The sequence below is a fragment of the Lampetra planeri genome, chromosome 22, assembly GCF_965212315.1.
Source record: "Lampetra planeri chromosome 22, kcLamPlan1.2.h2, whole genome shotgun sequence".
In the NCBI taxonomy this organism is placed as follows: Eukaryota; Metazoa; Chordata; class Hyperoartia; order Petromyzontiformes; family Petromyzontidae; genus Lampetra; species Lampetra planeri.
The window spans coordinates 11,045,812-11,159,280 of NC_136128.1; the positions used below are offsets into that span (position 1 = coordinate 11,045,812).

Consider the following 113,469-nt stretch of genomic DNA (forward strand, 5'->3'; position numbering starts at 1 on the left):
AGAGACAGAGAGAGAGATTGAGAGAGCGACAATCGTCTATTGCAACGCCCTCTGTGCAGAGAAAACGCGCAGCCATGTGGAATAGTGATGAGCGAACAGAGACGTGGGCGGGCAGCGAGCGAGATAGCAACACGGGGGCCAGCGAACGTGACGAGTGTAGCGAGAGAGAGGGGGGAGGGGGGAGAACGCAAAGGGGTTAAACGGAGTAAAAATTACGAAGAAAGACAAATCGTGCACGCGCATGGACTCGGAATTCACGATGGAGCCACACGCGCAACGGGACGACAGCGAATCGGAGCGTTACTCTCTCTCTCGCGCGCGCGTTCTCTTTGTGTGTGTGCGTGGCGTTTGTCTATAGTTCGTGTCACGTTGGTCGTGTTGTGCTTTCGCTTGAAGCCACCCCATCTACACCCGGACACCCATTGCATAGATGTCCCATCGCGAGGGGATTTTTTCCAATCCATGTTCAATATATTAACAAATGTAAAACAAAAATAAAAAATAAAAAAACTAATTTACACCATTGGAACCTCATTTGCCAGTAAAAAAATATGCGCATTTTGGCGATATCTGGTCCAACACCATGTGAGACTAGGCTCTAAGAAAAGCTGTCTCGGGTGTGGACCAATCAACTTCAAGGACAGTGTAGACATTATCAGAGTTGTGTTTTTTGTTTCATATTGTGGTCTATGCAAACATGACTTCTTGTAAAAAAAAGGTGTCAGTTTTGTTGCCAGATAAAAGGGTAAAAAACCAATTATCAAAAAATAACTCGTTGGTCAGTTAAACCAAATTGTTACCGTGTTATTTTCACAGTAAGAAAAATCGGATTTAAGCGAGAGAGTAAAAAGAAGCCACGTTGTATGAGATTGTGTTTTGTTGTTGTTGTTGTTGTCTGTGAAGTGTTTTGTGAACGGGCTGAGACGCCGTTGTGATCGGCGACAGCTGGAACTGGGAGTCGAACTCAGGTTATTCGCGGTGCAGACTCAAAATCTCTGGCCCATTCCATTGTTACCTATCGCCCCGAGCCTCCCAGCTATCCCCAACATTCCCTTGATTCACACACAAATACACCAAGTCGTGTTTAAAGGTCATCTCAAGGTGACTCTCCATCATTATCTGGAAATACAATTAGTTCAGAGTTACGTTCAGTTAGCCGAATTAAATCTTTAATGCTAACTCCAACGCCACAACCATAGCATTACTTAATTAAAATCAGCGCCCTGTGAGGTTTGTATGCCTTAATGTATATGCCATTATGTATGGAAATCATTTGCAGTAGTAGTATCACATCAATTGATGTTAAAGGCTGCTCATATATTTGTTTACGCGTAAAGTTAACAGCGTGACCGCATTGGCTATGTCTCTCTGTCTGTAGCGGTTCCTCGAACAATAACTGTCACGAAGATGAACACACACACATATAAATACAAAGTACATTTTTAGTATAAAGTCGTTTCGCTCTTAGGGACTCGCCCAATGGAGAAACGGACAAGTTGATCAAAGGGCTTTGCCAAAAATACTTGCCTGCAAAAACACAAAAAATAAAACACATTCCTGCGGATGGAGCTGGTAGGAACGTTGGGTTGTTCGGTCAATGGCCAGGGTCAACGGCGGCGTGGTGTATTCCGCAAATATGCCCGACTGTGAAGGCGGGCACAAGCCGGCGTGAGTAGGTTAAACGTTGAGTTTTATAAGGGCACCACGGGGTGACCAGCCCCTCCCCACCCAGCCCCACCCCTCCCACCCCACACCCAGCCCCTCCCCCTCCCCACCCTCCCCACCCAGCCTCTTCCCACCCTCCCCTCCCCACCCTCCCCTCTCCACCCAGCCCCACCCCTCCCATTTTTGGATGCACGACGGACGGACGGACACAATAATCCCCTGTGGGCTGGTGTAACCAGGAGGTTCCTACCAGTACCAGCGCTAAAAGTTCACTGCCTTGCCGGCCAAGGTGATGGTGCCTTGACGAGCGGCATCGCGAGGTGACGACAATCGTCACCGCCGAATTCATTCGTGTGTCATGTCGCCCCTTCGTATTCTATTGCGCATTCATATAGCGCCATTGCCAGGACGCTTTAGGATGAAATCCGACGGCGTTCCGTGAGGAAGGCGATGGAATGGTGGGAGGGACAGGGGCTGGGAACGCAGCTGTTGTTGCAGGGCTAGATAAGGCGGAATACGGTGGAGTGTGATGGCGAGTGAAGGTGTCTGATAGGTGCAGCGTGGATGAGAGGCAGTGGGGTATTGGGGGACACGCGTGAAGCTGTGTAATGGGCACGGATGAGGATAGGTGGGGAGGGTGGTAGGGGCAGAGGTCTGGTGGACGGACAGTCGAGCTGATGGAGGAGCGCATTGTAGGGTTGGGGAAGAGATTCCGACTCCCACAGTCGGTGGAAGGCTACAGTACGAGGTGACCTTCGTCTCTCTGTCTCTGTCGGGGTCAGCGCGCTCGTGCTGCTCCGGACCCGGCGACCCGAGTTCGATTCCCGCTCACAAGAACAACACGGAACCTGGGGGCAAACGGGGCGTGGTGCTGGCCACCCAACCCCCCTCGTGCGCCGAGTCCGCCTTCATAGGCGCTCGCTGAAAGCACTTGCCCCGACAGTCTGCTGAGGCTATACGGGGGATCTTTGTCTTTGTTGTAGGGTAGTCGTTCGCGCGCTGCGCTATGAATCCCGACGACCCGAGGTCGGTTCCCGCTCACGGCGGCCAACACTGGTGACGATCATTTGAACCGGTCCTGGGTACCTCCCCTAGGTAGACTCAGCCTCAAATGAGTACCTGGTGTGGTGTGCAAACATCGCCACTGGGGAGACAAAGGCGGGTGGGTGTGGTGCTGGCCATCTAGCCCCTTCGTGTGCCGTGCCGGCCTTGATAGGTGCTCGCTAACAGCACTTGCCCCGACAATCTGTTAAGGCTATACGGGGGATCTTTGTCTCTATTGGTTCCTGTGCGCGCGCGTGTACCTCTGTGCGTGTGCGTGTGGACGTCTGAGCAGATAAGGGAATGCCCATTCACACGGTCTCTTATCTCGTCAGCCTGTGTGTCTGTGTGTCTGTGTGTGTCTGTGTGTCTGTGTGTGTCTGTGTGTCTGTGTGTTGTGTCATTGTGTGTGAGGCGCGGTAGTGTAGCGCCTAGCACTCTGCGCTATGAACCCGGCGAACCCGAGTCTGATTTTCCCCGCACCTGCGATTTTAACACAGTTTGCTACATACGGTGCGAAAGAAGTTCAACATACATACATATGAGCCGGTCCTGGGACCTCCGGTAGGTTGACTCAGCCTCAAATAAGTACCCGGTGTGGTGTGCAAACATCGCCACTGGGGAGACAAAGGCGGCCGGGCGTGGTGTTGGCCACCCACCCCCTTGTGTGCTGTGCCGGCCTTCATAGGTGCTCGCTAACAGCACTTGCCCTAAGTGCTTTGTTAAAGGCTATCCGGGGGATCTTTGTCTTATGTATCGAGTGGCATTCGTGGCTTGAGATTCTCTCGAGTTCAATGGTTTTTAACATTCACTGCAGCCTGCATATCCCTTTGGTTCTCAAATCGTTTACAAAAAGTGTTCAATGTTAATAAACACCTATGGGGTTTGATGAAACAAAGTAAGTTTTACTTACTTGCCCGGCGCTTAATTTATCTCTCGATGATTTATCTTCTAAAGAACAACTTGGCCTCGTCTCGCACCCCCAGGTGGTGCACGAGGCACCGCCCGGGTCAAGATGAAGACCACACTGCTCGACATCGTGTGATGATGCGGTGTTCGACATCGTGTGATGATGCGGTGCAGTGCACCGTGGCGCTTGGCTCACAGCTGCACCTCACAGCTCGATCGCCTGAGTTCGAGTCCCAACTCGGGGACATTTCCGCGCAAAGGTTTGTGCGTTCTACCCCCCCCCCCCCCCCACACAGTTTAACACGTGGCAGGCTTTCGCGACCAATATTATTCATAATAAACTTTTTGGATTAGATCGCGTTATTTGTAAATGTGTCGTAACCCTCCACCACCTTACACGGCTAATCAGCAAAAAAGTGTCACGTTGACAAAGGACAAATAGTTCACTACTTTAGCCCACCGGTGTGTTGAAGAGTGAATCCACAACATTTACAAAAAAAATGTAAATGTTGTGGATTCACTTTATAAATAACGCGATCTAACCCAAAAACGTGTATTATGTTCTCTCCCTGTTCTACGGTTTTTCAAGAGGTTTTCTCTGATTTTTTTCTTCCAATTTTCTCCCAAAGCTGAACACATTGGTGTTGGCCAAACGTCCAAATGCAGGACCCTCCTAAAAAAACACGTTCTTCTGGTGCACTGTGGCTCTACTGGGTAAAAAAGCGCAGTAATTTCAAACAAAGCCACCTTTTATGAAGGGCTTTGAACACAAATGCCACGGCCGTTGCGCTATTCTCCATGCTAATCTCCCTTCTCACATGCATCCCCATTGTGATCTCGGTGTCACGTCACGCGACGAAGCACCGCACGTGCACGTTTGCAACTGTCGCAAAGAGCAAGCGGTCAATCATTGAATCGCAAGAGTTTGACAATTCGTTTGGCTCATTGCATCGGTAGATCCTAACGCGCCACCGTGTACAGGGACCGGGGGGGGGGGGGGGCAAACGGAGCAGAGCGAGGGGGGACGTGGGGGGGGGGGGTGTGAAGGACAATCTACAGAGGTTGAACATTTAAAGACAGATTTAAATATATCCGTGACTCTGACTGCCTGATTAGCAAAGGCGACGCGTCCCATAGGCCTGGAGCTGCCGTGACACCTGTCGCGTCACGGTCCATGCAGGGCACATATAGATAATTATTTTACTGGTAGGAACCTCCTGGTTACACCAGCCCACAGGGGATTATTGTGTCCGTCCGTCGTGCAGGGAGGGGCTGGGTGGGGAGGGTGGGGAGGGGCTGGGTGGGGAGGGTGGGGAAGGGCTGGGTGGGGAGGGTGGGGAAGGGCTGGGTGGGGGTGGGAGGGTGGGGCTGGGTGGGGAGGGGCTGGTCACCCCGTGGTGCCCTTATAAAACTCAACGTTTAACCTACTCACGCCGGCTTGTGCCCGCCCTCACAGTGGGCCATATTTGCGGAATACACCACGCCGCCGTTGACCCTGGCCATTGACCGAGCAACCCAACGTTCCTACCAGCTCCCTCCGCAGGACAATGTGTTTGTAACAAATGTTTGACGAACTCTTCCACGTTGATCCGACACGTTGGAAGAGGTGGGCGTACCCACACTTTACCCCGCCACACGCGAGCCGCAGGTCGGCTCACTCCGGTGTACTCATCTAGACTGCTGCCTGAGACAGAGGGCGTGGGTAGGGGGGTGGTGGTGAGTTGGGGGGTGGTGGTGAGTTGGGGGGTGGTGGTGAGTTGGGGTGGTGGTGGGTTGTGGGGGTGGTGGTGAGTTGGGGTGGTGATGGGTTGTGGGGGTGGTGGTGAGTTGGGGGGGGGTGGTGAGTTGGGGTGGTGGTGAGTTGGGGGGGGGGTGGTGAGTTGGGGGGGGTGGTGAGTTGGGGGGTGGTGGTGAGTTGGGGGGGTGGTGAGTTGGGGGGGTGGTGATTTGGTGGGTGGTTGTGAGTTGGGGGGGTGGTGAGTTGGGGGGTGGTGGTGAGTTGGGGTGGTGGTGAGTTGGGGGGTGGGGGGTGAGTGGGGGGGGGGGGTGTGGGTTGGGGGTGGTGGTGAGTTGGGGGGTGGTGAGTTGGTGGGTGGTGAGTTGGGGGGGGGGGTGGTAGGTTGAGGGGGAGGATGGTGAGTTGGGGTGGTGAGTGGATGGGTGATAGGGGAAACGCAACTGCGGCGCCAGGAGATGAACTCATTGCAAGTCCGCGCAGCGTTTACTGCTGACCACTTGTGAGAGCCCCACGTCTCTTATAGCTGCTGCTTGTTGCTGGCCGCTTGGCGTTGTAGGTGAGACGGGGAGGGGGGGCAATAACAAACGTAGGTGGTGCAAAGAAAGACGTCTCACGTTGTTGCTATAAATATAAATACACACGGACGTGTGTTGTTTCCTCGGAAAAGGGGGCCACGTGGGGAGATATCGCCGCTGCTTCTTCTGCTCATTGTGTTGCGAGGAGCCTTCGAAGCGTTGGAGGAACCCGGGCTGCACGCGATCCTAAATATAGCCCCAGGCACGCATCCCCAGACATCTCCCGCCACCGCCCGATCACCAACATCCTCGTCTACAATCCGTTTGTAATTTATCATTTCCATCTTATTTTTATATACACACACACATTCATATTAAAACACACACGTATTACAATATATCATTACAACCGGCAGTCATTTATAGTAGAAAGACGTGCCTTCGGATTAACAGTGTGTAAAAAAAAATATTTAAAATATTGTTACACTCACACATACATTTCCAACACACACACACATGTATACTGCATGTGCATTATAGACTGTATCTCCAGCCCACAAGATGCGCTACCTGGTCTATTACTACCACTACTATTACTACTACTATTATTACTATTACTACTATTACTACTACTATTACTACCACTACTACCACTACTACTACTCGTGGTAGGGGCTTGCCAGCAAGTCTGGATCAACATGTGGTGTGAGCGGATGTCGTGCTGCCGCTGCTGCTACCAGGCGTATCGGCCAAGGCCTCGCCTCTTAAGGCTCCCAGCGTGATCGGCCACTCTTCCCGACACCGCCTCATCTCGCTGCTCCAACACCACAGCGAAGTCTCGGAGGAGCGGTCCATCCGCCAGTGGTTGGGGGTGGAGGAGTGAGACGAAAGGCCACAGGTTGGTGCGGACCCAGCGGCTGACATAACGAGGTCTGTACAACGCCCCCCCCCCACACACAACCACCCGGCCAATCCCCTAACTCCGGCTACCCCCCTAACTCGTTCTTACTGTCACTGCGGGTAACCTTCACCCTGCAGGGTTGAGACCCTGAGAGAGAGAGAGAGCGAGCGGGCTGGTGGTCCGTGTGTCATCATCATCATCTTCCCCTAAGTCATCATTGACGTCGTTGATATTAAAATGATCGTCATCGTCGTTGACACCATCATCATGATCATTGACACATTCAATATCACGTGATTTAAATAACAACAATCATCACCGGCCTCATTGCTGGCACGAACATCATCACTGACGCCCATCGTCATCATTGACGCTATCGTCATCATCATTGCAATCGTATTAATTGACGATAACATCGCCATCGTTGCTTTCGTCAGCATCATTATCATCAGCAGGTGCTGCATTCTGATTTTCATCATTGCCACCCACGTGATCATCACAATTGTCCTTTCATCGTCATCCCCGTCACGACTGACACCACCATGAGCATTACATTCATCATCATCCTGAACAATGTCATCACTCTTATCATTGAGATTATCATCATTGAAATGACCATTATCACCATTCCTATTGCAATCATTGTCATAATCATTGCAATTAAAATCATCACAGCAGCAACAGAAGAAAAAAAACTACAGGTTATCTCATTGCCTCTAACGTAATTATCAGCATCATAATTTACTCTTCATCATCATCATCATCACCATCATCATTACCAATATTCATATGACCAACACCATCATCATTTATAAAATCATCATTACTATCACCAATGTAATAATCATCATCATCATAATTACCATTAACATTATAAATTACACAATCATCATCTCCATCGACTCCATCATCACCACCAACACCACCACGTGCATTTGTATTCATTATCTGATTAATCTCGTGCTTCTTAACCAATCAAAACGTCTGGTCACCGCCCCAATGCCCCCCCTCTCCTCCCCCGGATGACTAATTCCACCACACGCACACAGTGAGATCCACATCCCCGCGCCTCGAGACATCAACGCGCACGTGACCGAGTGCGGCTTCTATCTCGAGTTCTGTGCATTGGTGTCTTGTCGCCTCCTAAACGAGGCTCTGATGACCCCTGCGCGCATTCTGCATTCCTCCTGCACGCTACCCATGCCGCAGCCTGCCCCTCCAACTCCCCCCACCGCTCCGTAAAAGTCAATGACGCCTCCGCCTACTGGACGGAGCGCCGGTTGAATAGTGACCGTCGCGCAGAGAACGCATTGCATGGACCGATCCATATTTGCACTCAAACGATTTCCCTGCGATCTTCGGATCGACTTCGTCTAAGTACTGCGGGGTCACGGCTCTGTTCCTGGGGTGATGGGGATTGTGGCACCGTGCAGCTCTCGGACTATGGAAGAACGCTTTGTGCCTTTGGTAATTAGACAAATCGGAGTCGTTAAAGATGTTTACGTCGAACTTGTAGGTGAGTGGGTGGGTGGGTGTGTGAGTTGGTGTTGAAGTGGGTGGGTGAGTGAGTGGATGCGTGAGTGGGTGGGTGAGTGGTTGGATGAGTGAGTGGGTGAGTGGGTGAGTGAGTGGGTGAGTGAGTGGGTTGGTGTGTGAGTGAGTAGGTGTGTGGGTTGGTGTGTGAGTGGGTGGGTGAGTGGGTGGGTGAGTGGGTGGGTGAGTGGGTGGGTGGGTGAGTTGGTGGGTGGGTGAGTTGGTGGGTGGGTGAGTTGGTGGGTGGGTGAGTTGGTGGGTGAGTGGGTGGGTGAGTGGGTGGGTGAGTGAGTGGGTGGGTGAGTGGGTGGGTGGGTGAGTGGGTGGGTGGGTGAGTGGGTGGGTGGGTGAGTGGGTGGGTGAGTGGGTGGGTGGGTGAGTTGGTGGGTGGGTGAGTTGGTGGGTGGGTGAGTTGGTGGGTGTGTGAGTTGGTGTTGAAGTGGGTGGGTGAGTGAGTGGATGCGTGAGTGGGTGGGTGAGTGGTTGGATGAGTGAGTGGGTGAGTGGGTGAGTGAGTGGGTGAGTGAGTGGGTTGGTGTGTGAGTGAGTAGGTGTGTGGGTTGGTGTGTGAGTGGGTGGGTGAGTGGGTGGGTGAGTGGGTGGGTGGGTGAGTTGGTGGGTGGGTGAGTTGGTGGGTGGGTGAGTTGGTGGGTGGGTGAGTTGGTGGGTGAGTGGGTGGGTGAGTGGGTGGGTGAGTGAGTGGGTGGGTGAGTGGGTGGGTGGGTGAGTGGGTGGGTGGGTGAGTGGGTGGGTGGGTGAGTGGGTGGGTGAGTGGGTGGGTGGGTGAGTTGGTGGGTGGGTGAGTTGGTGGGTGGGTGAGTTGGTGGGTGTGTGAGTTGGTGTTGAAGTGGGTGGGTGAGTGAGTGGATGCGTGAGTGGGTGGGTGAGTGGTTGGATGAGTGAGTGGGTGAGTGAGTGAGTGGGTGAGTGAGTGGGTGAGTGAGTGGGTTGGTGTGTGAGTGAGTAGGTGTGTGGGTTGGTGTGTGAGTGGGTGGGTGAGTGGGTGGGTGAGTGGGTGGGTGAGTGGGTGGGTGGGTGAGTTGGTGGGTGGGTGAGTTGGTGGGTGGGTGAGTTGGTGGGTGGGTGAGTTGGTGGGTGAGTGGGTGGGTGAGTGGGTGGGTGAGTGAGTGAGTGGGTGGGTGAGTGGGTGGGTGGGTGAGTGGGTGGGTGGGTGAGTGGGTGGGTGGGTGAGTGGGTGGGTGAGTGGGTGGGTGAGTTGGTGGGTGGGTGAGTTGGTGGGTGGGTGAGTTGGTGGGTGGGTGAGTTGGTGGGTGAGTGGGTGGGTGGGTGAGTTGGTGGGTGGGTGAGTGGGTGGGTGAGTGGGTGGGTGGGTGGGTGAGTGGGTGGGTGGGTGGGTGAGTTGGTGGGTGGGTGAGTTGGTGGGTGGGTGAGTTGGTGGGTGAGTGGGTGGGTGGGTGAGTGGGTGGGTGAGTGGGTGGGTGAGTGAGTGAGTGGGTGGGTGAGTGGGTGGGTGGGTGAGTGGGTGGGTGGGTGAGTGGGTGGGTGGGTGAGTGGGTGGGTGAGTGGGTGGGTGAGTTGGTGGGTGGGTGAGTTGGTGGGTGGGTGAGTTGGTGGGTGGGTGAGTTGGTGGGTGAGTGGGTGGGTGGGTGAGTTGGTGGGTGGGTGAGTGGGTGGGTGAGTGGGTGGGTGGGTGAGTGGGTGGGTGGGTGGGTGAGTTGGTGGGTGGGTGAGTTGGTGGGTGGGTGAGTTGGTGGGTGAGTGGGTGGGTGGGTGAGTGGGTGGGTGAGTGGGTGGGTGGGTGAGTGGGTGGGTGAGTGAGTGGGTGGGTGGGTGAGTGGGTGGGTGGGTGAGTGGGTGGGTGAGTGGGTGGGTGGGTGAGTTGGTGGGTGGGTGAGTTGGTGGGTGGGTGAGTTGGTGGGTGGGTGGGTGGGTGAGTGGGTGGGTGAGTGGGTGGGTGGGTGAGTAGGTGGGTGGGTGAGTTGGTGGGTGGGTGAGTTGGTGGGTGGGTGAGTTGGTGGGTGAGTGGGTGGGTGAGTTGGTGGGTGGGTGAGTTGGTGGGTGGGTGAGTTGGTGGGTGGGTGAGTTGGTGGGTGAGTGGGTGGGTGGGTGAGTGGGTGGGTGGGTGAGTTGGTGGGTGGGTGAGTTGGTGGGTGGGTGTTCGGGCTGATGCCACTGTGGAGTCCCCAGAGTATGAAATGCGTTCTTACTTTGGTAATCGACACTCAGAGTCGTTGGAGCAGGTTCTGTTTATTTCCTACTTCCCATTCACGGTGGCGAATTGGAATCCGCGGATTCAATGCGCCACTTTACAAATGTAATTTATAACAACAGTAATTATTGTTACGACAATGATGGTGTGTTCCACGTTCACGGATCCGTCTCGCTCCCGTGAAAACGTTGTTCTCCTCCGTCCGCACCTGCGATCAACTCGGTTGGCTACGTACGGCGCGAAAGAAATTCAACGTGCATACACGAGCGCGTCTCCTTGATTGATTGACACCCTTCTCCTGATTGGCGTTGTGCATCCAGTACTCCGTTACACTCATTAATCCGGGAAAGTCACGCCGAGTCGTAGGTATCATTATCAGGAGGGTCCGGTTGCTACTGGCATTGGGGTATTTATTTATTTATTTACATGTGTCCAGACACTGAATGGTAAGTTGTGCTTATTGTACAAAGTGGGGAGAGGGAACCGGACGCACGCGGATAAACCCCACGCCTTGCGCAAGGGAGCAACGCTCTATCCCCGTGCAGATGTAGTCAACAGATGAGTCCACTCGCCGCACCGCCTTCTCCTGGCGAGCCAGCGAACGGCACCTGGTAGACGTCCACGGGAAGGGAGTTGCACGACTTCTGCGCGGAGATCCATCAACCGTCGCGATTGCCTCTCTGCAGCAGGAACGCGTCGCTACCCTTGCCCACGACACAGCGATGTATGCAAGTCATCTTGAAATAGGAGAGCATTCATTAAACAAAATGGCCGTTCTGTCACATCATTGATTAGTACATCAGCCTATTGGTGTCGCAGGCCAATATTCTTCAGCATACGCATAGAAATATTTGTCCGGGATATCAATAGTGTGATGGATGTAAATACAACTAAATGCCTTCATTTATACGTGGAGATAGCGGAACGGAGTTGTGTTCCGATATGATTGTGCCCGTTTAACGTGTCGGCTTTTGCGACCAAGATCATCTATAATACCAGGGTTGTTTCATTAACCCCCCCCCCACACCACTTCGCACAAGAAGAGCGCACACGTGTTGTCATCGCATCTGCGCCTCTGTTTAAGGAACGAAACAGGTGGACTTCTCCACAAATCTGGCTGTCGCCTGATGAAGCTGGTTGTAATTACCGGCGAAACGTCGTACTCAAATTTTAAAATGCTGTTGATTCTCTCTTCAACACACCGGTGGGCTAAAGAAGTGATATTATTTTGTCCTTTGAAAAAACGTGACACATTTTTACTGTTTGGCCGTGTCTGGTGGTGGAGGGTTACGACACATTTATAAATAACGCGATCTGACCCAAAAACCTATATTATGAATACTATTGGTCGCGAAAGCCTACGTGTTAATATAAGAATAACAATGTCAAATATGATCCATAATAGAGGGGTTTTTTTGGTCGCGACAGCCTACGTGTTAAAAATGATGTTGATGAAATTCACACGTGGCAGCGTTTGTCGCTTGACACAACTTGACACGCGCCCCGCACCTCCGATTAGCGCGGTTGGCTGCGGTTGGCTGCGAAAGAAGTTGGACCTAAACAAAGACAAAGATCCCCCGTATAGCCTTAACAGGCTGTTGGGGCAAGTGCTGTTAGCGAGCACCTATGAAGGCCAGAACGGCAAACGAGGGGGGTGGGTGGCCAACACCACGCTCGGCCGTCTTTGTCTCCCTAGTGGCGATGTTTTTACGCACAGCACCAGGTACTCATTTGGGGCTGAGTCGACCTAGGGGAGGCCCAGGACCGGTTCAGATAATCATGACTGGTTTCGGCCGAACCCGGCTCGCCAGGTTCGTAGAGCAAACATACACACTCACACACATACACACACACTCACACACACATACACTCACACACATACACACTCACACACATACACAAAGATCCCCCGTATAGCCTTAACAGACTGTCGGGGCAAGTGCTGTTAGCGAACACCTATAAAGGCCGGCACGGCACACGAGGGGGGTGGGTGGCCAACACCACGCCCGGCCGCCTTTGTCTCCCTAGTGGCGATGTTTTTACGCACAGCACCAGCTACTCATTTGAGGCTGAGTCGACCTAGGGGAGGCCCAAGGCCGGTTCAGATAATCGTCACTGGTGTTTGCCGTGAGCGGGAATCGAACCCGGGTCGCCAGGTTCGTAGTGCATACACACACTCGCACACACACTCGCACACACACACACAACATACACACACACTCTCACGCAAACACACACACACGCAGATCTACAGCCGGAGCTATTGCTGCCACGAGGCGACACGTGCGCCGTCATGACATCGCTTTGGACTTCGTGATGTTGGGGAGGAGAGATGGGGTGAGGGTGAGGGAGCAAGGGGCGGGGGGGCTTGCGAGGTTGCGTAAACGCGCGTCTCATCGCCCCTAATTGGATTGTTGCCTCCTGAACGCAGACGTCGCACGCCCCGCCCGACTCCACGGCGAGCGGTGGCCGCTTTGGAATAATTGAATCTCTGGCGCGCCCGCGGAATCTTTTTATAGAGTGGCCGGGCAGAAGCCGTGAGCTCGTGATCATGTTGAACCATGCCGAGAGGGAGAGAGCTCTTCCCCCTGTGTGTGTGTGTCTGTGCGTAAACATCGCCACTAGGGAGACAAAGACGGTCGGGCGGGCGTGGTGCTGACCACCCAACCTCTCCTGTGCCACAGTGGCGGCTTTCATCGGCGCTACTCGCTAACAGCTCTTGCCCCTTGAGTCTGTTGAAGCTATAGGGGGGATCTTTATCTCTGTGGCCATCTGGGATTCTGTGTATGTATGTATTATGTTGTATGCATGTATTATGCATGCATTATGTATGCATTATGTATGTATTTTGTGTGTATTATGTTGCGCTACGAACCCGGCGAGTCAACGACCACAGTTCGATATTTGAACCGGTCCTGGACCTCCCCTACGTCCACTCAGCCTTAAAACGAGTACTTGAGCGGTGTGCAAACAAGCCGAGCTGAGCCTGGATAGTGGTTGGATGGGCGCCCACCATGCACAGCATTGTTGTACTGTACATCTACACTTGCAATTCTACGCTCCCCGCCATCGCCAACCCACACTGACCAGCGTGGTGAAGTATGGTCAAATGCCCGGCCCCTCCCCCGCGACCCGCGCGGCGTGGGAGTGGAGGAGGAGGAGGGGGGCAACTCATCCAGCAGTGGATCCTTAAAGGGGCTGTGCACGCAGCGCGCGTCCTGTTCATCCTCCACCCTCAAACCCAGAGCCACCTGCCATGATGATGACGTCGTCATGCCTTCTGCATTCATCTGGTGTCGATGCCAAATATAGCGGTGGTGCAAATTACACTCAGCGAGCCAGCCCCGCCCCCCCACTCCGTCCCCCCCCCACTGTGGACTTACGATTCTGCATCATGATGTACATGGCTATATCATGGAGCAGTGGCGCAGTGGGTAGCGCACTTCGCCGCAAGCCGGGCAAAACGGGAGTTCGATTCCCGGTCACGGTTGACGTCAGTGGCAGGCGATAGAAATGCACCGTTCCTAGAGATACCCCGGGCCCCCCCGTGCCCCCCCCCCACCGCCCAGTCTACCAGCGTGATGAAGTAAGGTCACGCAAGTCACGGTGACCGACACGGCGCGAAGAGGTCATCAGCGGCTGATTGAGAGAGGGCTCCAGCAGATCGTCCATTGTGATATTGGCACAATTGACGCGGTTGGCTACGTACGATGCGAAAGAAGTTCAACACACACACGCATACGCACGTGCGTGCATACGCACATTCCGATGACACGCGAGCGATGAACGTTAACAGCAGGGGGATGGTGGTAGTTGGGGTTTCGCGAAGACGGCACAGAGTGGGACTTGGGATTATAAAAAATAACCCGTAAAAACAAAGTTTTTCACTATACATCCTTTATATGCGTGGCATCGGTTTTATTTTATTATTCATTTCTGTTTTTCTTGAGTAAGAGTTTCATTTTTATCACATTGGTATTTTAAATTAAATATAAATTTTATGTTTTTCCTAAAAAGTGGAAAATTTTGGAAAAAAATTTTCACGAAAATAAATTGTCACGCACAACGAGTCTGTGTGCAAAATGTCAGCTCCATTGGATCACGGGAAGTGGGTTAAAAAAAACGACCGAAAGATTTGCACGGTCGTAAGCGCGCAAGCAAGCAAGCAAGTGAACTTAATATAAAGGATTTTTAAAAAATGAGTGAAGCCGAGCATTTTAAAACCAGGACAAAACCAACATCGCGATTTGCAACGAAACCTTCAGGGCACCGGGACGAGGCCCTCTGGCCCCTGTCAAACCACGGCCTGACATTTCCACCCGCTGGTAGAGTGCTGCGCCGCGTTAATATTCTGCTCATTCTTCTGCTTCTTAAACAGCTTCGCTTCGTAATTCCTCCGCATGAGAGTTCATGGCCCTTAGCTCAACAACAACAACAAAAACCTCTTGCTCGACTATTTCTCGTTTCGCATTCTTGGAGGGGAGAGAGAGAAAGGCGGGGGGGGGGGGGTTGGAGCATTTCCAGCTTTCTGTGTGGCATGAAAACTGATTAGCCCGGTGGCGTGCAAGCCACACTTCAGAAGAATAATAATATCAGTTTCGCCCTCCTCCATTCTCTGCGGCCGAGAGAAATTGTTATTTTATTTACCCGATATTTTATCTCGCATGCTAATGTGACATCATACCGATCTTAATCATCGTCGTCACCATCGTCGTCATCGTGAACCGTGATCTATCCACTGCTGGATGATGGCCTCCCCCCCCCCCCCACGTGGTCGCCATCTAGTCGCGGTCCTGCGATTCCACGATCCGCTTCGCCCCTGCACGCGGCCTAATTTCACCGCTCCGTCTCTACGGCGGTCTCATTCCCTTGGGGAGCCGAATCGCCTCTGGCTGCCATTCAATCAGCAGTCTCGCCCGTCAGCCGCCACGCCTTGCAGGCGCCATGTGTCCTGCCCAATGCAGCGTTTCGTAACAGTCAACATATAGGCGTATACTTACCTCTTTGTGTGTGCACGCGTGTTGAACTTCTTTCGCACCGCACACGGAGTCCGCCCGTGCTAATCGGAGGAGCGATGAGCGCGGAGTGTACGACAAGACAATAACCACACGGGGACGCATGCATCTCTCTTCACACTGTGTCTAATAATGGGGGTTGTTTTAGATATATATAGCCATACTTCACCAGGGTTGTCAGTTCCGTGTTCCAGTGTGGGTCAGTGAAGGGGGGGTCAGGGGCAGGCCCCCTTCAGATCTCACTCGCCACTGGCGTGAGCCGTGACCGGCGGAATCCAAACTCAGCAAGCTGGAGGCCAGCGTTCGGCAACCAAAATGAACAAGAAAGGGCCATTTCTACTTCTCGAATTCGGTGAGAAGCTTGAATATATTACTGGTAGGAACCTCCTGGTTACCCCAGCCCACAGGGGATTATTGTGGCCGTCCGTCCGTCGTGCAGGGAGGGGCTGGGTGGGGAGGGAGGGGCTGGGTGGGGAAGGTGGGGAGGGGCTGGGTGGGGCTGGGAGGGGAGAGTGGGGAGGGGCTGGGTGGGGAGGGTGGGGAGGGGCTGGGTGGGGAGGGGCTGGGTGGGGAGGGTGGGGAAGGGCTGGGTGGGGAGGGTGGGGAGGGGCTGGGTGGGGGGGTGGGAGGGTGGGGCTGGGTGGGAAGGGGCTGGTCACCCCGTGGTGCCCTTATAAAACTCAACGTTTAACCTACTCATGCCGGCTTGTGCCCGCCCTCACAGTCGAGCATATTTGCGGAATACACCACGCGGCCGTTGACCCTGGCCATTGACCGAGCAACCCAACATTCCTACCAGCTCCCTCCGCAGGAATGTGTTTATAGAGCCGCGATGCACCGTGGTAGTGGTGGTGGTGGTGAACACGATACGGGCGGCTTCTTAATAAATCGCGCGGCACGAGCGCGGTCCATGAAAGAGCCGCATGCGGCTTTGGAGCCGCAGGTTACTGAACCCTCTGCCATGGGCTCTTAGCGCGGCAGTGAGAATGAACAATGACTACTTGTCAGTTCTCCTAAAACGCGGTTGTTGCGTTCCTGAAGAACACCGCTTTGTAGAAGAAGAAACCCCCCCCTCTCCCCGTTATAATAAATAAAATAAAGGCGAACGGACTTGCCGCCGTGAGGCCCGGACTCACACATTGCGGCGATCGACGTGCAGCGATCTGGCCGGGAGAGACTCCCCTGAGCGCGTGAAACCCGAGACGGTCTCCGAACGAAAGCGACACCCACCGGGGTGGAGTGCGCCCCTGCACCACCACCACCACCACGCAACCAAGGTTGGCATTGGCCCCACCACGGCAATCTGAAGCCAGCGGCAGCAGCGGCTGGCGGAGTTTTACGGCGCGTGCGCGCGGGTGAGCTGGCATCGATGCCTCTGCACAGCCGGGCGCTTGACGATGGAGACGACACCAACAAACTTCGAGTTGTGTACTCTTAGTTTTTTCGGTAAAGTCACGTAGGTAAAAAATGAAATAAAAATTAATAAAAATAAAATAATAAAAAATCACGACGTTTCGGAGGCAACACAAGTCTCCGTCATCAGGTGGTACCATCACAGCCAGATTTGCTGTATCAAGTGAGGCAGGGATTCCAAGATGCAAGTTCTTAAATACAAGTTGTGTGTCTGTTTAGGATGGTTTTGTTCGACACGGAGAAGCACTGTCGGAATTAAAAGCCAGCCACTCGTGGCGTTAACAGATGTGGTGATGATCGGTGCCCCCCCCACTCTCCACACTCCCCCTCACTCCCCACCCACCCACCACTCATACCTGCATTCTCCCACGCCACCCCCCCCCCCACACACACAACACCCCCAGCGCTAATCAATCGCTGCCGCCACTTTTCACCTCTGGTGTGCCACTCACTCGCACGGCGCTCAAAGTCATCGGCTGACGCGCGCACCGGCCACGCCATGCCGGGCACGCGTGCCAGGCTGACATTGGTACAACGAGTGCGTCTCTATGTGTGTGTGTCTCTGTGTGTGTGCGCGTCTCTGTGTGTGTGTTTGTCTGTGTGTGTGTGTGCGTCTCTGTGTGTGTGCGTGGGTCTTTGTGTGTGTGCCTGCGTGTGTGCATCTCTGTGTGTGTGTGCGTCTCTGTGTGTGTGTGCGTATGGGGAGCGGTAGTGTAGCGGTTAGCGCGCTGCGCTATGAACCTGGCGACCCGGGTTCGATTCCCGTTCACGGCTAACACCAGTGACGATTATCTGAACCGGTCCTGGGCCTCCCCTAGGTCGACTCAGCCTTAAATGAGTACCTGGTGCGGTGTGTAAACATCGCCACTGGGGAGACAAAGGCGGTCGGGCGTGGTGCTGGCCACCCACCCCCTCGTGTACCGTTCTGGCCTTCATAGGTGCTCGCTAACAGCACTTGCCCCTACAGTCTGTTAAGGCTATACGGGGGATCTTTATCTTTGTGTGTGCGTGCATCTCTCTGTGTGTGCGCGGGTGCGTGTGTGGGCATGTCTTTGTTCACATGAGGGGGGGGGAGCGGTGGCGCAGTGGTTAGCACGCTGCGCTACGAATCCAGCGACCTGAGTTGGATTCCCTCTCACGATCAACACCAGTGACGATTATCTGAACCAGTAGTGGGCCTCCCCTAGGGCGACTCAGCCTCAAATGAGCAGCTGGTACGATGTGTAAACATCCCCACTGGGGAGACAAAGGCGACCGGGCGTGGTGCTGGCCACCCACCCCCTCGTGTGCCGTGCCGGCCTTCAAAGGCGCTACTCGCTTGCAGCCTTTGTTCCAACAGTCTGTTACCATTACACGGGGCATCTTTGTTTGTGTTTCCATCTGCTGTGTGTCCCCATGCCGCCTCTGCTCACACGCGTTCTCGCTGAGTCGTTGCACATCCAATTTTGCAACCAAATTGGCCCAGCCGTGCGTGAGAGAGAGAGAGAGAGTGGGATTCTCTCTCTCCGTGTGTGTGAGCAGCAACAGCAGCGAACACTACCTCTGTGTGTCTGTGTGAGAAAGAGAGAGCCGAGTGTGTAGGTATGTGCTTCTCTCTCTCTGTGTTGTCTCTCCACCAGAGGTGGGACAAAGTCATTGTTATGCAAGTCCAAGTCGAGTCGCAAGTCATCAAATTCATGACTCGAGTCTGACTCGAGTCCAAGTCACATGACTCGAGTCCACACCTCTGCTCTCCACCGGCTGCTGCCTTGTGCCTTGCCCTCCGCGCTCTCGTCTTGCAAAGTGTCTGGGCGACGGCGCGGAAAATAATTCGCGATGCCACGTGGAGCAACGTCACGAATCAGCCACTTGAAGATCCACGTGGCACTCCGGAGCCGCGCGTTGGCACCGTCCTCGCCGTGGAGGTCGCGATCGCTGCTGTGCTGCCGTTGTTAACACCGCACCTGCCTAGGAGATGTTAACTACCTCGCCTGGTGTACAGGAGGTCGTGGGTTCGATCCCGACCCTGACGATGCCTGCTGCTGCTGTATATTTGGAGTTTGCGTGTCTCTCTCATCATCATCATCACGGTGCCTAGGAGATGTTAACTACCTCGCCTGGTGTGCACGAGGTCGCGTCACCCCCCCCCCCCCCACTCTCCACGCGTCTTGGGGCCGTGCCGCAATCGTATTGCTCGGCGCGATATCCGACGTTTTGCCTCGCGTGCTGAAAGCTCCTTCAGGAAGGAGAGTGAATGCGGTGGCAAAGACTATTTTTGAGGAGGGTCATGCCGCTACATCGTGTGTTTATTTTGTATTAAGAACTTTGCTGCCAATTAATACTTGAGTGCTTATAACACTGGTCAACACACTTTTTCTGGCATAAGGTATCCCAACGGTTTTAAGGTAATTTTGGGGTGCTGATTCCAAATCTGGCATCAGGTTTTGTCTATCACATCAGGTTTTTGAGATATCAAATATTGCATTTAAAAAAAAAACTGCAGAAGAAAAATATTAAATAAATGGGAATATCTACATAAAATGATATTATAAACACACTATCCTAAAATACAGCACCGTATTTTAACACTAAAGCAGTCACTGACTCGCAACAACTTGCAATCATAAGTGACAGAGTTAATTTCGGGTAAAATAAATGAAAATGGGGTATGCCGATAACATAAAAATGAGATGTGATAGAGCAAATCTGAGATCAGATTTGGACTCAGCTCCCTGAAATTAGTCTAAAACAGCTGCAAAAGTCCAGGCCAGAATTTTTGTTGTTGTTGACCAGTGTAATACGAGCGGGGAGGGAACGGGAGCAGCCGGATAAAAACCCACGCCTTGCGTGAGGGGGCAACGCTCTATCCCCGTACAGGTGATTAGTCCACTCGTTGTAGCGCCTTCTGCTAGCGAGCCAGGGTACGCACCTCCTCAACGCGCACGGGAGGGGAGTTTCACACCATCTGTGCGTTGTGTGTGCGGTGTTCCACCAACCCCTCGCTGTTGCCTCCAGATTCCAGGCAGCAGACACGTGCATAGCCATCACTAAGGGGGTGGGGCAAGGGTGGGGTGAGCAGTTTGACCATACATTTCGATTTAAAGCTTTCGTGACTGCAGGGATTCATCTTCTTGGTTCTTTCGGTAAAGTCACGTAGAAGGAAAATAATAAAAATAAAACATAATAAAATAATTTTCACGACGTTTCGGCCACAACGCAAGCAGCCGTCTTCAGGTGGAGAACAGGTCTGTCGAGAGGACAGAGTCTGTCCTCTCGACAGACCTGTTTTCCACCTGACTCTGTCCTCTCGACAAACCTGTTCTCCACCTGAAGACGGCTGCTTGCGTTGTGGCCGAAACGTCGTGAGAATTATTTTATTATGTTTTATTTTTATTATTTTATTATTTTCCTTCTACGTGACTTTACCGAAAGAACCAAGAAGTTTGACCATACTTCACCACGCTGGTCAGTGTGACACCACGCGCCCACTGATGGTAGTACCCGGGCGCCGGCCGGTGTCACTCCACCCCCAACACTGTTTAGAATTCCAATGGGGGGGAGGGAGGTGCAGGAGGACGTCAATAGGATCTAATTTGCATTTAAATAGAGAGACATTGGCACACGTGGACGCAAATTGTACCGCGGGGAGAGTGGGAAGGAGGGTTGAGCTGGGGGGGGGGGGCTGGAGGGTCAACTCGGATCGCGCACAAACGAGACGGGACTCGGGATCAGCGTGGGCCTTTTGCCCAGTTTAATTGCAGCAGCAACAAAATAATTCATTCATTTAAATGAAGGAAGACAAAGTGTTTTTTGTTTGTTATCCGACGTGGCAATTCGACATAACTCGCGTGCTTTCATTAAGGTTTGCTCACTCGACTGTTGCCCCGCACACCCATCACCCCAAGTCATAGTTGAGTTCTATTTGTTGCTGCGTGTGTCTTTATCTGTGACGTGAGCGCCGCCCGCAAGCCCTTTAAACATCATCACCGATTTCATTTATTTATTTTAACTTTTTTTCTTTTCTTTAACCTACGCGACTTTTACCGAAAGAACCAAAGATTATCATCACTGGGCATCGCTTCGTCACGCGCGGCCCTGCTTTGAGCGGAGGCAAAGGCGCGGCCCTGCAATTGCCAGCTCGCGCGACCGCTGGCCCGAAGGCCCTCCGCTCTGTTGCGAGAGAGCCCCGGCTGTCGAAATTTGGCCTACTCCTCCACAATGGCCAGTACGTCTTGGAAGAGGTGGGGGCGGACGTACCCACACTTTAGCCCACCGCACGCACGACCTGCTGCTGATGGGCGAACAGCGATGTACCCCTTAACGGAGGCGACGTGGTGTCGAGGATTTAAGAAACGGGCACGCGTTGTTCGCAAAACTGTACTCGCTTGGAGATCGAATCTAAAAGAGGACCTCTGCAACACCTGCCCATTCCTGATTCGTAATGATTTTGTTTGGGGTCAGATTGTGTGTCGTACACCCTCCTCCACCCGACACAGACAACTCCTGAAGTCCCTGGTCTTGCTCGAGGCCCCAGGCTACAACAAGTTAATGTAGAATGCGCCCGCTCTCTTCGGGTGTCAAATATATATTTATATTGTTTTCAATGTCATGCATCTCGGGTGTCACTGTGAATAAGCAGACCGCATGCAATTTCAAAGGTTCCGGGTGAAGTGATTTTTCCTATTTTACATCAGAAACCTCTAGTTATTGGGTCAATGCTCACCACTCGTGGGACAGTGTTGGCCGATTGCCTCTGAGAAGGACTGCGGATACTGTATTTGCACAAATAGGAAGAACCCGGGATTTTCTTAAATGTCTTAACAGTCACTAATGTGTTATTTTTTTATGTGTCTTTATTTTGTTGTCATTTACCCACCAGATCCCATCGGCGTCACATGGCCATGTCACGTCAGATGGTCATTACACGTCCACGTGGTCATGACACGTGATCATGACACGTCACGTGGTCATGACACGTCACAAGGTCATGCATGACACGTCAAGTGATCATGACACGTCACATGGTCATGGCACGAGGAATCCATTCGGAAATATCGCAGAGCCAGCGTGACACCTTCGTGTTACGGAGTGGTCCACCGAAGCGGATACCACAGAACTACATCTGAGATCCCTTCTCCTTCTTGTTCTTCAAGTGATACTCTGGTCCACGCACAGAAGGGGGCAGCACATTCCCCACCCGCTCTGCCACATGGGAGTAACGTTCGTTGCATGGCAGTCAACCCGATACTATCTTTGTTTTTCACCATTCGTGACTGTAAATGCAAGAGGCTGTATAATGTTCTTATTTACACGACAGTAAAGTGCATGGTCTGTTAGGCTGATATATTTTTCATATGTACATATATACTTTACTCGGCTAAAAGGAAAACAAGGTAAGAGTGCAGCCCTGCTATTCCCTGCTCATGCCACTGCCGGCAGAAGAGCCTCCACTTAGAGGCAGCCCTCGAGGATCCCTCTAGACGGTATTTTGGCCTACTCTTCCACACTTTACCCCGCTTGCTCTCTCCTCTCCTATCCGATCGACTAACTGCGGCGCAACCCATTCACGCCGCCGGGTGGACGGAGGCGGCGCGGGCGGTGGGCGGCTTAAGAAACACGCATCAGGGTCTCAACCGCAGCTCCGGGAGATGGGATCGAACCGGCGACCTCTGGAGTTGCAAGTCCGGTAGCGCCACTGAACCGTCACTCATCCGTGGCGGCTTCCTCGCACGCTTTTCCGAGCAGTGAATGTCCGTGCGTGGCGTGACGAAACGCCGCGTGGCGTCGTGAGCACGGGGCCATTGGGCGCCGGAGTACCGGGAGCAACAACAGCCTGCAAAAATGATCGAATAGTATTCGGTGCGAGGTGTCCCCTTCAAATGCACAATCGTTCGGGCGCTCGACGGGATCTCCATGGGCCAATATCTCCCGAGGCAACACGCGGTGCGTGGAGATAATTAAAGTACCTCGCGCCCTCTTTTAGCCCCCCCCCTCCCGATACTTTCCATTCATTGGCTACCACATTCTGATAAGCTCCTCCCCCCCTCTCCTCCCCCTAAACTTGTATTTAAGAGCTTGCATCTTGAATCCCTGCCTCACTTGATGCAGCAAAATCTGGCTGTGACGGTCCCACCTGATGACGGAGACTTGTGTTGCCTCCGAAACGTCGTGATTTTATTGTTTTATTTTATTAATTTTAATTAATTTTTTTACCTACGTGACTCTACTGAAATAACTAAGAGTATGATAATTAAAGCACCAGAGCAAATTTTGCGATCGGTCGCGTGACCAAACGTCGGTAATTGGAGAGTGTCCGTAGCCTGGGTGGGAGGGAAAGCGGGAATCGGGGTGGAGGTGGGAAGCGATTTGTGTCTTCTTGTTTCTTGGCTACTTCTCTCCACACTCAAAGTCGTCAGTCCCCCCCCCCACCCACTGATCTCTCTGCTACTGCTGCTGTCGTTTCTAGAGCGGCTCTATCATCGCCGCTTGCTCTCTCCTCTCGTCGTCTCCCTCTATGTTAATGCGACTACCGCAGAGATTGCTCTCAGGAGCTTCATCTAGATACTTTTTGTCTCTCTTACTTTTTTGGTTAATATTATAATTGTGCTGCCAGTGCATCACCTTGTGTCGGAAAGTTGCCTTGAAGATGACATCAAAGAACCACTTCTAAAGCCACTCCAACGGGCCTCTCTCTTACACCTGTCACGTGCTCTGCTAAGAGTGTTCCTCAATAAAACCGCTTTCATTTTAAACTCCCAGAGCTGGAATGAGCCGCATGAAGTGCAAATCAACAGTCAACTTTTCTGTTGTCGTAGCAATCATCGGTGACCGGACTTAGACCATCAGCTCGCTGATGGTCACGGGCAACGGCTGAACCTCAAAGTGCAACCGAACATCTCAGAGGTTCCGGCTCAGTGCTGTGACCCCTAGACCACCCGGCATCTCATTCTTACAACAACATCATCATCATCATCATCTATCCACAGCTGGATGAAGCCTCGGCAATCTCGTCCTCCGCTACAAAACCACACATCGCATGGCCCTAACGTCAACCTTCACGCCTGGAGCCCGTGATCTCATCGGTGACTGCCTCAGAGTCTCTCTCTCTCTCTCGATCTCTGCGACACGGCCATTGACTATGAACACCCCCTGAGCCGGCCGGCCGGGCCACCTTCCAAGCTTGCCGCGCGCCGCGCGTTGCAAAGCCCGTAGCGGGTCGCGGGCCCGGCAACAGCGGAGAGTCGCGCCGGCGGGCAGCTCGAGGCGAGGGTTGCCGGGAGGTTCCTCGACTTCGGGAGATTTGTCGCCAGAGCGGCGCGCCCCCCGCGGTCTCTTCACATGGAGCTCTTGTCGTTGGCGAGGAGCGACTCGCCTTGGGCTGACGCCGCCTTCCTGGGGATCACGTCTAAGCTGGGGCTTCGGCTGCGGATCGAAGGGCAGTCTTCCTTCTCAGCGCCTGCTCGGGATGGAGGGGGGGGGGGGTGCGGGAGGGAGGGGCGAGGTGGGGGGAAGAGAAGAGAGAGGATTGGGAACGGTGGCACGGGCCCGGCAGGAGCTGCGGAAGTTCGCGGTTCGAATTCCAGCGGCCGCCCTGGTTAATGCTGCGGCGCGTGACGATGACCGTAACAATGCTACGAGGCGCCTCCCTCTGCTTCACCGTGGACGTTAAAGATCCACCGGACGTCATTCGCCAAGAGTCGGCCCATCGTGTGCCGCCAACAACGGCCGCATTTGCCAAATCTGAAAATTACGCCGCGAATCGATCAATTGGGATAACATTTCGCTCCCCCGGGCGCCTACAAACAAATCCAGTTGTCATGTTAACAACAAACGCGCAAATTGACATCTTTCCCAACAAAAAACCGGTCACTACGTCGAGAGGCGATTCACACCACATTTAGTTTTTATTACCAATCACACACAACGCTCCGCCGGGGGAGTTACCCGCGGCATCTTGATGCGACCACCTGCCTGAGCCCGCTGCTGCGGTGGCTACCCGCAGCCGCTGGGCGCAACACCCAGCGGGAAACGTCGAATGCTACGGCCAAACCGTCGCGGTGGGGAGATGTGAACGACCTCGCCGGGTATGGAGGAGGTCGTGGGTTCGATCCCGACCCTGACGCCTGCTGCTGTCTATTTGTAGGTTGCGTGTTTAGAGCAGTGGTTGCACGGTTTAGAGTATTTGGCTGCTAGGGGTATACACGTCAACGTGATAAGCCACTTCGTTGAGCTATCATTTGCGATAACCACGTTGCTTCTGAATAAAGAGCCACATGGCTCAGCAGGCCCCTACCTCGTAAAAAAAAAATCACGACGTTCGAAACGTCATGATTTTTTTTATTTTATTTATACCTCCGTGACTTTACCGAAATAACCCAAGAGGATGGATTCCTGCAGTCATGAAAGCTTCAATTCAAGATTTTAAAAAATAGTTTAAGTAAAAAAGAATAAGAGTTCAATCGTGATTTGAAGCTTTCGTGAGTGCAGGAATCCACACTCTTTGGTTCTTTCGGTAAAGTCAAGTGGGTAGAAATAAAATAATTATGACAACCGCTTGTGTTGCAATCGAAACGTCGTGATTTTTAAAAATTTAATTTCTAACTACATGACTTTACCGAAAGAAACAAAGAGTAATACGAGTTCAGTTAAAATAGCGATTTAAAGCTTTCGTGACTGCAGGGATTCATCTTCTTGGTTCTTTCGGTAAAGTCACGTAGAAGGGAAATAATAAAATAATAAAAATACAACATAAGAAATTATATTTTATGTTTAATTTTTAATAAATAATATTGTATAATGTTTTATTTTTTATTTTATTATTTCCCTTCTACGTGACTTCACCGAAAGAACCAAGAAGAAGGTTAAAATTGTGAGTTTACAGAGGCTCTGGGCTGTCTCCCAGACAACGTACGTTTTGCGACGGCGGCATACTTTGCAGCCGCACGCCGCAGCTGCTTGCTCTGCCGCCTGTAGTACATGGCGAACTTGTTGAAGATGATGGTGATGGGCAGCGACACGACGAGGATGCCGCAGATGATGCACGCCGTGGCGATGGCCTTGCCGGCGGCGGTCACGGGGTACGTGTCCCCGTAGCCCACGGTCGTCATGCTGATGGTGGCCCACCACCAGCACAGCGGGATGCTCGCGAGCCCCCCCTCCTCCTCGTCCCTCTCCGCCGAGTAGATGAGCACCGAGAAGATGGAGATGCCCACGGACAGGAAGAGCAGCAGCATGCCCACCTGCGCACGTGACCCCCGCACACCGCCACACAGCCCCAGTCGCAGACCGAACCACGTGATCATCGAGGCCCAGGCGGTGCCGCGGGGGATGCGGACGAGGGTTTTGGGTGGAGAGGAGCATCCGATTGCCTCGGCAACTCAGAGCGCCGTGCGCACTCACCTTAAACTATTGCAATGCCCTGCTGCTGTCGAGCTAAGCAAGGGCTATTGCCAGGGACAGCCGTTCTTACACGGCACATCGACTTTGCATTGACGTTCATAGACTTGCACAGAGGACCATAGACTTGCACAGAGGACCATAGACTCACACAGAGGCCCATCAACTCGCACAGAGATGTACGGGGAACCGTAGACACGGGGACCCAGAGAGTCGCCCATTCACAGACACCCAAAGAACAATATCAGGGGCTGTGCGATTCATGATTGACTCATGGTCATTTCTATCAATGCCATATGGTTTGGGGTGGGAGATGCATGGGCGGGAGCAACCAGCCAGACAGGGAGGAAGGAAGGGGGATGGAGGGGAGGGAGGGGGGAGAGGAGGGAGGGGGGGAAGTACTTGTGAAATGTAAATGTGTTTCTGCAGCCGGGCCAGGGAAATGTAAAATAAACATTGAGATGCGCAGCCTCGCCTCCAACCAACACTGACCAATGCGCGGCGTCAACCCTCGTGACCACCCAGCACACAGAGACGCTAGCGACCGTGTCCGTAGGGGGTAAAGGTAAAAACGCAGCCCCTGCAATTGCTTGCTCACGCCACTGCCGACAGAAGGGCCTCCGCTAAGAGGGAACTTTAGAGAGCCCCATCTAGAGGGGGGATTTGGCCTACTCTTCCACGCGGGCCAGACGTCTTGGAAGAGGTGGCAGTGCCCACACTTTACCGCACTGCACGAGGAAAGTGCCACGAGTCGTGGGAAGCGGTCAATCCTGATCGTGCGCTCGATAGGTGCCACAAGTTTAGTTCAATGTCTGCTTACGCCTTGAAAACCCTGAAAACAAAAACTTCCCACCTGAATACCCTCCCACCTGATTGCCTGTCCACCTGCCCATCTTCACACCTGCCTACCTACCCACACGATTGTCTGCTCACCTGCCCACCAACTGATCCGGGTGAGTGATGATTCAGCACTCTCTAATTTACATCTGTGAAAAAGAGCTTTATAGTTCATCAGATTCATCCGATATATATAAATATTCAGAGTATTCTCTTCCTCTCTTCCTGCTGCTCATCTCGAGCCGTGCCCCCCCCCCCCTCTTTGACCGTCTTGGGGACTTCCCTTCCCTCCTTCCCTCGCACGCGCATCTTCAGAATCATCAGAATCTTTATTTATGCTGGCGGAATCCGATGAGCTGTAAAGTTCTTTTTCACAGATGTCCAGTAGACATCTGCCCAGCCGATCATCACCTCGCCCCCCCCCCATGCCTCTCGCCCTCCCCCCGCCATGTCCCTCGCCCCCCCCCCCCCCACCATCACCTCGCCCCCCCCCCCTCCATGCCCCTCGTCCCCCCCCCCACCATCTCTTCGCCCCCCCCGATGCCCCTCGTCCCCCCCCCCTCCATGCCACTCGTCCCCCCCCCACTTCATGCCCCTCGCCCCCCCCACCATCCCCTCGCCCCCCTTCTATGCCCCTCGCCCGCCCCCCATGCCTCTCGCCCCCCCCCCACCATCACCTCGCCCCCCCTCCATGCCCCTCGCCCCCCCCCCACCATCCCCTTGCCCCCTCCATGCCCCTCTCCCCCCTACCCCTCGCCCCCCCCTCCATGCCCCTCTCCCCCCCTACCCCTCTCCCCCTCCATGCCCCTCTCCCCCCCTCGCCCCCCCCTCCATGCCCCTCTCCCCCCCTACCCCTCTCCCCCTCCATGCCCCTCTCCCCCCCTCGCCCCCCCCTCCATGCCCCTCTCCCCCCCTACCCCTCTCCCCCTCCATGCCCCTCTCCCCCCCTCGCCCTCCCCGCCCCCCCGCCCACGGGCCCCCACCTCGTGGTAGCTGTGCGTCAGCGTCTGTCCGAGCGAGCGGAGTCCCGTGGAGTGCCGCGCGAGCTTCAGGATGCGCAGCACGCGCATGAGCCGCAGGATCTGCACCACGCGGCCCACGTTGCCCAGCTCCACGCCGCTCAGCAGCAGCGTCGCGTAGAACGGAGTCACCGACACCAGGTCGATGGAGTTGAGCGGGCGGCTGAAGAACTTCTGGAGGGAAGCAGGAGGAGGGGGAAGAGGAGGAGGAGGGTGATGAGGAGGAGGAGGGGTAGAGGAGGGGGAAGAGGAGGAGGAGGGTGATGAGGAGGGGGAGGAGGAAGAGGAGGAGGAGGGGGAGGGTGAGGATGAGGAGGGGGAGGGAGAGGAGGAGGGTGAGGAGGAGGGGGAAGAGGAGGAGGAGGGTGATGAGGAGGAGGGGGAGGAGGAAGAGGAGGGGGAGGGTGAGGATGAGGAGGGAGAGGGGGAGGAGGAGGAGGAGGGTGATGAGGAGGAGGAGGGAGAGGAGGAGGAGGGGGAAGAGGAGGAGGAGGGTGATGAGGAGGAGGGGGAGGAGGAAGAGGAGGGGGAGGGGGAGGAGGAGGAGGAGGGTGATGAGGAGGAGGAGGGAGAGGAGGAGGAGGGGGAAGAGGAGGAGGAGGGTGAGGAGGAAGAGGAGGAGGAGGGGGAGGGTGAGGATGAGGAGGGGGAGGAGGAGGAGGAGGGTGATGAGGAGGAGGAGGGGGAGGAGGAAGAGGAGGAGGAGGGGGAGGGTGAGGATGAGGAGGGGGAGGGGGAGGAGGGTGATGAGGAGGAGGAGGGAGAGGAGGAAGAGGAGGAGGAGGGGGAGGAGGAAGAGGAGGAGGGGGAGGAGGAGGAGGAGGGGGAGGAGGAAGAGGAGGGGGAGGAGGAAGAGGAGGAGGAGGGGGAGGGTGAGGATGAGGGTGAGGTGGAGTAGGGGGAAGAGGAGGAGGAGGGGGAGGGTGAGGATGAGGGTGAGGTGGAGTAGGGGGAAGAGGAGGAGGAGGGGGAGGGTGATGATGAGGATGATGATGAGGGGGAGAGGCAGTGGAGTAGTCACGGCTTTTAATTGCGGCCGGGTCTGTCCAAGTCGTCTACCCGGAGATATTTCTCACCCGAGGCACACCGCATCCAGCGTAGCTACCATCCAGTGTAACTACCTTTCAGTATCACTACCATAGCGTCGGTGTTGGCAGTTGTGCTGTATCGCTTTACAATGTTTGCTTTACGAGTTGTACCACGTGCTATTCCAGATGATGTCAGACGTTTCGCTCCACGTGCTGAGAGCTTTTTCAAAAACTATCCCACCCACTGGTAGTATTTGTAGTCCTGTCTCCCTGTCTCCACTGGTTGTCTCCCTGTCTCCACTGTCTCCACTGGCTGTCTCCACTCTCTCCACTGGTTGTCTGCCTGTGTCCGTTTCCACTGTCCGTCTTCAGTCTCTCTCTGCCCCCCTCTGTCTCATCTCCCTGTCTGTCTGTCTCCACTGGGACTCCCTGTATCTCTGTCTTCATAACCTGTGCCTCCCTGTCTGTCTCTACTGTGTCTTCCTGTTTAGATGTCTCCATTCTCCCAGTCCCAACTTAATTTCTCTACAAACCCAGGGAGACGGGCAGTGGAGACAGAGAGACAGACAGACAGAGAGACACAGAGACAGACAGACAGAGAGACACAGAGATAGAGAGACAGAGAGATACAGAGACACAGAGACAGACAGAGAGGCAGAGAGACAGGGAGTCACAGTGGAGACAGAGGAGACAGACAGACAGACAAAGAGACAGGGAGACAGGGAGTCACAGTGGACACAGAGAGACAGACAGACAGGGAGTCCCAGTGGAGACAGAGGAGACAGACAGACAGAGAGACAGGGAGTCCCAGAGGAGACGGACAAGAGGAGGCGAGACAGCTCCCCGAGGTCGCACCTTGAGGTCGGGGGCCGCGATCATCCTGGCGGCGAGCTCCAGCGTGAACCAGGCGACACACACGTCCTCCACCACGGCGAGCACGGGGTCCTCCACCACGGGCAGCGCGGGGTCCTCCGCCGCCCCGGCGCGCTCGTCCCCCATGCTGTGGACGCACATGGAGATGATGGACACGAGCAGCACGGCGATGGACACCCCCGTGTAGACCTTGGCGAGGCGCGAGTAGCCGGGGTTTTCCAGCATCGCCCACATCCTCCTGCGTCTCCCGGCGCAGCATCGGTAGTTCGCGTCGGTCGCTTCGTCATCCTCGCCGCCGCCGCCGCTACCGTCACCGCGGGCGTCACCGTCCTCATCGCCGGAGTTGTCGCTCCCATCGTCGTCGTCGTCATCATCGTCCTCATCATCATCATCGTCGTCTTCCTCTTCATCGTCATCATCGTCGTCGTTATTCTTGCGCAGGCAGCGCCGGCCGCTCCGCCCGGCCTGCGCTCCCGCCGCGAGGCACTCGAGCCGCTCCAGGTAGTGGTGGCTGCAGCAGTACGAGCTGCTCGCCACCTGCAGGAGGTCGGGAAGCCCCCAGTACTCGATCTCCTGGCTCAGGCTGAAGACGCACAGCTCCTGCTGCAGCGCACGCAGGCGGCCCGTGCGGTAGAAGTCGAGCACGTGGCGGAAGAGTCCCGGGTGGCGGTCGAAGTAGAACTCGCGGCTGTCGCGCACGTAGTCGTCGCACAGCTGCAGAATCGCCGACTCGGAGCGGCATGAGAGAATGCGGCCGAGGCGCGTCTCGGGGAAGCGCAGCAGCGTGCCCGGGGACAGCCTCTGGCGGAAGCCGCCGACGTTCACAGTGATGAGGAGGTGGCTCGAGTCGGAGTCTTCGTTGCTACCGTCGATGGAAGTGGTCGGAGTCGACGCTGCCGCTGCTGCCACCGCTGCTGCTGTCGCCGCTGCTGCTGCCGCCACTGCTGCTGTTGCTGCTGGGTAGCCGTCGTCATCGTCGTTATCGGCGGAGGGCTGCGTGGGAGGAGTGGGGAGGGAGAAGAGGCGGCGGTGGTGGCGGCTCCGAGCGGTCTCGTCCTCTCGCGGTGCCGGGGCGGCGTGGCCGTGAACCATGGCTGGACTTGGCCCCGGCGCGAGAATGCTCGAGCCGGATCAACTCCCATGCGGCAGGCGGCTCGAAGACGCTTCGCGCGACGTCTGCCGCTGTGCGTCGGCGCGAATCCGAGGTCTGTGCCGGGACAAGTTGGCGGGGGGTGGGAGTTGGAGAGGGATTTGGAGGAAGTTGGCTATACGTCGTTCAAAGGACACAGATATAACTCTACAACGGTGGCAGTGGTGATAATAATGATGATGACACGAATAACGTCAACTTGTAACAACGCGATGACCCCCCCGCACGGAATTCTGTCGCTCTCGTAGAGAAGGGAAAGAGAGAGGGGAGGGGGGCGAGGAGAAGGAACCACAGACGAGGTGCGGGAAGGCAGCAGCAGCAGCCACGCGGCGACGAGGAGCCAGCGCCAACGATTTTCCCGAGCTCCGCGGTCCTCTGCATACGAAGTTGTTACGCGCGGGAGGAAACCGAAGCACCCGAGAGAACTCACGCGTGCGAGGGGGCAACGCTCTATCCCACACACACGGAACGAGGCGGAGTCCACACTTGTTTTGCTGTACCGACTTCTCCCGGCGAGCGAGGGGTTCATGACACCTGCCCCTCGACCCACCGCTCCCTCCCCCTTCGCGGGAAGAAGGTGAACTTCGCAGCATCTGTGCGTGGTGATCCGCCAACCCTGGCTGCTGCCTCCACAGCGCTGGATCACACGTGCAGCCACGTGCAGCCACGTGCAGCAGCAGCAGCAGAAGCAGCGTAGTCACCGCAATAACACATTCTTGCGGAGGGAGCTGGTAAGAACGTTGGGTTGCTCGGTCAATGGCCAGGGGAAACGCCGGCGTGGTGTATTCCGCAAATATGCCCGACTGTGAGGGCGGGCACAAGCCGGCGTGAGTAGGTTAAACGTTGAGTTTATAAGGGCACCACGGGGTGACCAGCCCCTCCCCACCCAGCCCCACCCCTCCCACCCCCCACCCAGCCCCACCATCCCCACCCAGCCCCTCCCCACCCAGCCCCTCCCCACCCAGCCCCTCCCCAGCCCCTCCCCACCCTCCCCTCCCCACCCAGCCCCACCCTCCCCACCCAGCTCCTCCCCAACCTCGCCTCCCCACCCAGCCCCTCCCTCCCCACCCAGCCCCTTCCTGCACGACGGACGGACACAATAATCCCCTGTGGGCTGGTGTAACCAGGAGGTTCCTACCAGTATAAGACGCTGACATGTTGCCGCTCAGTGCAGCGGCTTTATCTGAGACACCCCCCGGCTGTGACATCCTCGTCTCTCCTGTCGCGACCTTCGTCTGAAGTCTGCACCGCCTCGTACCAATGTTTGCCTGTGAGCACCATCACCCGAAATGCCCGCGACCTCGTCCGACTTTGTAAAGCTAAGCGGGGTTGAACCCGGACACTGCTTGGATGATGGGCGACCAATGTCCAGTGTAGAGGTCGCTGCGGGGCCGACGCTCCTACGAGCACGGTTGGCTACGTACGGTGCGAAAGAAGTTAAACATGCGTGTGTGCATTCCCACGCACCATGATGCAGAGAGCAACGTCTGTGTCGCACGCCACTCAAACGGATGTCTCTCATGCGGTGGTCCTTAAACCTTGACTGCAGCCTTGCACCCCTTCGGTTTTCAATCGTTCAAACAAAGTATTATGTCGATGGATACATTGGGTTTGATGAAACAAAGTAGTGGTCGTACTTACGATTATTTACGTAAACAAATAAATCTGGCCATGTCTCGCGACCCCCAGCGAGCTACGTACGGTGCCATAGAAGTGCAACGTACATACAAGCGGGCAGTGCAGCCACGAGAGTAAGTGTTGTACTCTACTCCTGTGCATTGGCCGTCCACGCTCCCCGCAATTCGCCAACACCCCGCACTGCCCATGCGGCGTGCGGTGAAGTGTGGTCGAATCATCGCTCGCGTTATGCTGCCGACACACGTGGTAGGAGGGGTGGTGGTGGGGGTGGTGGGGGGTGTTAGCACGCGATCCACGCTGAACCACGGAGGCTCCCTTAACCCGCTGGCTTGGCCGGCTTGTGATGAAGATCGTGTCACCCTGACACTCAACTACATTGGGCTCTGATATGAACGGCGCAGTGAGCGGGCGGTAAAGTTCATGGCTAAAGGGCACCAGACGGGGGCGGCAGGGGGTTTGGAGAGGGGGGCGATGAGGGGAGGAGGGGAGGGTTGCCTGGGACGGAAGTCCCCAAGATGATGGCACGGCTCGAGATGAGCAGCAGGAAGGGGAGGAGGAGGAGGCGGAGGAGGAAAAGGAATGAGCGGGTCAAGATGATGAGAGGGTGATGATGATGCTGCTGCTGCTGCTGCTGAGAGAGGGGAGACGAGAGGGAGGAGCAAGAGGGAGCGAGTAGCAGCGTCTGTCCTCACAGCCGGCAGCGGGGAGAGGGGAGGGATTCAGAGTGCCACACAGAAGTCACGGGATTTGCGGGAGGCTAAAGCTGATTTATATATAGAACGTTTCCATTTATATAGCGACGTTAATGCAAATTGCATAAATTGAGATGCTTTCAGCTGCTTCAATGAGTGCTTACATACATGCGGGAAGAACACCGGAGCACCCGGAGAAAACACGCGCGTGCGAGGGGGCAACGCTCTATCCCCGTGCCGATTGGACGGATGATGAGAGTCCACCCTTGCTGTTCCGCCTTCTCCTGGCAAGCCAGAGTATGGCTCTGGGATGGGAGCGTATTGTATGTTGAACTTCTTTCACACCGTACGTAGCCAACTGTGGTAATCGGAGCTGCTGGATTTCAGGCCACGTGCATAGCCACCAGGTCCCGGCTACGACGGTAAATGGGTCTCTATGAAGGTCAGTTGGACTGTGAAAGCTGTATTGGAGGTATATGGGTTTCTGCGTGAGTCTATGGTTCTCTATGTGGGGTATGGGTATATGCGTGAGTCTATCGGTATCTGAGAGTCTATGGGTCTCTGTGTGAGTCTATGGGTCTCTATGTGGGTAGATTGGTATCTGTGTGAGCCTATTGGTTCGAGACCTCGGCGGTAGAGATTTATTTCTATGGCCAATACAATTGGATCATGCGCCAACCAGTTTCAGGGCGCGAGTTATCAGACGATTAACTTTTATTCGCCATATGCACAGATCGGTATTCATGAACATGCATCTGGGGCAGAGCGGTGGCGCAGTGGTGAGCGCATGCGCCGTAGACCTGGCCAACTCGAATTCGGCTCGTTTAACACGTGCACACACACACGTGGAACACGTGTACACAGACACGTGTACACAGATATACTGTTGGGGCAAGTGCTGTTAGCAAGCACCTATGAAGGCCGGCACTGTGGCACACGAGGGGATGGGTGGCCAACACCACGCCCGACCGCCTTTGTCTCCCCAGTGGCAATGTTTACACAGCGCACCAGGTACTCATTTGAGGCTGAGTCGACCCATGGGAGGCCCAGGACCGGTTCAGATAATCGTCACTGGTGTTGACCATGAGCGGGAATCGAACCCAGGTCGCCGGGTTCGTAGCGCAGCACGCTAAACGCTCCACTACACGAACACACACACGCGCATACACACGTGCACACACACGCACACACACACGTGCACACACACACATACACACGTGCACACACGCACACACACACGTGCACACACACGCACATACACACGTGCACACACACGCACACACACACGTGCACACACACGCACACACACACGTGCACACACACGCACATACACACGAACACACACACGCACATACACACGTGCACACACACGCACATACACACGTGCACACACACGCACACACACACGTGCACACACACGCACATACACACGAACACACACACGCACATACACACGTGCACACACACGCACACACACACGTGCACACACACGCACACACACACGTGCACACACACGCACATACACACGAACACACACACGCACATACACACGTGCACACACACGCACATACACACGTGCACACACACGCACATACACACGTGCACACACACGCACACACACGTGCAGTGAGATCTCAATTTCGATTTAAAGCTTTCGTGACTGCAGGGATTAATCTTCTTGGTTCTATCGGTAAAGTCACGTAAAAGGGAAATAATAAAAAAATAAAAATGAAACATAATTTTAAAAAATGTATTATGTTTTTTTAATGTAAATTTGTTTTATTTCATTATTTCCCTTCGACGTGACTTTACCGAAAGAACCGAGAAGATGAGATCTCAATCGTCATGTGAATCGGCTCCGTTAACGCACACAGCGTCAATTGCTTCGCGCGTCGCGTGGGACGCGTTTAACAATCATGGGGCGCATGGGGCGTGGAACGAGTACATCTAGAGTTGAGCGGGGAAGTAGGCGGAAAGGCGGGGGGTGGTGGTGGGGGGCTGCGAGGACTGGAGCTTGAGACGTGTTGATGGAGGTTGACCCTGCCCTGAGAGCGAAACCAATCAACCTCGGCGCCCTCGTGTTTGTGGCAAAAATTGAAAAAGAACACACGTTTCGGATGATTCTAGCTATAAGCGTGAACTTAATTAGATTAGTGACCAACGTGATCTCTCTAGCCCGTCTAGAACATCATTCACACTCACACCACTCTCACCCAGCCCTCTAGCTCGTCTAGAACATCATTCACCCTCACACCACTCTCACCCAGCCCTCTAGCCCGTCTAGAACATCATTCACACTCACACCACTCTCACCCAGCCCTCTAGCCCGTCTAGAACATTATTCACACTCACACCACTCTCACCCAGCTCTCTAGAACATCATTCACACTCACACCACTCTCACCCAGCCCTCTAGCTCGTCTAGAACATCATTCACACTCACACCACTCTCACCCAGACCTCTAGCTCGTCTAGAACATCATTCATACTCACACCACTCTCACCCAGCCCTCTAGCTCGTCTAGAACATCATTCACACTCACACCCAGCCCTCTAGCTCGTCTAGAACATCATTCACTCTCACACCACTCTCACCCAGCCCTCTAGCCCGTCTAGAACATAATTCACACTCACACCACTCTCACCCAGCCCTCTAGCCCGTCTAGAACATAATTCACACTCACACCACTCTCACCCAGCCCTCTAGCCCGTCTAGAACATAATTCACACTCACACCACTCTCACCCAGCCCTCTAGCCCGTCTAGAACATCATTCACTCTCACACCACTCTCACCCAGCCCTCTAGCCCGTCTAGAACATAATTCACACTCACACCACTCTCACCCAGCCCTCTAGCCCGTCTAGAACATAATTCACACTCACACCACTCTCACCCAGCCCTCTAGCTCGTCTAGAACATCATTCACTCTCACACCACTCTCACCCAGCCCTCTAGCCCGTCTAGAACATAATTCACACTCACACCACTCTCACCCAGCCCTCTAGCCCGTCTAGAACATCATTCACACTCACACCATTCTCACCCAGCCCTCTAGCCCGTCTAGAACATCATTCACACGCACACCACTCTCACCCAGCCCTCTAGCCCGTCTAGAACATCATTCACACTCACACCACTCTCACCCAGCCCTCTAGCTCGTTTAGAACATCATTCACACTCACACCACTCTCACCCAGCCTTCTAGCTCGTCTAGAACATCACTCACACTCACACCACTCTCACCCAGCCTTCTAGCTCGTCTAGAACATCATTCACACTCACACCACTCTCACCCAGCCTTCTAGCTCGTCTAGAACATCATTCACTCTCACACCACTCTCACCCAGCCTTCTAGCTCGTCTAGAACATCATTCACACTCACACCACTCTCACCCAGCCTTCTAGCTCGTCTAGAACATCATTCACACTCACACCACTCTCACCCAGCCCTCTAGCTCGTCTAGAACATCATTCACACTCACACCACTCTCACCCAGCCCTCTAGCCCGTCTAGAACATTATTCACACTCACACCACTCTCACCCAGCCCTCTAGCCCGTCTAGAACATCATTCACACTCACACCACTCTCACCCAGCCCTCTAGCTCGTCTAGAACATCATTCACACTCACACCACTCTCACCCAGCCCTCTAGCCCGTCTAGAACATTATTCACACTCACACCACTCTCACCCAGCCCTCTAGCCCGTCTAGAACATCATTCACTCTCACACCACTCTCACCCAGCCCTCTAGCCCGTCTAGAACATCATTCACACTCACACCACTCTCACCCAGCCCTCTAGCCCGTCTAGAACATCATTCACACTCACACCACTCTCACCCAGCCCTCTAGCCCGTCTAGAACATCATTCACACTCACACCACTCTCACCCAGCCCTCTATCCCGTCTAGAACATCATTCACTCTCACACCACTCTCACCCAGCCCTCTATCCCGTCTAGAACATCATTCACACTCACACCACTCTCACCCAGCCCTCTATCCCGTCTAGAACATCATTCACACTCACACCACTCTCACCCAGCCCTCTATCCCGTCTAGAACATCATTCACTCTCACACCACTCTCACCCAGCCCTCTAGCCCGTCTAGAACATCATTCACACTCACACCACTCTCACCCAGCCCTCTAGCCCGTCTAGAACATCATTCACACTCACACCATTCTCACCCAGCCCTCTAGCCCGTCTAGAACATCATTCACACTCACACCACTCTCACCCAGCCCTCTAGCCCGTCTAGAACATCATTCACACTCACACCACTCTCACCCAGCCCTCTAGCCCGTCTAGAACATCATTCACACTCTCACCCAGCCCTCTATCCCGTCTAGAACATCATTCACTCTCACACCCCTCTCACCCAGCCCTCTAGCCCGTCTAGAACATCATTCACACTCTCACCACTCTCACCCAGCCCTCTAGCCCGTCTAGAACATCATTCACACTCTCACCCAGCCCTCTATCCCGTCTAGAACATCATTCACTCTCACACCCCTCTCACCCAGCCCTCTAGCCCGTCTAGAACATCATTCACACTCACACCACTCTCACCCAGCCCTCTAGCCCGTCTAGAACATCATTCACACTTTCACCCAGCCCTCTATCCCGTCTAGAACATCATTCACACTCACACCACTCTCACCCAGCCCTCTAGCCCGTCTAGAACATCATTCACACTCTCACCCAGCCCTCTAGCCCGTCTAGAACATCATTCACTCTCACACCCCTCTCACCCAGCCCTCTAGCCCGTCTAGAACATCATTCACACTCACACCACTCTCACCCAGCCCTCTAGCCCGTCTAGAACATCATTTACTCTCACACCCCTCTCACCCAGCCCTCTAGCCCGTCTAGAACATCATTCACACTCACACCACTCTCACCCAGCCCTCTAGCCCGTCTAGAACATCATTTACTCTCACACCCCTCTCACCCAGCCCTCTATCCCGTCTAGAACATCATTCACACTCACACCACTCTCACCCAGCCCTCTAGCCCGTCTAGAACATCATTTACTCTCACACCCCTCTCACCCAGCCCTCTAGCCCGTCTAGAACATCATTCACACTCACACCACTCTCACCCAGCCCTCTAGCCCGTCTAGAACATCATTCACACTCACACCACTCTCACCCAGCCCTCTAGCTCGTCTAGAACATCATTCACTCTCACACCCCTCTCACCCAGCCCTCTAGCCCGTCTAGAACATCATTCACACTCACACCACTCTCACCCAGCCCTCTAGCTCGTCTAGAACATCATTCACTCTCACACCCCTCTCACCCAGCCCTCTAGCCCGTCTAGAACATCATTCACACTCACACCACTCTCACCCAGCCCTCTAGCCCGTCTAGAACATCATTCACACTCACACCACTCTCACCCAGCCCTCTAGCCCGTCTAGAACATTATTCACACTCACACCACTCTCACCCAGCCCTCTAGCCCGTCTAGAACATAATTAACTCTCACACCCCTCTCACCCAGCCCTCTAGCCCGTCTAGAACATCATTCACACTCACACCCCTCTCACCCAGCCCTCTAGCTCGTCTAGAACATCATTCACTCTCACACCACTCTCACCCAGCCCTCTAGCCCGTCTAGAACATCATTCACACTCACACCACTCTCACCCAGCCCTCTAGCCCGTCTAGAACATCATTCACACTCACACCACTCTCACCCAGCCCTCTAGCCCGTCTAGAACATCATTCACACTCACACCACTCTCACCCAGCCCTCTAGCCCGTCTAGAACATCACTCACACCACTCTCACCCAGCCCTCTAGCTCGTCTAGAACATCACTCACACTCACATTCCTCATTCTCTCTTGATTTTTATACGCGAGGTCATAGCGGGAGCGGTGGCGCAATGTTTAGCGCGCAGCGATGCAATCGCGACGACGTTGAGTTTAATAAAGCACACGGCTATCATCAGTGGCGCGTGATATCTGAGCGGGGTCGATTCAGCGTTAACTATGAGCATCTGATGAGAGTGTGTGTGTGCTTGTGTGTGTGTGCTTGCGTGTGTGTGTGCACTTGTACACCTGATGCACCTGAACCTGTGCTGTTGCTTACTTAGGTAAACTCAGCCTAAAATGACTGGACCTAGTGTGTTCTGTGCACATCAACAACACTGGGGATACAAAGACGGCCGGGCGTGGTGTTGGCCACCCACCCCCTCGTGCGCCGATCTTGCCTTAATAGGCGCTCGCTAACAGCACTTATCCCGACAATCTGTTAAGGCTATGCGGGTGATCTTTGTCTTTGTATGTACGTGTGTGTAATGTATGTGTGTTGTGTGTATATGTATGCGTGTGTTGTTAATGCGTGTGTGCGTGTGTGTGTCTGCTGCGTACGTGTGCGCGCGTGTCCGTCTGAGCGTGCGTCTCGTGTACGTGTGTCTGTCGCTGTGCACGTGACATGTGTCTGTGCGCGTGTATCCGCACGCACACGATACACACGGACAATATTACCTTCGCGGGTGCTCGATAACAGCACTTCTCCCAACAGGATATAAAAGCCATACGGGGAGTAATATGTGTGCGTGTGTGCGAGTATGGGGAGCGGTAGCGCTCTGCGCTACGAACCCCGGCCACCCGAGTTCGATTCCCGCTCACGGCGACGATTATATCTGAACCGGGTCCTCAGCCACCCCACTATCGACTCAGTCTCAATACGAGTACCTGATGCGATGCGTAAACATCGCAACCAGGGAGACAAAGGCGGCCGGGCGTGGCTGCTGGCCACTAATCCACCCTCGTGTACCGTGCCGGCTTTCACATAGGTGCTCGCTAACAGCACTTGCCCCACCAGTCTGCGCAGGCTACACGGAGGATCTTTGTCTTGTGTGTGCGTGCGTGCGCGCGTGCGTGTTTGTACAGAGAGGAGAAATCTCTTACCGGTGTTAAGAGATGCGCAACAGCATGATGACGATGACGATCACGGGCACGACCACGAATTCTCTTTTGGAACTTCGCGCGTGCTATGCCGTTATATGTCGGGCTGGAGGAGGAGGATGGGGAGGAGGGAGGAGGGGGAGGAGGAGGAGGGGGGAGGAGGAGGGAGGAGGAGGGGAGAGGAGGACTCGTCTAAGAGGCTGCATGTGTGGAGGGGCGGAGGAGGTGCTCGGTGGATCTGGGTCCTGGGACGAAATTGACTTGCGGACCACCGCAATATATAACCACGCAGTGTCTGTTTCACGTGCAATATACATTATATATAGACGTGCATGGCTGAGTTTTTTTTTTATCACGACATTTTCCGGAACGCTGCTAGTGCTGGCTGGCTTTAAGTGTGAATTATTGGCTTCAAGCTCTCCAGCACCACGAGAAGTATATTGTACGTGTCGACATGGTAATTCCCACATTACGGCACGCTCTCTGTGTTGACGTGTTTTGGCCCGGTTTGTATGGATACAGGGTACAATGATGACGACGAGAACGATGAGGGTGTCATGCCGAAGTCATCGTGGTTACAGCGCTCCGGACTGTTCCGGCTCAAGCCGAGACACAGTTGATGTACGGTGTATGGAATACGTGCGCGTGTGTGTGTGTGTGTGTGTCAGGTACTGGGGAGACAAAAGCGGCCCTGCGTGGTGCTGACCACACAACCCCCATCGAGCGGTGGTGCAGCGGTTAGCGCGCTGCACTACGAACCTGGCGACCCGGGTTCGATTCTCACGGCCGACACCGGTGACGATTATCTGAAACCGGTCCTGGGCCTCCACTAGGTCGACTCAGCCTCAAATGAGTACCTGGTGCCGTGTGTAAACATCGCCACTAGAGACAAAGGCGGCCGGGCGTGGTGCTGGCCACCCACCCCCTCGTGTGCCACAGCGCCGGCCTTCATAGGTGCTCGCTAACAGCACTTGCCCCAACAGTTTGTAAAGGCTATACGGGGGATCTTTGTTTTTGTTAGGTACTGGGAAGACAAAGGCGGCCCTGCGTGGTGGTGACCACACGACCCCCCTCGTGCATCGTGACGGGCTCACTCAGTGCTCGCTGACTGCACTTCTCTGAGCAATCGGCCTGGCTCCGTGGAGGTTATTTAACTTTGTGTCTGTGACTGTGTGTCTGTGTGTCTTTGACTGTGTGTCTGTGTGTCTGTGACTGTGTCTGTGTGTCTTTGACTGTGTCTGTGTGTCTTTCACTGTGTGTCTGTGTGTCTGTCTGTCTGTGTGTCTGTGACTGTATGTCTGTGTGTCTGTGACTGTGTCTGTGTGTCTGTGACTGTGCGTCTGTGTGTCTGTGTGACTGTGTCTGTGTGTCTGTGACTGTGTGTCTGTGACTGTGTGTCTGTGTGTATGTGACTGTGTGTCTGTGACTGTGTGTCGGCCGTCATAGGCGATCGCTAACAGCACTTGCCCCAACAGTCTGTTAAGGCTACACGGGGGATCTTTGTCTTTGTTTTTTTGTGTTTATTTATGGGGAGCGGCAGTGTAGTAGTTGCTGCGCTGCGAAGCCAACCACACCAATTCGATTCCCGCTCACGACCCAAATTACAGTGGCGAATATTCGAACCGGTCCTGGGCCTCCCCTAGGTCAACTCAACCTTAAATGAGTACCTGGCGTGGTGTGTTAACCTGGTGTGGTGTGTACACGTTATTGAGTGTGGTGTGTTAACCTGGCGTGGTGTGTACACGTTATTGAGTGTGGTGTGTTAACCTGATGTGGTGTGTACACGTTATTGAGTGTGGTGTGTTAACCTGGCGTGGTGTGTACACGTTATTGAGTGTGGTGTGTTAACCTGATGTGGTGTGTACACGTTATTGAGTATGGTGTGTTAACCTGGCGTGGTGTGTACACGTTATTGAGTGTGGTGTGTAAACCTGGCGTGGTGTGTAAACCTGGCGTGGTGTGTTAACCTGGCGTGGTGTGTACACGTGATTCCTGGGGAGGCGGTGGGGCGTGGTCCTGGCCACCCACCCCCTCGTGTGCCGTGCCGGCTTTCGTAGGTGCTACTCGCTGACAGCACTTGCCCCAACAGTCTGTTAAGGCTACACGGGGGATCTTCGTGTTTGATTACGTGAGTGTATGTGTTTGTTGTTGTTGTTCCACGAGTATGTGTGCGCGCGGGTCTATTGCGTGTACGGGGAGCGGTGGCGCAGTGGTTTGCATACTGCGCCATGAACCCCGGCAAGCTGGGTTCAACTCCCGGCCACGGCTCACGGTTGCACATCATGTATCGTCCGCATGGCCTTGCTGCGACATTCGGTTCAGAAACACGGACGTTGACAAAAGTACGAAAAAGACGCGTGTATAAGAGAACGTAAACTAAACGGTGTTTATTTGATCAGGTAAGGCCCACTGAGCTATGTACAGCTCTTTTTCAGAAGCCACCTGGCCACAATTGATAGCTCAGCGAAGTGGCTTATCGCGTGGAAATGTATAACAGACAATTACTGTAAACGCGTGATGTTGATTCGTAATGTGGAGGGGAAAAAACGGACAACCCGGAGAAAAATCCACGCGACCACGGGGAGAGAGAGAGACACAAACAAACTCCAAATATACAGCAGCAGCAGGTGTCAAGGTCGGGATCTAACCCACGACCTCCTGTAGACCAGGCGAGGTAGTTAACATCTCACAGCCACCGAGGCGAACGTACGCAGTTGAGAGACGCAATTAAAACTGATCATACGAATCAGAATATGTATTTATACTGCAGGAATCCGATGAGCTAGAAAGCTCTTTAATCACAGACGTCCAGTAAGTGAACTTAACCAGGCCACGGTCGTTGGAAGGAAAGTGGCCGAGGCTAACCACGGAATGGCAGCCAAGGAGTCTGTGTGAGCACACATTAATTTATTGACATCGCAGCAATGCCGAGAGACGTACAGGCAGAGGAATTCTTCATCCAGCAGAGGATTTAACCCACGAGTGCGGCTATGAGAGGCCTGGGAGGTGGGGGGGGGTCACAGGGACAAACACTTTTGCCACTGCGGGGACTTCCCACTCGTCACGGACCCTTAAGTTAACTCGCGGATCGTAACGTAAAGAGAACGACCGACCCTAAGCGGCAACAATAACCGGCTCCTTAAATTACCTCCCTCCGCCCCTCCCTCTTTCTCCTTTGCAATCCATTATTGTTATAGATGACCGCGTTAATTGTTGTTGTTGTTGTCGTTCATAGGCTGTTAAGACGAGTAAAGTGGGCTTGGGTAGGGCACGTCACCAGGCGGGCCGGGTGAGGATGACCACCACTACCACCACGGCGATGATGATGATGATGATGGATTGGTGTTCGAGACTCACGACGGAGTCGTAAATACGAGAGGACTTCCGCCCGCGGAGATGGAGCGATGACATCGGCTCGTGTGCGGGCTGCTCGGTTGTTTTGTGTCGCGTGACAGTAGCAGGAGCCTTCATCCAGCAGTGGATTAAGGCTGCTGCTGATGACGATGACGATGACGATTATCCTACACGTATTAACAAAGTACATGTTTTACTGTTATTATTTGATGTTTGGATTATTCGAACACCAATACTTGCTTAAAGTAAAAATAATAATATATATTAACTCGGCCAATCATTGAATCGCCGCCTGCTTCTAAGTAAATTATACATTGATTTGATTGATTCCAATTAAAGTGGTGGATTACGGATTGTCACCTAATCCGTCACGCTCCATTGTCTTAACAACACTCGGATCAAGGGCAAGGCAAGCTTGGATCCGTAATCCCTTCGGCTCCGATCCGGCACGGACTTTCGCTCTTTCTCTCGGCCACTCGAGGAGATTTCTTGGCATTTTGTGCACGTTAATTGCGCAAAGCACCATGGGATTTGGGAAAACCAGGACCGTATGAGTGTGCGCGTGTGTGTGGACTGGATGAGTGTGTGTGCGTGTGTGGACTGGATGAGTGTGTGCGCGTGTGTGTAGACTGGATAAGTGTGTGCGCGTGTGTGTGGATACGACCTTGGTGTTCATAGACCGTGATATGAGGTCATGAACAGGCATGGAGTTTAATTACATGATTGGTGTTCCGGAAGAAATAAATTCCATAATTTATATCCACACATATATATATAATTTAAGAATAATATTAATGAATTAATTATTATTTCAGTCCGAGCAGCGAGTCAGTGGCAGGGTGACCCATAATGGCTTTATTGGAACTCTTCACAATCAATCCGTGATAACAACACAATCCTAATCTCCCCGCAGATGGCCCCACCAAATTAAAATAAACAGTTTGTGGGATTATTTGGCTCACATAATCCATCTTCTCTCCACAAAAATACGCTCACTTTTTGGACAATAACATTGCGTCGGCCATGAAGTTGTCGTCTATTTTCAGGACAAATGAATGATGGGCTTTTGTCTCGCATAGTATGGGCCGTATGTTGAATTTCTTTCGCACCGTACGTAGCCAACTGTGCTAATCGGAGGTTTATCCATTTTTTTTATGGATAAACCTACATTTTCATGGGGTACGGCGGGGGGGGTCTTGCTTCGGATTTGTTTTGGCGATGTCGCGATTTTCGTTGTTTGTTTACACTCGTAACGTTTTATTCATTCAATTATGTTCTTGCATTTGGCAGCAAATATGTTTAGGAGCTCGATGCCCAATGTATAGGTCTGCTCGCCACGAGAGGGCTTCAGGAGATAGAGAGTTTGAGTTTGTGTTGATGTGCTGTTCCACCTCTCTGCATCGATAGGAGCGCACACGGCAGTGGTTTGCGATTTGGTCCAGAGTTTGGTTTGCGGGGCCAAAAGTTGCACTCTGCCTCGTCTTTTAATTTTCCATTCATGATTCAATGACATGTCAATGACATGTCAATGACATGTGACAATTGTCAATGACATGTGACAATTGTGAATCACATGTCAATGACATGTCAATGACATGTGACAATTGTCAATGCCATGTCAATGGCATGTCAATGACATGTGACAATTGTCCGTGCCTTTTGGCGGTGAGGTTAGAATGTTTAGTCGCGCGAAGCTGTCGCATCTGGTGGTGGTGAATCTACATAAAATCAACATACTGTATATCACAAATCGAGATAGTTTACAATGGTGTGCATGCATCGGCTCTGCAATAGAGTTGAATTGTATCATATAGAGCAGTAGTATGAGCCGATAGGATCTACAGTGGGGCGAATCTATATAATCTGCGGTGGTATAGCTAATTAGCAATCAAATGTTAAATATACATAAACATATGATTTAGTGTATGATCATGATCAAGTGGTTCTTAACGGCCCCTGCTCCTTCATCATGGTTGGTGGAGATATATATATACAGCCTATACGATGTTACATTCTTATTTGGTTTCATGGATTTTGTAAAAAAAAATTCATGAAAAGTGTCTTTGGACAGCGGGAAGTAGACCCTGGTGCAGTTGGGGGAAAAAAGACCCCCCCCCCCTGCCCCCCCCCCCACCCACCCCACGTGATTTTTTTTAAAGGAATCCAAAAGATTCAGGAAGGCCGTGAAAGGTTCATTGTTAAAGAGGGTGACTGTGTTGAATATGAATGCGTCATTCTACCCGTGTGTGTGTGTGCGTGTGCTTTACAAATGCGGTGCGTCCTCGAATTACCGGGCTAATTCACGGGTGGAATGTGTCGGCATGTTTGTTTTCTGTAATAACCCACGGTGTTACTTCCACAGTTTCTATGAAATTAAACAAAAACATTTTTAGTTACCAGGTAAGGCTCGCTGAGCTGTATAGATCTTTTTTAGAAGCGGCCTGACCATTACAGATGATAGCTCAACGAAGTGGCTTATCACGTGGGAATGTATAGCAGCCAAATAACCTGAATGCACGTTTCTAAATGTGAAGGGGAAAGCCGGAGGACGCGGAGAAAATAAACTGGGACCGCCTTGAACCTGGAGACGTAGCTATCAACATGCCACCAATGCACTGCACGCGCGCTATAACTTTATTTGATTTAATTTATTTGCTTCGGGAGTACTGCTTGGAAATGTATGTTTAGTGGTTCGGCAAACCACATCCCGTTATATTCATGCCACTGTGTATCCACACGCACGTGATTGCAAGGGCATGCCGTCCGTGCGATATCGGGCAGAACTTTGTTGCGCCAGCCTCATTTATTCTGTGGTTTTGGAGAGAGAGAGAGAAAAAACATTGAAGCTATCAGCTCTCTTGAAGAAAACAACGTAAAACTACGCTCGGTTATCTTCATGGCAAATTAAACAGCACAGCCTTCATCCATCCACGGGGCAGAATCGGCATTAGCAGCAGCAACAGAAGCAGCAGCAGCATCCTCCACAGATCAATGTTTTCGCAGGCTCCAGAGAGAGCTTCATGACCCATGAAAGGGCTGGACCCGCCTGCTACCATCACAGCTTCACAATGTTGTGTATGGATTGCACCTATAAGACATTCCACTGACGCTGGTTTTCCCACCAGCACCGTCATCTGGAAGTATTCCCGGGACATAAAAAGTAAGCTGGGTAAATAATAATAATACACTGCGAACAAATATTTATCTCCCTCTTCCATAATATATTGCCAGATATCCTTCTCGTCCATTAGTTCAGAGTTCTACCGCGGTCTTAGCGCGTGTTTCTCCGGCATGATGTCGAGACGTTTCAGTGCCCGAAGAAGCTGTCAGCCACGTGCAGCGAAACGTCGGGGGCATCGTGCCGGAACGACAAGCGACACAACCCCCCACCCCACTAACGGCAAAGCTGTTACCCGCAGCACAACTGCGAATACCCCCACACAGTGAGCAGTCGCCTACAGATGTGTTCTTTACGCACCCGCGCTGTGGAACCGCGACACCACCGACACCACCACCAACCAACTACAGCAGCAGCAGCAGACAAATGCCTCTCTGTCCCGCTGGTGCCCTCACACCACGAGCCTTTCACTCGCAGCAGAAAGCCACCGGCGCTGTGAGACGAGAGAAGCGGCGCCTTTTGGCGTCCTCTGGTCTGACACCGTTTTGAGACGAGGCTCAAAAGAAAGCTGTCTCTGGTGTGGGCCAATCAGTTTCAAGGACAATGCCACAGATATTATCAGTGTGTTTTTTGTCTGCATTTTGACCACAAGTATTGTGGTTAATGCAGACATGATTCCTTGTCAAAAGTTTCAGTTTGTTTGTTTTAACATCTTATCACAGCTGTTTTGTTGCCAGAAAAAAAGGGGAAAACCTATTCTCGGAAAATGAAAAGTCACGTTTTGTGGTGGCAGGAGTACTCGTGTGCTGGCTGGATAGATGGTTAGGGTTAAGAGTAGAGTTAGTACTTGGGGCTGGTTGGTTAGAGGTTATAGGTAGAGCTAGTACTAGTGGCGTGTTGGCAAGTTAGTTAGTGGTTAGGGGTAGAGTTAGTACTAGTGACTAGTTAGTTAGTGGTTATAGTAGAATTCGTACTCGTAGATGGTGGTCTCTCAAGGACAACCACCGTGACATTTCTACAAAGAAAGTGCTGTATTTGTTGTATCCACCCTTGGGCGATGATGGACTAAGCTGGCCTAGATGCAACAGCAAATACTTTTTGAATGCTGCGTCCGTAGTAATGCACAACCACGAAAGCACAAGTCGTCAACACATTCGTCAAATATATAATTGGCGACGTTTCAGGCAATGCCCCTTCGTCAGAGCACACGAGGAAGGGCCACAAGCGACGATTGAGGTTGTACAGCGCTGGCATTCTATGCTGCTGCACGCATCTGCGCTCCCAATGTCTTCACCAACCCCGCACCGACAAACGCGGTGGTGAGGTATGGTGAAGCGAGGGATCAAATGACCCCAACGATTGCACGGCGTGGCGAAGGCCCTCATCCAGCAGTAGATCGGCGATGCAATGTTCACAGGGCAGCATCGAGCCGTCGTCATCCAACGGCGCAGCGAGAGAATAAAATCATCGGCCGACCGACGAAATCACCCGAGCAGAGGATCTGCCCGTTGCTGGAAGAAAGTGTGGGTGAATCTCGACTTGAAGCTTTCGTTCTAGAGTTGAAACTTTCGTGACTGCGAGGATTCATACTCTTCGGTTTTTTCGGTAAAGTCACGCAAGTGAAAAATAATAAAATAAAATAATAACAAATGAAAATAAATCAATTAAATCACGACGTTTCGGAGGCAACACAAGTCTCCGTCTTCAGGTGGGACCGTCACAGCTAAATTTATTATTATTTCATTTTATTATTTTTTTACCTACGTGACTTTACCAACAAAATCTAAGAGTATGAATCCTTGTAGTCACGAAAGTTTCAGATCTAGAATTACACTTGATACAATAAATCTAGCTGTGACGGTCCCACCTGAAGACGGAGACCTGTGTTGCCTCCGAAACGTCGTGATTTAATTGATTTATTTTCATTTATTAGTATTGTATTTTATTATTTTTTACCTACTGACTTTTCCGAAAAAACCTAAGAGTTTGAAGCTTTCGTGACTGCAGGCATTCATATCCCTTGGGTCTTTCGGTAAAGTCACGTAGATAGGTTCAAAGAAAATAACAAAAAAACTACGACGTTTCGCTCGCAACATAAGAATATAAAAAGTGTCGGTGCAGCGCCGCTGTGTGGACGAGTGGGAGATGGTCAGCACTCCTGTTTTTTACGATTATAACACTCAGTATGAATGCATCAAATCATGCGTGGGAAGCACACGTAATAGTTGATTAATGATACATTTTTATGGAAGTTTTTATTTATTTTTTAAAAACTTGTCATTCAGAAAACATTTTTGGAAATTATGCAATAATCGATTCATACAAATATTAAACTTTGACTTCAAGCTTTCGTGACTGCAGGAATTCATATTATTTGGGTCTTTCGGTAAAGTCACGTAGATAGGTTCAAAGAAAATAAAACAACAAAAAACTACGACGTTTCGATCGCAACACAAGCGGTCGTCATCATCACCATTGATGGATGCAAATAATCTTTTTAAAAAATCTATTAGTCAAACAAATAATCTATAATCTACTCATCACCATTCAACGATATACGAAATAATGTATTCACTAACAACAAACTAATCTACTCATCACCATTCATCGATACAAATAATCGAATCAATAATCACTTTTTTGTGTAAAAATATTTATTGATTTACTATATTTTGTAAATGTTGCTTTGGAGTATGCTTGTGCGTACCTGTATATAGGATTTGGTCCTCATATATAATTAATGGGGTGCCACGGTGGCTAGGAGACGTTAACTACCTCGCCTGACTAGTGTGTGGGTTCGATCCCAATCCCGACCCTGACGCCTGCTGTAAATGTGGAGTTTAGATGTCTCTCTCCCCGTGGTCGCGTGGATTTTGCTCCGTGCCCTCTGGTTCCCCCCCCCCCCTACACATTTTAGAATCAACATCACGCGTTCTGGAGTATTTGGCTGCTATACATTACCGAGTGATGATAAGCCACTTCATGTTGGGCTATCATTTGTGGCCAGGTCGCTTCTGAAACAAGAGCTGTGTAGCCCAATGGGCCTTACCTGGTAAAAATAAAAATAGTTGATCGTTTAAAAATATATATAATGTACCGTAGTTAGCGATCGGAGCTACTGAAAACTCTGAACTATCCTACCAGTGGTCAAACCACGTGCGCCACCGAGCGGCTTCCGCGTGAAGGCCCGGAGCCCACGTGCGCGGGTGATCCCCCATTGCGCGGGGACTGGGGCACTCGCCCCATGTTAAACACGTTGTCCTGCGGAGGGAGCTGGTAGGAACGTTGGGTTACTCGGTCAATGGCCAGGGTCAACGGCGGCGTGGTGTATTCCGCAAATATGCTCGACTGTGAGGGCGGGCACAAGCCGGTGTGAGTAGGTTAAACGTTGAGTTTTATAAGGGCACCACGGGGTGACCAGCCCCTCCCCACCCAGCCCCACCCCTGCCACCCCCCACCCAGCCCCTCCCCACCTTCCCCTCTCCGCCCAGCCCCACCCCTCCCATTTTTGGATGCACGACGGACGGACACAATAATCCCCTGTGGGCTGGTGTAACCAGGAGGTTCCTACCAGTAACACATCGTGGTGGTGGGTGAGCTGGTGGTGTTGAGCGGTAGCTGTAGTAGCGGTTCGCGAGCTCTGCGATACGAAACCGACTACGAACCGAGATCGATTACCGCTCACGGCTCAACCATCGGTGACGATTATCTGAACCGGTTCTGGGCCTCCCCTAGGTCGACTCGGCCTCAAATGAGTACCTGGTGCGGTGTGTATAAAACATCGCCACCGGGAGAGACAAAGGCGACAAGGGCGTGGTGGTGTTGACACAGTGCCTGCCTTCATGGGTGCTGCTGCTACTCGCTAACAGCACTTGCCCCAACAGTCTGTTAAGGCTATACGGGGGATCTTTGTCTTTGTGTGAGAGTCACGGAGAGAGAGAGACGAGGATGGAGAAGATGGCTCAACAAAACTCTTCCTATCAGCACCTCCTCGTATACACAATCACATCAAGCGTCGCATCGCTGTGCAGGAGCGCAATAACATTGATAGCTGACGATAAGTCGTGATCTGTCCACTGCTGGATGAAGGCCTCCCCCACGTACGCCGTCGCTGGCCTGGCTATACGGGGGATCTGTTGTCGGATCTTTGGTGGTGGGGGGGGGAAATTTTTGGTGGGGGGGGGGGGTCTGTGGTGGTGTGGTGCACTCTGTGGTGGTGTGGTCGGACATGTGGTGGTGTGGTCGGACATGTGGTGGTGTGGTCGGACATGTGGTGGTGTGGTCGACCATGTGGTGGTGTGGCCGGACATGTGGTGGTGTGGCCGACCATGTGGTGGTGTGGCCGGACATGTGGTGGTGTGGCCGAACATGTGGTGGTGTGGCCGAACATGTGGTGGTGTGGCCGATTGCTGTGGTGGTGTGGCCGATTGCTGTGGTGGTGTGTGTTTGCTCTGTGGTGGTGTGGTTGAATCTGTGGTGGTGTGACTAGCTCTGTGTTGGTGTGGTTGACCCTGTGGTGGTGTGGCTGCCTCTGTGTTGGTGTGGTCGAACTCTGTGGTGGTGTCTGTGGTGGTGTGGTTACTTCTGTGGTGGTGTAGTTGGCTCTGTGCTGGTGTGGCTGATCCTGTGGTGGTGTCTGTGTTGGTGTGGCTGACCCTGTAGTGGTGTGGCTGACCCTGTGGTGGTGTGGTTAAACTCTGTTTGGCTGTCCGCTTGAGGCTTCACCGGTGCCGCGTGACGTCACCGCGAGCTGAGGCCGCCCCCAGAATCCAAGAGGGCGGCGGGGACGAGGCCTAGTGTGGTGATAGCCGGCCGGGCAGGCGGGTGGGCTGACTGCCACCGCTGTCTCTCTCTCTCTCTCTCGTTGTTAGCAAGTTGGCACGCGTTGGAGGGGGTTGTTTCATTGTTTTATTCTCAAAGCTGAAGGTTCTTAAACGATTTTAAAGTTCCCACGTCCGGGCGATGACGGGGGAGGCCGCGGAGGCGCCCACACCGACCGCGCCCGCGGACGAGTGGGTGAGTCCCGGCGGCTGCTGCTACAACAACAACAACAACCACCACAACCACCACCACCACCCTCACCACCACCCCCACCACCACCACCCTCACCACAACCACCACCCTCACCACCACCCTCGCCACCACTACCACCCTCGCCACCACCACCGCCACCCTCGCCACCCTCGCCACCACCACCACCCTCGCCACCACCACCCTCACCACCACCACCACCACCCTCACCACCACCACCCTCACCACCACCCTCACCACCACCACCACCACCCTCACCACCACCACCCTCACCACCCTCACCACCCTCACCACCACCCTCACCACCACCCTCACCACCACCCTCACCACACTCACCACCACCACCCTCGCCACCACCGCCACCCTCGCCACCACCACCCTCGCCACCACCACCCTCACCACCACCCTCACCACCACCACCACCCTCACCACCACATTCACCACCAACACCACCACCCTCACCACCACCCTCACCACCACCACCACCCTCACCACCACCACCCTCACCACCCTCACCACCCTCACCACCACCACCCTCCTCTGCCTCTCAGGAGTCTTGAGACTCGGTGAGGTTTATGTGGATGCGTTGATTGTATTTGTTCATCTGCTATGTATCTGAGGAAGGCGATAGCACGGGTTGCCCTTTATTCGTTACTGCAATAGCTACGGACGGTGCGATGTTATGCACAAATCAAATTGGCACCGTGCCCAATCGAAGCGTTGCGACGCACTTATTTAGACGATCTGTCCGGTAACGATGATCATGATGATGACACTCCGCGACAACCCACATGGGTTCACCCCGTATTCTTGTGCAGGGAGATTGAGTTCTCAGGTCCATACAGCGTACAGCCGTTTCAATACGGGCACAAAAATATGTGTCTATTTGTTTGTGTTTCTTCCTTGTGATGGGACTTCAAAGGATGAACGTTGATGTATAAGGGGCACGGGGTGACCAATAAGGTCTGCATTGGTCTGTAATAAGGCAAGGCACTGACAAGGGGTTGACAGGTATGTGATGATAAAATTGTTGGCAATGGCAGTGGTGGAGATTGTTACATTAACGTCAAAGTGTCTGCTCCAACGAGGTTGGTTTGAGGCCATACTCATCAGGGGGCTGATGATGATGATGGTAATCAGCATGGCTGGTGATAGCGATAGTGATGATTGGTACGAACCAGTCAAAGTCAATGCGTTTCCCAAGCTCGGTTGGCTTGGGGCGATGCTCGCCACGTTCATTAGGGGGACACGAGCTTGTGATACAATCCACGTTTCTGAGTCCAGGATTCATCCTTCCATGGGTCAGTCGCTGTTGATCTCTTTAAACTGACGAACCCTTATTTTCGTGTGTTTGCGAGTCCAGTACACTGACGTCAGAGCCATGCGACTGGTTCAAGAAAGAACATTGTTGTTTTATTATGGTTACAACACATGCCACCGTAACTGGGTTTACGTGTTTAGTGTACGGGATGGGGGGGGATTGCCGATACGGACATCGGTCGGATTGGTCTCCACGAGTCTGGCGACCGAGGAATGGGGAGGACCCTAAGGCCAAGATGATGATGGGTGGCTTTGGCCTGGCTGACTTTTTGACTAAAGAAAACATGTGAATGTGGAAAGGATAGGAGTAAAATGTGTGTCCTTTAGAGAGAACAAAAAATAAATATTCTGCTCATGAGCAGCATGAACATGTGCACATCCGTTATGCGCGGCGAAAGGGATGGTGGTTTAGGGGGAACAAGACACTCAGCCCGGCACCACTGAGATACAAAGTTGTTTGAACCGGGTTCTCCACTGCACCACGGTCTCAGTCCAGTCACCAATAACTGCACAAAAAAACATAGCTTTGTATTTTGTTTCTTTCACCCAATTAAGGTAACTTGCAGCTCTAAGAATAAAAAAAATACTTTATAATGAACATTTTTTCTGAGCAGCTACATGTGATAAAGTCCATAAACATACAGCTCTCAGGATGACTGTACAATGAAAGCAAGACGGTACTCTTTCGCCAGGGATGCTGCCATGGTATAACGGCTAGCCACATGACTTGCAGTTCATAGGTCGCTGATTATATCTCCCAGCGCAGCAGGTGAAACAAATAGACACTTTTCTTAAATCTCCCTGCCTCTGTCCACCAAACAGTCTAAATGGATATACCACAGTCGCTCGGCAGGTCATGTGTGGTGGAGTTCAGTACGGCTTGTTTTTCTACCTCTTCTAAAACTTGCGGACGGTGTGGAACAGTAGGCCAAATACCCTCTAAAGGGGCTCTTTCGAGCTCCCTCTCATTGCATGAGCAGGAAATTGCAGGGCTGCACCTTTACCTTTTGTAGTCTAATGAACATGTTTTTCATTATCCATATATTAGTTTGATCTGGGCTAGCCCTCCTCTCCCCCATTCCCCCTGAATAATCCAGAATTAATCATGATACTTTCATTATTATATAGCGTCATTCACGCTAATAGCATCCCACAATGCTGTACCTTAATTAAATATATTTGGACCAAATCCCATATACAACCACAACCAGGCAAATTAAAATCCTACTACCAAGCTACATAAAAAAGAATAATAGACAAAAGGCACAACAACACAAAGGTTATCACAGCAACTATTTCTCTGACGTCTTCTCAGCTGAAAGCCTGTGAATGATGGTGAACGTTGTTGTGCCCTGCAGAACCAACTGATAGGATGTCTGCTCATCGTGTGCTGTAACCTCCTTTTGAGCGGGGCGTTCTCTCTGCAGGTGAGTGTCACTGCGTGCGCGCTACTTGACACGAGGATCGCTCATCCATGATCACAATTATTAAAAAAAAATCATCCTTGACGGGATCCATTCTCGATTCCAATTGTCGTGGAATCTAAAATAAAATAGATTCCACTCTGCGATGCATAAACACACGCATTTTGACTCATGTTAAGCCAATGCACCGCCACCGAAGAGATGGAGTGATGAAATCAGCTAATTGTCAGGTGCTAGATGGATCATTAGATCCCTGGTGCCCAAGAGGTGGTGGCAGTTTCGAGAGGCCTTCATCCTGTGGCATTGCACAGTTCCATGTTGTTAAAATATTGGTTGATGAGCACAGAATTAAAGGAGATTTTAATCTGACTTCGGCATCTTGTGTAAGGGTTTGTTTCCAGGATGCGTATGGGTTAAAGGCAGTGGTTTGTGGTGTAACAACCCGGGAAATGTTTACGCTTAGTTTGCAGTTTTAATTCCGTGCACACTCGGCAAAAACGAAGCACTTGAGGGATTTTCTTTACGACTGACCACAGGTCACGGATAGTAGCAGGACTTCATATCAGCTGTGTGTGTCTAGGTCAGCGACTCACAAATATATCTCTGCACCTGGGGCACCACATGCAGTAACACCTCTCGCGATGACTGTGGCTACAACAGAGAGGCTTCTAGTCGCATGCGCCCCTACTCCAGTCTACCAGCGACCTAGAAAAATGTATCCCTGGACCGTAAGCATATAGCAGTATTGATTCACAGATTTAGCATAGATTGATGTGCTCAAGATGAATGCATTGAGATGTGTGGGTAAGATTTAATCATCTTTAATTCATGCAAATTACATGCTAATGTTACATTTAAGCTTGTGGAGCGAACAAAGTTGTACAAATGAGACAGAATAAACGATAAAAATATCCAAATTAAATGCTAAAAACGGAATAAAAAGGAGTTGAACCACGACTTCGCATTCTGCCAATTCTTCAAATGTTTACTATGACCCAAATGTTCACAATGACCCCTGACCTCACCCCCTCTGTCCCTGTCACCGACTGCCCCTTGTGTTCCTGACCTCGCCCCCCCTCTGCCCCCTCTCTGCTCCCCCCTCTGCCCCCTCTCTGCTCCCCCAATGTAGAAGAGCGTGCACGTGCGTGCCGGGCTGGGCAAGTGCGCTCACCCGTACGCCAAGAGCCCCGCGTGGCGCCTCGGTCTGGTGCTCATGGTCCTGGGCGAGACGGGAAGCTTCGTGGCGTACGGGTTTGCGCCCATCATCCTGCTGGCGCCCGTCGCCGCCATCTCCATCGTGGGTAAGACCTATGTGGACAAATCTTCCATCTTATAAGCTAGCTAGCTATAAGCTAGAATTGTCAGCTATAAGCTTTGCTATATATTTATATTTTTTACCAGGTAAGGCCCACTGAGCTGTGTAGCTCTTTTTCAGATGCGACACTGGCCACTAATGATAACTCAACGAAGTGGCTTATCGCGTGGAAATTTAGTGCAGCCAAATACTTGAAAACGCATGTTTCTAAATGTGGAGGGAAAAACCGGTGGACCCCGGGAGCAATCGACACAACCACGGGGAGAACACGCAAACTCCAAATATACAGCAGGCGTCAGGGTCTGGATCGAACCCACGACCTCCTGCATACCAGGCGAGGTAGTTAACATCTCCTAGCCATCGCGATGATGATGAGAGAGAGACATGCACACTCCAAATATACAGCAGGCCTCAGGTTCTGGATCGAACCCACGACCTCCTGCACACCAGGCGAGGTAGTTAACATCTCCTAGCTACCGTGATGATGATGATGAGAGAGAGACACGCAAACTCCAAATACACAGCAGCAGGCGTCAGGGTCTGGATCGAACCCACGACCTCCTGCATACCAGGCGAGGTAGTTAACATCTAACCACCGTGATGATGATGATGAGAGAGAGAGACGCAAACTCCAAATATACAGCAGCAGCAGGCGTCAGGGTCTGGATCGAACCCACGACCTCCTGCACACCAGGCGAGGTAGTTAACATCTAACCACCGTGATGATGATGATGAGAGAGAGAGACGCAAACTCCAAATATACAGCAGCAGCAGGCGTCAGGGTGTGGATCGAACCCACGTCCTCCTGCATACCAGGCAACGGTGATAACATCTCGCCACGGAGGCCGCTGTGTCCTTGGGCAACAAGCGATAGAGTCCTTCGTCTGTCTCTCTCACCGAAGAGCCGCTGGAATCGCATCCACGTTAGGCCTCTACATTTGAATACCTCCGCTGTTTTCACGTATGTCCTCCGCCTCTGTTGCCTACTGGACATCTGTGGAAATGAGTTTTATTGCTCATAGGATTCCTCCAGTATAAATATTCTGATTCTTCAACTATAGCTGTCATTGCTTTTTAGAGCAAAGCTCACACCGAATTCCCGTCACCCCATATGGGACAGAATGCGCTCCGGTCTCTGTGTTTATAATGGCTCTGGGCTCCCTATGGGGGACAGGCACAGTGTAATAATTGAAATGATGACTAGAAACTTCACGCTTTAATTTCCTCCCCCCATGAAGATGATTACGTTACCCAGATTTTAGATTATGTTACAAAGCTACTGGTCAACTCGCAACTCAAAAACGAATGGGAATGGAGTTTAAAATTGTTGCAAATCTTCTATGATTCATGTCGCAAAATTAAAATAAAATTTTACAAGGCCCTGTCTCTACCAGTACCTAAAACTATAGGCTACTAGATACACGATCATTTATAATAATGTAAGCAAATGTAATAATTGTCCCTGATGAATAATCATAATACAATTAGAATCGATTCATGTATTACGTTAACATATTAACTGTACCTATTTAAAGGAAGCCTAATCAGGTGACATGGTTTTTCTCTATTTCAGGATTCCCATTTGAAGCATGGGGATAACATGTGTATTCATAATGTTTCCTTATAAGCTAGCTAGCTATAAGCTAGAATTATAATGTTGGAGTAGACTGTATGATATTAACATTGCCTGATCTGGAAAAGCAATTGCCTTCAAAGAAATGCAGTGCAGGAAAACACACGGTCGATCACACTTGCGTGACAAAGTCCACGCCACCGCCAACGTTTGACAAGCCTTTGAATGGAAGGGGTTGTTGAAGGCTTCAGCAGGTCATAAATATATATACAGAGGTGTTAAACTATTCAGGAAGCTGCTGCGGTGTAATTTTTATTGCATTGGACTTAAACTAAAACTATAAACTAAACTGGTTTTGTTTTCATTTGTCTATTTTTACCAGGTGAGGCCCACTGAGCTACAGTAAAACCTTGGATTGCGAGCATAATTCGTTCCGGAAACGTGCTTGTAATCCAAAGCACTCGTATATCAAAGCGAATTTCCCCATAAGAAATAATGGAAACTCAGATGATTCGTTCCACAACCCAGAAATATTAATGTAAAAATGATTAATATAAAATACTTTTTTATATTTTTATTATTTAAATGTAATATAAAGTAATCACATTTATTAATTGCATTTAATCGTGGCTGGTGTGACGGAGACGAGAGAGAGGGGAGAGGAGGAAGGGGCCCATTGTTGCAGTACATTTACTAAAGAACAGTCACTATACTTGGACACAAAATAATAAAATGCTTTACGCACATACACGTGGTCACAACACTATAGTAAACAGTATACGCTGGCACGGATGTTGACTATACGAGTGAGGCACGTCGGCTGAGACCGAGCATGGGAGACGATTACCCACAATCCCGCTCAGTTGTGATCACGTGACGCTTGGCAGACAAAGCGTATACTGTACGTACTACTCGTATTGCAAGACCTCGCTCGTTTATCAAGTTATAATTTATCAAAATGTTTTGCTCGTCTTGCAAAACACTCGCAGACCAAGTTACTCGCAATCCAAGGTATTACTGTATGTATATAGCTCTTTTTCAGAAGTGACCTGGTCACAAAATGATAGCTCAACAAAGTGGCTCTGTTGAGCTCCTACGACCTCCCATATACCGGACGAGGTAGTTAACATCTCTTTGCCACCATGGCGCCCCTTGCAATCCAGAGGTCGCTTGCTTGATTCCATTTGCGGTTGAAACGATGGTGGAAGGTTCCTCAAATCTCCTCCCACCCCCTCTGTCCACCCGGTGGTATGAATGGGTAACACCACGGCTGATCAGAAGGTTGCATGCGGTGGGGTAAAGTGTGGGTACAACCACTTCTAATACATCCGGTCAATGTGAAAGAGTAGACCAAATACCCTCTAAAGTTTGTTCCAGTCGAGTTTCTTCTGCCAGCAGTGCAGTGAACAGGCTTTTGAAATTGTGTAACAAAGCAATCTAGATTTTTATTTAAAGCTTTCGTGACTGCCGGGATTCATATTATTGGTCCTTTCGGTAAAGTCACGTAGAAGGGAAATAATAAAATAAAGTAAAATGTATTAAACAATTGTTTTGTCTTTATTTTATTTTATTATTTCTCTTATACGTGACTTTACCGAAAGAACCAAGAATATGAAAGCAATCTAAGATTGATTTTAAATCTATATTTCTGAAATCCATGTAATAATAAAATTAATGTAAGATAGAAGATAAAAAAACAAGAATTTTGAAAGTACATTATGTAAAATCTGACATGAAAGCTTTGCTAATGGTAAACATTGAAAAAGAATCTTGCACATGCGCTGATTCTTCACCGCTTTCCAACGTGCGTTTGTCCCCAAAAGTATAGAAAAGTTGAATACTTCCTACTTGAATCAGAAACACTTATATTGAAAAAGGATTTTATCGAGAGGCAGAAAGAAAAACACATGGATTAGAGAACCTCTGTTAGTCAAAACATCATATTGACTTGGGAAAGGCAATTGGGCATGATTAGTAGAACATCGTTAGAAGGGTCAATGGCTGACGGGCGAGAATAAACGAGTGGCAGCCAAGGGTGGGAACACACCCGACAGAGAGCGTCCATCGTGGAGATGGAGCGATGTAATCGGCTCGTGTGCACTTTCCAGTTGGATTATTGCATTGTAGGACCACGAGCGATGTCCACAGCTGGGGGAAGCCTTCATCCAGCAGTGGAGTGATCATTAAAATAATAAACAAAAATTTGAGCGTCATTCATGAAAATTGCATCTCAAAACGCTCAGCGTTATAGCTGATGATGTTGATGATGTTGATGATGGAATCATGTCTTTCTTCCCCATTTGCCTCCACCACTTGCAGCGAGCAGCGTGCTGGGGGCTGTGTTCATGAAGGAATGCGTGCGACCCTTTGACGCAGCTGGTGAGTAAAATCGTCTGGAGTCTTGATTGTGTCTGAAACGAACGATAAATAATCAACACGGTGCGTTTAGTGACCTCAAGTCACCGCGCTGCACAAGGGGACGGTCGAAAGCGAGTGGTGGTCTGCGGTTTCAAGTACCCCGTCACCAACCCCCGCCACCGGCGCATTTCAAAATCACTGCGATGTCACATCGGCTGGTGGTTATACGTCATCTCCGCTCTGTGAAACTGGCAACCTGAGCTCGATTTTCGGCCAAGGCTAACATCGGTGACGAGTGATGTATGAACCGGTGCTAGCCACCCACCTCCCCCCACCTTAACCAATCCGTACTCACCAGCACGGTGAAGTATGGTCAAACAGGTCCCGTGATGACACATACCGCGGGTGTCCAAAGACAAAGTCAAAGATTCCCCGTATAGCCTTAACAGACTTGGGGCAAGTGCTGTTGGTGAGTACCTATGAAGGCTGGCACGGCACACGAGGGGGTGGGTGGCCAACACCATGCCCGGCCGCCTTTGTTTCCCTAGTGACGATGTTTACACACCACATCAGGTACTAATTTGAGGCTGAGTCGACCTAAGGGAGCCCCAGGACCGGTTCAGATGATCGTCACCGGTGTTGACCGTGAGAGGGAATCGAACCCGGGTTGCGAGTTTCGTAGCGCAGCGCGCTAACCGCCACACTACCACTACCCATTGTGTGTATGTGTCCACACATACACATACACGTGGACACGTGGGGCCAAATGTTTGCATGTCTCATAACAGAGACAAAAATTAATTGATTCTTGGCTCATGTCACAACCTCGTTTCGTTACAATTCATTGAATTGCTATGGGTTGGAGGGAATAGTTACACACTTTGTAAAAATACGACAAAAGAAATGAATTCCGGAATCAAATTGCAAGGCCCTTTCATGAAAATCCTTCCTATTTCTCCAGGCTGAATTCTTAAATCCCTAATAATAGAGACAATAACACATTGATTTTAGACGTCAATCTTAGCCCCGTATTGTTACAATTCGTGGAATTTACTTTGTTGAGGTTGTGGGTGTTGCTAAATGGTTACATGCCTCGTAAAAATAAGACAACATGGGAAAAAAATTTGAATCGTCATAATTAATTGACATCATCATCATGATCCATGGGCAGGCAGCTCATAGTAGGTGTTCAATGCACTTGTTGCCATGTGATTCCACTTTCCTCTGTCTTGTGCCAATATGCTCAAGTAGTGCCACATCTTTCTCTTACGTGGTCGTCAAGCCGTTCTCTGTTAGGTCGTTGACATCACTGGAGGCTATTATTGTCACTGTGCGTGCGCGTGTGTGCTTATGCGGACAGGCCCGGTGGTGGTGGTGGTTGGCGTGTACCTCATTGGCGCCTTCACGCCTAACACTGCGCTGGAGCTATCTGCCGCGGTGATGGTGCAACGCCTCGTGGGCTGGCAGTGCCTCCTTTATGTGGTACAAGAGTAGCGCTCTCTCTTCCACACGCTCTCCCTCTCCAGCACTGTCTCCAGCACGCTCTCTCCTGCACGCTCTCTCTCCCGCACGCTCTCTCTCCGCTCTGCCAACTGGGAAACTTGAAGAGACGTTACACTCAAAGGGGCTCATGAAAAGGCAATTGGCAATCGAATTACGTAATTACCCCTAATAGTTGCGTAATTAGCCAATGAGTTGTGGCGCGCTCGCCCGTATCAAATTCTTTCGACCACCTGTCGAGCTCCAGCCCACCGTGCTTACTGCCCTCTTAATAGTCCACTGCTGGATGAAGCGTAGACTAAACTATATTGGAGCCACATGCTTGCTCATGCCACTGCGGGTGATAAGGGCCCTTTCTAAAGGCTATTTGGCCTCCTCCATTGGCTTAATGTCTTGCAAGATGCGGGGGGCACCCGTGTTTTACTCGACGCCATCCAGCAACTCTGTCACGAATCGGAGCTCAATTGGCCACATCCACGTCTGGACAGAACAACCAAAGCCCCCCCCCCCCATCTCACTTGGTGATTTCCCCATTTCTGGTGGTAGTGGCATGGGTTCGTGCTTCGCGATGAATCGGACAGAATTGGTCCAACTCGCGAAACGGGTCCTGATATGCGGAAGCCGGAAGGTGGCAGGTGGCTTATGGAACTGCAACAAAAGTATTCCATGGTTAGTTAAACTTCTGAACTTTCAGGGCATTTTTTGTTGTTGTTGTTTTATATATTTATAAAGATTTGGCTTGAACAGATGGCTGCAGAGAAGCTCACGTGGGCTTGAAGAGAGAGCTGAGAAGAGTGTAGCCACTTCAATGTGCACAGTTGTGGCCACTTAACTGCACCCAGAGGCCTGCACTCAAGCGTAGCTAGCGCCAGTGATCGGCATTCCTTTAAAGCAAAGAGTGGGGAGCCTTTTCTTTCCCAAGGGCCGAGTTGGACTTTCAAATTTCTTTGGCGGCACGCAAATGAAACGCGCGCACACACACCCGTTGGCTTAGCGTTGTCCAAAAATAACTCGACGGACAATTAGAGTTTGCCTTTGCTGCGGTGACAAGTGACTGAGCCTTGACAAAATAACCCAACGCGGCGAACCGGCCGGGTGGGTCGGCGATCAGGCAAGTGGGCACACAATCGGAAAGATCCGAGCTTTAGTTCTAACAGTGGCTTTGTCGTGGTTAGCCAATAAATGTAAATGTAGGGGCTTTGCGGTGGCGGGATGCTAATTACCTCGCCTGGTATGCAGGAGTTCGTGGGTTCAATCCCGACCCGGGGGCCTATATATATTTGGAGTTTGCATGTCTCTCCCCTTAGTCGTGTGGAAAAATCCACGCGATATCATGTGGTAGGGTAAAGTTTTCCCCTCCATTTCGAATCTAAATGCGTTTATAGTATTTGGCTGCTATAAATTACCACGTGATAAGTCACTTCGTTGAGATATAATTTGTGACAGCCAGTTCGCTTCTGAAAAAAAGGGCTATATAGCTCAGTGGGCCTTACCTGGTAAAATCAAAATGGTTAGTTTAGTGGCCACGCGCCGTATGAAGTGAAGTTACGGGCTGGGTAGAGGCCACGGGCCCGAGGTTCCCCACCCTTCCTTTAAGATTGGGAGAGGCTCTGCTGCACCTTAAAACGCGTTCCACACACTGTAGGTGCCTTGCTGTTAGGACATATCTTAAAACCACCACGGCGTCTAATCCAGTGACGCGCGGTCATTCATTCATTCATACTTGCCACCATTACGTCAGCCCAGCTTTTCACACTTGGCTTGTCTCTGAATGCTCTCGCTAATGGAATGGACTTGCCTCCACATGACCTGCTCGCCAAGTATAACGCTTGTGTGTGTGTGTGTATATATACAGTATAAGTACTTATTTTGCATGGTGATTTTCGATTTAAAGCTTTCGTGACTGCAGGGATTCATCTTCTTGGTTCTTTTGGTAAAGTCACGTAGAATGGAAATAATACAAATAAAACATAATAAAATTATTCTCACGACGTTTCGGCCACAACGCAAGCAGCCGTTCTCAGGTGGAGAACAGGTCTGTCGAGGAGACAGACTCTGGCTGAAACGTCATGAGAATTATTTTATTATGTTGTATTTTTATTATTTTATTATTCTACGTGACTTTACCGAAAGAACCAAGAAGTTGCATGGTGATGTTACGTAACACACGTTATTGTTGCACGCTGTAACGTTTTAGAAAAATAATAATACAACGCCCTTTATCGAGGATAGCCTCACTAAGTCTCAAGACTTTTTTTGTTAAAGAGGGTTCCGCTGTCGTGGCATGTGCACGAGGTGGTAACACTCAAAGCGCCGCACAGATGGATAATAAAAATATCCATTGCTATACCACCATCTCGTAACCACTTTGCAGCCGAAGCCTGCAGCACCTGGTATTGGCAAACAATCTCCCATACAAATGCTAACCAGGCGAGATTCTGCTTAGCTACCGATGCCTCTTGAAATTGGGCACATTCAGGGAGATTTGGTCGTAGGTAAATATAATCTGCCAGCATGTCGCTGTAAATGCAACTAACTCACCATCTCCCTCCTGTGTCCTCCCTCTTGTGCCTGCCTCATTCCACACACACAAACACACGTATATATATACACACATCTCCCTATGCAATATTCTAATCATCCTCCTTGCATGTCTCCTCTCCCAAATATATCCTGTCTATTAAATTGCCCGTCTTCTTACCGACAACCACTTGCCGACAATGGCATTAAACACCGCATGGACGCTGGCATGCACACGCACGCGCACACGCACACACACGCACGCACACACACGCACACACACACGCACGCACAGTCAGTGGAGATGGTTGCCTTCAGCCTGCTGCTGTATTTTTACCGACACCGCGAGGTGCAGAGCGTGCTGATGGTGCTGGCGCTCGCCGCCCTTCTCGGTAAGAGTCCACCGTCCCTCATTGGTAAAGGTCTGTCTTGGAGTCAACGCCGGGATCCACGAGGCTGGGTCTGAGGTAGTTGCCTGGACGACACGAGGCCTAGCCGAGGCCCAGGCTGAGAGCCTGTTAGGAGGGAGGCCAGCGTTGAGACCAGTTGAGGCCTCATCATCTGGACTGGCTTATTAGCTACAGTGAGCAAAGCTCGGGGGGTAACACTCCACGCAGACTGCTTCACGAACCTTCTTGCTGTACTGTCATCTCCTGGCCGTTGATATTTCAAAGTGAAAGTGACCTTTTAAAATGGGCCTGTAAGTGGGCTGAATAACAATAATAAGAATAATGGGTGTTTTTTTTTACCCAGCAAAGTTTCACAAGACTTTTCTAAGATGGTCTTGCGTTGAGATGTTTGGTCAATTCCATGAATGAGTGTTTGGCTTCATGGTGGGATGAAAACCGGAGAACCTGAATGACAGCACGCCATACACGCGAGAGGATAGCTGCATCTCAAGTTCAGGAGACAGGCTCACAGACCCCCCCGGTACTTTCCATTCCCTGGCCACATCGCAGCCCAGTGGGTTAGGGAATTTGACAAATCTCTCTATGTGATCCACAAACCCTTACCCTTCAGGGCGTTGGTGTGCATCGCCGCAGCGTGTATAAAACTGAGAGTTGGCCTGCCTTGTTTTCCAAAAAAATGTCGTTGCCAGGTGTGGCTGTGATGTCAGGGGTGTGATTCGTGCCGAAAACACAGCTGCTGTTAAATTAATCGGTGTCGGCCAAACCCTGTGTGCAGACACTGAACTAAACTCTTGGGAGATCACTGGCTCAGAGCTTAAATCCAAGTAGCAGTCTCGTGATGTTTTCTTGTATGTGTGCATTTATGTATGTGTTCATGTAGGTGTGTCTGTGACTACGTGTCTTTGTGGGAAGCAGTGGTGTTGCGGTTAGCGCACTGCGCTACGAACCCGGCGATCCGAGTGTGTAAGCATTGCCAATCGGGAGACAAAGGTGGTCGGGCGTGGTGCTGGCCACCCACCCCCTCGTGTGCCATGCCGGCCTTCATAGGTGCTCGCTGACAGCCCTTGCCCTAACAGTCTGTTAAGGCTGCACGGGGGATCTTCGTCTTTTGTTTGTGCTGCACATACATGAATGCGAGTGCATGATTTAGCGGCTAAGGTTTCTCTTTCTACCGGCGCTTCCGTTGCCGGCACCTGCTTGTTTGAAATCGGTTTTTGCCGGGTTATATTCCACCCCCGCTCCCAAGGGGGGGGGGGGCCACCGTTTGCCCGTCGGTCAGCCTTCTCATTGCCCCTTCTGCCCTTGGCATGGAAATTGAACACTGCGTGCCTGACATTGTGCAACTGACCGCTAGGTTACGCAGCCGCCTGCGTAATAGTGGTGGCCCCCCGAGAGCTGGTGGTTATAAACCGAGAGCAGCAACCCCAGGGCAGTGGTTAGCACGGTTGGTTACGTACGGTGCGAAAGAAGTTCAACACACATACATACCAAACTGCACTGGCTAGCTTGGTGTAGTGTGGTCAGATAGGTCAGGCATAATCTGCATAGCGTGGGGCAGGCTCTCATCTAGCAGTGAGTTTTTCACAAAAGGACTATACATGGAGTTCACTATGCCTGGCTTGAGCACAGGCTTTGTTTAATGGTATGGAGCAAGTCACTCGGCCAGTTGTGATAACGTTGAAACCCAAAGGTGTCGTGGATATGGCTTGTGGTTGTGAATGCCACAATGGTGGCTTAAAGCAGGCGTGGTTAACACATTGCGGGTGACGCGGATGACGTGGGTGTGTATCATGTCCTTGTTTGGCATGAGCTACACAGGTAGCATGGTTTGTGCGGTATGGGTTAGCATGCGTGGTGGATAAAGGTAACAGCTTGCATGGTGTGTGTGTGTGATGTTTGTGTTGCATGGGTGTCATGGTTTGTGATATGTGTGGCATGTGTGGTGTGGGCCACGTGGGTGGCGTTCCGCGTATGTGGGCGGTATTGGTCCTATTAGTGTGGGTGACCTGTGCGTGCATGGCGTGTGTGTGTGTGTAACGGTGCCATGCGCAACGTGCGCCCGTCTGGTCGTGCCGCGAGCTTCTTGGGTGGCGCTCGCGGCGGCCACCACACGTGGCGCCGGTGACTTCTGCGACTCTACCGACGTTGCATCGTCCGACGCGCGTGTCTGCGCGACGTGTGTGCGACTTGCGCGTAGGCTCCGTGGCCGTGATCTCCATGCAGGGCGTGGCAGGGATGCTCGTGTTGTCCGTGGCGGGGAGGATGCAGCTCACCTACCCCATCTTCTACGTGCTGCTCGTCACTATGATGAGCTCCGCCTTCTTCCAGGCTGAGTGGGTGGCGGCGTTCACGCCGACGATCACACAAACACAAATGCTGCCCACGCCGCACCGCTACTAACTGCTACCGTTGTCACTCACGTGGCCATCACACCCACACGCACAGGTCACGCGTGAAAACATTCACACCACACCAACGGGGCTCCTGGTAATACGAAGATCGGAAGCTCTTGCCATAGTAATGGATCGTGTCTAAAACACGCTCAGTCCTCGCTGAAAGGGTCCCATAGCTACTCCAGTCCTTGCGACACACCATGCTACCTCATTCCAGTTTCACCAATTTCATTATCATCATCGTCCATCCTGTCCCTGGCCATCGGCTTATTAGCGGAAATTGGGCCGGACAAAAATTCAGTCATGCTCTAGAATCGGCATGATCGCTTGGCTCAATCTCAATTCCGTTCCATCTACTTTTACCGCTGCATCTATCGATCCAGTATTCTGTCGTCCCTTCCACCATTGTGTCCACGTCACCGAGGGTGAGATCCTCGTCCGGATTCGTTCTCGTTGCGTGCGGGAACCACTGCAATGTTATTCCCTTGACTTTGTCTAGAAAGGTTGATTTTACTCATAGCCGTGTTCAATCTCTGTACATTCAACTCACCCACGGTTGAGTGCAGATTAACAAGTGGCTACGTGCGGCACACGCGTGATGGTTGTGAATCACGGTCCGCTTGATTTTAGAGATAGCTAATTAATTTGAATCGGCCTATGTCTCTATGAGACGCACAACACACAATATGTCAACGTCAATCTGAATCGATGCTCTCTGCATCACGAACGCATGCGTACTGGCACACAGGATGTCCATCTAGATTTGAATCGGCGCTCTCCTTGTCACATATTGCTATTGTTTAGCTATAATGAGGCCCCTATTGTAAGTTATGACTTGGGCCTATCACGGCTCGGTTCAGGCTTGTCTGTGGCTCAATTCAGCCAGCACAAAGCCACGCTCAGCTAGAGTTGGCTCTGATCGTTGTCCCGGCCGCGCTCGAGATTTCCATGAGCCGAGCCTGAGTCGAGCCTCAGCCAAGCCATGGCTGAGTCCACTCGCTCATGCGTCTTTGGAAGCAACTGAGCGGCTCCAGCCTACAATGAACCTGACCGTTAGAGGCAGAGCCAAGTTTCAAGTTTCATTTCAAGTTTCATTTATTAGGTATAGCCCTGTGAGCCATTCGGTTTTAGAATCGGCTGCAACCGCAACAAACAAAAAAACAAAAACATGAACAAGAAAACATCTTAAAGTGACTATGTGCAAACAGAAAATCCAAGAAAAGACAGCAAAATATTGCAGAAAAAGCACCGTACACCAACACTGTTGTGCAAAAATCCCAGTGGGCCTGGGCTAAGAATCTGGCCCTGAGTTTGTATTTGAGCAGAGAAGATTGGTACTCATGGAGAGCGACATGCCTTTGTGGGTCACGAGCAACTGGAGTTCTAGAAGCTCTGTCAATGTAGGGTGCGGTACACTGCGTTCTGTACTAACTGAACTCGCTGGCTGGCTAATCGAGCATTGTAATCGTAATGGAATGTTAATATGAAATATAAAACAATGAGGTAAGTTTGTAATTAACGGCTGCTAGGCTACTCATTGCTATGCCCAGGGTAGATTTCCATTTGTCCATCTGAGAACACTTCACATGTCAAGAAAACGAGGATACCCCTTACTCAATCAGTACCAAACTCGCCACACAGCTCACCCACAACAATACTAAACTCTATAGTTATGCAAGGTTGGCCATTCCACACTTTGTTCAAAAATATTGTTTATCACAATATAGCATCCTTGGCATACGTCCATGAGAACACGTGCACTTGAGTGTAAGCTGCCATGCCAAACTCGTGTGTCGCCCGTACGTACGTTTCCAACTGAGTCTGAAAGTGTTTATGCATCAGCTCTCTCCGTCCGTAACTGGGAATGAGGTGGGGTGGGCGGCGACGGGTCTGACCCAATATGAACCAAACTTTACTGGAACGTGTCGCTGTTCGGGACTTGCCACATCGATCTAACGGGGTTGCCCAAAACCTGTAGACCGCAAACCGCAGCGAAGAGCACAACGTTGCAAATATGCGCAAGAGCATGGTGTCCCTTTGGGCTATCTGCATGTTGGAAGCGTTCCATAGCTATTGCATTATTATGTTAACCTCTTCATTCGTGTTGCCAGTGAAGAGCGACTGTTAGTCGAGACTCGGTTGTGAGTGATTTAGCCATTCAATTGCTTCGTTTGAGAGCTGTGTATATATGGGACAATGCAAAGATTTACATGGTCCATGCTTAGGAGTTAGTAACCGTATTCACGCAACAGTCTAACTTGTTTGTACCATCACATCCCCTCGCAAATTGGAGGCCCTCTCCTAACCGGACCGGCCTGTCGGTTTGTTCGTTCCTGCAATCCGCAGCTTCCTGTGGCAGGCGACGGAGCAGTTCGGCTCCACTCGCGTCATCCCCATCAACTACATCTTCTCCACGATCAGCTCTGTGGCTGCAGGTAAAAACTCGGGGAGTGTGATCCGTCGCACCTGGCTGCGCCGGCATCGGCAATCCCCGTTCCGAATTGGCGGCAGGGTGGCGTCGCAGCGGGTAACGCTTGTGCCTCGAAGCGAGAATGGCCCGGGTTCGATTTCCGACTCGGGTGCTGTTCTGTGTGGACTTCTCTCCCTGTTCTGTATGGGTTTCCACCTGGTTCTTCAAGGAAAAGACACTCCTATACTGAACGCTCGCACTATGTAGCGCATCGCCTTGTTAGAGCGAACGACCACTTGGAGGAGAGATCTCAGAACTACTTTTGTTATTCCTTGAAGTTACATTTTATATCCACACGCCCTGCTACAAAGACATGTTCTTCACATGGCAGCGAAACAGATTTTGTTTTTACCATAGTAAAAATGCCACATTAATCAATAGATTATTTTTATGCGCAGTCATTGGGTCACCAGTTTTTGTAAGACTACCATCTCGCTGCACTTGACAACCCAGTTTAATCGCAGGCGTCTGAAGCCCCGATTCGAAAAGCAAGGTCTAAGTGGTGGTGGTGGCTCGTAGTTCTGACCTCTGAGCCACCTGGCCACTTCCCTAGTGTCAGCCTTAATAGCAGTGGGCAATTTAAAACCTGGCACGTGCGGCTCAGACATGAGCACACGTCGCAATGCAATTACCAAGCGTATGCAATTTCACTTGGTTGGTAAAACTGTCAATTAAAGAACGCATTTTATTTCTCAATCTCTTGGTTTTTTTTGACGAGTAGACATTGCAAAATGTTGTCTTGATTTTCATCATCAGCCAATGAGCAATCCACTGCTGGATGAAGGCCCCTCCCCACAGCCGTCACCCTCTGTCGCGCTCACGTGATAACAGCGCTCATCTGGTGCCTGTGCACGAGCTGGTTTCATCGTTCTGTCTCCCACGCTGGACGGCTCATGTCATGCTCATTCCATTCCTTTCGGCTGCCACTCCGTCGCTTGTTTTTGTTTTTTGTTTGTTGTGGTTGCACCCAATTCAAGAGCCAAATGGCTCACAGGGCTATACCTAATAAATGAACTTGAACTTGAACGTGTCTCAACCACGGCAATGATCCCTTCCAGATGAAGTGTCGTGACCCCAAGGCTGATGGAGACACAGAATGGAGATCTGCTTATTCAGAATGAGTGCTGTTGCAAATGATATCTCGTAAACCAGCAGAATTTGTAAAAACAAGCCTGACTCCGCTGTTGAGACCCAGAAAGTTCAAACCGGTCCAGCGTTTGCTGGCTTAAACAAATGCTGCTTGTTAATATTGGTCTCGAAAGCCAAGAGTCCAATGGACTGATAACATTTTTCTTTATATGTAGAGACGTCGAATGAAACAAGAGGATGTCTCCAAATCTGGCTGTTGCCTGATGAAGCTGGTTGTAATTACCGGCAAAACGTCGTACTCAGCTTGTAAATGTTGTGGCTTTGCTCTCCAACACACCGGTGTGCTGTACTAGTGACGAATTGGCAAGTTCTGTTTACATGACAACCCTTACTAGTTGGCTGTGTCGGGTGGTGGCGGATCTAACCCAAAAATCCCTCCATTATGGACGATAATTAAGTTCTGCTTGGAGGTGCTTTCTCTTTTCTCACCAGTGAATGTGATGTCGCTAACTTTTCTACATTCTCTAATCCACGTGTTTATTTTGTTTTACTGTAACTGGAGGTTGAAGCTGGGTGGGGGGCAGTAGGGGTGACGGTCTATGAGGCATTATTGCACCCCTCCTTGAAGATTTCTTCTGGAGCTGCCTATATTTAATGTACCCCGAGTGAAAACACTAATTACCAAATTTCCATTTCGTATTGTTAACGCCGCATGATTTGCCGATTGCAGGAGCATTGGTGCGTCCTCCCTTCTTGATGGCGTACTTGGGATTTTAATGAGTTTCACATTTTATTGCAGCTTTACAACCTTGCATTTGCGTTTATGTAAGATGTGCTTCGGGCATACGATAATAGTAGGTACGGCACACAAATCCGTTATCCCCTGGTGTGCGCACACGTGTGTGTGTGAGTGAACGAGTGTGTGTGCGGCTCATTGCGCTGCGAACCTGGCGACCTGAGTCGATTCCCAACATCAGTGATGATATCTGAACCGCTCCTGGGCCTCGCCTAGGTAGACTCAGCCTTCAGTGAGTACCTGATATGTTTAAACGTCACTACTAGGGAGGCAAAGACGACCTGGCATGGTGCTTGTCACACCACCCCCTCATGTGCTATAGTGGCCTTAATAGGTGCGTGCTTACAGTACCTGCCCATACAGTCTGTAGGGGATCTTTGTCTTTCGGGAGCAGTCATGTAGTGGTCAGGGCACTGCGCTGCAACCCATTTATCTGACTTGAATTCCTGGCCATGGCTAACAAGAGTGGCGATTATCTCAACCCATCCTGGGCCTTTGCCATGTCAACTGTGTGTGAGTGTGGGAATTTTTGTATTTGATGCATGTGTGTGGTGTATATAAGAGTATGGGCGTCCATGTGCGTCCATGAGTGTGTGCTTTTCTGTGTGTGAGATTGCTAATAAGCTGACCAAAGGGTACAGACTATGACGATGATGATGATAATGACCATATTCTCCAGATTATAAGGCACACTATTTTCCCTTCTATTTGAAAGCAAACTTTGGTGGTGTGTCTGTGTAAGACCAGATTTGTATAACTTTATTGACACTGGGCACAAGTTTCAGGAGCCTTTTTTTTTTCCGGAGCACTATTACTAAGAGCGCTTACCCCCAGCAGTCTATCCAGACTAAGCGTGTGGTCGTTGTGCGCGTGATTGTGTGCGCGTGATTGTGTGCGCGTGATTGTGTGCGCGTGATTGTGTGCGCGTGATTGTGTGCGCGTGATTGTGTGCGCGTGATTGTGTGCGCGTGATTGTGTGCGCGTGATTGTGTGCGCGTGATTGTGTGCGCGTGATTGTGTGCGCGTGATTGTGTGCGCGTGATTGTGCGCGCGTGATTGTGTGCGCGTGATTGTGCGCGCGTGATTGTGTGCGCGTGATTGTGTGCGCGTGATTGTGTGCGCGTGATTGTGTGCGCGTGATTGTGTGCGCGTGATTGTGTGCGCGTGATTGTGTGCGCGTGATTGTGTGCGCGTGATTGTGTGCGCGTGCGTGTTTGTGTGTGTGCTTGTCACAGGTGGTATCTTTTACCAGCAGTTTCACGGTGCAGCCCTTCTCAATGTCCTCCTCTACATCCTGGGGTGAGTGACGGTTACGTGGTGGAGCGCCGTTTCCATCGCCATCTCCCGCCGTGCCATATATCATTTCTCGAGTGTATCACCGTTTGCCGCGACGCAGTGTGAATGGCCTAATGAATCGCTGGGCGCGACTTTATAGAGTGGAGAGGCACTGAAGGGGGAATAAACCGTACTGCATTTGCTTGCCGATGCCACCACCAGTGTTGCTGTCGCGGCATTAGCCACCGACCCCGTCGTGTGCCGTGCCGGCCTTCACAGATGCTGCCCGCCGTAACGGCACTTGCCCCGACAGCTATATACGGGGGGCCTTTGTCTTTGTGTGATGCCGTGCAGGTGCCTGCTGTGCGCTCTGGGCGTGCTGCTCGTGACGCGAAACCGCGGCAAGACGCCATCGCCGTTCCTCACGGCCGACTTCACCGGTGAGCGCCACGACGATCGACCGTTGCGGACGTGTTGTAATACTGGATGAGGGCCTCCCCACGCCATGCAATCTTGGGGGTTGTTTGGCCATACTTCACCGCGTGGGGTGGGTGCAGTTTAGTGTTGTTGCGGGAGCATATAAGTACAGTACAATTGATTCTACTGCACTCCTTTCTGCACACCGTGTAGCCCCACAAACCCTATCACAGTGCGGTCGTGCTTGGTGTTCACTCGGCCAAGCACGACGTGCCAGGCTCACTCGCTGCTGGGCTTCTGAGATGTATCTAGATCGGGTGCATTGTACATCGTTTGCTAATTGTCCGTTCATTACACATCGTACACCGCCATCACTGCAGCGCGCGCTTTCGGATGCGGTTCTGCGGCCGTCTTCCGATATTAGGAAGCCACTGGAGTTATGCACTTTTAAATCATCTAGATTGAAAACTAATTTCTTTAGAACTGCTTTTCGTGTTTAGTTTGTTGTCTTTCCCCCACACCTCCGATTAGCACATGTGGCTTCGTATGGTTGCGTACGAATCTCAATATACATACACTTACCTTTTCCAGTGCAGTTATCGCTCGCCAAGTATGTATAGACGTATATTGAACTTCTTTCGCATCATACGTAGCCAAACGTGCTAATCGGAGGTGCTGGGGAAGGACCACAAACGAATCACAAAAAGCAGTTCTAAAGATTGAGTCTTTAATTTGGTATCGTGGTGTTGTGTACAGTAGTGTAGTGTGTAATAGTGTAGTGTACAGTGTTTGGTGCATAGTGTAAGGTATAGTGTATAGTAGTGTAGTATAGCATGTATGTTGAACTTGTTTCGCACCATACGCAGCCAACCACGCTAATCAGAGGTGTGGGGGAAGTACAATCGCATGACGTGCGCGTTTCTCTGTCTCACTCGCCCGTCGCCTGCGCGTGTCAGGCGCGACCGCGGGCCTGGCTGCGGCGACCCCCGACCCCTTCGCCTTCTCGTACCGCACGCTCGTCAAGGAGGAGCGCGAGCGGGAGCAGCAAACGGCGGCGACGTCGCTGCCGCCCCCCGAGTCCGTGCTGCCCCCCACGGCGGGCGCCTACAGCTCCACGCGGCATTGAGTGGGTTGGGGGCGGGGGGTGGCGGAGGTGTAATCTTGGACGCGCTGTAGAAATGTTTGCGACTGTCTGCTTTGCCGACTTGGCAGTGTGAGAGCGCTCAAGGCGGGGGGGGGGGTGAGGCGGGCTGCGTTAGCAGTGGTGAATGAGCGCAGGTCGGAAGCACGGCCTCGTTTCCGTCGTGATCATCGCTGCCTTTGCCTACATACACCTTGGGTACGCTAGGCGGTCGCGGAATTGCAGCGTTGGGACGCAGAACCTGCAAATTGGCCGAGTAACGACGCGTCAGATCGTCGGTAAGCATCGAATGTTGCGCTCACGATTACACGCGTCGGGTTGTACGTGTGTTCGTATCGATTTTCTGCGTCCTATCCAATGGGGTTAGCGTAACCCCTGCAGCCACTAGGGGTCGCTACACTCACTACAATGGATGAGAACAAAAAACAGTGGATGCGTGAATGGAGTCGTGAGCCTCGATCGAGACAATCGTGTCGAGAAGAGGAGCCGATTGCTCAGTACTGATCATCGCACATGTGAACTCGAGCATTTGTTGGGACTTTTATCTTTCGTAAGAGTTCCTTTTGCCGAGCAGATTGGCACGATTTGCACAAGAACCCATCTCTTATTCATATTCTTGAAGCTTTCAATCAAAATTTAACCCATCTCTTCTTTGTAGTGTCTAATTACATCCGTACTGGTAAATCCGTGGCTGTTGTATCGCCCAGATAACGAGGTATATAAACAAAAGGATAATATTTTTAAGCTGTGGCCTGCCTCCGCTCAGAAGGATGGTCATTGCCCAGGAAGTTAAAGCAACTCTTAATTGAGGCCAATCCGCACGCTGCTGGCATGAGTGTTGATACAGCACAGGTGTCCGCCGTTGTTCTGTGCAGCTCTGCGATGTGGTTTCCGGGTTGTGTTGTTTTGCCACGATGTCCGACGTTTTCCTGCTCGAGTTGAGAGCCTTCAGCAGCGGTCCTTGAAAACAACCCAAAAACACATCGGAGAGCAATGTCAAGGCATTTTAAAATTTTATTTCAATGACAATGCGCCGACGTCTTCCGTCGCTGGGGGAAAAAAACATCGGCACGGAAGCGCGTTTAGGAAGTTTTTGTTCGCATTTTGAATGTGGCCCCACGTTGCTGATGATGACGACGACTGTGGTGATGATGGCCAGGAACAGAGTTGGCTTTCCCCCTCATCCCCCTCCTTGATACCATTTGCGCGGTCGAGTCTCGGAAGCGCTGAAGGTTGTGGCCTGGGCACACGGCTTCAATGCGATCCAGGTGCCGTTACACAGGGTTCCATTATTTTCATTACCTGAGCGTGCGCGCGTGTGCGTGGGAGTGTGGGTAGGCGCCCACTGTCGGCACTTGCCCCCAACAGTCTGTGAAAGACTATTGGAGCAATCTTTTGTATTTTGCATAAAAGCGGGGAGTCGTGGCGCAGTGGTTAGCGCACTGCGCTACGAACCCGGCGACCTCGGTTCGATTTTCGACCACAGCTTCCGTCAGTGGCGAGTGATATCAGAACCGGGCCTGTTCCTCTCCTAGGTCGACTCAGTCAATGAGTACCCTGGTAGAGTGTGTAAACAACGTCCGCACTGGGGAGACAAAGGCGGCTGGGAGTGGTGCTTGCCACACCACCCCCGTTGTGTGCTGTCGTCCATAACGGGTGCCCGCTAGCAGCACATGCCCATCTTTTAAAGGCTCTACAAAGGATCTCTGTATGCATAATAGTGTGTGTGTGCGCGTGCGCGAGTGTGGTGCAGTGTAGTTTGTGCACGCACATGTGAGAGTGCGGTGTGCGTGTGAGGTGAGCGAGCTTCTCGTGCGTGTGGCGAGCGTGTGTGCGAGCGTGCGTTTGTGCCTTCGTTAATACGTGCGTGTATTTTTGCACAGGTGAGCGAGCATTACCGACCGCAGTGTGCTGACTATTTTTTTTATCGTTTTTTTTTTTGGATGTGGGGAAGGGTGGGGACAGTTCTGACTTAAGAGCCCCGACCCTCAAATTCGGTCCCCAATAAAAAAATTATGCGGGGCAACGCAAGCGGGTGTCGTCGCCATCGCCGGTTGATGGCATTCGATCGCGAACGGCTGCTGCGCACCAGCGCGGTTTACGCAAATCGCCGACGGTGTTATGTGCGAGCGTGAACGTGGACGCAGTGTTAACATTTTTCGTTCGTTGGACAGAGATCGCGTGTTTTTTCGAGTCGACGTGCGAGGGGGAGGACGCGTGATGAGGAATGCAAAGGGGGGGGGGGGCCGGCGGTGGGGCGTCCGCGTCGGAGAGTGCGAGCGGGGATGCCGGACGACGGGCGTCTTGTGGAAACGCCGCTCCGGTTGCACTTGAGTGGCGCGCAGCTTTGAGCACGAGTCGAGTGAACTCCGCGTTGGGTGTCCCGGTCCCGTGACTCGCGGCGGCGGCTGCATTGATTTGGAATGTGACGGCAAACGGTCGGGTAAAGGATCGTCAGTCCGGCAATGCGATGTGGATTGACGTGGCGTATGAGCGGGTCCACGTCTCGTGGTGCTATACAGCCCACCGCGGGCTGATCAAGAAACCCATAGACTCGCATGCAGACCTACGACTCGTAGGGATCCCAAGAATCAGGCCCATAGACTGACACAAACACCCATAGACTTCCATAGAGACCCATACATTTACATAGAAACCCTCAAGTGTGTATTTATGTAGTGTATAAATATCACCACCGTCTCAAGACACTGTACAATAACATGGGGCAATGTTATATATATCGAGTTGATGGAGGCAGTCGGTCATAAGCAGCGGAATGCGAGGAAGGTATTGCGCCTTGACTTGAGCTGGGGCAGGGAATCGACAGCACGAATGGCTGTGGGAATGGAGTTGAATACGACGAGAGTTGATTCTTAAGAGTTAATGAGGCGTGCATCAAAATCCAATGTTTACAATTCATTCGACATATATGCAAACGGAAGCCCTGCACGTCAACGGAGAGATATTGAGACAGCTGCGAGGCGGACACAACAAAGGAGTATTTTTAAACACGATGAACGCAAACCATGTCTGGACAGAATCGTAGCCCTGAATCGACGACGATGACGACGACGCACACCACTGTTGGGACTCCCACCAGGGCAGTTGTACTGGGAAGCAACGTGGACGTTGTTGCTCCCTTCTGATAAAGAGAGCGCCAATACCCGTGCACGCGCGTGCGCACGCGTCGTCTGTTGAGTTGCCGAGGCTTTCCCCCTCGCTAACACTCGGGCTTTAAGGCAGTGACAGGGTGTGTCCCATCGGTCGTTACCAAAGTGTGGGAAAGTCTGGAACAGAAGTCGCTCGAAAAGAACTCTGAGGTGGCTCTGTGGGATCTGCTTCCGTGGGCCATTGTTGAATGAATACTTAGTCCCATGAGGTACTACCATTGTCCGGTTTTCATTCTCAAATCAAAATGGAGAGCTGGAAATGCGACACGAGGGGGGAAAACCAAACGTAGCACGGACGGATTTTCTTTTTTTAGCAGATCCACCTAACACCATCAGGTCGGTCCACATAAACAACAGTCTGCTCACAGACGGCAGAAACCAGGATTCAAACCCAGGTTCGCGACGGTGCTTGTGCGGCGCTCTGACACCCCCGTGCCCCCCGTGCCCCCCCCCGCCCCCCCCCCCCTTCTTGCCCAGCTCGACGATCCGTAGGTGAGTGCGACGGTGCCCGCTAGCGCCAGTCTCAGTACCTGGGGGCGATCCGAACTCTCCGAACGGAGCGTGACCGCCTCTGACTTTTATCGCGTAAAATTCTGTCGCGGAGAATTTGAAGACTCGTTTATTTAAAGGGACACGCGTTGAAAAAAAAAAGCAGCTTTTGTAAGTGAATATATTTTTTCCCAAAGCATTTCAATTGTTTAGAAATGTGCTTAATTACTTCGTTGTAAAGGCATTTGCTAAAATGGGACAGTCTATTTATCACTTGACTGACAAGGTGTCACCATCACCATTGACAAATGAAAAATGTTACACGAGCAGAAATAAAAAACAAACGTTTACCTTTCGATTTAAAGCTTTCGTGACTGCAGGGATTCATCTTCTTGGTTCTTTCGGTAAAGTCAAAGTACGTGACTTTACCGAAAGAACCAAGAAGATGAAACGTTTACCTGTGTCATTAACGCAGCCTTGCAATGGACTCAAACTGGATAACGCGTTTTGAGATGCAGCTTCATTCAAATGTTATACAAATAGAAATCGTATCAATTATTTACACGTACAGGATATTGTAATTAAAACGCGTCTGTTTGAGACCACGAATACAGCATTATTGGAGGGGTGGTGCCATCCCCTGGTTGACAGGGGCCCTGGTGCAAGGAATGAAATGAGGGCCCCTGTACAATTTCGCTGCCTCTTCATCGTCCGGGCAGCTGTGGGCCCCTTCTGGCACGTGGGGGGTGCAGTTGTACGGCCCGCACACTGGGTAGCTTCAGTTTGTGTTGTTGTTAAATCATAGATTGACGTTCCAGGCAGAGCAATAAGAGAGCGAGAAAAGAGCACTCGTGATTATGATGACGGTGGTGGTGGTGGCTTCATTTTCAGTCCGATTGCACTTGCATTCCAATGAGTTTTGTTTACCTTTTAACCTGTTCGCGCGTTAATAATTGTTATTTATGCTAGACTTTAAACCGGTTGAAGCTTTGAAAAGTAAAATGTTGATGGGGAGCAACAGAGGCTTTAGATGTGAAAGCCGAGAAAAATGCTCTACAGAGTGCAGTTTGCTCCTAAGCAGCTGTCTCATTTCTCACTCGGTATTTTTTCGAAACGCTGCGAGGCTCCGAGTAGTTGCTTATAGGCATAAGGCACTACCACTACACCACCAAGACACGCCTCTCCATCATACTATATTGTTGTACCATGTGTTCCTATCATCCTGTGGGGACAGTAAGGTGAGATGGATGTGGCGTGTGACCATTTAAGCCGCGTTCCGGAATCTTCCGGTCTGAGATTAAGCACTGCTTTTAAATCTCTGGTGTGTTTTTGTTGTTGTCGCCAATGTATACAACTTATATTACTTTTTTGCGCGCTTCGCGGTTCCACTTGATGACGGTTTGCTATGAATGTGTGCAATCCACAGCAAACAATAAAAAAACAAGCATCTTGTTTAAACGACACCGTGTTCATCATCTCCTTGCTGGCATTTCTCCCTCGTGGGCCCTGCCGTCTGTCCAGAGTCGTTTCGTGCGCGCATTCACTGACACGGCAACTTTCGCCCCCACATATTAAACCTCATTTGTATCGCCGTTTTGGCTCAAACAGACGTTTGTTCAGTAAAATGTTTGCGTCTCGCAGAGTAAAACTAAATCCGATGATTGGATCTATGGTGCCATCAGTACTTGGTCTGGACCTCCCCGAGTTCAGCTTAGCCATAAATGGGTAAATGTTAGATGAGTAACTTGGTAGGGAATGTAGCGGTGGTGCGGTGAATAGGGCACTGCTATGTACTCGGCGACTTGGGTTTCAGAATCTTTATACTGGAGAAATCCGATGAGCTATGAAGCTCTTTCACAGATAGGTTTAATTCCCGGTCACAGGTAACAGTGGCGTGCGAAATCTGAAACAGTTCCAAATACCCCCAATTATCAACCCGATGGATAAAGTTCCGTGGCATATTATTATGATGATGGTAGCAAGTAGGCTTGTCAATAACTTGTTCTTATGCCATCACGAATTGCTCTGCCATGACTTGGCAACATGAAGACTCCCAACTGATGTTCTGTTCAAATCAGCGTCGACGCGCCGTGGCTCATTTCCCGTTTATGGCCCCGAACCAGTGGTGGAAATTCCACATTCCTATGGCGGGAGGGCGATGGTCCATCCATAGGACAACCACTATCCACTTGTTTCATGGGCTGAGTCATCATCTAAACCATACACGGTAAACAAAACCACATGTTGAAATTACATAATACAACAAAAACACTATTGACATTGGGATACAATCCTCTGCCGGCAACAGCGCTCTTGTCAGCAGTTCCAAATTCCGTTCGGCTCATCGTTCCGTTGACCCCCAGGCCGCGTCTGTTGCAGTGACGCGGGAACGCCCCTGCACATCCGAGCGTGGATTTGCCGCTTGCAATTTTGCCTCCTAACGCGTGCGCCTGTGTTTGTCTTCGTATCTGCGAGTGTGCCCGTTGGTGTGACCGTGTGCACGCGTGCGACTTGTGTGGTTAGTGTGTCAATGTTTACGTCTTTGTGCGTCTGCGTGACTTTGTGTTTGAGTGGAGCCGGAACTGTCTGTGCGTGTAGGTAACTGTGCCTGTGTAAGTCTGCGCATCTGTCCCTGTCCGTGCCTGTGTGTGTGTGTGTGGGCTGTGCGGATGTTGCTGGGGAGCGGTAGTGTAGCGGTTAGCGCACTGCGCTACGAACCTGGCGAACCGAGTTCGATTCCCGCTCACGGCCAACACCAGTAGTGACGATCATCTAAACCGGTCATGGGCCTCCCCTAGGTCGACTCGAGCTCAAATGAGTACCTGGGGTGGTGTGTAAACATCGCCACTGGGGAGACAAAGGCACCCACCCCCTCGTGCGCTGTGTCGGCCTTCATAGGTGCTGGCTAACAGCACTTGCCCCAATAGTCTGTTGAAGGCTATACGGGGGATTTTTGTCTTTGTATTTTGGGGAGCGGTAGCACAGTGGTTAGCGCACTGCACCGGCGACACGAGTTGAAGTCCAACATCAATGAACGGGTGCTAGGCCTCCACTAGGTCGACTCAGCATTAAATGAGTACCAGGACGGTGTGTGTGAACGTCAGCAGTGGGGAAACAAAGGCGGCCGGGCTTGGTGCTGGCCACCCCACCCCCTCGCGAACAGCACTTGCCCCCCAGAGCCTGTTCAAGGCTATACGGGGTGTCTTTGTATGTGTGCGTGGTTCTGTGCGTGCGCGCGTTTGTGACTCGGCCCCTCTGTCCACGTTGTGTGTCAATCGCCCAGCTGATAGCGCGCAAAGTTGACCGCATCCTACCAAACGCAGCTGTTTTTAGCCGCAAAAGCTTGCAGTGTCTCCTCTTTTTGTGTGCGTATTTGACTCGCGATCTCTGCTGCAGTCATCGGTGTCATGGATCCAATCGAGAGACGGATCGTCAACGCGTACCCAAACCCGCTGCCGTACAGGTGAGAGAGCACGCGTTCGGCCAAACCTTGATCGGCTCCTTATCAAGGAGCTGCTTTCGTGTCGTCATTTATTAGGGGCTCACCGTCTCGTATTCACCAGCACGGTGCAATTGCGGCTCTTGAAATGCAGGCTGCTTCAAAACAATTTTTTAAACACTTATACGGGATTCTAGATGTGAAGCTTTCGTGACTGCAAGGATTCATACTCTTAGTTTTTTCGGTAAAGTCACGTAGGTAATTTTTTTAAATAAAAAAATAATACTTATACGGGCCTAACGTTTTTCATGGGAAAATAACGGATAATACTACGCTGTAACATGGTAACAAATGTATGTTAGTAGTTTCAAAAAGTTAAAGAGTCTCTACTTGTTCGCCATCATTGTCAGCGCGTGCCTGGAATCTTCTCCAGGTGGTCTCCAGAGGCACATTTCTCGTGGCGTTGTTGCAAATTCCAAGAAGTGTTAACGTGTTTTCTGTAGCACCCTGTATTTCACCGAATTATAAAAAAGTGGCTCTTCTTCTTGTCGTGTTTTTGTTGCCGACCTCTGGATGAGAGCAGTGGTCATTCACCTCCATCGCAATAGAATAACGCCGCGGTTCACGTCTCCATCTTTTCACGTCGTTTCGCAGATACGTCGTCGCTCTGTTATTATTAACAACACCGCGGCCAGATTAAGCGTCGCGTCAACCCCCACACGCTCACGTCGCTGCCAGCATCGTCACCGTCCGTGCCTTGTCCCGACCCGTCGCCTCTCAGCCCACACCACCCACCTGCCACTCCCCCCGTTCTATTGCCGTGAAGGGGTGAACCCCATTCTTGTTATTCTTGGTTCTTTCGGTAAAGTCACGTCGAAGGGAAATAATAAAATAATATAAATATAAAACAATAAAAATTCTCACGACGTTTCGACTGCAACACAAGCAATCGTCATCAGGTGTGAAATCCACAGCAAGAAAATTATAATTTTTTTAAATTTGAAATTTTGAAACTTTTCAGAAAATTTGAAATTATGGTCATCAGTCATGATCAATCCACTGCTGGATGATGGAAGCCCCCACCTCCCCGTCGATCTTGCAATGCGACAATCCACCTTAGCCCCTCCTCCCCCCCCGTAGATTTCATGGCTCCATCTCCGCGGCGGACGTCCCTCTTGTCCACCGCCTTCCTCCTTCCGCGCCAGGAAGCGCACGCGGAGGAACGCCTTGAGCACGCGACTCGGCAGTGGCCTAGACCATGGGAGCAGCAGAGGAGAAGGAGCGGTGGCAAATGCGTGGTTGTGCCCCCCCCCCCCCCTCCTACCCCACCCCCCAACGGCAGCCAGGCGGTGCAGGCCGGCCGCACGCTCTACGTGTCCGGCCAGGTCGGGTTGGAGCCCGGCTCGGGGTTGTTGGTCCAAGGCGGGACGGGCGCACAAACTCGGCAGGTGCGTCACGTGCGTGCGTCACGTGCCTTCGTGTCTGCTTGTACGCGGTGCCCACCGTCGTGATATGATCGCCCGACATCTGCATTTTGCAATTAATGGATAAATATTTCAATTTTTAAAGTCATTAGAGGCTGCTCGGAGGTCAGCGGCGCTGAGAACCTGGGTTCGACTCCAGGTTCTCCGCTGAGCCCGTGGTCAATCCGGGATGTCAAGCGAAGCGGCGAGTTTGGCGATCGATGTTGTCGGCCCGGTCACCACTGACTGCACAAAAGCTACATTGGGTTTTGCAGGATGTGGCGAAATCCCACCTCGGTGAGCATTAGGGCTCTTCCCGTTCGAGTGGCGTGCGCCGAAATATGTTGCTCACTGCATCAGGGTGCATAGGAATGTATGTGGATGTTCAAACTTCTTCCGCACCGCACGTAGCGTCACCGTGATAATCGGAGGTGCTGCCCCCTCGTGTGGATAAGAGGTCACTTGTGAGTTGGTCTCAGAAGTAGTTCTGTAATTTCTAGTTCTGCGGGCAGCTCTGTCTAACCCGAATGGATTCCTCCGTCCGGTGGCGCCAAGGGCACCCTCCTGGGAATACGCACCATCAACAGATAACAACACAATGACATGTTTACGTAATTACACCTTTAGTCCCTACTGGACATCTGTGGAAAGAGCTTCATAGCTCATCGGATTCATCCTGCTGCAGTCTGAAAAATGATTATGATTTTTTAGCACTACGAGCCCGGCCACCCGAGTTCGATACCGTCTCACGGCCAACACCAGGGACGATTATCTGTGCCGGCCCCTGGGCACCCCCTAGGTAGACTCAGCCTCAAGTGACCGTCTGGTGCGACGTGTAAACATCGCCACGTGGGAGACAAAGGAGGTCGGGCGTGGTTGCTGGCGACCCACCGCTCTCATTTGCCATGACGGCCTTAATAGGCACTCACCGACAGCACTTGCCCCGACGGTCCGTCAAGGCTATACGGGGGATCTGTATCGTTTGTCTTTGTGTGTGACGTGTGTGACGTGCGCAGGCATTGAAGAACATCGGGATGATCCTTAAAGGCGCAAATTGCGACTACAAAAACGGTGACCACGTGTGCGGCGTGTGTGACACGTGCGACGTGTGTGATCACGTGTGTGACGTGTGTGACCACGTGTGACACGTGTGTGACGTGTGTGACCACGTGTGATCACGTGTGTGATCACGTGTGTGACGTGTGTGATCACGTGTGCGGCTACGTGCAGTCCCGTTTGCACCCCGAGTCGTGAGCCGAGCGGCCGTGGCTACGCCGCTGCGCGTGACTGCTGTTCGTAACCCAGCCCCGTGGAGGCAGCAGCGAGGGGTTGGTGGATCACCGGTGCCGTGACATGGCCCCCCACGGTGGGGGGGGGGGTAGAGCGGCGGTCTTCATCGCAAGGCCCGCGGGCCACTGGGGGCCCTTGGTGGCCTTTAATGCGACCCCCCGACAATACACAAAATAAAGTGATCACCCCACCCATCATCATCATCTTCGTCGTGCTGTCAAACCCCAAATTGTTTCAAATGTGTGGCGGCCCTCACACTGATGATGCCTTGTCGGTGAAAGTTCCCCACCCCCCCCTACCACCTCGTCTGAAAATAATGAAGAACACCGGGATTGAGTGTTGTCCCCTCGCACGCGTGGATTTTTCTCCGGGTCCCCCGGTTTTCCCCTCCACATTTACAAACACGCGTTCAGGAGTATTTGGCTGCTATACATTTCCACGTGTTGGGCCACTTCGCTGAGCCACCATTTGTGGCCAGGTCGCTTCTGAAGAAGAGCTTAGTGGGGCTGACTTGGTTTAAAAAAAAAAGTTTTTTTATCGTTTATATAAATTATACCACGAGACAAAAAGAGGAACTCCCTGCATGAGAGAACAGACTCGTCTCATTGAGCGTTAATAAAAGCAAGTGCCTGGGCTGGGCCAGGGCTCGTCACGGCTAGATGTGTGGAAGGGGGGGGGGGGTCGAGACTCACGATGGAATGGCAGCCAGAGGGAGTGGAACGAACCCGAGAGAGGTACGTACGACGCGGAGACGGAGCGACGCAAACGGCTCGCGTGCGGGAGTCGGAACGGGTCCGCGTGAGACGGCGACGGCTCAGGGAAGCTTTCAGTCCAGCAGTGGATAGGGAACGTCTGCCGCCGACGATAGACCTTTGATGACGCTTCTCGTTTGCAGTGGTCAAGACCACCGTGCTGCTTGCCGACATGAAGGACTTCTCCGCCGTCAATGAAGTCTACGCCGAGTGTGAGTGGCTGCGAGCCTGCGTCAGAGGTCGCAACCGGGTACCCGATACCCGTACCCTACCTGATACCCGGCCGGGTACGGGTACGGGTAGCCGTTTGCGACCCTGGTGCGGCCGGGTACGGGTACGGGTAGGCCGTGAGTCACTGGTGAGTAACCGGTTGTCACTCATTTTGGGTAGGGTACGGGTACGAGTAGGGAACGGGTACCGTTTGCGACCCTGGTGCGGCCGGGTACGGGTAAGGAATCAAAACCCGTTTGCGACCTCTGGCCTGCGTGGCTGGACTCGACTTTGTTTATATCGAAGGGGGCGAGATGTTAACTGCCTCGCCTGGTCTGCAGGAGGTCGGGGGTTCGATTCCAACCCTGACGCCTGCTGCTGCTGTATATTTGGAGTTTGCGGTGTCTCTCTCGCCGTGGTTGCGTGGATTTTTTGTTCTCCGGCTCCAAACTTAGAAACATGCATCTATATATTACCCATAATAGAGGTTTTTGGGTTAGATCGCGTAACTATAAATGTGTCGTTAAACCCGCCACCACCCGACACAGCCAATCCCGTGCGGGGGGTGTAGCGGTGTTGCAAGTTGACGTTATTCCTGATTGTTGTGGTTACAGGGTGGGCAGCAGAGGGCATTGCATCAAAACCACTTGTTGTACTGTACTATCCTCCCGCGTCCATGCTCCCCGCCGCCTTCACCGACCGGCGCGAGGTCTGGTCAAACGACTCATCCGGCAGTGGAGTGACACGGCGGCTGTCTGCGTGAACGTGTCGTTCGTGATGGAGTTAATCTCTCTCCCCCTCTCTCTCCCCCGCCGCCGTGTGTGATCATGTCCACAGTTTTCTCATCCAGATTCCCAGCCCGGGCGGCCTATCAAGTGATGGCGCTGCCCCGGGTACGTTGACAATGATGAGATACGACGTAGCTGGGCAGGCAAACACATTGTCCTGCGGAGGGAGCTGGTAGGAACGTTGGGTTGCTCGGTCAATGGTCAGGGTCAACGGCGGCGTGGTGTATTCCGCAAATATGGCCGACTGCGAGGGTGGGCACAAGCCGGCGTGAGTAGGTTAAACGTTGAGTTTTATAAGGGCACCACGGGATGACCAGCCCCTCCTCCCTCCCCACCCAGCCCCACCCCTCCACCCCCCACCTACCCACCCAGCCCCTCCCCACCCTCCCCTCCCCACCCAGCTCCTCCCCACCCAGCCCTTCCCCACCCTCCCCTCTCCACCCAGCCCCACCCCTCCAATTTTTGGATGCACGACGGACAAACGGACACAATAATCCCCTGTGGGCTAGTCGAACCAGGTGGTTCCTACCAGTATATTGGCTGCGTCATATACACAATGCCCCGTGGCTCACCCAAAAAGTACTTTTCTTACACAATCCTTCAGCCCGACTGCCTTCAGCCCGACTGCCTTCAGCGATTGCGTAGTTTCAGCGGCGGCGTCGATTCAGCGCGCACAAACCGTGGACCGGGTTTTGACGCACGGCGACTCGTCAGCAGTGCCAGGCTTGCTTGAACGTGTCCTCATCCGTGTTCGTACAACAACAGCGTGGAGTTGCAGCGCTCATGGCCTCGTCTCCAGGCGCTGTGTACAGCCGGAGATGTTTATTGTGTGTTCGGTTGTAGGCCTCTTTGTGAGTCTGTGGGTCTCGATGTGAGTCTATGGATATGTGTGTGAGTCTATTGGTCTCTGTGTGAGTTTATGATGGGTCGCTATGTGAGTCTATGGGTCTGTCTCTGTGAATGTATGGATATGTGTGTGTGTCTATTGGTCTCTGTGTGAGTCTATGATGGGTCTATATGTAAGTCTATGGGTCTGTCTCTGTGAGTCTATGGATATGTGTGTGAGTCTATTGGTCTCTGTGTGAGTTTATGATGGGTCGCTATGTGAGTCTATGGGTCTGTCTCTGTGAATGTATGGATATGTGTGTGTGTCTATTGGTCTCTGTGTGAGTCTATGATGGGTCTATATGTAAGTCTATGGGTCTGTCTCTGTGAATGTATGGATATGTGTGTGTGTCTATTGGTCTCTGTGTGAGTCTATGATGGGTCTATATGTAAGTCTATGGGTCTGTCTCTGTGAGTCTATGGATATGTGTGTGTGTCTATTGGTCTCTGTGTGAGTCTATGATGGGTCTATATGTGAGTCTATGGGTCTGTCTCTGTGAGTCTATGGATATGTGTGTGTGTCTATTGGTCTCTGTGTGAGTCTATGATGGGTCTATATGTAAGTCTATGGGTCTGTCTCTGTGAGTCTATGGATATGTGTGTGTGTCTATTGGTCTCTGTGTGAGTCTATGATGGGTCTATATGTGAGTCTATGGGTCTGTCTCTGTGAGTGTATGGATATGTGTGTGAGTCTATTGGTCTCTGTGTGAGTCTATAATGGGTCGCTATGTGAGTCTATGGGTCTGTCTCTGTGAGTGTATGGATATGTGTGTGTATCTATTTGTCTCTGTGTGAGTCTATGATGGGTCTATATGTAAGTCTATGAATCTGTATGTGAGCCTATGGGTCTGTCTCTGTGAGTGTATGGATATGTGTGTAAGTCTATTGGTCTCTGTGTGAGTCTATGATGGGTCGTTATGTGAGTCTATGGGTCTGTCTCTGTGAGTGTATGGATATGTGTGTAAGTCTATTGGTCTCTGTGTGAGTCTATGATGGGTCGTTATGTGAGTCTATGGGTCTCCAATGTGAGTCTATGCATCTGTATGTGAGCCTATGGCAGAGGTGGGACAAAGTCATTGTTATGCAAGTCCAAGTCGAGTCGCAAGTCATCAAATTCATGACTCGAGTCTGACTCGAGTCCAAGTCACATGACTCGAGTCCACACCTCTGGCCTATGGGTCTGTCTCTATGTGAGTCTATGGGTCTCTTTGTTGTGAGTCTATACAATGCGATGTGGATTTGTGATCCGTGGTGTCTAAATGCGACTGCATCTCAAATGAAATGCCGCGGGGCTGACGCTCTTTGCGCTGTGCAGGGAGCGAGGGTGGAAATTGAGGCAGTGGCCGTGTTGGGACCCATCTCAGAAGCCTAAACAGCAACAACAGCAGCAACCACAACAGCAGCAGCAACAACAACACGTATATTTTAATGAAATCTCCAAGCCTGTACAGTCTGATTGTATCAATCAACCCGTGTCATCTGCGAGAGCCAATTATGAGTCGTTATCGCGCTTGCATGGGCTTCAGCATGATTACCCCGGGATCACGACGTGCTCTCACCAGTTGTGATTAAACTGCCGACGATGTCGTCCTGAGAGTGGCTGATGGAACATTTCTGTGACTTGGCGAATAAAAGCATCGAGTGGACGGGGACGAGGGCTCTGCTGTTTCTCCATGAGAGTTTTTTTTTTTGGGTTAAATCGCGTAAATATATAAATGTGTCGTTAAAACCCGCCACCACCCGACACAGCCAACTAGTAAGGGTTGTCACGTAAACAGAACGTGCCAATTCGTCACTAGTACAGCACACCAGATCTGGCTGTCGCCTGATGAAGCTAGTTGTATTTACTGAGTGGTTATGTAATGACGACGACGAACCTCTCTGCTGTGACAAGACACCTCGCTTTGGTGCCACGTTAGCCCAGGAACAAATGTAATTTCGACCGATGTAACTTCTCCTGCAATTGGCTTCGATTCCGACCCCCAGCCGTTGAGCTCGACACCTTCGTAGCTGCAATAAAACGGGCCTCCGTCCGTGCCACGATGTGCGATGGAAATGAGACTTTGACAAAGCACTCATGACAATCTTCTTGGTTCTTTCGGTAAAGTCACGTAGAATAGAAATAATAAAATAATAAAAATAAAACATTATATTATATTTTTATTTATTATATTATATTATTATATTATTTTATTCTATTCTCTTATTTTTTATTTTTTTTATAATTATTTATTATTTTATTATTTCCATTCTACGTGACTTTACCGAAAGAACCAAGAAGATGAATCCCTGCAATCACGAATGCTTTAAATCGAAACTCATGACAATTTGTACTTTTCAGCGCATCCGTACGCCGCCGCGTGATGCTGAGAAAATATCCCAAAGGCCAAATGTTTGTTACCCCCCCCCCCGCGCGCGCATGTGAGAGTGTGCAATGTTGTATCAGCTCGGTACAAATGTATTGACGGCGGGGGATGATACGGAGGTGTTACTTTAGGGGTATTCTTCCTAGAGAGTCTAGAGTCTTTGGTGTCGACACGAGCTGCTGCGTGTCGCAATGCAATGAAATCTAAACAGATTGTCCGGGCCTGCTGAAGACACGCGTACACACACACACATTCTGATATATCGCCTAATGCGTTAAAATCTCAACTCTTAATTTCCGATCAACCACGACCTATTAATAACGATCGCCATTTAAGTTAAATTGAAGTCATATCATAAAACAATATATTTTTTTCTTATTTTTAAAACCGCGCGACGTACGTTTGTACGGGTGCCAATCGCGGCACCGTCAGCGGACTGACTTCTCGCGAGAACGATTCCAGATCATTTCCCCGGGGGCCTCCGCTTGGGTTCCCAATCATTCGGAGAAAGTTCCCCGCTTACATTTTGAGTGTCAACCCTCGCACCACCGCACCTCACGCGGCGAGGCAGCGGGGACAACGCCATCCCGCAGCATCGCACACGCCACCCAAACAAATCAAATCAACAATCGGCGATTTGGCCAAACGTCTCCAGGCAGGACCCTCCCGAAACGGTTTTGAGACCCGATGAGGCTTTCCCTTGCGAAGTCAAGAGGTCGTCTCGGCCAGTTGTCATCGGCGCGTGGACTCCCCGCATCGGTCACTTCCCACAGCTGACCTCCAAGGTTTGACCTCCAGGTCTCATGGCCACCACCAGCGTCTGGCTTTAGATCTTGCCGACCCCTTGGTAGCTGACCTCTGGGTGCCACTCCAGTGTCCAATCTCGGTAGACTACCCTCGAAAGACAAAGATCCCCCGTATAGCCTTAACAGACTGTAGGGGCAAGTGCTGTTAGTGAGCACCTATGAAGGCCGGCACGGCACACGAGAGGATGGGTGGCCAGCACCACGCCCGGCAGCCTTTGTCTCCCTAGTAGCGATGTTAACACACAGCGCTAGGTACTAACTTGAGGCTGAGTCAACCTTGAGGAAGGGCCCAGAACGAGTTCAGCTATTCGTCATCGGCGTTGGCCGTGAGCGGCAATCGAACTCGGGTCGCCGGGTTCGCAGCGCAGCGCGCTAACCGCTCCACCACCGCTCGCCTCACTTCCCCTGGTCTCCTCCACCCTGCACGCATGTCCCATCCATCACAACCTTCTCCTCCTCGTGATTACATCTACGACGCTGTGGTGCCACCACCTATTCCCCGCCTCCAAGCTGATGACCCTATCCTCTACCCTGGACACGTGCCCCATCCATCCATCACAACCTCATCCTCCTCCTGATTACGTCCGTGGAAATTTCTTGCTACGTTCTGTTCCCAACTTTTGCCCTACTATATCGTCCGAGCGTCCTCCACATAGATGGACATGATTATACTTGAACATCTATCGTTGGCGTGAGTTGGACGGCCGTTGCGTGCAGACAAGAAGAACCCCATACGTACACGTGTGAGTTAATGGTCAGGATTAAGTTTTAAAAATATCAATAATAGCCATCTACAGTCCTTTATAAATCCACTGCTGGATGAAGCCCCTTGTTCCAAATCTTTCGGCCATGGGGGTTGTTTGACCATACTTCACCACACTGGTCACTGCGGTTTGGGATATGGGGAGCCTAGAACTAGCACCGATGTCACTCACCATGGATGTTATCTGTGGAACAGGAATCAAACTCATGTGGCCGGGTTCATAGCGCAGTGCACTAACCACGGCGCCACCACTCCCCCAGATCGTTGGTTAAACTGACCAGCAGTTCAGATGCAGGGAGAGCATCCGATTTAAAAACTCAACTGGAAATGAGTAGTTTGAAAAATTGCATTCAAATTACTATACCATCGATACGAATGGCTCATTACTTCTATCAGAAATGTTACATTTCATTCACTGGCATTTCACTTAAAGCTTTTGGTTGTTAGGCCTCTAAGAATTGCATTATGGGTAGTACATAGCATGGGAGACTTGGATGCGTTTCGCCTTCATAAAATCTGGCCACGGTGGCGAAATGTTCACTACCTCGCCTGACTTCTCTCTCCCAGTGGTCGCGTGGTTTCTCTACGGGACCATCCGGTTTTTGCCCTCTAAATTATTGAGAATCGACATCACGCGTTCAGAGTATTTGGCTGCTATAAATGTCCACGTGGTAAGCCCTCTGTATCGAGCTGTCAATTTGTGGCAGCCAGGCAGCGAAGCTCAGTCGGGGCCTTACCTGGTAAAACAAGCGAGGGTTTAATGCACGTAATCTCCTCGGGGTTTTTTCCCTCCCTGCTTAATGCGTGGATTGGCGAACACCATGCATAACGGGTGCTATAGGCTGCTGGGGGGGGGCTACATTGTCGGCATCGGATGAGAGAGCAGCAAAAACACTGGTCAACAACATTTTTTTTTCTAGCCTGGACTTTTGCAGCTGTTTTAGACTAATTTCAGGGTGCTGATTCCAAATGTGATCTCAGATTTGCTCTATCACATCTCATTTTTATGCTATCGGCATACCCCATTTTCATTTATTTTACCCGAAATTAACTCTGTCACTTATGATTGCAAGTTGTTGCGAGTCAGTGACTGCTTTAGTGTTAAAATATGGTGCTGTATTTTTAGGATAGTATATTCTTAGGTTTTTCGGTAAAGTCACGTAGGTAAAACATCAAAATTAATACAAATAAAATGAAATAAAAATCACGACGTTTCGGAGGCAACACCGAAACGTGATTTTTATTTTATTTTATTTTTTTATAAATTTTGATGTTTTACCTACGTGACTTTACCGAAAAAACCTAAGAATATGAATCCTTGCAGTCACGAAAGCTTCAAATCTAGAATTTTAGGATAGTGTGTTTATAATATCATTTTATGTAGATATCCACATATATTGAATATTTTTCTTCTGCAGTTTTTATTGAAAATGCGATATTTGATATATCAAAAACCTGATGTGATAGACAAAAACTGATGTCAGATTTGGAATCAGCACCCCAAAATTACCTTAAACCCGTTGGAATACCTCATGCCAGAAAAAGTGTGTTGACCAGTGAAATCGATTGTTGTACTGTAGCATGCTCCGACATCTGCGCTCCCACGCCTTCAATCCCCAGAGAGACCAGTGTGGTGAAGTATGGTCATGCAGCCCCCACGACCCGGCACGGCGTGGGGGGATGCCCTCATCCAGCAGTGGATTGACATACCAGCATACCTGTCAACCCACACGGTTCACCCCGTGTTCTTGTACAGGGAGATTGAGTTTTCAGGGCCATACGGTGTACAGCCGTTTCAATACGGGCAACAAAATAATGTATTTGTTTGTAACTTGATTTGAATCTTTCGTGACTGCAGGAATTACTCGTTGGTTCTTTCGGTAAAGTCACGTAGAAAGAAAATAAATGTAATAATAGAATACGACGTTTCGATTGCAACACAAGCAACCGTCATCAGGTAGAACTACATTTGAGAGAAATGTGTTTGTGTTTCTCTCTGGTGATGGGACTTTGTAGGATGAACGCTGAGATGTATAAGGCACACGGGGTGACCAATACGGTCTGAATTGGTCTCTAACAAGGTAGGGCGCTGATAAGGGGTTGACAGGGATGTACCAGACTGGACGCGTTTCGTTAAAGCATCTGCCCACTCACCCATTCCTCAACGCCACACGGGGAATCACTGCCGATGGGATGACGACGACGACGACGACTTCACATGAAATCCACATCGCGAAGTAAATGCCTGCACGTAGACTACGGTTACTCATGACGAGCGTTCAGTATAAATGGAACACGCGAACACACAAACACACGCTGCGTGTACAAACCGCAATTTACACTCACTGGCGTTCCAATGACGAATGTTAACAATAATCATAATTTCAACTTGGAACGCGCCAAATGCTACCTCCCCCCCCCCACACCGTCCGTCCCTCCAAGCTCTGCGGTCCTCTATGTATGACGTTGTTATTTGGCCAATTATTGAGTGCTTGTGTGTAGGCGGAAACGGAAGCGCTGATGTTGGTCGCGAAAGCCGACGTGTTAAACTAAGTGCTGTTTTATTTCACTAAAACGGTTAGGATAATTAACTACGACATTGTTTTTTGTATTCCCCGGTGCAAGATTCTAAATTCGTCCTCCCCCAGCCCCCGCCGTACCCACACCGATTCGACGATTCGCATTCTAATTCTATTCAAGGCGATGCGCATTTCGAGTTGGGGCTACGTGACATAGATCTGGCCAAATGTGTGTCGTGTAACCCTCCTCCTCCTCCTGCTCCTCCGCCATTGCCACGTGACGGAGCCAAACGAATCGAATCGCCGCGCTCCCCGCAACGTCAGCGACCTCGCGCTTGTGACGCGGCGAGCGACAAAAGGAGGCGAAGGTTGGTGGGGAGCACGTGGCAAACACCGTCGAATCGCAGACGGTTCGTGCCAACGAGCGTTAAAATAAAACTAAAAGCGACGTGATCTCCTAACTCGTGATTGGAAACGCAGTGGGTGTCCGTTGCGGGCAGCGATGCGGTGTCACGCCCGGCCTTCGCTTCCTTCCCCGTGTCCAGCGCCGCTCGACGTCATCCTATTCAGCGTCCGGTGCCGATGGGGCTGTGGTGGTGGACAGAAAAAGGGGGGGGGGGAGGGGGGTGGGAAACAAACATACGACGAAGTTGTTATTATTGATTTATTCAATTTATCGTTTGTCTTACCGAGGAAGCTTTTGCGTATGTTGCTGTACAGATGTCCGCTGCGTTTTCGGGCGGTTAGACACGGTGCCCAACGTTTCGTCATAGACAGATAATTCATATTATAAGGTCTTGCTTGGGCCTGAATTTGAACTGAGAAAGGAAGTCGACAGCACGGAAGACAGAGGGCAGCAGAAGAGAATGGGCGACCTCCCACTGAATGCGGGCTCGACAGCGCGCAGAGATGCGTGGAGTGTGATGAGAGGGGAGAGGTCGGAGAGTGCGTGGAGGGGAGTGGAGTGAGATGAGAGGGGAGAGGTAGGAGAGTGCGTGGAGGGGAGTGGAGTGAGATGAGAGGGGAGAGGTCGGAGAGTGTGTGGAGGGGAGTGGAGTGAGATGAGAGGGGAGAGGTAGGAGAGTGCGTGGAGGGGAGTGGAGTGAGATGAGAGGTAGAAGAGTGCGTGGAGGGGAGTGGAGTGAGATGAGAGGGGAGAGGCAGGAGAGTGCGTGGAGGGGAGTAGAGTGAGATGAGAGGGGAGAGGTAGGAGAGTGCGTGGAGGGGAGTAGAGTGAGATGAGAGGGGAGAGGTAGGAGAGTGCGTGGAGGGGAGTAGAGTGAGATGAGAGGGGAGAGGTAGGAGAGTGCGTGGAGGGGAGTGGAGTGAGATGAGAGGGGAGAGGTAGGAGAGTGTGCGGAGTAGAGTGAGATGAGAGGGGAGAGTTAGTACAAGCGTCTGGTTCTCTAGCTGGTTCGGGTTAAGGGTGTCGCGAGTTCCAGTGTGTGGTTGGTTAGGGGCTGTCCTAGAAGTGTCCCGTTACCAAAGTTGTTTCGGGCCAAGGGATAGAGCTGGCACGCGTGCGTGTGGTTGCCTCGGCGGGTCGGGCGAGAGTGGAGTTCTCGCCCCGTGTAGCTCAGTGTCGCGAACTGCTTCCCCCACCACCACCACGGACACGGCTCATCTCCCTGTCGCCCTCTGCCTGCTCCGTTTCGTTCCGCCGAATCGAGGGTGGGGACGAAGCGCGCGTGGCGACTCCTCGTGGTGGCGGCGGTGGTGGTGGCGGGGGGGGTTGAGGGGGGGTCGTGACTGCGCGCTCGCGTCGCGTGTCGGGTTACCCCCTCGGCGTCGTCGTCCCCCCACCACCACGGCCACCCCCCCACCACCACGGCCACCACCACCACCCCCACCACCACGGCCACCCCCACCACCACGGCCACCCCCACCACCCCCCCCCACCACCCCCCCCCACCACCCCCACCACGGCCACCGGGTCCGGTGTCACCGCGTGCCGCGACGTCTGTCACCGTGGCGGGGTTGAGTCTCCCCCCCGCCCTCCCCCCGTGGTGGTTGTTGAGTTTGGTGGTGGTTGTTAAGTTTGGTGGTGGTTGTTGAGTTTGGTGGTGGTGGTGGTGTTGGTTGTTGAGTTTGGTGGTGGTGGTGTTGGTTGTTGAGTTTTGGTGGTTGTTGAGTTTTGGTGGTGGTGTTGGTTGTTGAGTTTGGTGGTGGTGTTGGTTGTTGAGTTTGGTGGTGGCGGCGGCTGACGAGTCGCCCGGAATGCGCCGTCGATTCTCGGCTTTGCAACTTTCGCAGACTCGACGAGGGTTGAGCGGGACCGGCCGGCGTGGTTGGTAGTAGTAGTGGTGGTGATGGTGGTGATGGTGATGATGATGGTGGTGGTGATGTAGTAATAGTCATAATGATGATGATACAACGAAGAAGAAGATGACGAATAATAATAATAGTTGACACTTCTAAAGCGCCTTTCACGCGGAGGTCACGAGGCGCTGTGTGAAACACACGACAAAGACAAAGTCCCCACCCCGTGTAGCCTGTAACAGGCTGCAGGGGCAAGTGCTGTTAGCGAGCAGCACCTATGAACGGTACACTAGGGGGTGGGTGGCCAGCAGCACCACGCCCGGACGCCTTTGTCTCCCCAGAGGCGATGTTTACACACCGCACCTGGTATTCATTTGAGGCCGAGTCAACCTAGGGGAGGCCCAGAACCGGTTCAGATAATCGTCACTGGTGATGGACGTGAGCGGGAATCGATCTGGGGCCACCGGGTTCGTAGCGCTAACCGCTGCACCACCGCTCCCCACCTCCGACACGCACACATTACACGCAAGCTCCCATCAAATCAGATCCAACCCCAACAATAAACGATTCAAGAAATCATTTTAAAAAATCCCTTAAAGCGAAGTTGCGTCTTTTGGCGCGATTTTAATGAAGCGGATCGAACTTCCAGTGGACGTGAATTCCATAGCGTGGGTGTCACCACCACCCGTCGTCCTACAGAGACGCGACCTCGACACACACACAGAGGGCTCGACTCAGAGGATCGCAGTTCCCTTGCAGGAGCACGTGCACGAGGTTCACATACAGCACCTTCACGTGTCGTGTGCATTGCCCATCACGACTTTAAATTTCGATTTAAAGCTTTCGTGACTGCAGGGATTCATCTTCCTGGTTCTTTCGGTAAAGTCACGTAGAAGGGAAATAATAAAATAATAAAAATAAAACATCATAAAATAATTCTCACGACGTTTCGGCCACAACACAAGTAGCCGTCCTCAGGTGAAGACCAGGTCTGTCGGGGAGACAGTGTCTGAATTCAGACGCTGTCTCCCCGAGACAGAGAATTATTTTATTATGTTTTATTTTTATCATTTTATTATTTCCCTTCTACGTGACTTTACCGAAAGAACCAAGAAGATGACATCACGACTTTGTTATTTATTGGTACTGAGCTTCGTCTCGTTTATTTTGTGTCCGTCCCGTCCGTACCGTGACGCCCGTCTCGCCATCGTCTGTGCTGCGCGCTTCGTTTGTTCCGTCTCATTTGTCCCGACCGTTGTGCAAAAGCGACCGCGTTTGCATGCGATTCGCGTCGACCCAAAAATGATTCCACGCGCGGGTTTTGCTCGGTGGAGTAATCACGCCGCGAGGGGAAGCCTTCATGATAAATCACAATAAGTTTATCACGAAGGCTTTCGCAAACAATATTATTCATAATACACGTTTTTGGGTTAGATCGCGTTATTTATAAATGTGTCGTAGCCCTCCCACCACCCGACACGGCCAATCAGCAAAAAAATGTCACGTTGACAAAAGACAAATAGTTCACTACTTTAGCCCACCGGTGTGTTGAAGAGTGAATCCACAACATTTACAAATTTTGAGTAGTACGACGTTTCGCTGTTAAGTACATCCAGCATCATCGGGCAATTCGCCAGAATCGTGAAGCCCTCACTTGCTCCCCTTCATCCAGCAGTGGATTGGCCACGCCTGCTGATGGCGAAGATGATAGATTTGACAAACACACACAGTCACCATTCAATGCACGCACCGCACGCGTGATAATCTATTTGTTTCCACAGATTCATCGCCTACCTCCCCAACTCGTATCGACAAAGGCGGGGTGGTGGACCCCCTCCTCCCTCCCCCTCCGTTCCCCCGCTTGCACCCCCTCCCTTCGCAATGACCCCCGCAGAGACCAAGTAATTGAATTAATTTAAGGCGCCTGTCTGCGGGGGTATTCAGGCACGTTGTGACTTGCCCAGGGACAACTTATGTTCCACCGCCGTCTGTAGGCTTAGCGGGGGGATTGCGAATGCAATACCCAATGTTCCACTTAGTGGGTGGCGGGCCCACAGCGACTCTTGTTTTATGGATAAACTGCCCATATCACCCCTCCCCCCCCGGCCATAGCAATGTGGAATTTCCCCCAACCGGCTCGGAAACGGAAGGTGAGCGCTCGTTTTGAGTAGGGAGCATACTTTCGAAATGTGTTACTCTAGCTCATTGCTTGAGTTAGCCACCACCATCAGCAGCAGCAGCAGCCATGGTCAATCCACTGCTGGATGAAAAAGACCTCCCCTACTCGACGCTGCGACGTAACAGTCCGCCCAGCTGCTTGCACGCGAGCTGATTGTATGGCTCCATCTCCTCGGTATCCGCAGTGTCGGTGGAGTCAAGCTGCAGAGTCAACTGGGTGAACAACTGCCTCGCCTGGGATCCTGGCCCTGTTGTATATTTGGAATATGCGTGTCTCTCTCTCTCCCCGTGGTCGCGTGGGGTTTTCCCCGGGTCCTCCGGTTTTCCCCTCCGCATTTAGAATCAACCTCATCACGCGTTTTTAGAGTATTTGGCTCCGATGAATTTCCACGTGACAAGCCACTTCGTTGAGCTATCATTTGTGATCGCCAGGTAAGTCTCACTGAGCTACTATACAGCTCAGTTGGACTTACCTGGTAAAATAAAAAAATAGTTTAAGAATATAATGAATTGAAGACGGCAATTCAAAGGAATAAACTGGGATGCGGTTGGCATCGGGGAGGTTGAGACAAAGCGAGAACTCTGAACAGTGGCAACATTCTCGACCGCCGAGGGGCGAGAGTTTGCGGCAATTGTGGAGCAGTCGGATTCTTCGTCTGTCCAGAAATGACAGGCGAAGTGAGATGCGTAGCTGGCACGTGTCTCTCTCTCTACCTGACCGCGTCCTTTCTCAATGCCGTCGGAAATCGAGGCATTCCCCGCACCACGCAGCTCTCTGTTCGTGATATTTACTCAAGACCTGTGCATCGGATGTTCCCCAGTTTCGTCCGGATTGTACACATTGCCCATGCAACTCCTCGGCTTCCTGTGGCAACCTCTAATGCCCCCAGTCGAAAGATAATTCACATTCAGTCTCCTATTGTCTCCTGACACGGCCGAGAAATCAAACTTCTCCTTTCACGAATTATTAAAAAAAAAAGTGTTTCTATCGAGAGAGAATAACCACTGATCCACACTGATCGCCTTGGTGAAGTATGGTCAAATAACCGCGCCACGAATCTGCGTGTGCTTGGAGGGAGGCTCTCATCCAGCAGTGGATTGCCCTAAGAGCTGAGACGCGTTTGGTGGAGGTTATTGGAATCGGTACCGTGGCGCTTGAACCATCGACAACCCGCGGTGTTTGAAACGGATGCTTAGCAGAGGTCGCATTCTTTCAGCCATAAATCCCAGCGACTGGTTGCTGGGATACTGCGTGGCAACAGAAGTAACCCGATGCTGAAAAACTATCTGTAAATGACTCAGCTAGGATTAGGCTGCTAAACTATGAACAACAAAAAAACTATAAACTTAACGATGTTTTATTTTTGCCAGGTAATGCCCTCTGAGCTCCATAGCTATTTTTCCAAAAGCACAAATGATAGCTCAGCAAAGTGGCCTATCACGTGGACATTTATAGCGGCCAAATGCTCGAAACGCGTGATGTTGATTATAAACGTGGAGTTGGAAAACCGGCGGACCTGGAGAAAAATCCACGGGGAGAGAGAGAGACACCGCAAACCCCAAATATACAACATGTATCACCAGGGTCGGGATCGAACCCACGACCTCCTGTACACCAGGCGAGGGAGTTGACATCTCCTAGCCACGGTAGCGCCTCCGTCACTACCACCGCTGCAGCTGCAGCAGCAACTTCGGCCCCAACCGCGGCAGCTTGGCAAGACGCTCACGAGCCTCAGTGCGGCTTTGGTGGGTGAACGAAGCGTGGCCTCGTTCTTTCTCGTCGTGTGGCACGCGGTGTGGATGCAGAGCATCGGCGACTAATTTCGCATTCTAGCCAAGAAAACTTCGTCAGGGTGTGCAGGGTGGTGCTGTGTGCATGAGTCGGCGTCCTCACCTGAATTGTTCCCATCGCCGGCTGTCACCACCTCTCCATCCGTCGCATCTGGAGCCGAGAGACAGAAACACAGCGACTTTTACCATAGAGACACACGGCACCTTTACCATAGAGACACACAACACGTTTACCATAAACACACACAGCACGTTTACCATAGAGATACACAGCACTTTTACCATAGAGACACACGGCACCTTTACCATAGAGACACACAGCACGTTTACCATAGAGACACATGGCACCTTTACCATAAAGACACACAGCACTTTTACCACGGTAGCGACAGACCTATTCATGTTGGCTATGTTAGTCGCTGTAGCTGTGCGTGTTGGCTACAGCAGTACAGCAGTGTGTAGAGATGTCAACGCCGGCTATGACAATATCTGTTGCTGTGTATGTCAGCTATGGCAATATCTGTTGCTGTGCATGTCAGCTATGGCAATATCTGTTGCTGTGCATGTCAGCTATGGCAATATCTGTTGCTGTGCATGTCAGCTATGGCAATATCTGTTGCTGTGCATGTCAGCTATGGCAATATCTGTTGCTGTGCATGTCAGCTATGACAATATCTGTTGCTGTGCATGTCAGCTATGGCAATATCTGTTGCTGTGCATGTCAGCTATGGCAATATCTGTTGCTGTGTATGTCGGCTATGACAATATCTGTTGCTGTGCATGTCAGCTATGGCAATATCTGTTGCTGTGCATGTCAGCTATGGCAATATCTGTTGCTGTGTATGTCAGCTATGGCAATATCTGTTGCTGTGTATGTCAGCTATGGCAATATCTGTTGCTGTGCATGTCGGCTATGGCAATATCTGTTGCTGTGCATGTCAGCAATGGCAATATCTGTTGCTGTGCATGTCGGCTATGGCAATATCTGTTGCTGTGCATGTCAGCTATGGCAATATCTGTTGCTGTGCATGTCAGCAATGGCAATATCTGTTGCTGTGCATGTCGGCTATGGCAATATCTGTTGCTGTGTATGTCAGCTATGGCAATATCTGTTGCTGTGCATGTCGGCTATGGCAATATCTGTTGCTGTGCATGTCAGCAATGGCAATATCTGTTGCTGTGCATGTCGGCTATGGCAATATCTGTTGCTGTGCATGTCAGCTATGGCAATATCTGTTGCTGTGTATGTCGGCTATGGCAATATCTGTTGCTGTGTATGTCAGCTATGGCAATATCTGTTGCTGTGCATGTCAGCTATGGCAATATCTGTTGCTGTGCGTGTCGGCTATGGCAATATCTGTTGCTGTGTATGTCAGCTATGGCAATATCTGTTGCTGTGCGTGTCGGCTATGGCAATATATGTTGCTGTGTATGTCAGCTATGGCAATATCTGTTGCTGTGCATGTCAGCTATGGCAATATCTGTTGCTGTGCGTGTCGGCTATGGCAATATCTGTTGCTGTGCATGTCAGCTATGGCAATATCTGTTGCTGTGCGTGTCGGCTATGGCAATATCTGTTGCTGTGCATGTCAGCTATGGCAATATCTGTTGCTGTGCATGTCAGCTATGGCAATATCTGTTGCTGTGCATGTCAGCTATGGCAATATCTGTTGCTGTGCATGTCGGCTATGGCAGGAGCTGTAGCTATGATAATTAGCTATGGCAGTGTCTATAGCTATGCACGCTGGTTACGGAAATTGCTGTAAGCCACCAACGTTGGCTATCGTGGTGTCTGTAGCCATCTATGGTGCAGGCTATGATGGCAGCTATGCATGTACGCGTGTTGAACTTCTTTCGCGCCGTACGTAGCCAACCGCGCTAATCGGAGGTGCGGCGGGCGGGGAGCGGGACATCGAGGCTGGACACAACGGGAGACGTTCTACAAGACGTGAGAACACAGCGAGTTTGCAATCTACGCAGCGCAGTGGTTCATCGTCCCCGTGACCCCGTGACCCCGGGGACTCGCCTTTCTCGTGCTCCTCACGACGGCTCTGGCTGCAGCCCTCTCCGTTCTCCTGCGCGCCGGCGACTCGGGTCGATTTGCTGCTCGCGCAGCCCATGACGACGACGAGGAGGAGGAGGACGACGCTGCTGCTGCTGCTGCTTCTGTGCGGCTGCCCCCTCTGGCTCGCTGCCCTCGCAACGCGCAAGTCGCCTCGAGAAGGGACCCCGACTCCACGGGTGGCAGCGCCTCCTGTGAGAAGGCGACGATGATGGTGATGCCCGTTCTGTCGGCTACACGAGGAGGCGTCTGACTTCCCGGAGGAGATCTCTGTCTCTCTCTGTCTGTCTGTCTCTCTGTCTGTCTCTGTCGCTCTCGCTGTCTCTCTGGCTCTCTCTCTCTCTGTCTTTCTGGCTCTCTCTCTGTCTCTCTCACTGTGTCTCTCTCTGTGTCTCTCTGTCTCTCTCGGTCTCTCTCGCTGTGTCTCTCTCTCTCTCTCTGTCTCGCTGTCTCTGTCTCTGTCTGTCTCTCTCTCTGTCTCTCTGTCTTTGTCTCTCTCTCTCTCTCTGTCTCTCTGTCTTTCTCGCTGTGTCTCTCTCTCAGTCTCTCTGTCTCTATCTGTCTCTCTGTCTCTCTCCCTGTGTCTCTCTGTCTCTGTCTGTCTCTCTGTCTGTCTCTGTCTCTCTCTCTCTCGGTCTCTCTCGCTGTGTCTCTCTGTGTCTCTCTCGCTGTGTCTATAGCGCAACGAGATGCCGCTCTTCACTAATTTGTGTTGCTGTTGATGGAATTTCCAGCAGAATGGAACGATGCCACGCAAACGTCTGCAGCAGGATGCCGTGTTTTTTTCGTCTCAATAATTTGCTAATTTTACATCCAATGATCTCTCTAATTGTACATATATCTCCCTCTCGAAATCCCTGTAATCAGCTGATGATCTACGAGAGAGAGAGAAGCTGTTTCCAAGAAACGCGAGCGAATTATTCGGAGCTGCGTCACTTGTCGATGGTTGATCGTCCCGGCTTCCTCTCCTCCGCTACCTCCTCTGAGCTGCTCGACAAACACACAACTCTCCTCGCTCTCTCCTTTTCTCTGCGCCCCCCACCCCCAACCTCTGCCCCCTCCTCCTCCCCCCCCCTGCCCCTCTCTCACCCCCCGGACCATCCCTGGCAACTTGTAAGTGGCGCCCTCGTCCGTGCCCAGTGTTGTGAGTTGTTACCGCGGCGATCGTGGAGAGAGGAGGCGGCGGGTGTGTGTGGGTGAGTATGTGTGAGTGGGTGTGTGTGTGGGTGTGGGTGAGTATGTGTGAGTGTGTGTGGGTGTGTGTGTGGGTGTGTATGTGTGGGTGTGTGTGTGTGGGTGTGTGTGTGTGGATGAGTATGTGTGAGTGTGTGTGGGTGTGTGTGTGTGGGTGTGTATGTGTGGGTGTGTGTGTGTGGGTGTGTGTGTGAGTGTGTGGGTGTGGATGAGTATGTGTGAGTGGGTGTGTGTGTGGGTGGGTGTGTGTGAGTGTGTGTGTGGGGGAGTATGTGTGTGGGTGTGTGTGTGTGGGTGTGTGTGTGTGTGGGTGTGGATGAGTATGTGTGAGTGGGTGTGTGTGTGGGTGAGTATGTGTGAGTGTGTGTGGGTGTGTGGGTGTGGGTGAGTATGTGTGAGTGTGTGTGGGTGTGTGTGTGGGTGTGTATGTGTGGGTGTGTGGGTGTGTGTGTGAGTGTGTGGGTGTGGATGAGTATGTGTGAGTGGGTGTGTGTGTGGGTGTGTGTGTGTGAGTGTGTGTGTGGGGGAGTATGTGTGTGGGTGTGTGTGTGTGGGTTTGAGTGTGTGTGTGTGTGGATATGTGTGTGGGTGTGTGTGAGTGTGTATGTGTGTGTGTGAGTGGGGGTGTGTGTGTGGGTGTGTGTGTGTGTGTGAGTGTGTGTGGGTGTGTATGAGTGTGTATGTGTGGGTGTGTGTGAGTGTGTGGGTGTGAGTGTGGGTGTGTGTGTGTGGGTGTGTGTGGGTGTGAGTGTGTGTGGGTGGATGGGTGTGTATGTGTGGGTGTGTGTGAGTGTGTGTGTGAGTGTGTGGGTGTGTATATGAGTGGGTGAGTGTGTGGGTGTGTGGGTGTGTGTGTGGGTGTGTATAGGTGGGTGTGAGTGTGTGTGTATGTGTGGGTGTGTGGGTGTGAGTGTGTGTGCGTGTGTGTGGGTGTGTGTGGGTGTGTGTGTGTGTGTGTACGTATGGGTGTGTGGGTGTGGGTGTGTGTGTATGTGTGTGTACGTGTGGGTGTGTACGTGTGTGTGAGTGTGTATGTGTGGGTGTGTGTGTCGGTGTGTGTGTGGAGGGGGAAGGAGGTTCAGGGTTAGGGATGTGTGCGACGGGGAGATGGGGGAGAGTGCACGGAGAAGGATAAGGGAGAACGTGAGAGGGGAGAGAGAGGGTGAGGGAGTGTTTGAGAGCGAGAAACGCCACGCTTCCACGCGTCATGTTTCACACAGCCTAGCGACGTCGAGTTTGCTGGCCCGGTTTGCTGTTGGTCCTGTGACCTGGAGCGGCTGATTGATTAATTGGACCTCTTGCAAGAACGCATGACATCGAGACACAGAAAGAGGAGCAGCCGCAACAGTAGCACGCGAGTTTTGGAGTGAGCGTGAGCTTTGGTGTACCTGTGTGTAGGTGTGTACATTCTCTCTAAACGATTAACTTTTATTTTAACAGGTAAGCGCCCACTGAGCTGCTTAGCTCTTTTTCAGAAGCGACCCTGGCCACAAGTGATAGTCCAGCGAAGTGGCTTATCACGTGGAAATGTACAGCAGCCAATGACTCTAAACGCGTGCTGCTGATTCTAAATGTGGAGGGGGGAAAAACTGGGGGACCCGGAGAAAAATCCACGCGACCACAGGGAGAGAGACACCGCAAACTTCGAATATACAGCAGGCGTCATGGTCCGGATCGAACCCATGACCTCCTTGACACCGTCCGAGATAGGTAGCACCTCGCCACCGCAGCGATCATGGTCCCTGGGTCTATCACGTGACCTCCTGCCAACAGCGAGCCTTGAACACTCCACGTGGCTTCAAGATGCACCCAGCCTGGCACAATCGTCGTGGTGACGTCACCCGTGCTTGGTTGCGAACGGCGGTTGTATATTTTGGTGTGGGTTTTGGTGTGCGTGTGTGTGAGTTTGGTGTCTGTGTGTGAGTTTGGTTTGTGCGTTTTGGTGTGGTTTTGGTGTGCGTGTGTGTGAGTTTGGTGTCTGTGTGTGAGTTTGGTTTGTGAGTTTTGGTGTGAGTTTTGGTGTAAGTGTGAGTTTTGGTGTGTGTGTGTGAGTTTGGTGTGTGTGAGTTTTAGTTTAAGTGTGAGTTTTGGTGAGTGTGAGTTTTGGATGTGTGTGAGTTTTGGTGTGTGTGAGTTTTGGTGTATGAGTTTTGGTGTGTGTGTGTGAGTTTGGTGTGAGTATGTGAGTTTGGTGTGTGTGTGAGTTTGGTGTGTGTGTGAGTTTGGTGTGTGTGAGTTTGGGGTGTGTGAGTTTTGGTGTGTGTGTGTGAGTTTTGTGTGTGTGTGAGTTTTGGTGTGTGTGTGAGTTTGGTGTGTGTGTGAGAGTTTGGTGTGTGTGTGTGTGAGTTTGGTGTGTGTGTGTGTGTGAGTTTTGGTGTGTGTGAGTTTGGTGTGTGTGTGTGAGTATTGGTGTAAGTGTGAAAATGTGAGTGTCGTGAGTTGCTTCAGTGCCTCCTGGAAGATATATCCTCAGTCGCGCCCCTGGCATCCTTTCACTCGCCACTCATGGTAACCGGAGGTAGGAATCAACCCCAATTGACGCCGAGTTAACAGCGCGAGTGCGCTAATCACTGCGCCACCGCTCCTCCCCCCGTATATCTCCCCACCCACCCGGCGCGCCGTCTCTACAGCAGACGCCGTGACCTCGGTGGTGAGGTCACCGTTCTCCTGCCCCCAAATGCTATCGCTAAAGTTTAATTGGTGGCCCAAATTGGATGGGTCCGTTTGAGCAAACAAGGCGAACTGTGCCGAGGGGGAATAAAAAAAACTCCGCGGAAACAGCAACAGCAGCAACAGCAGCAACAGCAACAGTAGCAGCAACAGCATGAACAGCAGCAGTAGCAACAGCATGAACAACAGCAACAGTAGCAGCAACAGCAGCAGCAAGCAGCATCAACAGCAGCAACAGCATGAACAGCAGCAGTAGCAACAGCAGCAGTAGCAACAGCAACAGCAGCAACAGCATGAACAACAGCAGCAGCAACAGCATGAACAACAGCAGCAGCAACAGCATGAACAACAGCAGCAGCAACAGCATGAACAACAGCAGCAGCAACAGCATGAATAACAGCAGCAGCAACAGCATGAACAACAGCAGCAGCAAGCAGCATCAACAACAGCAACAGCATGAACAGCAGCAGTAGCAACAGCAGCAGCAACAGCGGGCCGGGGGTTCGGTGCGAAGGGTCGAGGCCTGGGATCGACTTCCCCGCATGGGTGCGAGTCACGAGAGGGGGACGTGCAGGCGGTTTTTATACTGGTAGGAACCTGGTTCCACCAGCCCACAGGGGATTATTGTGCCCGTCCGTCCGTCGTGCATCCAAAAATGGGAGGGGTAGGGCTGGGTGGAGAGGGGAGGGTGGGGAGGGTGGGGCTGGGTGGGGGGTGGGAGGGGTGGGGCTGGGTGGGGAGGGGCTAGTCACCCCGTGGTGCCCTTATAAAACTCAACGTTTAACCTACTCACGCCGGCTTGTGCCCGCCCTCACAGTCGGGCATATTTGCGGAATACACCACGCCGTCGATGACCTACAGATTCACACGCAGAACCACTCACACAGAGACCCATAGACTCACATAGAGATCCATAGAGTGACGCAGAGACCCATCGTCTCACACATACCTACAGATTCACACGCAGAACCACTCACACAGAGACCCATAGACTCACATAGAGATCTATCGATACACACACAGAACCACACATTCACATAGATACCCACAGCGCCCTCTATATGACGGAGGCATCATCATCATCATCACAGCGATTCACCACTCCCGCTACTCCAGACGCGATCGTCTGGCTCATCCATCTCGATGTATAATTGTAGTTCAACATCAATGTTGCACCGTGGCCACGAGATGTCGCAAGCTACCCACAATTTAGCGAAGGCCTGCCCAGCACCAATGGATGCAATCAGTGACGCTGTCCAGAGCATTGTTTTTTTTACAAGATCGCGAAAATGTGTCGTTAAACCCGCCACCACCCGACATAGACAATTAGTAAGGTTTGTCACGTAAACAGAGCGTGGCCAATTCGTTACTAGTACAGCAACACTGGTGTGTTGGAGAGCAAATCCACAGCATTTACAATCCGAGTACGACGTTTCGCCAGTAATTACAACCAGCTTCATCAGGCGACAGCCAGACTTGTCTGCACTGCAGCTACAACTGGTGCCGGTTGACACAACGGGGCACGCCCCTCACCCGCCCCCCCCCGAGCCGGTCTCCAGCCGCAGTTGGTCGATCGACAGGCCGCCGCGTACGGTGGGGTCAAATGTGGGAGCTCCAACCTCCATCTTCCATGACGCCTCGACCAAACGTGGTGAAATATAACCAAGAATCAGAATCGTTGTTTTTAGACTCGAGAAATCCGATGAGCTGTGAAGCTCTTCGGCTTCCTCCTCGACGGGATTTCTAGAGGCCCTTCCGCAAACAGTGGCGTGACCGTGCACTTGCAGGGCTGCGCTTTAACCTTTCACCGCGCATCAAGTTGCCCCCTACGGTAGGGGTCAGAAGCAAGGAGGCGATGTCGAGGTCAGGTGACACCAACGGCTTCGGGGAGACCTTATTCAGCAGCGGATCGATCGTGGCTGATGATGAATGTGTTTGATGAAAACTGCGATTCCAACATTCAGTTCGAGTTGGTGACCAAAATCACTACAACAGTGAGCTCACCTGTATGCATTAATTTTCAGTGGAACGTCTTAATGAGTCTCAAGAGAATGAGTGGTGGGGTTTTTTGTGTGTGTGTTTCAGGAACTTGTTGCTGCACTGGGATGGATTCCACCACCGAATGTTTTGTACTTCACGTGGCAGGACAGCGGAGAACGTGGAGAAAGCCCCAGCACACACGAGGGGGTATCCAACGCCATGCATTCGTAAACCACAGCTGAACAAACACTCCGTGTTCATGGAATTGGCCCAAGCATCTCAAACGCAGGACCATCCGGGGAAGATTTACCGGATAAATTTCGATTTAAAGCTTTCGTGACTGCAGGGAATCATCTTCTTGGTTCTTTCGGTAAAGTCACGTAGAAGGGAGGTAATAAAATAATAAAAATTAAAAATAATTCTCACGACGTTTCGGCAAGCAGCCGTCCTCAGGTGAAGACCAGTTCTGTCGGGGAGACCTGGTCTTCACCTGAGGACGGCTGCTTGCGTTGTGGCCGAAACGTCGTGAGAATTATTTTATTATGTTTTATTTTTATTATTTTATTACCTCCCTTCTACGTGACTTTACCGAAAGAACCAAGAAGATTTACCGGATAAATAAAAGTTGACGAATCCACCGTTGGACGAGGGCTTCGTTCATGGGGCTTGTTTGACCATACTTCACCGAACTGGTCAGTGCGAGTTTAGTGAACGGTGGGAAGGGGGAGGAGGGATTTGGACCGGTTCAGATTACCACCGCTCGCCACTGATGTTAGTCGCGTTCGGGAATCGAACTCAGTCGAGGAGAACGCGCGACACAGCCGCGAACCACCGCGGCAAAGCCTTACCCCCAGTACACCGATGCGTCATTCATCAACGCCAGCCACGATCTCTCCGCTGCTAGATGAAGGCAGGGGACTCGATGAGCCGGAGGGATTGCTGTTGCAGTTTCACACTTCACTGCCGCGTAGGAATTCCCCGACTGATGGTGGAGTTGCCACTTTTTGCCAAATTTCAAAAAATTTCAATTGACAATTACCCCGCAAATAACTCAACGGGGACGACTTTATACACAGCAATCACCCCCCCTCCCCCCACTGGCAGACTCATGCCCCAGGTCACTCTTGCAAATGAGGACTCTATCCTGGTCTCTTTAGACTTCTCACCTGGTTCAACAACAATACGCTTGCAACTTGAGAAACCTGTCCCGGTTTTACCGGGACGACCCCTTTGTTAATTGAGCTGTTCTGTGGGGGGGGGGGGGGATCTTCGCGTCTTGCCGGGACATGACACGTCGACATTACGTCACTCGGGACAATGCGGTCACGTGCGGCGACTGTGAGAGACCGCAGTCAAACGACCAGCAACAAACCGCGCGAGCCACGTTGTTTGACAGCCAGCAGCGGTTCTTCACCTTCACCGCAGCCTTGCACCCCTCAACCGTTAACAAAACAAGTGTACAACGTGAATAAATACACAGGGGCTTGATGAAACAAAGTGCTTAATTTGTGTTTCCGATTATGTAACCATCGACAACAACAACAACAACAAAAATCTGGCCACGTATCGCACCCCCCCCCCGCACTCGAGGTCAAGAATAAAAGCCGCTGGTCGTAGTCGGACTCGAACCGTGCCTGTGTCCTGTGTGAGCTGAGCGCCACCTTGCACGCTGGCCCCCCCAAATGCAGTCGGACATTCCTCTATAGGTGCAGCACGTGCTCACGGAGCCGCGGCTATGAATAGAGACGTCGTATTTTGGGACAGGTGTTTAAGTACACGCTGCCATGCTGCACATGTTATAGCGCGTGTGGTCTTGTCTCGCTGAGCGTTGACACGGCTGTTGGCCAGAGAGATGTTTAAGTACAAAGAACTTCTTGCATGCATGCATAACGGAGAGAGATAGATACACATATGGAGAGAGAGATGGAGGACACACGGAGAGGGATACGGGCAGACACTGACAATTACAGAGGGACACAGCGAGACAAAGACAAAGATCCCCCTTATAGGCTTATACTGTTGGGGCAAGTGCTGTTCGCGAGCACCTATGAAGGCCGGCATAGCACGTCCGCGGGTGGGATGACCGGCACCACGCCCGGTCGCCTTTGTCTCCCCGGTGGCGACGTTTACACACCGCACCAGGTACTCATTTAAGGCTGAGTCTACCTAGGGGAGGCCCAGGACCGGTTCAGATAATCGTCACCGGTGTTGGCCGTGAGCGAGAATCGAACCCGTTGTCGCCAGGTTCATAGCCCAGCGCGCTAACCGCTACACCAGCAACATACGCACAGCCACACACACTACCACACGCACACAATCCCAGACACATACAAGGGACAGACACAGAGCCGTACACTGACGTACACACACACGCGCGCGCGCGCACAGACCCAGACACCGAGACACACAGAGAGAGAAAGAGAGACATAGCCTTACACTCGATGGAATGTGACAAATGGGAACGCGGCTCTCGTAAGCTACAGCCATGTTAATGATTAACACACATGCGCGTTTGCATCGTAACAAATTACACATTTGCTCCCAACATTAAATCTGTTCATATATCCTGGCGCTTGCATTACAAGTGACCTGGAAACGTATGAACGCACCCCGCGCGCGCGTGCCTGTGTGTATGTCAACAGAGGAATTGTCATTGCAGCTTTCAGATCGAGACACGCACGCACACACACGAAGCGAATCGAAGAAGGGCAACCTTTATTGGTGTCGGAGCGGTGGCGCTGCGGTTAGCGCGCCGCGCGATCTACCCCGGCCCCGGTTCGCGGCTCGGATCGTCGGCAAGGAACGTCCTCGGGTCCTTCACCAGAGGTTTATGAAGTGTGGTCAGACACTCACAGTGACCGACACGGGGCGGCGATGCCTTCGTCCAGCAGTGGATTGAGATTGGCTGCAATTTATTTACGTATTACTGTGATGCATTCTCCGGAATTACAAGACGCACTTGAGCCCCTGGATTTTAAAACAAAGTTTTGAGGTGCGTCTTATAATACGGTAGCCGTGTGTGTGTGTGAACACGTTTGTATAACTTTATTGACACCGTGCACAAGTACACTATGAGACCTCCTTTACCAGTGGCAAAATATAGTAATAAGTTTTTACCCTTTCAACTGGTACAAAAACTGACACCTTTATACAAGGCATCATGTTTGCAATAACCACAACACAAGCAGTCAAAATGCAAACAAGAGTTGTTTCTTTTTGTTGTTGTTTCTTTTTGTTTGCATTTTGGCTTCTTGTGTTGTGGTTATTGAAAACATGATGCCTTGTATAAAGGTGTCAGTTTTGTACCAGTTGAAAGGGTAAAAACCTATTACCGTGCACAAGTGTTAGGTGCGTCTTACTTTCCGGAGTGGCTTATTAAATCAATCATATTCGGTATTTATGATCGTATCTTTGAAGGTCCTTGCTTCTGACTCGGGACTATCATCGTTTAATTACTGATCGGAAGCCGTTTCAGAGTCTATACCAGTTTAATGGCATCAGATTTTTGTTAGTAATATAAACATACATGAGACTTTCATAAAGATGTCGTAATAAAAGCAATGAAATTTTATTACAATGTCATTAACGTGTCATAAAAAACCCACAATAAACCCATCGCTTTACAGGGACAATCGAGGATGGCATGAATCCCAAGATGTCATGACGCTCTCCTGTCAACGTTGTTTAGAGATTCGTGTGAGTTCCACTGCTGGATGCAGGCCAGCTGCCAACCCCATGGCCTCGTCTCAATCTAACAAAGACAAAGAAGCCCCTACTACAGTGTAGCCTTAACCAACTGTTGGGGCAAGTGCTGTCAAGTGAGTAAGCGGCAACCTGTGATGGGCGTGCAGGCACGGTGGCACACGAGGGGGTGGGTGGGCAGCACCACCGCCTTTGTCTCTCCCCAGTACTGATGTTTTTACACTATGAGACATCTCCTTTACCAGTGGCAAAATATAGTAATAGGTTTTTACCCTTTCAACTGGTACAAAAACTAAACAAAAACAACTGGTACAAAAAAGAGGTCTCATAGTGTAAATGCTTTACCTCGAGCTCTCAATACTCTGATAGTGCGCTGTTTTTGAGTTGTACGTCTTTTGGCGTCATCTGGTCCAACACCAATGGAGACTAGGCTCTAAGAAAAGCTGTCTCGGGTGTGGACCAATCAACTTCAAGGACAGTGCATATCATTATCATCATCAGAGTTGTTTCTTTTTGTTTGCATTTTGACTGCTTGTGTTGTGGTTATTGCAAACATGATGCCTTGTATAAAGGTGTCAGTTTTTGTACCAGTTGAAAGGGTAAACACCTATTACTACTGATGTTTTTCTTTAACAACATCGCACCATTCGGGTACAGTCATCATTTAAGGCTGAGTCGACCCCATGGGAGGGAAGGCCGGGCACCGGTTCAGATATTCGTCACTGACGGCGACCGGGAGTGGGACTCGGAACTCGGGTTGAAGGACAATCAGGGAAATCTACTGCGGTTGGAACGCTCCGTTCAGCACGTGTGCACGAGCCGATTTCATCTCCCCGTCTCCTCTGTGAGTCAAGGGCGCGCTTGCTCCGTGTACTCTGGACAAATGTGAACACTGTCATCAGCTACAGACGGCGTAGTCGGCAGCCAGTGAAGTCGGCCGTCTGAGTTCGGTTCTGCGCCACGGTTATGGGGCCGTCCATAAATGACGTCACGCGATTTTGGACGATTTTTGACCCCCCCCCCCCCTTCGTCACACGGCGTCACAAAAAGTCAGACCCCCCTCAAATATGATGTCACAAAGCTTTGCCCCCCCCCCCCAAAAAAAAAATATGCTTTAAATCGCTTTAAACTATTGTCATTGTAGTGCGTATTTAAAGTGACGCTGCACTCTGATGTTGTAGGAGAAAACATTCATTAAAAAGTCTATTTCATTAAGTAGAACGTGTTGTCTATATTTATTTAAAGTTGCGCATTTTGATGTGATGTCACATTTCCCAAACCCCCCCTCGTCACAGATCGTCACAATTGTCTGACCCCCCCCCCCCTAGGTGCGTGACGTCATTTATGGACGGCCCCTATGACACCAGTAGAGAATTAGTATCTAAACCACTTCACAAACCTATACCGGCCAGAGTGGTGAAGTATGGTCAAACAAACAAACCATGATCTACATGGCTTCGGGGAGGGGGGGGGGGGACGTTGATCCATCAGTGGATTGTAAATATTTGTTTTCCAAATAATGATTTAGACAAAAACTTGTTCAACAGTTGCCGTCTTTATTGTTGGTTTAGAACTACAATGTAGCGTTAAAGAAGAAAGTCGATTGGATAACGCGCGCATGTTTACAGATGCGAGAAGTTAGATTTGAGTGGGAGATGTTGCGATGAAGAGAAGGGATGCTGATGATGGCTCGTGGTGGAGGCTGGTGAAGGAGTCACAGCCAAAGAACGGAACGGGCTCGAGGGGACAGCTGTGGAGGAGATGGAGCGATGAATTCAGGGTGGCTCCGTTGATCGGCACATCGCACGAATGTCAGAGGTCGGGGCGATCTGCAGAGGCATCCACCCAGCAGCGGATTGACCATGGCTGATAATGATGATCATACATCTCGGGTTGTCCGCTTAGTCGAGTAATCGAACCGATAATCGCGAGGGTAATCGATGACATTGACGATTATCACGACGATAAAGCCCTGCTTCACTGCCCTACGTTACATTATTTGTTTTTCTTGTGTCAGAATCAGAATACGTTTTAACCCCGGAGGAATCCGATGAGCTATGCAGCTATTTTTCCCCACAGACGTTCAAATGTCAATTAAGCGACCCAGGCCACCCCTTGCAATTGAGACTCGATGATAACCTGGTCTCTGGAGTTCTCAACCTCAAACAAACTCAACTTGACACCCGAACTAAACTGCGTCAATATCGGTGACTGCTGCTGCTGCTGCGTTGTCAGTGACGCACAAACTCAGTACGATTAACAACACATCTCAAACTCTTAGGTTTATTCGGTAAAGTCAAGAAGAATAAATAATAAAAATAATATAAATAATAATAGAAATAAAATAATAATAATTATTTAGTGATTTATTTCATTTATATAATTTTTCTTATTTTACTTATTTATTTTTACCTACGTGACTTTACCGAAAAAACCTAAGAGTATGATGAATCTTTGCAGTCACGAAAGCTTCACATCTAGAACAAATCTCAACGCATTCGTCAATGAAACACCGTGGCTTTAAACATTTTTATTTTTAAATATACGCAACAAGCGACGTTTCGGGCAATGGCCCTTCTTTATCACCGCGTAAACAGAGAGGCTCAGAGCGATGGGAGGCAATGCGGGGTTGGAGACTGCATGGAGGAGGCTGTTGTTGCTGCTGCTGCTGCTTGACCGTGCCGAGTGGCAGGGAGGGTGACACATCTCTGTCTGCTTCATCGTCTGTGTCGTACGCCGGCTGATGATGTCC

At 51.4% G+C, this 113,469-nt stretch overlaps 3 protein-coding genes and 1 long non-coding RNA gene across 5 annotated transcripts; 2 read left to right on the forward strand and 2 right to left on the reverse strand.

Moving 5' to 3' along the window:
- Positions 1-22,850: 22,850 nt before the first annotated feature.
- On the reverse strand, positions 22,851-31,238 carry LOC144725011 (delayed-rectifier potassium channel regulatory subunit KCNS3-like). Its single transcript, XM_078604441.1, has 4 exons — positions 30,015-31,238; positions 28,096-28,305; positions 25,791-26,118; positions 22,851-24,335 (listed from the first exon to the last, which is right to left on the reverse strand). Exons 1-4 carry the CDS (start codon positions 31,122-31,124, stop codon positions 24,214-24,216), a joined length of 1,770 nt encoding a protein of 589 aa, XP_078460567.1. The 5' UTR covers positions 31,125-31,238; the 3' UTR covers positions 22,851-24,213.
- A 20,400-nt stretch (positions 31,239-51,638) lies between these two features.
- LOC144725021 (NIPA-like protein 2) lies at positions 51,639-79,063 on the forward strand. Its single transcript, XM_078604454.1, has 11 exons — positions 51,639-51,925; positions 54,619-54,687; positions 55,814-55,985; positions 59,892-59,951; positions 61,291-61,412; positions 64,246-64,342; positions 66,558-66,693; positions 69,100-69,188; positions 72,344-72,407; positions 72,738-72,823; positions 73,757-79,063. The coding sequence occupies exons 1-11, from the start codon at positions 51,872-51,874 to the stop codon at positions 73,924-73,926; spliced, it is 1,119 nt and encodes a 372-aa protein (XP_078460580.1). The 5' UTR covers positions 51,639-51,871; the 3' UTR covers positions 73,927-79,063.
- A 938-nt stretch (positions 79,064-80,001) lies between these two features.
- Positions 80,002-88,084, forward strand: LOC144725012 (2-iminobutanoate/2-iminopropanoate deaminase-like). Of its 2 annotated transcripts, none has more exons than XM_078604442.1 (7): positions 80,002-80,212; positions 80,997-81,063; positions 82,382-82,487; positions 83,519-83,573; positions 84,688-84,756; positions 85,592-85,647; positions 87,743-88,084. In XM_078604442.1, the coding sequence occupies exons 2-7, from the start codon at positions 81,008-81,010 to the stop codon at positions 87,797-87,799; spliced, it is 399 nt and encodes a 132-aa protein (XP_078460568.1). In that variant the 5' UTR covers positions 80,002-80,212; positions 80,997-81,007; the 3' UTR covers positions 87,800-88,084. The 2 variants fall into 2 exon arrangements, with proteins under 2 accessions (XP_078460568.1, XP_078460569.1); XM_078604443.1 differs by having other exon boundaries at positions 80,084-80,118.
- A 3,682-nt stretch (positions 88,085-91,766) lies between these two features.
- LOC144725013 (uncharacterized) lies at positions 91,767-102,155 on the reverse strand. Its single transcript, XR_013586602.1, has 3 exons — positions 101,136-102,155; positions 99,213-99,260; positions 91,767-93,469 (listed from the first exon to the last, which is right to left on the reverse strand). It is a non-coding gene; the product is annotated as an uncharacterized LOC144725013 (long non-coding RNA).
- Positions 102,156-113,469: the final 11,314 nt, after the last annotated feature.

What these genes read in the sequence shown, in the direction of transcription:
- LOC144725011 (XM_078604441.1), bottom strand. Translation starts at nt 31,124, where the DNA reads ATGGTTCACGGCCACGCCGCCCCGGCACCGCGAGAGGACGAGACCGCT. An exon ending in TCGCGGCCCCCGACCTCAAG is followed by an intron (nt 28,306 to 30,014) that starts GTGCGACCTCGG and finishes GCTTCCCTCCAG; the next exon opens with AAGTTCTTCAGCCGCCCGCT. An exon ending in TGACGCACAGCTACCACGAG is followed by an intron (nt 26,119 to 28,095) that starts GTGGGGGCCCGT and finishes TCACGTGCGCAG; the next exon opens with GTGGGCATGCTGCTGCTCTT.
- LOC144725012 (XM_078604442.1), top strand. Translation starts at nt 81,008, where the DNA reads ATGGATCCAATCGAGAGACGGATCGTCAACGCGTACCCAAACCCGCTG. An exon ending in CCAAACCCGCTGCCGTACAG is followed by an intron (nt 81,064 to 82,381) that starts GTGAGAGAGCAC and finishes CCCCAACGGCAG; the next exon opens with CCAGGCGGTGCAGGCCGGCC. An exon ending in CGGGCGCACAAACTCGGCAG is followed by an intron (nt 82,488 to 83,518) that starts GTGCGTCACGTG and finishes TGACGTGCGCAG; the next exon opens with GCATTGAAGAACATCGGGAT.
- LOC144725021 (XM_078604454.1), top strand. Translation starts at nt 51,872, where the DNA reads ATGACGGGGGAGGCCGCGGAGGCGCCCACACCGACCGCGCCCGCGGAC. An exon ending in GCGGGGCGTTCTCTCTGCAG is followed by an intron (nt 54,688 to 55,813) that starts GTGAGTGTCACT and finishes CCCCCAATGTAG; the next exon opens with AAGAGCGTGCACGTGCGTGC. An exon ending in TCCGCCTTCTTCCAGGCTGA is followed by an intron (nt 66,694 to 69,099) that starts GTGGGTGGCGGC and finishes TGCAATCCGCAG; the next exon opens with CTTCCTGTGGCAGGCGACGG.